The sequence below is a fragment of the Anopheles marshallii genome, chromosome 3 (genome assembly GCF_943734725.1).
Source record: "Anopheles marshallii chromosome 3, idAnoMarsDA_429_01, whole genome shotgun sequence".
Taxonomy (NCBI): domain Eukaryota; kingdom Metazoa; phylum Arthropoda; class Insecta; order Diptera; family Culicidae; genus Anopheles; species Anopheles marshallii.
Window position 1 is genome coordinate 32,900,048 of NC_071327.1, and position 142,522 is coordinate 33,042,569.

At 42.9% G+C, this 142,522-nt stretch overlaps 3 protein-coding genes across 3 annotated transcripts; 1 reads left to right on the forward strand and 2 right to left on the reverse strand.

Moving 5' to 3' along the window:
- Positions 1 to 31,956: 31,956 nt before the first annotated feature.
- On the reverse strand, positions 31,957 to 88,985 carry LOC128715292 (protein apterous-like). The gene is made up of 8 exons (XM_053810174.1): positions 88,918 to 88,985; positions 77,355 to 77,554; positions 77,078 to 77,285; positions 75,221 to 75,360; positions 40,113 to 40,286; positions 39,769 to 40,025; positions 32,369 to 32,565; positions 31,957 to 32,127 (listed from the first exon to the last, which is right to left on the reverse strand). Exons 1-8 carry the CDS (start codon positions 88,954 to 88,956, stop codon positions 31,957 to 31,959), a joined length of 1,386 nt encoding a protein of 461 aa, XP_053666149.1. The 5' UTR covers positions 88,957 to 88,985.
- Positions 88,986 to 105,278: 16,293 nt separating this feature from the next.
- LOC128714406 (proton-coupled zinc antiporter SLC30A2-like) lies at positions 105,279 to 108,953 on the forward strand. Its single transcript, XM_053809281.1, has 6 exons — positions 105,279 to 105,398; positions 107,161 to 107,277; positions 107,366 to 107,682; positions 107,748 to 108,468; positions 108,541 to 108,781; positions 108,847 to 108,953. The coding sequence occupies exons 1-6, from the start codon at positions 105,279 to 105,281 to the stop codon at positions 108,951 to 108,953; spliced, it is 1,623 nt and encodes a 540-aa protein (XP_053665256.1).
- Positions 108,954 to 112,255: 3,302 nt separating this feature from the next.
- LOC128711793 (homeobox protein 2) lies at positions 112,256 to 123,335 on the reverse strand. The gene is made up of 5 exons (XM_053806680.1): positions 123,266 to 123,335; positions 114,191 to 116,490; positions 113,791 to 113,890; positions 112,756 to 112,910; positions 112,256 to 112,627 (listed from the first exon to the last, which is right to left on the reverse strand). Exons 1-5 carry the CDS (start codon positions 123,333 to 123,335, stop codon positions 112,256 to 112,258), a joined length of 2,997 nt encoding a protein of 998 aa, XP_053662655.1.
- Positions 123,336 to 142,522: the final 19,187 nt, after the last annotated feature.

Sequence of the window (142,522 nt, forward strand, 5' to 3'; positions counted from 1 at the left end):
AATTTAGATCTGAAATTAATGTCACGCTTCCATTTACTCATAACTCTTTTATTGATGCGAAATAATTGTTTGTTTGCTTTTGTGATGTACCACAACAAAATGAATTTAATAATACTAAACAAATTTAATACCTTTAGTTACATAGTGTCCATGTATTGGTTTTAATTTCGAAGTATTTAACAACCATTTTCCTTAATTTGAACATACAGCTCTACGACTAGAAACATTAATTTGCTGCTTCTTCCCATATAACCGTTTTTGTGCATAAGGTTTTGAAATAATATCACGTATTCGGTCCAGTGGGGCCCTTCGATCAACCATCGTGGAAGCTGTACCCTTAGCGAAACACAAAAAATAAACAGATCCCTCACGTCTGCGCCCGGTAAATGGTGGAGACTCTTTCGTTGAGCACCGCCAGCACCTCATGGTACCGTGAAATTGAACAATTAGTTCGTAATGCCACGAGCAAACGGGCGACCCAATCGCCCACAAATCGACCGTCCTTAGGCTTTTGCGATCGCGATGGCGAAAGGGAAGGTGGGTAATTTGTTTTTAATTGTAACCAGTGTCGCCCGGTGTGTTTGGTCATTTTTACACCATCAACATGGGGACCAGTGTTGCTGTGGGACGGGAACAAAAGGATCGCCCGGTTCGACATATTTGTGATTTGCAGCAGAAGCTGGCAAGCTCGGGCGTTGTTCGGTTGATTTGATGAAGTTTTTTCTTGAGTTTCTTCCCTTCCCGGAACGATCGATTGCGGGGAAGTGCTTGCTTTTTCTCATGGTCTGTGACGTTTGATGATGCGCGGCCCCATTTCTCGACGGCGGTCGCGAGATACTTCATTCCAGTTGTGACAGTTCCAGCCGCACGGGCTTTTGTTGATTCGATTACCGGCCCGCGCAGACGCGCCCGGGCGATGCGAAAGCTTGCCCCGATGCGATCGGATTCGATTGAAGAATTGCGCTTTGGCAGAGTGGCTATTATTTTGCGCGCGGTAAGTGCAGACCCCTGGTTGACAACAGACAGAAGAGAAACCTCCTCCCCTTACATCTTACCCCATTCGTTTCTTCTGCTTTGCCTTTTCAGGAGCGGAAATATTTGAAAAATGTTTCATTTTTAATTCGCCCCATCCACGATTGCAGCGATCCATCTTTACGCGAAACCGGCGTATGCATAAAAACAGCACCGCTAAGGAACACATTTTCCCGCGAGATTTTTCTTATATGTCGATCGAACCGATCGCGTGCGTGCGTGTGTTTGTGTGTGTTACGGGTCTTTGTGGCGAATTAAATCGAAAACGGGCAGACGGAACAGAAACTTCCATCCCAACCCCGAATGCAACGATCGATGAGCGGAGGGAAATAAGGAAAAAGGTCGTTTTTGTTTCCATATGTCCAGTGAAACTCGTTTTGTTCCGATCGCTGGACAAGGGCATCGCACAGAGAGACCGTGCGTCTGGAAGACCGTTTTGCCTACTTTAGCAATTTTGGATTGCATACGAGCACACTACAACACGTGTGAGGGCAGGAATAGGAGGAGAAAGAGTGAGGGTTGGTGTAGTTGTATCAACTCCTAAAATGACCAGCTGATGATTTAGTCCTCTAAACTCAAGAACAAAACGATACTGTAAAGGTTCATTTCGTAATTGATAATTTGTTTTATTTTTACAGATAATGATTTTCCTTCGTTTCGTTAATCGATGTCCTTCTGTTTAATTATTTTATTCTCATTTAGCAATATGTACTGTTCTGCAAGAAATGTAAATTTTTTTACCCATGTATTATTTTGCATTATTTTTATTTTATATTTTAAAACTTGCATAGTTATATTTACAGTACTGAACAAATTGAAATAGTTTTACTAATTAGTTTTGTTTTAAAAAAATGTCATCGGCACGTGCAAATGCATCGCAAATGCAGTTTACTTCATGCTGTTGTATCCCTTATGTTGCGCAACAATGGGAAACGCCATTGCAACATAGCAACGATTTCATTTTGCGTCCTCTGTAGATGTGTGCGTGAGCCAACGATTTGTACACGCCCCTTTTTTATTTTCCACGAAACACATGAATGTTGCACACTAGGCTTTTACGATTTCAATTTGGAATAAACACGTGATGTCGAGCATACAGTGTCGAAATGTATTTTGATGGTTTGTGTATTTTTTTTAAATAAAATTGCTAATAAATATTTTAATAATGATATTTATTTATAAATTATTAATTTTGCTGTTTGTTCTATTACTTTAGAAAAAAATAAATGTTATGTTGTTAAACAGAAAAAGGGGAAAACATCAACACTCATACAAATAAAACTTACGCTACATCTTCCTTGCCGGGCCTTTTATGGTGGTATGCATTTTATGTATTTTGCTTCTGCTGTCAATGGGCAAACTTCATTCTCTGCTCACCGGAAGAATTCAACGTTCCATACGCGTGGGAGGACGTTTTGTGTCAGCACACGCGGACGATCATAAATAAGTTGACACAAAGCCAAACTCCATCCCTGCACTGGCATGGCGGACATACACAAAGAATGCATCTTGTGCACGCGATGAAGGAAGCGACGAGCTGAGTTTTGTTACGAGTCCACGAAACACTGCCACTGCCATTCGGATTACCTTGGTAACCATGCATCGCCACCTACGGGTATGTGCGCCGGTAATGCCGTCGTAGGTGTCTACGGATGGTGGAAAAAGTTGTTCGTTCAGCTTTTTGAATCTTTATGCTGCCGTTGGAGCATTGTTTATGTTTCACATTTCCTCTGTGTGTATGAGTGCGCGCGCGCGCCCTTTTCGTACGTTTTGTGCTATAAAATCTTATGGGATCTTCCTTGCCACCGGGTGATGATGAGTTTTTGTTTTTGCATCTCCCTCTGTTGTTTTATGCACTCTTCATTTTTATGTGTCGTTTTGTTTTCAGTTTGTTTCCTTTCCACCAGCTTTGTCTTCTTTTGACATCCCCATCTCCCTTAAACCCTGTGCCATACCCCCTCCCCCCCCCCCCCCCCCCCCCCCCCCAACACGCAAAAAAGCTTACCGTATTCATTTGAATGTTCATTGTCCTCCGGTGGTAGGTAAGTGGAGCGACTTTAAATAAATGCTGACAGGTTGCGAATGATGGGTAACTTTTATTAAAGCCACACTAAAAACTACCCCATTGGGGATCACGGGGGTGTGGAACGTGCATCTGATTTCCCTCCCCTATCTGGTCGCATACTCGCCCCTCTAGATGTTGACCACCCTCACCAGAGTGGACGTTATGTTTAATGATGTCGATGCTACTACATTCACACATACAAAGCCCATCAGCTACATGAGGGCACGAGTACGAGTCACCTTTTCTGGCCACGTTGACACGAGCTGGGATATTTTCATTGCTATTACGGTTGATGTTTTGTTGTTGTCATGGCCCGGCTCCCGTCATCCACAGCAGTTCATCCCCTTACCAAGCGACACCCACGAACCGCGCACGGGATACGTACTATTCAGCGTTATAATTTATTTGTTTGCGTACGGGCTTCTTGTCCGGGTGCTGTTGCTGCTGCTTGGTTCGGTTACCAATTAAAGCTAGGCGACAAACAGCAGCAACACCCGGCATGTAAATGTAACGTTCAGTTTAAAGCTGTGTGTTTTTAGTGGGATGTGTTATCTGATGTGAGTTTTTTTGAGGGGATTGATGGGTACTTTTTGTTGTAAGCTTGGCGTTTAGTGTTTTGGTGTATCTGCTCATCACAGGAAGTACTTAAACGCAGATTTATGTTTTAATGAAATTGCTGTTACAGACATTTCCATACTAAAGCCGCAATAGGTAATGGGTTTTCGTACATTACATTATTGATGCACATGTAATTGGATTTTATGATGTAGTTTATTATCCTGTCACATTTAATGTTGTATTTTTTCCTTTAAATAATATATTCAGTAGGACTTTTAATTACATTAAGTTACTTTAATGAAATAATCTTACGTTTTTCATAATCATCGATTCCGAAGACAACTTTTGACCGTAAAGTATACAGCAAAATTATATTAACCTAGAATGTATCGTATTTTCTGTATGTTATCTAAAATGACAATTATATCCATCATCCAATATTAACGGTTTCACCTTTTTTCTTATGAATAACGACCACAAAAGTGAAATTTATTTTAATAAATCCTGCAACTCAATCAACTCATTAAAAATAGCAACATAAATTGTAAAGTTCCATGGAAGGTCTTCACTCTTCAAGGATATGCACAGACCAAAGAAAAGTTTTACGAGCACCAAACTATACCGCCAAAGAAAATTGTAATCTTCCAAGCTAAATGAAATAAAACCAGAACCTGCTAAAGGATGAAAATACAAATTGCATCGATAAGCAGAAACAAAACGAAAAAAATACCCCAAAACTATTAACTGAACCGCCCCACATATTACGCGAAAGCTCCACCAGCTAGCACGGGAAGCATACGGACCTGCGCCCGGAAAGCGGAAGCTCCTGGTCCGGAAATGGGAAACCGAGCGCGGAGTTGTGTCGTTGTTTCCTTCCTTCCGTTTTTTAGTCATTTTGCTCAACAAATGGCCTCATTAAAGTGGTGTTTACTAAAACACAAAAAAGAGAACAAAACCGACCGGTGCAAATGCACGTAAAATGCAGTGTTAGTCCGGAAGGCTAAAATTTATTTCGGACAAATCTTCCTGCTCGGTAAATGGTACCATCAGCATTTGCTCGTGCGTTTATTTTTAATGTCCCGGCTGTTTTTGCTTTAATGACAGATGCAATCGGTGGTCATTTGTAAGAACCGCGATTTAAAAACTGGTTAGAAATGTAAAATTGTATCATAAAAATGCTTCACTACAGACGCATCCTTTCATCTATTATTGCAGGTTACGTTGCAGCTTGTGTTGAGGAACAGTTTAAGCAAAGTTTAAGACATTCATTTAGTTATTTTATTCCCTCATTATACTTCCAATGAGGAGCAAATATTATTTATTTTCATGAGTAAATGTTACCAGCCCGTTCGAAATTTGTAACCCATCAAATAAATAAAACCCACAACAAAAAAGTTCACAAAAGAGAAACAGAACAGCCTGTGTGGTACGCTTCAGGTAGCAACAGCGAAATTTATTTAGTGACCAACAGAAGTGGTGTTGTCCCGGGGACGCTTATCGGGGCCCGGAATAAATTCATATTTATCGAAGCAATGTGGTGCCGCGTAGATACGGACATACGGAATTGTTTCGTTCGCATTTTATCGTTGTTTCGTTGCAGTGGCTCACGTATTAACCCATCCACCCAGCAGGAGGCTGATATGGAGGTTTGATTGTGCAACAAGATTTCCGTCATTTCCACGGGAAATTGGTTCGAGTGTGAAGGGGTCGTATCCCCGCAAAAATCATTCATCTATTAATGAAGATTGCATACGAAAAACTGCATAGCGTCGTCTAATTAAAAGCGTGCAGTCAGCGCATCTTACAGTTGTGAGTGATAGTATCGCAACATTTTATTGGTGCAAATAAAAGTGGGTCGCAAAAATGGTCCCCAGTGCGCATGCAACAAGTTTGCATCCCTTGCCAGGATGGGTTTATAATGAGGAGCCACATGTGGAGAAACAATTTTCCATAATTATATTCCTGCGTTTTTTTCTGAACGTTCGACATGCTCTAAATTTGCTTAAAGTTTGCTAACTGACTCCACTGCACTGTTGCACTGCTTCGGTTGGTTTGGCTTTACAATGCTAGATCGTAATCGGTCACCGAAGATTTTACCTTCACGTTCTTGCAACATTCTTGCCCGTGTGCGTCCGTTTTAATCATTATATTTTTATAGCACATAGTGCTGCAGCTGTTTTCCATTGCTGACGATAAGGCCTGGCAGAAAATCTGATAACACACCAAGCTCATCCTGCGGATGTACCGAGCTGCATCCGCGTTAGGGCCAAATGCATAATAAAACAGTTTGATTACCCGACGAGTCAGCGAACGGTGGTACAACGTTGGCAAATTGACTTAAAATTTGGCGCTTCGGACTATCTTATTTGCCGCCCTGGTGGTAAAGAAACAGTCGGTGTCCAATCAGCGACCAAATGGCCACTTTGCTTCCCACTATGGCTTGAGAAAGGGTGTACCCATTTTTCGTACCTTTAAGATCACGCTTTGAGATACATTTTAATTGCAGCTGTGTGTCGGTTGTAGCCCGCTGTGTGTGCAAGATGCATTAAGAACAAACGTGCACCAAGCAGTGATGGAAACGTTGCGGGCTGTAACTGTATTGGTACGCTTTGGAAAGGTAAAACAATTGTTTAGCAATAGTTTGAACACTCTGCGATGACACCAACCATTTTCATCTCAAAATTTATCTTTAGTAAAGAATACTATGAAATGAAACATGATTTAAAAGTTAAAGGGGTATATCAGATTATCGAATGATTAAAACTATCCTTGTTGATGTTGAAACACTTGTTTCACTCCTTTTTCGTCTTTTGCCATATTTCTTTTTTCAATTCTTAAAATAAGTCTTAACAATCTGGAAGGAAGTTTTAGTTATTATCTCTCAATGATTAATTATTTATATTTGTGTCTACTTATTTTGCGGACTTTTGGGTTGTTCAAAGATTTTCCGAACAAAAAAATCCGTGAATTGTTTTACATTAATGTTACCTTTAAAAACACGAATGAAGCTCAAAATATTAGTTCCATTTTTGTGCATAATTCATTTGATTGCCTAATAGATCCTTAAATAAAAAAAATTGATCTTATGTCACAGTTTTCCAGGTTGGATATTGATTGCATCGTATCACAGTTGATATGATGATGAGCGTTTAATGGATCAATTCATCGATTAATGGTCAAAATGATCTCGAAACGGTTGAGAAGACCTGTTACCTTAAACAATTTTTTAACAATTGATCTTATGCCACAGTTTTCCAGGTTGGATATTGATTGCAGCGTAATACAGTTGATATGATGATGAGCGTTTAATGGATCAATTAATCGATTAATGGTCGAAATGATCTCAAATCGATTGAGAAGACCTGTTACCTTAAACAATTTAAGCATTCTAGAACTTTTCGCTGTTTTAGACCATTGCAATATGATTCATTATTTCTTGTGCAGTGCAAGTGTAACCATCGAACACGTATACAACGCTAAATGTTAACCCTTGAGCGTAGAACAAGCAACGAAGTGATCTGCATCGACTGCTCCTGGCTCCCGGTGTTCCGATTTCATGTTTCCAGCCTCCGATCCTGAATTTAATCCAACAACAAAAACCTTCCAAGCGGGAAAAGTAATCTTGCGAACATAGCTTCTCAATTAATTTCCATTTACTCGCGATTACGCACCCGATCGCACGGACGTACGATCGCGCGCGCCTTGAGAGATCGGCCCCAGCCGAATGGCCAATTCCGGTCCGGGCGTATACATCTATCGCTGATGCAAAAAAGCCGCCGAACTGTGCTACCGGTCTGCCGGTGTATATCAAGGCCGTACGTGGATTGCCGCGGATAGCGACAGCAATAAATACTTCGGTAGCGATGCGCTTCGACGCAACCGAGTGTAACACTGCATCTGCATCATCCTCTTCACCGTCACCGAAAGACTGATTGCGGGGTGGGGGTTTGTGTCCGTTTCTTTTTTTTCGGTGGTAGTGGAATGGGAGACGAAACCGGACAATGACACGATTTCGATCCATTTCGATCGAACATCAAAGTTAGTGTCGATGTGTGAGCTGTGTTCGTAACATGAGCTGCTAACGGGTGGTGCGGGCCCGGTTGTGCTGCGCGGGTAGGTGGTGCAATGATAAAGCGTCGTTTTGCCGTCGGCCATGGTTGGGAAACTGCGAGATTGCACTCGAAACGATAAAATGCAACTTGAATGAAGGGAAAAAAATCACATACACGAAAGCGTTCGATAAAGGGTAAGCTGGCCAAAGCACGGGAAGCGATGGTTTCTGCTGTTTTTTTTTGCGAACCCTCTCAAGCCACCCGACCCGAAACTGAAGGACCAGATGATGAAGATGAATTGAGGTTGCGTTTTGTGATGATTTGTTGGCTGATTTATGTGAGATCGGTTACATCGGTAGGCAATGTAACGATTCCTTGCGATGGCAAGCACTTTGAAATTAAGGTACACTTGTTTGAATTACTTCTTCTTAAGTTGCTGGGAAATTATTAAATGCAGTTTTGTGCAGCAATGAATTACTGCAGCATGGTGGATCGGTCTGGTATGATTACACGTAATAATAATTAATATCATATTTTTTGGTTAAAATGCGTAGCTTTGCCGTTTTGAGTTACTTGATTTAGATTTTACTTATTAAACCTGATACTTCATAGCTATTCATGTTATGCCCGTTCTGCCAATTCATTATAAACAAACTCAAATACGGGTGATTTGATTTAGATACCGTATTTGATATACGTTAATTTCCAGAATTGCGAATTCTGACATTTAATAGTTCAGTGAATTCGTTGTACCAAATACGAGCAAATGATACAAAATGGTTGACGATTAATTTTATTTCTAAGAATAATGAATATTGAATTTAAAAATTTCATTACAAACAGAAGTATTTTCCACGATCTTCCTCTATATAGCAATCTTGCTGCGTTTGGTTATTAGCCCAATAATAATACCCCAAAACAGGCAACCAAACAATAAACAATAAACCATAAAAATGTCACTCGAAATAATACACTTGCGTCACTGCAATTCGGAAAAACCAGTTTTTCGGGAATTTTCCTGTCCTACGGGATTGAGAATTATGCTCCATGTCCCGGCCGGTGATTCAGACACAATTCCACTCAATTCCAACGATAGTGCCCATGGTCGAACGATGAGTATGGTTGGAACTTTGGATGCAGTTTTTGATGCATTTCGAACCAGCATTTCCGATGGCCAACGGCGGCCATTCATTTGATCGCTACCGAGCAACGTGCTCATTCACAAGTTGTATCGTAAAATTTTCATTGCATCGCGCCGGAAATTCTCCCGGGAGGAATTCATCTTGCTGTTGTGTGCGGTGTGTAAAACTTTTGTTTTGTTCTTTCCCTTTAATGGGTACCCCAGAACGAATCATCGCAGATTTATCAGTTGGTGTATGTGTTTTTTTTTTGTTTTATTTCTGTCACCTTTAGCTAGCGGGTCTAATGGCGCCAATGGATGCAACACCGGTACAGGGTTCGGTATGTAATTATGAGTGCTAATGATTATTTATGACATCATTTTACTACCAAGCGCAATACGGACCCCGGGTGCAATGAAGCGTAAGGGACCCAGTATAGGAAGAGCAGATCGTTGAGAGGACGTTAAGTAGATTTTTTTGAATAATGAATGTAATGTGACCAAATACAGTTGCGCTTGTTTAAAAATTTACAATCGTGAGTGATCGTCGGTTTGGATGTTTATCAAGTAGTATGAAGACTTATGATGTGAGTAGTCTCTTATGAAATATTTTACTCTTCATTATCGGACCACTGCAAGCTATGTAAAAATGTTCGTGTAGGTTCTGAACTTATTGATGAGAAATGTTGCTCTTCAACTATGAAGCATCAATTCCCACCTTCAAACCACACAAGCGACGGACGTGAGATACTTATCCTAGGCTAAAAGTAACAATCTTTCTCGCACACTCATACTTTATCTCTTCTGAATGACCCTACAAACCGCACCTCTTCCCATGGAAAAGGGGCGATGACAGTTTAATGCAAATGAGCCCAGCGTTGTACGTAAATACCCAGATCTTCACGCACACACTCGCAGGGCTCGCATCGCTGAGGGCTCATTCTTATTCTAATGAGGTAATTTATTAAAGTTTTTTATTAGCACCCTGTTAATTGCGGTCGGGAAGCTGTCGTCACCCAGGCTACATTCCGTTTGTTCCGGTATTGTTCTCGAAATTAGTTGCCCCGTTAATAATGTTGTAGATTTTCCGAATTTGGTTCTTTATTTACTCTCGATTGTTGGCCATGGAGTGATAAACTGGTTCCGGTTTTTTTTTCTTTTGTAGGATCGCTGCAGTTTATGGATATATTATGCGCAATTGCGCATGTTATCACTATGTTGTCTCCGGTAGCTCATATTGCGAGTGGTCATAAATCGTTTCAAAGGCTTCCGGCAAACGGGGTACATTTTTTTGATGCTGTTTTGGTATGAGTGAAATGTGCGTGGAATAATTTATAGTTCCCTTTAGGGCTCTTTGGATACAAGCTGGAGTGGATAGAAGAAAAAAAAAGGATTTATGTTTAAAATGAAACATTGCACAGAGTGTGATTTACTCGTACTGAAAAAGTGGAACGAAATAATAACTTATTAATTGCTTTAATCCTAGCCTCAATCGTTGTACAGCTACGCCACGTCTATGCCCATGCTATAAGAAAAGATAAAAACCCCATACGGAACCAATCTGCCTGCCAACATTTGATGTCTTTCTTCTGGTTTCAGTACCAAACAAACAAGATGTAGCAATCGGATCCGCCAGTCCGCGTTTCATCGCGCGTCATCAGTTTCCCGGACAACATTATTGGGCATTAGTCGGCCGAGTGAGCGTGTCAAATTTGAGCCTTTTTGTCTGATTCTTGAAATATGTACCAAAAAAAAAAAAACACCCCCCGGGAGATACGTGTTTCGAGACCCCTTAACGTTCAACTTTCTCGGCTCACGAATTAAATGATCGGGAAGCTTGCTCGGATTTGCCACGGATACGGCTTGCAATTTGATTTCTGTCAAAAGTCCGTAACCGGATATTGGAGAGGGATCGGACCGATTCGTTGGCGAGCGAAATGCGAGTGACACGAGTGGGACAAGGTTTCGGTTCACCGCCGTACCACACAGAATTCTATCCCGGTGGTAGGTATGGGCCTCACGGTCCAGAGAAGGAGAGGTTTTGTGTTCTGGAGTGATATCGGCGTAGACAATTGGGCGCGGAAGCGCCGTGTAAGGATTAAGCGATACGCCCGACAGGAATCGAAGGCACTCGAGCGCATCCGATACGGGTACGGGCCCCGAGTTGCCAACAGTTGGTGGTGGACTCGCTATGAATGGACAATGCGTTAGCGTGGATTATGAATCGAGAGCATCAGCAAGTGACGTGCAAGGAACACCTGCAAATTTGAACGTTTTATCAGGTGTGGCATCAACGTGTTCGCTGGTAGCTTGGGATGTGCTGAATGGAAATGTGTAGAGCACAAGTCGTGCAGAGCCAGCGGATGTTGAATATACTGTTGATGATTAATTGAGTAAATTTGCCAAAAGTTGACAAGTAATACAGTAAATCGTACTAAAAATGTGTAAATTTTATTAAAACTCTCCTTAACCGCATTAATTGTTGACGAACTGTGAGGAACAACAACTTGTTAACAATAACAGAGATTCAAGCTGTACCTTTTTGTAATAATAATAACGAAGAAAAGCTATCATTCTTGAGCCATATCTTTACTAACTAAAATGTAGTTTGGTTTAGTTGTAGTTGGTTTTAGAAAAACTTGCACAATTCGCACAGTTTATCCACAGCGAGGTGTGAAAACCACAAACATATTGCCATATTTTTTGCAACCTCCATTAAATTACCCAAGCTGATTGATGATTTTCCACCTCACAACAACAATGCCACGCAACGCATTTTTCGCACCTTTTCGCAACGAGATTTTTTTTTCACGACAACAACAAAAAAACACCGCCATCTTTGCGTTTTTTTTTTCCATCTGCAGTAAAGTGAAACCCATCAATCGTGATGCTAAGGCGAAATAATTTTTCATACCGCGGTTTATGCTTATACCAGTACACCGGAACTCCTGCCTGCGTGCCTGCGTGAGCTGAAAGGGAACAGGGTGTTTGTGTTATTTAGTTTTTTTTGTTACTGCTACCAACTTTTTATATCCTCTCCATACCAGTTGGTGCTGTTGCAATCCATCACCCGGTAGACTTGGCGAAAGAATTCGTCAGATGGCTAGTCAGTCTGTTGGTTTTTCTTTCTTCCAAGTTGCTGGAAGCAGGTGCCTTATTTTACGGAAAAATAATCGCCACTTCCAGCTGATTGCTACTTTTTTAGTGTCGAAAAGCTACAGAAAAATCCTTCGCTAAACTGCGAACGTTTACTTTCGATTGGAATTAAAAATATGCAGCAGCTGCGTTTAGGTTGGATTTTTTATACTATCTTAACATCGTTGTAACTAAAAGTATATAAAAAAGTTGAAACCGTTTTAAGTCGAACGGTCAAACTCACCAACCATCCTCATAATTTTGCAATACCTTTTTGCACGTGTATCGGGTCAGCTGTGATGGCTATTTACGGTGGACATAAATGGAAAACAAGCGCAGCATGTGACCGAGTGCACGATTTCCACGATAGGAAGAAAAAAAAACATACAACACACACACACGAACCATACATTATCACGCCAAAACTGATAACTGAAAAACTGATGCACTACTATGGTGCACTAACTCTACGTCCTGGCGCAGTATGCGCCTAGTGCGTTACGAATTGGACCTCACCATGCATGGTTGCGAGATGGTCGTCTGCACGCGTTTACCTCGATTGGGATAAAAATAAAAACGCACCATCGCCAACTACGATCTGCGAATCGATTGAGCAAACTGTCACTGCGTAATTCGTCTCATTTCGGTACATCCCACCCGGTACCCAGGGTGAGGGTGCAGGATGAGGTGCGTGTCAGCAATACGAGGTTCATTTTTGGGTAGCAACCAGTTTCCATTTCCAGATGTCCCGCCCGGTCCTTCCGCCACGCGCGTTCCAAGAAAGATGGCGATCGTCGTGCTGTCTGGTTGCGGGTCTCAATGAAAATGTACGCCAAAGATGGACCGATCGACGGGTATCGTCTAAACCGTCCTGTCGCAGACCTCCGACAAAACGGTGTCGTGTGTTGCACAATCGCAACCCACCGGTTAGACGATCCGCGGCACCATTTGGGAATGGAAAATGCGATTTGTTGTTTGGATTTTCCCCTGCTGCGAACACGATGGACAGCTGAAGACAGGCTAATGACTGATACGATCGATACAGGCTCGATCAGCTCGAGTCGCCCTTTTAATCCAATCAGCTAGGTGGGTTAGAATACTGGAAGGATTCTTCGGATTTAATCACTGTTCCAATCCTGCTAGCGCGTGGATCATCGTTAGCTGTTTGTTGGTACCAAATTGTTGACATATGGTCATGGTGAGTTCCGACCACGGTAGAGCACTACATCCACTGCCGGTAGGCCCTCCTGGGAAGCTTTTCTAATCTTATCGAGCCACCTTCATCACCCTTTTGCGATGAATGGTAGGAGGTCCGTAGGAATGGTACCGCTCGCGCCAGTCGACAGTCAATAATAACTGGATAACTCGCCCTCGACAGACTGTAACAAGGAGAAATAATCACTTAGTGATGGAAAATTGTAACCAAACATATTCGAGATGTTTATCGAGCCATTCATATAAATCACAATTACCGGTGTTGGACCACCGGGTTCACCCTATTGATTGGTGTATCAAACGGTGCAGAAGGATTGTAACATATGCGACATTTGTGCTGATTGTGAGTGGGAAGTGATTTGTTTGATTAGCTGGTTGGCGGATGTTTCCTTTTGCACCGCAGTCGTGTGAAGTGGTCGTGCCTGTGGTAGAAACAAGTAATAAACTATTACAAGGTTTTCCTTATTGAAACACAAAAAAAAGAAGCTGAATTGCATGTAATATTGATTCACTCGAATAAGTTTTTTAGTTATTGATAAATCATTAGTTCAAACAGCATTGCTAAGGAGCTATGTTGTCCTGAAATGTGACGAATCTAAAAACGGAAAATCGACACGCGTGAGATGTGTGAGAAAACCATAGGAAAAGAAAGCAACACTTCTCCGAACGATATGATACAGAGCGTGCGAGGAAACCGATCGTTTAAGACCACAAAAACATTTCACCCTCTCCCCTTGATCCTGAACCGTATCGTTTCCTGGCTAAGCAACGCCCTTACTTAAGGCAGACTTTCACGCCTTCTTAACCGCAAGTGATCATCCTGCTTGCAATCCATTCCTTTCTTTGCAAACACATCGATACAAACCATCCGACGGCGAGGATCGACCGAGGCGATGAAATTCGATGCTGTTCTAAGGGGGTTTCCAACGCATACAAGCGCCACATCCACACGATATTATTGCCGGTCCGGACCGACAAAACATACCAAACAGCTTACAACACCCGGTCAGGATGGTGCGGGTCGTTTGAGCATCATATTTCAAGCAAATGGTAATATTTCATAGTTTTATGAGCTGCCTTTCAAGCTGCCCCGGAACACAAGTGCCGCAGGCCTTCGCTTTGCGGATTGACGGGCGTGCTGGGTTGATGTTGGGAAAATGTGGCAAATGCTGTACATGCCCTGTGGGATGGATGGATGGTCGAAGATGCTCTGTTTGGTCTCACATTTGTGGGACGCGTCACGTCACATTTTCGATATGCTCTAATGTGGCGTTACGGTCGATTGTAGCGGACAGGATTGACGAAACTTCTTCGACTTTTAACAGCAAACGTACAGCATTCGTACAGTTTCTAAGTTGAAGTGAAGTAATTTAAAGTTCGTTAGTTAATTCCGACTTTTTTGTTCACTGAAATGTGTTTGATGGCATTATATTTAACAAAAAATATAGTGAATAAATTATGACCTCTCGAAGTTGTTGTGCCGATAGAGAAAGTAGAAAATTGTCAATCAAAAAGTGCTTTTACTTTAACAATTTTCGGGACCTTTAAACATTTAAACGTTTAATGGAATATTGTAGAAAGGTCAATGATAGCGAATGTTGAATTAAAAATGTTTGTAATTTATTTTTCATATATGTGCAATACCCTTGGCACTATTTGCTTTCTTGTTCCAGATGGAAAAGAAAGCACACCTGAGAACACAATTCCGAAGCATATCGTTTACTGAGTTGAACGCTAATAAGCTGGCTCAATGAAAGAACCGGCACTCTATCTATGCTCCGCACATCGACGGTTGACCGTGCCCACGGCGTACCGGTGCGTACCGTCACGTGAATGTGCCTGACAGATTTCCACACGTCTGCACTTTGATCTCGCGCACTCATTTCGCTTAACGAGAACAGTGACGAGCGGGTGTATCGGCCGTAGGTGTAGCTGGGGCCGTGCTGTCACACGGGTTGGAACACAAGTGCATGGGATGCTGGAAACGTTCCGGATCGTTTGTCACAGTTCAACGCCTGTAGTGGCACATGCGTTACCTTCCGTTCCCGGCACCCGCACTCCGCCGGGTGTTGGAGCTCCGACAGCTATTTCCGACGCTTTTCTTTTCTCGTCACATGTCGGAAAATTCGAACCCCGCTGTGGAAACGTTGGTTGCATACGTGTGTGCGTGGTTTTTTTGTGTGTGTTCCGTGTCAGAAAGTAAAGTGACCCGTAAAGTCCCGTCATCTCACGCCATCTGACTGACGGCTGCCGACGCTCAAGTGTCAGTTTTCCCGGAGGCGTCCATCGTACGGAGGCGGAAGATAAATAATAAATAACTTTCTAATCGAACGATGGCAACGCACCCGCACCCAGGTTTTTCGGTTGTGGAAAATTTGTTTCCTATTTATTACAGGGCTTTCGTGACATGGGTAACACTTTTTTCCGTCTGGTGAAATGTGAACGTGTTACTTCATCGATCAAATCACGGCGATCGTCATCCGGAGATCTTGACGCGAACGCAAAACCCGGTTCTCTGAGTCTGATCGAGTGATCGAGCAATTTCAGTTTCAGGATCAACGTGGAAATGATAAATTATTCACCATGCGCAACGATCCCATTCCCAGCACAAAGCAGGCAGGGGGGGGGGGGGGGGGGGGGGAACAAAAAATGTCACGGAGATTATTAAAGTTCCTTCACAACTTAAGATAGCTCCTGGCAGTTTGGAAGTGGTAGAGCGTACGACTGCAAACCTGTTGTCAGTTGTCCACACCATGGTGCGGTAAAACAGGGAAAAAGTCGTCCAATTGGCGCCCACCGACAGGCTTGTTATGTTATCGTTTCCGGCCGGGTTTATGCTATCGTTGGGAATTGGAATGCGCATTTGCGACATGTACACATATTGAAGATAATAAACTATCCATTTGGAAACAATGGACATGAGAAAATACTAGGAAAACAGATAAATAGTAATGCTTTATTGAATTATTTTTTGTTACCATTATAATTCTGTTATTTATTGTTGGTAACGATAAACCTCATAAAAAATTAGTTGTTGTGATTTTCAATATATTTAAGGAAATTGTTGAAAAATCCATCAAGTTATTCTACAGATAATTATCATACTCTCAAAAAGTTCGGTAAAGTATTTCTTCGATGTACAAAAGTAATCTATATCGGCCGTCCTACTATACTTCTATCTTAGCAAACTTCTTCAAAGTATTCCTTGATTTGAAAATAAAACAAAACATTTACCAATCCGATGCCCACGCCTATTGAAGCACACATTAAACAATAAATAATAATCGTCGATGATCAATCTATGTCCGTCCGGTCCGATTCCGCTACGATCGATGCCGGACGGTTGTAACCGATACCACTCGGCCGTCAGCCATTTGGAACGTGTAATGGTCGTAGTCCCAATCCCGATCCAACTACCTCCATTCGCACAGTCTACGAGTCCGTTGCTTTCCGTTCCGGATGGATGTCCAAACAGGACCAGGAAGAATTAAAAACACAGGGTTGGGATAAAAAAAAAAAACAGTACCGGTCTTTCCCCGGCTAAGGTACGCAGTCTGTAAGTCGACAAACGTCAACAGGCGAAACAACCTGATGCTGATCGATACGATGAAGGATCGACCGATCGATAGAACTGTCGTGTCGCCGTACATGAGAGATGAAAACGGCGCGAGAATGAACTTGTTCCCTACCCGATAAAATGGGCCCGGACTCGGACGGATGGCGAGGATCCGCGTGTACTTCCCGAGGTGCCCTGAAGTCTTGTTGCTCCTGGACATATCGTGCCATTCCTGCACACCTCACCCCTGCACGCTTACCCAGTGTATCTGAATGTATTATGAAATGCGATACGGTGTTATTTATGATTTTTAGATTGATTCGAATTGATTGGTGATGATTGTGAAGCGTCAGGTACGATTAGACCGGAGCGTTGATGGTCTTGTGGTCTATACGAGGGCGAGGTTTTACCCATGGGTACGCAACCCAGCATACAGCCGAAAAATGAATGAGTAGGCTGTGGTTGAATTGTACCAGGTGAGATGATCTTGGTTGCTGTGAGAGGACGGGATAACGTGAACACAACAGAACGTGTTTAGTGAGCTGTCAACCGATTGTCATTTCTTTTAGGCTAACATGTTAATATTTTGATAGATCCCAAAACTGTGGTGCTCTTTAGGTTTTTTTTATTTTCATCTCTTCCTGTGCTTTGTTTTGAGCGATAAAATAATGCTTACAAAAGGCTCTGTAAGAGGGAGTCACATTATGTATTTTGTTATATTCGAACACTTTTTTTATTTTGTCATTATGTTTTCCTTGTTTCCAATAATTGCGGATAAGATTAGATGTTTTAGATACATTAATTTTAGTTATGATGAATCGTAATTGTCGATAATAATCGATTATTTCCCATCCACTATTAGAACGAATCCTCTTCTCTCGCTGACTAGAGGCGCTTGTCAAATCCTTCACAAAACATATCTCACCGAATTACCGCAAGTACCATTCGCTTGCCTAAGTGCGTACGGTACGATGAAGAATAAGCCCGGAAAGGACACACCCGACCTATTTTTCTATCCCCCATGGCCACCACAACCTTAGGCTCACGCCCTTTCTTTCGTCTACATTCAATTGTACTCCAAAAACACAGCAATTCCGAACGATTGAAATGTGTTTGTGCAAGACCCTTTGGAGGAATCAAACCACTCGGTACCGAAAACGTGTCGCTACTTGAGTCTTTCAATAATCGGTTCCATCGTAGTACAGGCGGTTGTTTTCACCCTTTGTGAGAAAGGCACAGAGAGAAAAAAAACTCCATGGAGTTATAGAATTTGCGTACGGAACCAGTTCGAGGGGTTTGATATGAATCATATGTTTTTTAAGCATCTTATACCCCCGATCAGGTCGTCCTTTCCAAACCACCCACTTACACACGGTGAGTATTTTGCATCACATTAAATCGGCTTACGGGGTTAACAAAACAAGGGACAGAGAGTAAAAAAAAACGCACATGAATTCTGTTTGTAAGGCCCTTCAAAAATAGGGATGCAGCAACAACCCTTATTTTCGACCTGTGCACTGTGTTCTGCCGCATCGGGGGAAAATCGAGAAGCGTCCGCTCTGTAGCTAAGGGTTACCCTTCTACTTTCCCTCAGAATTCCGCTCCCGTTTCCCTACCGTGACGTTTTGGTGGGATTTATTTGCTAAACTTTTTGATCCTCACTCCAAACATGACTGCTGTCAGATTAGACCAGATTCTGCTGAATGATTGCTATCTTTGCCGCGCCATCCTTACGCTTCTGGTTGGTGTTGTTTAGTTAGATTGTTCAAGCATTAGCTTCCTTATTGAACTAACTACTTATCAAATGCCATATTTGTCTACCGCAAATAGCACAAATTCCAAACAAATTTGGTAGCATATGTTCGGCGCATGCGAATGAATAAATGTGACATTAAAATGCATTGATAATCCCCCATTTTATGTTTGACGATCGCTACCACACACGACTCGGAAACATTAATAACATTTTTACTTGCATGCTTACAAAACTCGCCCCACCTGGGGGCTGTGCGTTCCAAAATACGATCGCAGATCCGTTACGGCGTTACCACCCCATCGACCGTAGCGCCATACGGTTACGGACCCGTAACGAAAGCGTGCGATGCCCAACCATTATCAATTGCAATTATGCTAATAGTTTTAATGGCATTTTTGGGTGCGAAAGTTAGCTGCCCTCACGTCCTTGTGGATTCGTATTATTGCACGGATGCTTGTATGAGTGAGGGGGGGGGGGATCTGTGTTCTGTTTTTTTTGTTGCTTTTTCTCTCCTTAACTTTTTCCCCCATTTTTGGAGGCAAGTAATTATCATCCGGGTGGACAAAAAGATAACGATTAATTCTTTCATTAAAATTCTTACCGATCATTACCTTTTGTCGGTGTTGGTTTTTTCTTTCGTGTGTTAATGCTTCTTTTTATTCTCACCGTGTCTTTCCCGTGGCGCTTGGCGTAAAATATTGGATTAACGCACGAATATCGTGTATGCGCGTTTTATTATTGCGTGTGCGCATTTCGGTTGCGATGGATGAATGAAAGTGTCGTGCCGGGAATGGTTCGGAAGCGTACCGATCAACTAACCGCTGTGGGTGATGAGTGAATTAACACCGATCGGCACGAGTTTTGGGTCCGTTTTTGGGTGGGGAATTTAATGATTTTGTGTAACAATTCCAACCGGTAGAGCGTAATGGGACGGTTTTATTGCTACCGGTACCGGTTGAGAGAAGATTATGATGCTGCTCGTTTGTTTGAAATGATAATTGTATCGTGATTGTATTTCCCACATCAGTAAATTTGATTAGAATATTATATTGTTGCCAAAATTATACCGATTATTTGGATACTCATACTTAGTCTTCCAAAGGAACTTAATTTTTTATACTTCTTCGAAACTGGTAAATAACATGGCAATAATATTGTTACAAATGTATGGGAATATTCGAATATTGTTCTACTAGATCATTAAAGTCTCCTAAATGTTATTTTATTGTTTTCAAATTAATTTATTAATTTTATTTATTTTTTATCAGAAGTACATTCAAATGTATTTAACGGTTATTGGTTCTAATCCACAATGAAGTAAATTATAGCTTAAACAATAAATATAACACCATGAAGATCGAATGTTTGAACAGTAATCTAATATATATAATTTTGCTAGAACTGGACGAAAAAAATTTTAGAGCTTTGTTTCATTGCAAGCTCAAACTTTTCGCAATTGTTTTCACTAGAAAAATTACAAATTCAACTTTAATGCATTCGTCGTTTAGTCAGAAATATACCTTTCCAAAATATACTCGTCAAGTGCAAACTCAAAGTTTTATAATATGTTATAATATTTCACCAAATGGCTCTTTTTTTTGCTTTCATAGCTTAAGATTTACTATAGTTTTTGTTTTAAAATAATGATCTGATGGGAAGGACCTGGTGTATTTTAAAAACTACATTGTTATCGTTTGTCTTTCATTTTTGAGTTATGATTGGACATTTTCAGCGAAAAATTAAGGTTAAAGTTATTAAAGCTGCTAGAACTTCATTTTTAAAATATTTAAAGCCCTTTCTACTTGACTTGATTTTTTCTTAACACAGACCCCCTGATGCCTCCCCCGATGGGGCAAAATTCCTTTGCAAACCGATGCCGATAACATAATTTTCCTTCGGGCGCTTGCTATCGCGTGTTTTTCCTTTCGTTTGAAAATTTTCCCTACCCGCTGAACACCCCGGGGCGTACCGAGTTTTAAACCACCCGTGTCCTCCTCTACCCAATCACTCCCATAGTCGGATTATATCGGCTTACACCGAGCGGCACGCGGTAGAAAGCGAACAAAACGTACACCGATCCGTTGAGCTGAAATTCCGGCTCCTTGCACTCATTCCACCGAATACCGTCCCGCGGGACACACGGGACCACACCACATAACAAGCAAATCCCGACCGGTCGACTTACCGTCAGGACGTAATGCGCCCTATTGGCATATCATGTAACACGCCACTAATGAGGAGTCGGTGGCCACGTGGCATCGGCAAACGACGTTCCAACCGAGCCGACGGCCTACCAATCGAATTGTTGTCGTCATCGGGTGCGGGCAAGGATTTAAAGGAACGCGCGTTCCACTTCCGATTTCCTGCTTGCCTGCGTTGCCTGAGTTCACCCTGGAGGTCCTTGTGCAAACATTTGCGTTTGTGCGCCGATTCGGTCTGACAATCGGTGGCAAATTCCGTCCGCAATCTGGCATGCCGCCATTCAGCGACGTGGTATGTTTATCTTACCTTTTCTCCTTTTTTTGTGAGAGGAAACCGATGAGATGCTGCATGTGCGCGTCAAGATCCGGACGCGAGAATTACGCCTAAATGGGATCGGTTCGTTCCGCTCCCGACCACTGGGCCATGACTTGCCAGCTACAGCAGTCAGTACCATTCTTTGTGGGCAGCGCTTGTGGGCAGATGAACATTCCTACCTTTGGCTTGCTAGCGGCATAATAACACACGTATTGTCCGCCATTCGGAAGGTATTTTAGAAGGACGCCAACGGAACGGACGTTCCTGAAGAGAATGTCGACCGGGTAACCGGGTGTTCTGGATGCAAAATTATGCTTGATCATCAACGCCAACGCGGTTGCCGTCGCGGCCGCTACCGACAGTCCAAAAGAGCGGCCGGAACATGTGCACGATGAATGGCTTCATCCGGGGTTTAGTTGGTTCGAAATAACAGGTCAATGCGACAGTGACGCAGCGACTCAAGCGGCATGGTATTTACATGCACAATACACGCAGGTTGCCGCCGTATCTTGTGGAGACTCACGGAGTCCATGGACACAAGATCGTGGCCGTCATGTTTGCCGACGCCGGTTCGCTCTATCGCACCGGTTTCTCGGGGTATTGAACGTAAAATGCGGCCCCACACACACACACACACACTGCATGTCATAATCTTCAAAGCCAAGTAATGAATGAATATGCGGCGATCGTTTCGGTTGTATGAATGAAAGCCGATAAATTGTACCAAACGACGGATTGATGGATGCCAGACGAAATGGATGATTGGACGGATGCGTGTGTGTTTTCTTCACCTTTTGCGTTAGTTTCACTTTAACATTCTGCTCCGAATAGAAAACAAGTGAACGATCGACAGTGAACGGTAAGGAATCAACGGAATGCTTAAGTCAAATCGGAGTGGGAGAAGAATTGTCATAGAACATCATCAAGGTCAGATGTTCAGTGTTGTTTGACGAGTTGAAGGAATGTGTTTGAAGGAATAAATTGCTTAACCAAACACAAAGTAAACAATTCCAAGCTGAAAGTCACTTTTTTCGAGAATTAGTTTGCTGCAAAGTGAAATTGTGTAGACATATTCTTAAATAGTTTTCGTTTTTAACAAGGTAAAATAAGATAAATACATATTCTTAAATATCAAAATATATAAACCAATCCATCTGAGAAATGTTTTTGAAATGTTTAGTTATGCTGTTCCATAGCTACTATGATTTTCAGATAAAATATTATTTTTTTATTATTTCTTGATATGTTTCAAGTCGTAGTGGAACATGATGAAGTAAATACGGATTCTAATGGTTTCCTTAGTCAAAATCGATTATTTGTTAACCTTCCTAAAGCAGCTCCTTATTGAGCTCCACAATGTGATGTGGGTTCCACATTTACTTGTAAAACGGCCGACTTCAAACAGTCTTCTTGAAAATAAGTCATATTTCTACCATTATGGTCCGTGTGATTAGTGTGATGTATGTATTCCCACGAGACCTAATTCGAACATACGTTTCTTTATTGAGCATTACGCAAACCATTATCCTAACAATATGGCAAATAATATTATTATCATATTTATACCATTTAAAGCACTATGCGCAAGCAATGGTCAGTGGATAAATTATTTTGTCTTCCGGATAAACGCTGCAATTCGTAATAATCCCTGTGCCACATAATAAAATTATCATAGTTCATTTTTTATTGTCCGGAAAAGTGGTGTCCGATCGTGTGTCCACTCCTTAATCGTTATTTTATCGCACCCACAAAAAAAGAAACTCAATCGTCACAGTGCAACATGCGAACAAAACCACAGCCACACACAGGCACACTCCCGGCAGCAAATGAACCAAATTGAGCCATTCCATTTCCGGTGACACCGGGGCCCACAGTGAGTGACCCTTGTCGTAAATCTTTTCAACACGCACAATCGCCCCATCCACGCAACTCGCTTTCGGTAGATACGGTTAGACCAGGAAACAGTGACACGTTCAGTGAATTCATTATACTGCACGCCGGTGAGGGCGTTTTGGCGAAAACTAGCGAACGCACCTAAACGGAAACATGTGTCGACAGCACTTTTCCGGGGATCACTTAGGGAAATTCCAGCCTCTTGCCTGGGTTGACATATAGTGCGGTGTTCGGTTTTTTGCGCTTTTCCCCTGTTTTTGATGTTTTACTGGTGGAAAGGACACGGGAGCTTCGATTCGATGGAGGGGACTACATATTGATGTCCCGTTGTCGAACGGCTTGTTGTTATTTGTCATTTTGGCTAGTTAGCGAGATAACGATCGGTAGCATACAATCACGGTACGCGCTGGGTCCCGAACCGAGTGGTGTCGTGGCAGGGAAGGATTTTATATCCCTTCCATCATTTTCACCCTCTGGTGGGTGAACCGAAGGTTTCAATCGGGCGTGAATTTATGTTGTGATTTTCCGTACACGGCGTCCCTTTTTTTGTGTCCCGCATTCTAGGGTAGAATTTTCAAAACCCGTCTCAGGAGGGAAAGGACCCGCTAATGATAGGACACGGTTGATCGTCGATGTTGATAATGTCCTTTTCAATTTCCGCAATCAACAATAGAGTGCCGACAACGCCGAAGGGAAAGGATTTTATGGGCGAATTGTTGACGATGAAGTAGTATTTGGCGTGTGAGTAAGAGATGCCGTGATCGTGATAATGAATGCGGTACGAGCGAAAATGATGCTCTAACGGCTGAAGCGAATGATGGAAGGGCCAGTGCGTAACGAACGTAATGCGGATGTCAAATGGTACTTAAAGATGTTTGACTTGTTTAAAATCAAATAAAGTAATATAAACGGGAAATATTAAGTGGCAGCGTCTCACACTGCCACACAACAGTCACAACTTAATGCAATGTTTCTTAGTACAATATAGTACGTAGCATATTTATGCGGTCTTCAGTTTTTCTAAGCTAGTTTTATTAGTTGCTTTTTTTTTAAGATATTCTTTAAGTGTTTAGTTTAATATAATTTTCAAGTGTTTGGCAACTCTAAGACCTTTTTACATGGCTTCTTGTTTTCTATTCTGATCCGATCAACCAGTGTCCGATCAGAAGCGGAAGTCAATGGTTTAAGCCTACGGATCAGATATCGGTTTTTATGCTGCATCCGAAAGCCATTTCAGCAGCCAAAGGCCAAGTTCCATCCAACGAATGGCACAAAACATCGTACGAAGCTGACCAAATCGCACTCCTCTTTCTCAACTCGACCGACCTGACCGGCATGTATCGAATTCCTCTACATCGTTGTGTCTTCCGCACGGCATCACCCCAGCCCTCCAAAAAGCCTTCGCGTGTGGACAACTTATCTAAACACCATCATTCTAAAAACGATAAACTTTTATTTTATTGGTTCTGAAATCTATCCACTCGCTCGCTACAAATCCACCGAGGATCATTTCTTGGCTAGCAATGGGACCCTCGGCCGGGCGGGGGTTTACGATCCCGAGAACGATTCCCCAAGAGCCACCGCGGGATGTCATAAAACCTGGACCACGAATAGATGGACCGCGGCTGCCAGGCATCTCACAAAAGGAAGCTTCTCCCGCCTTCCTCGTCTGCCTAGCTTCCGCTGGCTCCATCCAACCGGTTGAAGATGATTCGCGGGCCTTGGGCCGGTAAGCAAATCGCAGACACGGCATCGCAACAATTCGGCTATACCTGTTGACTCCGAAATGGTGGCCATAAAACGTTCGAATACTACCCTTTCAATCGTACCGCTCGGTACTCGGTATAAATTTTATTACACCCTCGGGACGCTTCAACGCAAGATTGCAGCCGAGGTTCTGTTTCCTTCTACGGGGCCAACATCTCGCGATCGATCGAAGATTCTTCCTCGCTGCACAAACAAACCATGAACGTGCCATGAACGCCACCGAAACCGAGCCCACGGATCAATAGGTTGATCATCCGATTCGAGCATTGGAATATGATTATATGCCACTGCTGTTATTGATGTGTAACCTTTCCTGAGTACGACTCGGAACGCCTCGGGGCAGCAGACACAATGAATCGGGAAGAGGAACGCTTTGAGGGCATTGATGAACAACGGGCTTACAACGGGTTCCCAGTTCGCGTCCTCTAGGCGCCTCCGAGGGCGTCTCGTTACCATTTCGCCGCACTTTGCAGTTCGATCCGGTGTCCGGTGTCCGGGGCGATATATCTTGCTGCTAACCAAAGCGCTAAATACCGCCAAAAAGAGACGCCTCTGACCGTGGTGCAATGGTGCACAGAGAAAAAACCTTTTGGGAAGGTGGAAATTTGATCTTATGGACCATTATTCAGCAGAGGCAGACTAGAAGGCCCCTGGTAACCGGACCGAATGCAAAACTGTCCCTTTTATGTTTCACTGTTTCTTATCCACTTTTTTAACTTCGTTCTAAACCACTAAACAAGTGCCTTTTTACACGTCTTCTAGCAGGCAAAGCAGCGCCTAAGCCTAAATCAAACCTCGTTACGCATCGTATGCGGTGATCGTGTAAAGTGATTTCCCCGGCAGGCATCTTTCGCGCGCACTTGCCTGCTGTACGAGAGAAACGGGAGAGGCACAATGGCGCACAATCGTGGTGTCCAATGGCGTGTAGTGTTTCTAATTTATTACACCAGGACCACCATTTCTGTGTACCTATTCTAGAGAAAAAAAAACCCTTTTACTTAGGATGTTGGTTAACCAGTTTTGCGGAATAAAATCCAAAGCAGAGCGACATGTAGCACATTATTCATGTAGTAATGTTTTTGTTGAGCTGAATGCTTGTTTTCTAGAAATTTTAGCCCAAACGGTTCTTTATAAGTTGCATAATAAATGACTTTATCAACTGAATGAGCTATTCAATGCTGTCAGCTGTTTGTGTTGATGTTCTTCCTTTTATCTTGTTGTAAAGAAAATGAGAACGGAAGGCATTACGTTATTACCCTTGTCAATACAAAAGTGATCAAACCTCGTGGAAATTTATCACAGAAATTGATTTTACGACGACTTAATGACCAGCTGCTTATGCTTTGTGTCATACGATTTGACCAACTCTCAATTGAATGTTCTTTCATTTCTTTCGGAATACACTCAATTCGAAGTTCGTTTTTTTTTAGACACAAAAACCCCTCTATAGCGATTAATCATCCCTGAACCTCAATCCGAAGATGTCCTTCAAAAGCAAGCACCTTTGCGTCCTGCTGCACGCACATGCCTAAATATACACACCTTTCATCAACCAACGGTCCTCCCGAACCGATCACCAAACCGGTACAAGGACAAGAAAATGCCAGTCATTCAAATAATCATAACGTCCAGCGCATCCTCACGGACCCCGGATCACTCCAACTGCAAACCGCTATGTATTAATCAATGAAACAGCAAACGACTGATAACCGTTTATCTGAGATTTCCTTGAAATCGAGCACAGGGAAGGTTTGGAGTCGTTCATCTCACCTTCAAGAGACAACAAAAAAAAAACCAAACCGGACACTCCACCCTCCAGGGCCAGGCACACCAGACAGCAGCACAAATGTCATTCCGTTTTGCAGCGAAAAAGTCATTGCCGTGGAGGGTTTTCTTTTCCTTTCTTTAGTTGATTTGCGGGCCGGCGAACATTACACCGTAACGATCGATTTTCGAACAACCGATCGATTCCAACCGTCTGCCGAGCGTTCAGAGCCGGGCACAATTTCAGTAGCTTGACAATTCTATATTATTAGGTGGAAATTATGATCATTTGCGTGTCTCCACTCGACATTCATAGCTACCGCAAGTTGCCACCGCCAACACACTCCGGCGTGATCACTTGCCTTTGGTCATATGGGAGGGAAAGAGAGACAAACGAAGCATCTTTCTCTTCTTCCCCGCGTGGTAATTACTGTAATTTGAGGCATCTTTTCTTTGGCCTCCGGGTGTGCCATCTTCCGGCACCCCAGCGTTACGGAACTCGATCCCTATTTTTTGCGCAATCAAAGAAGGTGCACGACTTTTTTGCGTTCCTTACATCTTTCTCTATCTCAATCTGACTCTCTCGCTCGCTCGCCGTCTCTTTTTGCACACAAATCAATGCCGTCTGTGATGTGCGTTTGTTCAGTGTCCAAAGTTCCAATTTGAGTTTTTCGAATTTTGAATGTCTTTGTCTGGGGTTATGTGCTGTTTGAATTGCACTGTTTCTTTTTCTGCAAGCTTTTACAGTTTTTATTTCACCTTTTTTCACCAATTCTTGCCCAACATTCTAGGACCTTCGGTGGTTTTCTGTTCGTCCACTTGAAATTTTTTTTCATTATGTTCCCTTCGGATCCCTTCTGGTCTAGAGGCTTATAATTAGAAAGCGCAATATTTTGACCAATATTAACTGGGCCGAATGGAATAAGGGCAGGGGAGAAAAAAAATCATGACTCTCTGAAGAATACGAAAGTTTAAACAGTAAAAAAAAGGTAAGCGGGTGAGAAAATGTAAGGAAGATTTCGTTTTTTTACACGGGTTCGTTTTTTCCAACGGATCATTTCGTTTCATGGGGTTTTTTTTTGTTGTTGCTTTATTACGCTATACTTTTAACTGTCCGCAACTGCAGCACTGTACGTCAGTGAGCGATTTCTTTCGGTGTCTGGAAGGATGGTATGAAATGTTACAATTGAAGGCCTCCAAAAAGAAGCCGCCATTTAGGCAAAACAGACTTCACTGGCTACCGTGCTTACCCGGTGGACTGTCTGTTTTCTTCGGCGTGGTTTCGTGCTGTAGCAGCGAAAGAGCATGCAGTCGCCGGGGATCGGGAAAGAACTACTTCCCTCGAAACGAAATCGGGTGAATAAGGGGTAAAATTTTCAGATGATTTTCTGAAAGTTTTCAGATAGGGTCAAGATCAATCTTTACATATTTCCCGTCAACTTGATAAGATTTCATAAATTGTTGCAATTAGACCACTTAAATTAGAATCATCTTCTTTATCAAGAGGTCTAGGTCAGCCATTTCTGGCTTTCTGTGACTTTATTTACCCGTAGCTGGATAGTCTGTCCTGCGTACGGGCTTAAATGTAAGAATAGCCAGTAAAATATTCGTTTATTTACCCCAAAAAACGTCAATTAATAATACCAGAGGAGAACTTATCTTGGTTTAATTTTTTAACCTCTAAACTCTGCGTAGTAACAGCTTCATTTAGCAAAGTAAACATTAGTTTTCCCGCACTACATGAAGCATTCAATTATTTCTGATTAAAATCGTATTAATGCACACCCACCGGATTGCCACCGAATGGACGTTGTGCCTGCCACCTTACAAATTGGAGCAAGTTTAGTTACCAACCATACCGTCCCGTTTGATCCTGCACGTGCCAATGCACCACGTAATCGCCACCGCCTTTTTGTCACCCTTCGTGATAGGTGAGAGAGCGAAAATGCTCAACTCCCACACCCTTTTTGCTTTCCTCCGATAAACCCATCGGAAGTTGTCGTACACCCTTCGGGAGAGGATTTTTCTTCTAAGCATCCTTCGACTTTGTCCTTGTGGACAATCCACAATGGCACGGCGGGAGAAGGGCACTAGGTAGACACGTGCGAGGCAAAATAATGAGCTCACCATGTTCAGGAGTCGCCGTCACAGTCGCGGTTGGTGCGCTGGCGTGAATGGGAAACACGTGCGACAAACATAGCCTCCCGGTGAGGAGGGATCCTGTCACTTCAGCGAGCGTTTGGTTTGTTTTTTGCTTCGAGTGCTCCTTACCTGACGGATGTGTGCCGCACCGTGTTTCGGAAGTAATAAATAGGAAAAACCAACAGTTATTAAAGCTCAAGTATTTTAATGTGTGTATGTGTTTTTTTTTAATTCTCTTTCTCTTTATTTATCCTTCGCCTGTAGCCGCCATTTTCGGTCACATTCCTTTTTTTTCACTCTCGTATCCGTGGGGAAATGGAGTCCAATGAAATGAGCAGAAGTTTTTTTTTTCGAAAATGTTATCACTAGCTAAACTTGTTTTCCCTTCCAGTAGCACTTCCTTAAAACGTACATGTGTTGAGCTGTATCATACACCCTAGCTTCGCATTGATATAAATAAGAATCTTCCATTCCTTAGGATAAGCGTCCGAAGTATCTTTCGCTTCCCGAAAACAACACTCTAAGTTTCTAGTTTCCTTCTTATGCCAGAAGAAAGAAGTCTAATGTCTAATCTTAAGTATTTACTCGCTAGCTGCGCTGTACAGTGGGGTTGTGTGGGTGTGTCTATGAATTCTACCATACTACCGCAGACTTAATTCTAGTGCTCGGTCCCGACATTTTGTCGCCTCCTGAAACTGCTTGAGCATTGAATTCGGCTACCGTGAGTTGACTGTGCCGCATCTGGTAGCGCCACAGTAATTATCCTAACTCCATACTCCGCTTAGGAATAGGACCATAAAACAGACCGCGAATGATGGTGGAAAACAAAATCTTTTCCTCCAGCATTCACGATAAATTATGAGCTACTACCCATAACTGTTTGAGAGAACAGAATCTGTAGTCCTGCAATATTTATTCTCGGGCTTTTTTTTCTTGTCTTGCGTTGAGCACATCGCAATGAACCTTACAGCGTTGAAGGAGGGTCTTGATTTGCTTCATAAATTTTACATTTGTTTATCGTAGCTTGCAACACGACAGTTGCGACATGTCGGGACGGGGAAATCATTACACCGAAACGAGAAAGTTAGGCAACACCGGAAGTAAATTAGGATTTTGGCTTTAAGTTTCGATGTAACTTATGTAACTTTCAGGTAAGTGTTTGTTTTTTGTGTAACATTTGTGGTGTGGAGAATTTTGACAGGGAGACGAAAGAGACACGTTGGAATATTTGCTGATCAATCGAAGAATACATTTAGTTAATGCTTCCATTCAATGGAAATGAGTACACGAGAAAATGGCCATTTTCTTTAACAAGCGAAGAGAGCTGTAGCAACTCCGTGAATCGTTAAGTTGTACAAGAAAACAACACAATAAAACCGCAGCAGGGCCTCCAACGGCGGACAAAAATCGATTGTCTTGTTCGACCGTACACACTGAAATTGAATTTATTACACTAGAGAAACATTGACATCGGACTTGGAATCACCATTGTGGGATAATCGCCAATGCGTTTGGATTATCCTTTTTCCTTTTGGGGGTTTGGGTTTCGCCCCAAACCGTTCCCAACCCAGCGAACGCAATGGGTCCGTCAATTTGCAATTCATGAGTCCTGGAATGAAATTCTCGGAAAGGCAACGAATGCTACCGGAGATTGATCAATCAACTCCGATTCAAATCAATGAGCAACGCCACAGCGTTTCGTGAGATTATCCTTTGTGGAGCAATCCTACGCACTGGGAACTTCAGGATAGAAAAAAAAAAACACGTTTAAAAAATGGCTGTCGATCTTGGTCAATAAGCGATAGATCAACCTGAAGCGACATGGACAACCCAGCCAACAAGAACGCACCGGACGCGTTTTGTGAACTGATCATGAACATGAGAAAATCATACACAAGTATGCATACACATATAAAAGGCTGGTAATCATATGTGCATACATTATTATTAAGAATCTCTTCCACACCGACCTGAATGTGTGTGTGTGTTTGTCGGTGATGTTTTACCTAGCAAGGCCCCCCAACTATGCCGCCATTTTTTTTTTCGTCATACTCACTTTTTGTTTTCTTTTACCTCTTTTCGTTGCGTTTGTTGCTTTCCACTCACAACACACTTTTTTGTTTCTACGAGCTTGAAGCAGTTTTTCCTACCACCGATACCCCAACAGTAAACTATTCGTTTTGGATTCGCTGGTTTATAAAATGTGTACGCTTGTCTTTTTTTTTCTTCTGTTGTGTGTGTTTGCTATTCTCTTGTTCTATCTTTTGCTCATATCTCAGCGTGTATGTTGCACTGTTTGTTGTGTTTTTTTTTACTGTGCCGTGCTGTTTTGCTGTTTTTTGTACAGTTTCATACAAGTTTCATTTGTGTTTTAGTTGTTTCGTATTTTTTCCTTCTCTTCAATTCCCTACGTTTTACTGGGTGTTTAAGTTCGTTTTTTTGTGTGCGGTTTTTATACATTTTTTTGCTATAACATTTTTGCTCACTATTGCTTCCTGTGTGATGGTTTTTTTATCGTACGATGAGATTTTTCCATCATTTTGAACCCGCCTACTGAGACATGGGCGAGCAAACGCATCGCGGTCGCTTTTACCGAATGCCGGAAAGTTTTTACTCCGACAACGACTCTACTGAAAGGTGTACTGAGTGGGGCCCGGGGAAATGATGTTCGAGCATTCGGGCAAGTGGCGAAAGAATTCAACCACCGCTACAAAGCTAACGGGAGACATGCCTACTCTTTCGGTACATTCATTGCATGTTCAGGTAAGTTTCGTTTTACTGTCTCTGGTCTCCCTCATATTTGCGATGCACCAATGTGCCGTTTCTCATCCCAACGAACCGAATAATCGGTCGCCAAAAGGGAAAAGGGATCAAGAAAATAAAAACGGAAAATTTGAATATAATAACATCATTGTGTTCCACGACATGACCGTGTGCAGACACGGTAGCACACGCACGATCTTTGCGGGCACCGCAAACTGGTGAGACCACGAACGCACAACCTGTTTTTGGAGGATTTGATTTACATTTTCATCTCTTTTTTTTGCGCCTCGTTTTTGTTACCATTCACTTGGAGATACTTGGTGTTCCGATTTCTGCTGTACCACGCACACGCACACATACCAGACAAAAATGAATTTTCCATTGATTTGAGTCGCATGATTGGATTGAAATTTTGTTGCTACAGTTGCACTTGTCACACACAGAATTTTCACCAACACGCACACTAAAAGCCGTGCACTATCCGTCCACGTTTCACTGAGAGCTTGACACCGGTGTGGTCGTTTCACTGTGGCCACTGCTGGCGGGTGCCGTTCCGCCGAGCAACCGTCGAATCCAGCGCCGAAGATGCACTTGCCATTGCATTCTCGACTGTGAGTGTTGCTAGTCGAGCGACGATGGGCTGCCCGGGCCACCCATAATGTAGGAACCGGGGCTGTGCGAAACGTAACCGTCCAGATCGAGCGAACCGTCGCCCTTGTCCGAATCGATGATTTTGCCTTCCTGCTTCATCATCATTCGGCGCCATTTTGCGCGTGCGTTCTGGAACCAAACCTGATGGATTGGCGTAGTTATGGATGGATAGAGAGGAAACGGTTGGATATTAGAATTCAGCGTGAATGATGGTGCTTTGGTAAGAAAATGGTTGTTGAGATCAAACAATATTACATATTTTAAATACTTTAGTATTTTGTAAAATTCAACCATTTTCTATGAAGTTGCCTAAGGAAGATATTCAGGCACATTGAACTATATTCGGTGTAAAAGTATTGCATGAGTTGATGCTGATGCTTACCTGTAGCACACGCTTCGGCAGTCCCGTCTTCTGTGACAGCTGCTTCAGATCCTTCGCGTCCGGATTGTGGTTGATGGCGAAGTACGACTTCATCGTACGGAGCTGATGATGCTTGAAGGACGTCCGCATCCGTTTGGCCCGCGACGATGACCCAAGACCCCGGCTAAATCCCAGATCCAAATACTCGGTGTTCAGGTCTGAAAAACGAGCGAAACAGGGAAGGAGATTAAAGAAAATGGGGAATACAAAAACAGCATCACGATTGGATTAGCCACGGCACGTTCACAGCGGTATTTGCGTGTCTAGCTTTATTGCTAACTCACTCCCAGAGCACCAGAGGGCAGTGAATTGCTGCTGCGGACTCCCAGAGCACCTAGGACAGTGAATTGCTGGTGCGGATTTTTTTTTCTCGAGGTAACAAAACTTTGGACGAGAAGGAGAAGTAAAACCCCGAGCCACCCTGTCACTCTGGCCGTCTGGTGGCTACTTGTTCATTGTGTGTCGGTAGATGTAAAGGCCCGGATTTTAGTGTCGTAGTTCTCTTGTAGCTCGTCGTCCTCAACCACCATGACCCCTATGTCTAAGGGCCACTTGTGCCATCAGCGGGTGTGACTATCCCTGAACTCAATGTGAGTTTTGTAGCTGGTCAAGCACCATAAAACCGAATCGTAAGCTGACCGGCGCACCCTCTCTTGCTCACCGTTGGGTTCCAGTTGGGAAGGAAATTGTACATCGTAACCTCGGTCTCGGGATGCTGTGTCGAATAGCGTACACCGGTCATGATCTGCAGGTTGGAAGCAACTCGTTTCAGCACCATACCTCCAACCTTACTTCAAACCGGACCAGAGATAGCCTCGCAGACGTAACAACGTACACACACGAACACATAATAATCGTAAAACTAACCTATATGTCTTTATCGGGAACGTCGTGAGTGTTACGAGAACGTTAGGTTGGGACTATTTTTACTGCAGAGCAATGCAGCCGATGTAAGGTTGAGTTGGAAAAACATGGTAACTCAAGTTTAAGAAGATCTGCTAGCGTTGTTTCTAGGTAACAAAAATGGGGAAAGCCTCATCCTGAAGGTCGTCAAAATCTTTAACTAGCACAACTCACAAAAGCAGGCACGCTAGTGACGCAAAAACTTGCTATAACTTAGGAACTCCTCAGTTTTGGGCTAGCGTTTAAAAGAAAAACAATCAGCAGGTGAAACACTGGCTTTAAGTTGAAGCCTTCAAGGCACGAAATGTATGTAAGATGAGCTCCGTACACTAAACAGGTACCAAATGTTTACAACTTTGTGTCATAAAACGTGCCCCATCTTCCCACCCAACGGTGTTGGTGGAATTGGACGTAATTCTAGCAAACTGTTCCCACGCTTGAAGGTTTGGTCTGGCTGATTTTTTACTCCCATTTCCAGTTAAGATTCCTTTAACTGACCGCTTGGGTTCTTTCTGTATTTTAGATTGCTCCCGTCTTGCTCTTTAAACTGGGTTGATCTGCTCTTGTCTGAACTCGACCTCCGACCAGTAGCCCGACCGGCTACCTGATGTTACGCAAATCCATAGCTTAAGGTCGTCTAGATCAACCTCCCCGATAGGTGGGTGGGTGCGATGCTGATCGGAACTCGAGCTCCAACTTCCAGTAGCCAAGGGTGGAGAACAAAGGCCGCACATACAAAACCCGCTCTACATAACAATGTTTATAAAAAAATCATAGACCATAGCGCCGTGTTGCTTATGCCACTATTGGCCAGGGATCGATACGTAATCGCACCTTTAAAGTACCATCAGACCCAGACAAATTACAGACCTGTTCGAGGAGACGGGAACGTACCACCCCCTTGAAGTTGGGGTTTCGTGAGCCACTACAAGACGAAAAAAAACAACGGATCACTACAAAGCCGCCTGCAAGCGCATGATCTATCCGATCGGACTATTAGAATTATGCTACCGCAACGCAACGCGGTGTATATTATTTCTTCTCACTTGAAGGCAGACCGCAACACGTTAACCGGTAGCCGATGCCGTCAATAGTACGCGCCTTGCATGGAAGCTGGATGGGCCGACCAGGAGCCAACATAAACGATCGCAGGGAAGAGGGAACCCGGTGCGGTGTACACCCGCAAGCGGTACCGAGAGCCAAATAATAACCGGGTTCCAAAGGTCCAGTCGGACGCACCAGACAATGATACTGTTTTCCTCGTCGGTTCGTTTTTATACACCTTTGATATAGGTTTTTTCTTTTCGAAGTGGCGGTCAGTTTGGAGGGTTATCTTTGCTTAATATTAGTTAAGCGTTGTGTTCTTGATGCCTGCGGGCTTCTTCCATATACTTTTCTTTTCATTTGTTCATCTTTTAGCAGGTTTCGTTGTCTCGCTTTGACTCGCTCGATGAAGTTACCGAACGTATGGTATGGTTTCGCCTCCCTTTTGACCATCGACTATGGACCTTCAGGCGCCTGGAGTTGTCAAATCAAAGAAATCGGAGAATAAACCTTGGGGGAGGAGAACACGTAAACGAAGCAGAAGAGGAAGAAGAAAAGAAAAACAATAACGGACAGCCACAGGAAACAGGAAAACAGCCAAACAGCTACCACCGGAGGGCGTTAAAGTCGACGGCTTAAGCTTCTGTTTTTTTTTTTGTTTAACTGTTTTTTTCCTTAAGCCTTCTCAAATTTGGTCAACAGTTGGAAGCTCACTGATTCTGAGTAAAAGCCCAAAGGGATGATCATTTTAAGGTGGTATAGAAAATTGCGTTCACGATTTTCGTCAGTCGCAAGAAGGTGCGTAATTGTAACGGGTTGCTCGTGCCCGGAAAAAAAACATAAACTATGTTACTGGTGAGAATTGGATAAATGTCCCTTCGGGATAGAAGAAAGTGTGTCCTTTGGGTGGATTTGGGCTACAAAGTAACGTTTTGCTGTAGCGAAATTCTAATAATACTTTAAAGTTATGCAATTATACTTGGCACGACGACGCATTAAAGAAAACAACGTTGACTGAGATATTCGGCCCGAAAGTAAAACCGACCGTTTAACGAACTAATCGTTGCGTCTTGCGGAAGATGTCTGGCATCGTCTTGTAAAGGCACAAAAGAATGCCCCCGGAATGAGAAGGAGGAGCTCTCTGATTAAACAATCGAAAAACCGGTTCGTCCGTTGAATCGACGAGGGGTAACACGGTTACCCGACCAATTCGATGCACCCATCGCAAGTGGATCTTACCACACGGGTACCGGTCTCGCTTTTGCTCAAAATCAAACAGACTGACCCCGCAGCATCGTGCCTTGTTTGCCCGCTCGGCCATGCCCCCGTTCCTCAAAAGGGTTCCCCGCTTCCAGCGGATCTCGGCACGACAGTCGTTAATCATTACAAAAAACAATGGTACTGTCTGCACTTCCTCGCGAGTTTGATTTCCTTTTTATTGTTTGACTGTTTTTTTTTTTTTTTTTTGTTTTGGGATGTATTTCCACCGTCAAAAGAATAGCCACGGTGCCACAGTGCCTTTGTGTGCGGACACCGCCATCGAGGGAGTCTATCGGTCAGTAGGCAGTACAAACATAAACATTGACATAAAAACTGCCTAGCCGGCAGCCGAATGATGCCGATGGGCAAACAGATTTCATTTTCTTCCAACTTTTCTCAGCCCGATTGCCAATCAACCGTTCTGTCTGGCCCAGCGACTGGAACGTCATCGTTGGTTTTGTAGTCCTTGAAATAACAAGAACAGCATAGAAACGCACAATCCTTTCGGTCTTGTAAGAAGTGACCGAAGAATCGATCTCATATGGAGGATGGACGGTGTTGAAGGTTGTTATTAACATGTTTAACGCCAGCCCGCCAATAGGACCGCGGAGATCATAAAGGGATCGTAAAGTTCGTACAAATAATAAAACCTTCATACGAGTTCCGTTTGCAGAATCTCCTTCACGTGCTTGAACACTCCCGTTCTTTATGTTGCTGTTTTTATTACAGGTTTTTGATTAAATTTTTTTAGAATGGAATGTACAATCACGAATTGCCATTACGTACGGATTCAAAACGATGCATTTTTAAATGGAAAAACCAATAAAATGAGTGTTTTAAAAGCGAAAACGAATTTTGTTTCTCGGAACGTCTGCCATTTATGATGCGAGCTGTGAGCTGCCCGATAAGCTTTCTGTTCGTAAATATTGCTTCCCAAATCATAAAGCGATAAATTAATCTATTCTGGAGCTGCTTTTTTCCTTCGCTGGTGCTACAACAGTATCGAGGATCACGTTACAGCTCAATAACCCAAGCGGTTACAGCATAAAGACAAAAATCCAACATAAAACGTAACAGAACGTTTTACGAAATCAGGTCAGAATGCTGGGAAAGCAACTGTCGCGATCATAAATTAACCCAAAGTAATCCAATCCAGAAAAACAAAACAAACCAAAAAAAAATATATGAACAGATGACAAAAAAAACCCCTGCGCATCGTCACATCTGTGTCCTGGTGATCTTTTGGAGCGAGTGTGTGAGCTTCGAGAACGACGGAAAGTGCGTCCGATAAGAATCTTCTCTATGAACCCGATCGGGTCCTTTCGAACCGGTTGATAGCATATTCTACACCCTGCACACGCTTGCACACCGCCACCGTGCTCCGTACTGCCCGTGAAGTTCTCCAGGACCGGTGTATCTTTCCCGCGTCCACATACACCCTGAGACATAGTGACCCGCTGGGCATGCCCGTGGGCTTCGACGAGGCAGCGTCGCATCCAAGCCACGGCTTTTATTGAACCTACGACCTTTTACAATCTCTCTCTTTATGATATGTTTATTAACTTTTCGACTTCTTTACGGCCTACTGGCCCGATGAAAGAATGATCGCACGAGAAAACAACAAAACTCCCGCCAACATCCCGCGCCCTTTACCGGCAAGGCAATATAATCGTGAAACCCGGCAAAAGAAGTCAGAGAGCATCGTCGTGGAAGACACTAAAGAAAGAGGTGCGACCTCGAGACAAGACCCTGGCGGCCTTGCTGCACGGCCGGAACCCTTCCAACCGGTCGGGTCGCAGAAGGCGTGCAGCTCGCATTTGTCTATTTTTCATCCATTTCGGGTGAGTGCTAATAGAGATAAGCGATCCCGCCGACAGACAGACAGGTCCGGGTAATTCGGCCGCCGGGTATTCCTGGAAGCTGCCTAAACGCTCCCCCAGGTTATTTTTCCTGCTTTCGTTTGCCACCTTTTGAGCCGGTAGCAAACGGTTTATTCCCGTGTCCCGTGATGATGTCTCTCTAATAGACATCACAAACATTGCGGGGCAGTCGGATGTTTCATGATTTCCAGCTTCTGATAGCAGTAAAGAACTTTCGATCATCCAATTTCCGAGAAAAGGCACCAAAATATGCAAAGCAACACGGAAGCCATTTCCGGTCGGGAACATATTTGGATCTTATGGGATCTTAAAGAGATCTTAACTCTTCACTGATGATGGTCCAATTCCCTGAAGTGCCCGGAAGCTTACCACCTTTTACGTCCACGGCGATGAGACTATTTAGTCTCATCAAATCACGCCCAATTAAGCTACCGAGTGTCTTCACCAGCAGCACACCAGCTTCCAGAGAAAATTAGATCTAAATGCTAGAAATCCTATTCAACGGTTCATCCTGTACGTGGAACAGATTGGGATGGAATGAGCATATTTGGAAGTTGATCACCGAATGGCGTGTCTTAAATGGATCTCGTTTGTAAATGGCACATCATTAGCACTCGCAACTGCCACTGAGAGTTAAAATGAAACCTTTTTTCGGTAAGTAGCAATTCGCCACGAATCCCAAGAAGTATAAGCTCAGAATTCTTGCAATACATACGTCCAAGCAAAATATTTGAAGTCACATACGTCTGTTACATTGTTTTCCAATTTTCTTCTGAACCATGAATATTTACACCGTGTTAACTATCAGGTTAATCATGGCATATTAATCATCCCTGCGAAATATGCTCAGGCAGCCATGTCTTGTTTGTTGCAGTGCAAAATACGAAAAAAAAATCCTTTCATTTTTCATTCCTTCTGGCTTAGCAATTTTTTTTCTTTGTCTTGCGATACACTACTACGGATCGCAAAACGTAACAACATTCCGCGACATGACCTGTCACTCAAAAACCGAACACACACGCGGACAAACCATCTGCCTTGATGGCCGTTGGCTGCCGACAGCCATGCGGGGCAAGCAAGTCTGACACCAGTAAAAAAAGCTAGCAATAAAACGATACGGCGAAGAATTCAAACGGAAAGGTCAAGCCAGCACACACTCTATGCTCGGTACGTGCATACGGCGAGGAGTTGGAATTAAAAGCGATACAGCATAAAACAATATCTGCAAAGCCAAATGGATAAACCCTGCCGAGTTCCTCCTGTCCAGATCTTCTGGCACATCGCCATCGGTGCGGTAGCTAAAAGCTCACTGAAGCAATTACAACGATAGCCATCATGGTCGCAGCCAGGTCGCAGAGATCGCTACTTCTTGTGGTTTCCCGTTGTTGTTGCTCCCTTTTTTTCAGCCCGACCAGAGCGGCGCGAAACAGTTGCGCGAAAACCCGCCCAACGCCGGGCAGATGCCGCGTACACCATCGTATCAGCATCGTTCATCACTCCGCACAAACGTTACATACTAAATATTTATTTATTTCTGTCACCCCGGCGCTTGCCGCAAAAGTTGCTGCACCGACTCCTCTTCCACGGCAAGATGTTGGTGGTAGAAAAGCGGGGAGTCTCCGGGTCCCTGGGTAGCATCATAAATTTTCACCGAACCATGTTGCGCAGAGGCGTGCGAACAGCGATCCCCTAGTCGATCGTTCGCTGGCGGAAGGCACTGTTTTCCCTTTATCTCCCTTTCTTCACTCTATCTGTCTCTACTTGTGTCTGGGTCAAAAGCAGCTTATCTGAAGCTAAGCCAGCGATTCAAACACGCGATCATAACACACGGCGCGAAGAGATCCAGTGTAGTCGGAGTTTGAAATTAAATGAAGACGAAATAAATGAATCTATGATGCCGTGCGTGTCGCACTGGGTGGAGGAAGAAATGTATGGGAAGTGGGTAGGGGGGTAGGTTTCCGGGAGGTGAAACAACTGTATTACAAACTGCCCTGCCCTCTGTTCGCCTTTTCGCTTTACCCGAACTGGATCATAAATTCATACTTTTGCGAAATTCAAACGTTACTGATCGTTATCAGACAATGTTACATATGATACGGTGAGTTCATCAGACCTCGCAATAGTATGTTTACGCGTGATCGTACATTTCCAAAGAAAGAAAAAAAATAGCTCCCACAGCAGATGAGACATTTTGTAATGCTTTTTACTCGTTAGCTTCTTATCTGGTAACGTTGTAGCACTGTTGTATACTGAAATAAGGGAAATTCAACTTACCGAGGCTTGCCGTCATGGCTTCGATGTCTTTGGGTTTCCGCTTCCGAGGTCGTCCCTTCTGACGGGGTTGCTGCGGTAGACCGGTGACGCCATGCGGTGGGTAATAGGTGGCCGGATTCAGCTTGCCACCGCTCGTGGTCGAGTCGCTCGGGCTGAGCGGTGCACTCGGCGATGTACCGTACTGGCTCTGGTAAGGACACTGCATCGGCATGCCAGGTAGCGGTGTCGTGGCCTCAAGCGGAAGCTCAATGTGTGATCTGAAGAAGAACGAGCGAAATCCAATAAAGTCTGCTGTAGTGCGACTCGTGACGATGGAAGCATGGTTCAAATATCAGCCAACTTACCGACAGAAGACGGCCGAGTCCCGTATCGTGAAGTGGTCGCCCTTGGTGAGCGGTGTGTTGCAGACGGCGCAGGAGAAACAGCGTATATGGAACACCAGGTGCCGGGCGCGCATCACCAACTCGGAGGAACTAATCGATGCCAAGCATTTGGAGCATCGTCGCGAGCCGAATACCCTGCGGATGGAAGAGTGCCAAAGACAAACGCCTTATTAAGTAAACCATCATCGTTTCGATCCGGCAGCCGTTTATTTCCCACCAGAATTCTACAAGTTCCCCGCTTCCGATACCGTTCGTCCTCCTGATTCCGAACATTCCACCGCAAACTGAGACGCCATACCGTCCCATTAATCTTGCATAATGCTACAGAGCCCGCGAGTGAGTCGCGACTCACATTACGCGCCTCGACAACAAGTGTCCTCAGCAATCCGTCTCCGAGCCCACCGACGTCGAACCGGGAGATTCGTTTCCGAGAATTCCGAACAAACCAAACCAAAGGAAGGCACCCTTCAAAAATACCATCTTAGAATGAGCTGAATAAAGAGGAACAACTACTTCCCAAATGTTCCGACCCAAACCTTCGTTCCAGTTCGGTGGAAAAATGGAACGTTCGAAATTTATGTTGTAGGCGGTATGCAACATTTTTCGTTCTACATCGTTCGACCGAGTTTGTTTGCCGCCTTAATCATATTCCCTCCGAATTTCCCAACCGAACCCTCTCATTTGCCTACGTCACTCGGCGGTGCGAACCCGGAGATATGGGTCCATCGATGCGCGAAGAGCTTGTCATGTGCAGAGACCCAGAACTAAGGCCCGTCGACGGCACACGGATGAGTTATGATGTTGTTTAAGGCAAGGAAAATTTGGGCGTTACGAAACAGACACTGAACGGAGTGTTATGAAATGGTGAAAGATGGCGCACTCTTCATGGATATTGAAGGAGCATTTGGATTTTGTCTCCAAAGGGAACCTTATGTTTCGAATCTTCAGGAGTTTGTAGTAGCTCTTGAAGTATCTACCATGTGTTTTATGAGTTATTGGCAAAAGCCCAGTTAATTTAATGGTTGTTTTAAAATTTAATACATTAAAACAATACATGTTGTTTTGTTTTGAGTTAATATACTTGTAACTTATATTGATGTGATAAATTGTTGTAAAAAAAACAACAACTCCCAGAGTCGCGACTATTCCTCGCATCTCATATCGTAAAGTGTCTCCCTGCCGTGTACGTACCAAGCCGTGCGCGTACGTCGATCTAAAAACTGACCCCAGAAAGACTTCGGTCGTATCGCTGCTGGATACCGCATTTTATGAGTGAAATTTTATTCCAAACTTTATGTTTTCCTGAGCCCACAGCCTTCCGAGGCGACGAGGTGTCGTCCTCGATCTCAAACACGAGCACTCCTAAGCTCCGGAACAGCTGACGGACGGACAAGCAGCGGGTACTCTCGTGCCCCCGCTGGGGATGCTGATTTTATGATCTTATGATTTAATCTATATTCCTATAAAATTTGCCCACCACGCAAACCGCCAGTCCGCTTCGGCCATCACTATACGGCTCTGTGCACCTGCAGTGTGCGGACCCTTCCTACCAGTTCGCATCGCCGTCCACGGGGTTCTCCAATTGGCACACAAAATTATACGCACATTCCGCACCGTAAGAGGGTTTTTGATCTTCGCCCCCGATGACATGAATTAAAAACGGGGAAGAAACCGTTTTGCATCCCGCCTTGCTGTGACAACTGGTCCCCTAACAGTGACAACTGAACCCACCTAAAAACATTCCGCATCCAATGATGTGCAAGTTGCAATCAAAATGCAGCGAAACCCCCCTTCAACTACCTACTGAGAACTGTGAGTGAAAAGTTCGAGTGAAAGAGCACGGTACGGAGAGGAGTGGAACGAGTTGCGAGGTACAGATATTCATAAATAGAGACATAAAATATTGGGTTTTACTGTTATCGCTCGCTGGGCTCTTTAGCAAGCTTATATGGGGTATTTAATGTTTTGTTTGTGGATCGTAAAAATTTCAATAATATCGCATCCACGCATCCAACCCTGTCTTTAACGTTGTGTTGTTTGCGAAAACGAACCGCTTGGAGGAACCTAAATCAGAGCCCCATGAAGTCAGGACGGTGCGGAGAAAAGCGGAAGAGAGAGAGAGCGAGCGAACGATGGTGATGATCTTCAAGCATCGGGCATCGGTTTGGACGACGAAGGTAGCAATGATATCCCGGTACGGTACGCGCATTGCTTATCCCAAATTTATCCATCACCTGCTGGGAACGAGCATTCGTTTACGATCTTTCTCTTCGTTTCACCAGCCCAAGTGGGGAACGGTTCGGGCAGGCGAACGCGAACCCCCTCCGACAGCGATTCTGCGCAAGCTCCCGCGGATGCGTCAACGACTTTGGGGACAGCGAACGGCGTGCGAATACTTCCAGCGGGTTCATAACTCATAACTGCTCCCAGCGAGGGAATTCGATCCGCTCGGCAGCTTCCTGCCGGCAGCACTGACCCTTTGAAAGGACTGGGGAACCAGGGGAGCATGAATCCACGCTGGGAGCCACACTGGGAAATCCAACCTGATGGCTAACAAATTTCCTTATTTATGACCCTCGGTTGCATAAATCCCCTGCCACGGTACCGTGTGTCGATGGCGGTCACCAAGATTCTATCTTTGCTCGCTCTACGAGCTTAACATTGAACCTGGTCGATGATTTCAATCTTGACGACAAAAGCCCGAAGACCCGATGACCGGGTGACTGATTTAGAGGTGTCCCCAGATCTAACCGCTTGGGCAGATTTGGGGAAGATTTCCGTCCACAAAACATGTGGCCAACACACATCGTGTTTCATTCATAAATCTGCCTGTCGGCGTCACGTTCATAACGACTAGCGAGCAAGCAACGCTACGCAGTGGTTGAACATTGGTGCCGTTTCGCTAATTCATGGGTGAGAATAGAACATCTGTTAGCAGAATCCCAGACGCGACATGACCGGCTAGACACCTAGAACGTTGACAAATGGCGCTGTTTAGGTGCTCTAAATTTTCTAAAGTAAAGTCAAACACCAACGATCGATAGGAACTCGAAACAAGAAGTGAATAGACAATGTGACATGAGTGACTTGCTAACTGTCCCTGTTATTGCCAACTCAAATCGATTCGATTCCCGCCATCACAAAGTAAACTCACCCCGTTAATCATGTGTTTAATCGCCCTGTAGCTGCAATTTGGTACGGTATGATAGGTAGAAAATTATACTAAATGATTACAATCAACAAAAGAGTTCGATTGTTCAAGAAATTGACGACGATCTTTCAAACCGCAACCGCTTGCTTAAGTGTTCATCGTTATGCTTTCGCCTAAAAAATGATCCGCATATCGGTGGTGTGCTCCCTTCGCCGTAAACTAACCGATCAACGCCAGCCATCTTTAGGGTGTCATTTGTTTGTCTAACTAATTCGCATCTCGGCTGACAGTCGCTAACGTGTTTTTATTTGGTAACCGGCTTCCAGATGGTGGGAAGTTGTCCGAAGATAAAATGGCCCACGCCGTAAAGCTGTAAACATGCGCTGTTAATGTTCCGTGTGGAGAGATGCTGGACATTTCTGGTGAACTTCCAGACATTTGTGTAGAAGTTCTTGAAAATCTCGCGCGATATTCGAGTTGTCTGAGAACTTATTTTGTTGGGGATTTATATTGCAAATCTCGATACCAATTCAGATTCATTTAAAATCGGCCTACTATTCCTTTATGGAAGAAAAAACAAGGATAATTTACCATTCTATTGCATTCCGTTCCAACACTACGTGCACGATAAGCATTGCCATCATCGTTTCGACGAAAAGTGCCAGGAAAGCGCGATCATACCTCACCAAATTACGATAATGCGAGTGCTCCCAGCGCGAGTCACGCTCGTTCGTTTATCATCGTCGATAGGGCAAACGACGTTGATTAAATTATCGTCCCAAAAATCGTCCCACATCAACTCATGACGATGAAGCATATACCCCGAAAGCTACACCGTATATTAACTTTGACACTTTACCGATAGCTCGAATCACCACCACTGGGACCGGGCCAGCATTGCGTGGTGCAACGCACCGGCGGTTATAAATCGGCCGTGTCCGGAAAAAATTAATTGACCCACTTAGCACCCGGTCTACGGGCAGGAAGATCGTTGCCGTTTTCGCTACCTTTCCGTCCGATGTAAATGCAGATGCAGCAGTTGCACGTTGGACGTTTGCTCCTAACAGAGCCATTTACTTTCTCAGCTCCCAAAAAAAAAAATCCAGCACGACCACCACCGGTGAACATTTTGCCGAGCTTAAAGTAGGAGCATGAAGAACCGAAGAAAAGGCCTGAAAAAAAAACCAAACCACACATACGTACACACCGGTGGGTTTACCTTTCCACAAGAAGCCATTTCTCGTTTTTCGGTTCTTATCTTTATTAAAAGCTCAGAATACAAATGAGTAGTATCGCGCGCTGTCCTCGTATATTTCGTTGATGATCGCTCTGGGGTAGTCGGGGCGTTTTCATCGAGATCTTTTTTTGTTAATCTACCCCCAAACCGTGTGGACATTGGCTTGTTGGTTGATATGCCCGGGGACCGGGGGGACTTGGGCTGTCCACTGTCAGAACACGAAACGAAACTTACTTCGCGCTCGCTCCCACGTAACCATGCCGGTAAGTGGTCCTCACTTAGTGCACGAGAGAATGTTGGTTGTACACACATCCCGTTCCTTCCGTTGTGTGGATTGTGTTGGGCGAGTGAATGCGATTTTTTTTTGCTGCTGAAAATTTGTATTTCGTAGTTCAGTTGTTGTCGTTGTTCGCCTTTCGTCTTATTCAAATTTTTCAAATATTCATAAATTACTCGTTGATTAAATAAAATTAACATTTAATTTGCATAATTTTTCAATTTTCAACTCTTTTCTTCGCTCAGTGTGTTCAGTGTTTTGTTTACGTATTTGTTTGTTTTTCTTTCGGGTTTTTTTCACTTCCCCGATTTTTCCACATTCTTCCTTTTGCGCGTTCTTTGAGATCACTCCATTCAAAGGTGGCAAAGGTGTATTTTTTTTGGGGATTTTTACCCCTTTTTTGTTGCTCCCGTTTCGTGCTGTTGTGACTAGCGCACAGTCACTCACGACGGAAAGCTGTCAAAATCGTTTTCATTGACCGGGATTATGATTGTTTCGTGGAGAAGAAAGATAAAACCGGACAAGGAATTCAACAAGATTAATCGATTTACAGAAGGTCGTTCTTTGATTTGATTAAGTTTTCTTATCTTCGACCAAAAAATAAAAACTGAATCAGTGATGGAATGCAGAAAGGGACAATAAGCGACGAACTTTTGCACATTAGAAGATTTTTAAAGTTTAACACAAACGATGCTCGACCCACCCCCATTGGGTCATCGTTTCATTATCCTCAGTAAAACAGCGAGTGGCGTAAACAAATCATCACATCATCTGCCTACAAAGCAAACAACGTAAATCGTTTCCCATGGGTGCATGTATGCATTTGCATTTTGCACATCATATTTTGACAATCGTGAAATTCAGTTTGCATCGTTTGCCGGTTCACGATGACTCGAGTTTGTGTGTGTGTGTGATTTTTTGTCGTGTTCGTGGAAATTTTCACTTAGCCGTAGACAGGGTGCAGATTTTTCGCCCCACTGCATCCGTAACTCGTTTGATGGGTTGGTAGCTTTTCCGTGGAATTCTGTTGCATTGTTATGCCGTTGCGTGCGTAAGTGGCTTGACGTCAATTTTTCGGCTAAATTAACATTCACAATGATATACAAACCAAATCACAAAAGTGTGTTAGTGTCGGTATCTTTGGAGCTAGCAAGAGCCAAAAAATCGTCGCTTGGTTCTCGGGCTCAGTTCGCCGACGAAATTCCTTGAAAGCGCCTCTCTGATGAGACTCATTTGCATGCCTCAGTTACTGCAGGATGAGCCAGCAGTTATTGTGTTATTTATGCAATCAAAAAGTATTTGCGTAAAATATTTAAACAATTAAACTTGATTTTCCATTAAAAGTGACAAAAACTCCCCTACAATTCTGTATGCTTGTCACTAAATAATCAAGGCAATACCGAAAATCTGCGATCAAACACAACCAACATAAGGGCGTGAAAAATTAAGCATCTTTAGCTCGTACTCATCACGCACCGCCGTCAGCTCGCGGATGATAAGGTCCCAATCCCAAGAATGTGACGCCACATCGCTGCCAAACAAGGAATGGCATTTTTATTTGTTATTCCGATGAAAAATTTGCTCTGATTCTCAGAACACGACATTAAATCCATCTCGCACCGCGTCAAACCGATGGCACCCATCGCACAAACCGGCCAATTCGCTGGCTGTTTTAAGTTTTTTTTTTTCAACTGTTTTCTGGTTCAGTTTCCACGGCGTTTGGTTTGTCTTTTTTTGCAATGATTTATATGCTGCCACATGTGACCGTTTTCGTAAGAAACTGTTTTACCTCGTACGTTTCGTAGTCTTGTGTGTTTTTTTTAGGTAAAATTTGTATGTTCAACATATTGTCGTCATTTTCCATCCTTCCTTGCTTCACGGTCAGGAAAATTGCATCGCTGCAATGTTTTTGGGTGATATTTTATCACCCCAGGCCCTAGGTTGGCATGAAGACCGGTAAAGCCGGAGCCTGCGATTGGTCGGAGGCATGGCGATTATTGTGCCAAGCCCACGGGACACGATGCACTGGGATCAAATTTCCACCAGACGCATGGTACATTAGTCCCATACACGGTAAGGTTGAAACACATCGCTCAAGACACCGAAACCGAAAGCAGCTTCAGTGCCTTCACGGTGAGGAAATTTATCATTCCCCCCACATTCGTCCCTCACATTCCACCTTCTCCCGAACGGAGGAAGGAGAAGGGTGGCGAACTGTAAAATATGATATCTAAATTGAGATATCCGTAAATCATGTACCCGTTCACGGAAGACGAATGTCTCGGGTACGGCCATTCATCATAATCCCATTCGCGGCACCGCATGGCGGGACGTTTGGAGGTATGAGAGATTCGTTCCGGTTTTGGAACACACCGGCATCGAACCAAACGGTGGACGGTCGAGCGGACGCGTTAAGGCGACAAACGGTTAGGATGGCAGAGATTCGGATCCAAGAAGATCCGGGCCGGACCAACAACTTGTACGTACAAGCCGCCATTCGTTGTTGCCTCTTTTTTCCCTCCTTGCGTACTGGGCGTCCTCTGGCTCTTATTGGTTGCTCAGCTCAGTAGGGCCGTCTCTCCACCCAACACCGGCTCAAGTCCAACTTTAACTGACTGACTGACGGGCAGAATGGCCACAGTCGCTTAACTCATTTCGCTACGGCACAGATTAGTTACTTTGAGTAGTTTTTTTTCTGTTACTCGGATTTCATTCTGCAACGTTTTTATTCATTTCACTCCGTGCGAGGAATGATTTATTTGTCGTAAATTTAAGCTTTATGACTTTCGGAAATGTGCCCAAGATGCGTTTAAATGCTCGCACATCGTCTGCGCTTGGTAGGTGATAGGTACCCGTGGTGGGGTTTTACGCTGCTTTGAAGTAAGTTTGTGTTCTGCTACACTAGAAGCCGTGGTACGATCATTTAAAATGGCTTTTGCTTGAGCTTGCGCTATTTGATCTTTGAATTCATCGCTAGTAAAATGGCTCATTATACGAATTTATAGGACAGTTTCACAAAACTACGCACTTTACGATCATATTTTATCCTCCAAACTGCACATCAAGCTCTTCGTTCAAGTACACAAGAAAAGGCAACTTGATTCATGTATAAAAACAGAACAACCTAAAAACAGTTCTGCTTGATAGATTGACATTAATATACCAATGTATGTGCCGACCGAGGCCTGATCCAACCATCGGCAGTGAAACAAAAATACACAATTTTTTATTCCAACTTCCTTGAAAATCATTCACCCAACACAACATCACCAATATCCCGTGACCGTTGGCTATTGGCCAAGTCAATTCCGAGCCGTGAATCACAACCGCCAAATGCAACAGCTTTACGATGACACCGACGCGAATTCATATTCACGATACAATAAAAAAACACAGCCAGCCAGAACATCCAGAATTTATGGTTCAATGCGCGCGCGCGCCTGTACTCAATCGTTTACGATCACTAAATGGCCTATGAATAGGTTTTATTGCTACCGAAGTCATACGTGTGTAAGCATGTGAGCAAAAAAATAATATCGATACGATTTAAGCTTGCGAGAATGATGCAACTGAAACCAACGTGCGACTCAAGGTACAGGTGTAGTAATTCTTGCTAGTAAACCAAGGTTTCCGATGCTATAATAACTGCATCGAATCAGAACCACGACTGATTTTACTGGGGAGCTTTATATCAATCTGTCAAACTCCTAGAAACGTCATCCAGTGCTGTAAATAAATCTCCTCACTAAAGTTTGCTCTTAAAAATGCAGCTTGACCTCATAAAAAAGATCTTCTCATGCGTGTAAAGCTTAACCTTGTAACAAAACCCTTCTAAGCGACACGTTGTTACACGATCACATCTGGCTGTTAGAGAGTTCAAACATCACCCACAACGGGAAGATCGTCCGGACGAATTTCTCGGAATGGAAATCTAAACCCATTGGTCACTATACGTGACGTAGAGCTAGAAATCTACCAGAACTCTAAGACACTTTATCACTGGACACTATCGCTATCGTTACTCGATCTACAAAACAATCCAACACCAAATGCACTAAGCTTGAGTCGGCTTGAGTTCCCAAAAAGAAATGAAAGAAAAAAAACCCACAAGTCATGTGGCAGTGTGTGATCGCAAGATTTTGTGTCTATTTCGTTGATTTCCGAGTGCTGTAGAGATCACTCACGCGCAATAATAACCGTAAATTATTTCCCTAAACGATTCCTTAACCACCAGACCGAGCATTTCCCTCAGGGTTGGCAGAAGCGGGCATTATTCTTCCTTCTTCTGATATCAAGCACCCTTCTGTTTCGCCTAACGCTTTCGTACGCTATGGACCACATCGATCTCTTGGCCGGTGAGGTGGCCTGCCCCACCCGGTGAGACACGCGCGTCCGAACACAAATCACCATTAGCAGCGTTGTACGCGGCGGTCCACAACCATGCGAGAACAACTTGCCCCCAAACGCTCGGGGCTCCCAACGTATTCGGGGGGGGAGAAGATCTAAAATTAAGATATTTTTTATTGATTTTCTTATAAAACGATAATAAAAAGAAACAGAATCTCTTCTAGGGGACAGGTATCACTGGACCTGCCAGAAGATCACGCAGAGCCCTGGCCGGAAGGGTGTTCGGTGCCGGACGGGAAGGATTGAAACAAGCGCTGGGAATGGAAAGCGCCCGCGATGGTGTAGACCGATAGCGATGATATCTGTCGCACCGGCAACAACGGGGTATACATAGTGGAAGGTTGCTGTTACTGCTGCTGCTGCTGATGGGAAACTGATAAACGCTAAACAACTCACTAAAACGACACAACCCCTTGTGGCTACAAGGCGTATGATCGCCAGCTTCTGCTGTTCGGTCTTCCCAGCAAAAGCGAAGATGGGTCCAACACGACAGAAAAGAAGGCCATGTATTTCTTTGCCCAGTTACCCGATTCGAACAAGCGACAAGCTGTTCGTGGTGAAGCCAAAACGGCCAGCTAATGTTCCCTTCGCTAGCTGAAGATCGTACGGGAGGACCCAAAATGTCACACGCCGCTATTGGCGTCGATTATAAAAATGAACACTATATTGAATTATAAATGAGCTTTATTGAATCATTCTGGTCTAATGTAGACGAACGGAATAGTGTATCGTTTTTCGACCATTTTAGTGATACGGCATTCAAACTTCAAGCTTCTGAGTGAAGAAAGAGTGAGTTATACGATATTGAGGTTTTGTGAGCTCTGCTCCTTTGACAATACGACGGGAGCAGTCACGAGAGCGGATCTTCATGTCGTCACATAATGGTAGCCTCTATATTGCCCATCGCCACAAACACAACACGTTCCCAAGCAATAGTCTCTGCCGGACACTGTCCGAGTAACTCGCCAGTCGTTCAAATCCCGCTGTACCAATTCAGCAACTGGACGGTAAAATGTCTGATTTACGGCCAAACCTTCAGCACGAAATCGTAAGGACCTGCATCACCATACGGGACGTCTACGAGCTCGTTTTCATTCGCTTCTCCTGTCAGCCTGTCGACGAGTGGCTTAATTTATTGGGTGATTCACTCCGTTCCCTTCGGTGGTGTACCGTTGCACAGGGTGAACCCGTTTTCCAGATTGTTGCTCCCCGATGGCTGTTGGCTCGAGGAAATGCGATACCATTTTGAAGCACTTTGTTGTCCCGGACCGGGGGCAAGGTCGTTGTCAACTCGCTGCCCGATCCGGGTGAATTCCGATCGTGAGCTCCGAAAACACGTCACCGACATCAAAACGCATACATAACGAAACATGCCACTCGGTTTGACACGTCGATGAGACCAAGTGTGTCGGGAAGCGGTGGATGAGAATTTTATGCGTCACCAAACAGAATGCTACGGTGGACGTATATCTAGCACCGAAAATCTGGTGGATGCTTATCCGAAAGTGTACGCATTCGGTATGAGAAGTAAACATAAAACGTGTCTTTCCCTTCGTAAGGATAAAATCGTCAGCAATAATCAGCACGGATTTTCTGCGCTGCCGAAGCTGCAGCAGCATAAATCATACTTTTTTAAATCCTCGTAATCTTCAACGATTCATCCTCGAGTTGATACGGTGTGCTGATGATGTCCGGCATTCACATGCGCTTGTAAACCATCTCTACATGCTCACCGTGCACGGCAATGCACCGCCATCCTCCGTGGATGATATATATTAACACGTGTTGTATTATTTTTGCGTACTTGTACAAGCCTTTTTTGCCTGTTTAAGGCGATGATCTTCCCCCAAGAACCGGATGATACCTGCGGCACAGAATGCGCACCGGGGAACCCGATAAGGATCTAACCGGCCGCAAGATATCCGATTACGATTTCAAAATATCGTTCGCGGCGCCGTTACGCGTTGTCTGTCGCCGGTTGTACCGGGACGACAAACGGACACTTGCCCACGACGGAACGGAGTACGCGTACGCCCACCGGTACGACCCGTTCGCGTCCCGAGGCCGATGCGGGTTTGCGACGTTCTCGATATGTGCATCGTCAGCTTTATGGAGTGCAGTTTATTGCCGCTGCGAGCGAAACGTGCTGATTATGCAAATAATACAACAACCAACGACCAGTTGCAAACTATGTCCTCCAGAGTGAAATGACGCGCTCTGCCTAAAACTAGCCACGCAAGAGAATTATGAATGATGGTCCAAATACGTTCAAGGGTCATAAAAAAATATAACCACACCAGCTATAAATTTCGAACGCTCGCCTGGTGGATGGTGTAAAATGTTCTTAATCCGGTTTTGAAGGGAAAAAGAATCTCATAACCATCGAATGACGAATAAACTTGCAACTCTTGCAAACTCAGTTTGACATGAAATACATATGGAAACCTTTCGCTTGAATAGGATTATGCCCTCGAGCAATCCGAAACACCAGGAACCGACCGTTATCGAAACCGCACTTTACAACACTTTTTTGTACTAAAATTGAGTCATTTTTTCAGTACAATTCCCATACGATTTGAACAGGCAAAGCTGTTTGGAAACCAGTCATTTCAAGCTCTACAGTCTGCTTGTCCAGGGAAGCAAAATCCCACCCGAAATCATGCGTGACAGTGTTTATCCTTAAACAAATACCGTAATTATCGAATTTATTCAATCGACCCCTGGAGAATCGAACAAACCCATCGGTGTGCCCATGGTCTGCAGTGTATCTGCGAAACGTGTACACGGGGTGGTACCGATGACGGCTTGTACGAGTGATTCACAGCAAGACCCCCCATCGAGTACCGGTGTTTACCCGGCGGAAGTTGGAACCGGAACCCGAAGCCCTCAGCAGCGCAGAATTTCGCGTCGGTATCTTTCACCGGACAACCCACAAACAATGGATTACAATAACAGGAAAATATGTTTTTCAAGCTGCACCGCACACCAAACACAGGCCGCGCGTTGATTGACACGACGCGGCGTCTGTGTGTCTTCCCCTGTGCAGTAATTGAGATATAGCATAAACAAGCGACACTCCCGATACCGGCGCATTATCACAGCGGGAGTTCCGTGAGGGAAAGTCCTCGGGGTCACGAGGGGTAAACCCTTCGGTTCAAGCGGATGCGGAACACCAGGAATCCTGCAGTGTCGACCGAGAATGGGCGGGAAACGGCGTCTCGATACGCTACGACGATGTGACAAATACCGGGAGGCTACAAATAAGGGACCGCCAAGGGCTGGGAAAAACACGACCTCCGTACATTTGCGGTACTGCCATAGGTAGTCTGTTGCCGGAGGCGATAGTTTTGAGCATCGTTTGCTTCTTGCGTTCTGAGCTCCGCCCGAAATCGAGCAGTAGACGCGAGCCTTCCCAAGGTTACCCAATCCTGACGTCGTCTACTGCTGTAGATTCGTTGTTGTTCAATCTACCCGAAGAACCTGGTGAGGAAAAGAAAGTAGCATACAGGGATATCCTCAAGGGTCAACTGGCGACCTATATTTTTCGCTTCACACACAAAAAATCTGCCATATTTCAACCGCTTAATCGTAAAGGGATTGATGGTATCGCTTCATTCCGAAACCGGCCCAACATTGCGAGAACACCGGAACGAAAACCGCCCCGAAGAAGTGATAATTCTTACTCACCCTTAATGACTGGTAATGAGATTCATGTCAATAATTCTCCCTTTTGTCCCGGAATGGACATTTTTAACAAAAGATTTCGCTACCAAGATAGTGTCCGGATCCCGCGAGATTCCAACAATGGTAGTAATCCTATAAATTCTAATATACATCAGCATCAGCATTTTTCACCGCCCCAGGGTTAAATTGTCGCCAAAACCACAAAAGGTGAAGAATGAAAACGCACAAATATTCCCAACGTGTGATTCGGCCCAAAAGAAGGACGCGCAGGACCGTGAGCAAAAATTTAAATAAATATCCGATTTATCCGAAGCCCACCTGCCTGATACCGGGTGGTTTGCTGGTGCCGGGACGCGCATCAAGCGGCAGCAATCCACCGCAGCAGCTCGCCACCGAAAGGAGTGAAGCGATTTCCTGTCAACGCCTAATCTTCGAACACTAATCTCTACTTTGCGCACGCTGTTGAACGATGTCTGCTAAACTTCCTTCTGGCTTGTTTTTTCTTTTCTTAAGCGAATCGGTCGGGTTTGGACCTTATCGGACCACCGGATCACGATTGGTTTTGGAATGTTTGATGCCTTAAAATAAAGTCACTCGCAAAAATACTGAAGCCCGCGCACAGGGACGGTAAGTTAGTAAAATTGAATCATCAATTAATGACACATTGATGTCCTCTGCTTGCTGATCATCGATACTGATGAAAGATCGTGCGGGTATTTATCACTAAACAACGATCCTTTTGTGTCTATATTTTGCTGTGCAGGTCGTGTGAAAATTTATAAGACTGCATATTCGTGGAGATATGAAGATTCTGCTACATTACCTTATCGCTATTATGCTTCTTCAAAATAGGACACATTTGCATATTTTTCCAATAAGCAAGTCTTTTGCTGACGCATATTGAGCTAAAATATGAACCATTTGAATTAATACTGATACAAATATACGGATGAAGCTACGAATTTATTTCCCATATATCAGTACAATTTCTGCTCCTCTCGTCACAGTTTTCCAAAAATGTATCTCCTCATCACAACCATTCAGTTACAAATCGTACACTTTGTCGCGCATAATCATAACTGTCATTAAATTAGCACAAAATTCCTCAAACACACCAAAACGACACCGCACCAGGTGAGGTGATGGTGCCTGTAGACTCGTGGGCTAGGCGTCCGTGAAAGCAGTAATCTCGCTCGCGGGCGGTGATTTGATCAAATCTTTATGGGTCTAATAAAACTTAACCAGCCCATTTACCGACGCCGATGATCTCTCGGAAACCATCTCTCAAACCAGCAACAACGAAAAAACACATCACGACCATCGCAACGACCGTTCGTATCGTGGGACGGAAAAAGGCGCCAGCATGGGGGCATAGATTGAAAGCACTATTGCGGCCGCCAAGTTATTGAGACTGGAGACTGGAATAACGGGCGCACGGTACTCGTGGAAATCACGTGGAACTCCTTCCTAGTTTCACCGAAAACAAAATCTTACTGCTCTGAAAGTCTTATGATCTTGGACTGTGCGTGAGCACCAAAACGACTGCATCTCATAAACCGCCGAGATGAACCTCATAAAACTTCCCGCCGGAATTGGATCGGTTGTTGCCGCCAATATCGGCCATCGGTTTGGCCAATGGATTGAATGTCGTTCCCACCATGTCTAGTACCTGGAGGACGAGAGGACTTATCTTTGCATAATTTATAATACAACAGCTTACCCTTCCAGATCGATACGGAGTCCTAGCTGGTTTAAGTCTTGTCTTGTAAAACTCGTGTCACCACAACCGCAGTGTCCTGTCCCGCTTCGTTGTCCTCCCATAGGTACCCTTTAATTAAGTTGTCAGCTCGACTGTTGCTAAAAAGCAACTTCTCCTTCTCGTGTTTCTTGCTTCGATTTGTCCAAGTGCTTTTGCCATTCGATCGTTCTTTACATGCCTGCACAGAACCTTTCGCAAGGCGGATCGAAACCGTACGGAAACACCTGACGGGTTCCTATTAATTACGGAGCTGATGTGCCGTGAAATGCGACGACGACGATGATGATGTAAAACTATTAAAAACAATCTTCACCATACAACTGTCACGAAGGGAAATTCTAACACAAACGATATATCCTTCATCGTTTACATATCAACGATGTTTGGCTTCTAATAATAAACTTCCTATTGATTCGGAACCTTACCCCTCAAAAGCAAATATTGCCGTAAGATACCTGAGAATGTTTACACCTTTGGCAAGATATATTTACCTCCTGCATACACCTTATACCCGCTACTCCCTCAACGTCCTTTCCAATCATCCACTTCAACGATTGGATAGGGTTTGACATCGTTTTGATTGCACCGACCAGTCCGGGGTTTGCGATGACATGCAAAAGAACGACTTTTTCTTTCATTGCCAGCTGCTCCGGTTCACACAAACGCACAAATACGCCTCCCCCCTTCCCCTGGAGTTCCACCTTTTTCTCTCCTCCACGTACAAGATACCTTCTTATCAACCTGTCATCGTGAGCGAAGTAATAGTCCCGGGGCACGTCCAGTAACGGTCACTTTGGCGCTCGATGTGTCACGGCTCGTGGGCTACATTTTGACAGAAAAATCAATCATATCGAGAAATGTCGCCGCGACTCCATTTATCATCCGCCCGTCCATATATCTGGTGCTGGTGCGGAAAGATACGGGGAGAAATAAAGCCTAACGGCTGGTGGTTTAAATATCCTTCGTCCACTTGTGTTTTACGCTTGGTTGTAAGATTTGGAATCTTTTTTTTTGCATTATTATGACATCAATCCCATTGGAAGCATTCAGCAGAAGGAGCTCGTAGCAGTCGGAATGAAGGAACGCTGAACGAACGACGTCCGTACATCATAAAGCTGTTAAAAGGCCATGAATCACACAACTGATACGCGTACGGGTTCGTGTACGGGAGTGTTCATCATCATCGCCGTCGATCTTAAAAGCAACGATTGTGCTGCCTGCTGTAGTAGAGGAGCCATACCAAACCATTAACTTTGCGAACATCTTCATTGAAGTGCAGAAATAAAGATCAACTCCATGCGTACGTATTGGGTGACAAAATGTGCACGGCATCTCAGTCATCCTAGAAATGATGATGGTTGGTTTAATGGTGCAAGAAGTAGGTTTGAGTTTTACGAGCTAAGTGTTTTATCACGTGGAAATCACAAACAGTCGAGCGCACAGAACTTCGCCCGAAGCCTTACAAGGACTCGGAGTGCGATGGATTGGTTTTTTGTTTTATAAATTCCATGCTTCATATGTTTCCTCTAAAAGTCGCTATGTATAGCTCCATTTTTTCTGATTCTACCATTACCTAGAACAGCGAACCGTAAGACGCCCCGATGCGAGTAACTTCGCAACGCACCTGAAAGCAATCACCCATAGGCTCGAAAGTCGCTCGGGCACGCATAAAGTACTTCCTCTAATAAATGCTTGCATGTTTTACGCAAGATTAACATCTAAGCGGATAGCAACCGCTGCGGGACAGACTACCAGGAACTCGTTGTACGTGTGGACGCCCTTCCGCACAGCTGCAGCGCGGCTTCTCCACGTCATTCTGGCTCTGCTCGTTGTTTTTTTTTATGCTTCACAGCGGAGCTGACAGGTTCGGGGCGCTTCCAAAAAGTGTATAAATTTTACTGCCACCACTGAATGGTATAGAGGAAGACTTGCGCCTGTCCATCATGAGGCTAGTGAGCGGGTTGCATCTGTAGATGGGCGCTCTTGTGGTGCGTGCTGATGTCTCGCTCGAGCGTCTCGAGGTCATGAGGCTTCCATGATATCCACCTGCGACGAAATGGATCGGTTTTTCGAGTTCTCGTTGTTGACAAGTCACGAAAACGTTTAACCATGTAAGAGGATATCTTTCTTTTTACAATTGTATTATTTCCTCAAACTTCTTGAGTACCAAGAAGAAAAGTTCGTTGCAAATAGACACTCTCAAGATAATGATTTGAACATTGTATGATGCTTTAACCTGACCTATTCTTTTTAGCTGCTCTTTAACCCTAGACCACATCTACAGGGAACCGAAACAACCCTCGCAATTATATGATTGTACAGTCGCCATATACATACACACCTTCGAAAACCACTGACCGCAAGACGCTACATTTATTGATACCCAACAATGGTACCGCGGAATAACAAATATCATAAATGGGGAGGAACAAAACCCAAAAACGGAAAACTCATCCACCATTCAACCCTCCGGGGCATATCCGTCCGACGGGGCGCCACGGGTATTTCTTTTTTTTTCGTCTCAATATTTCGTTTCATTTCAACACTGCTGCATCGGCGCTGCATCCGGAATGCACACAGCCGGAGCTTATTACACCAAGAGCTGCCGGCGATTCTGCGTTTTATGGTAACTTTCGAAACGTCCGCTGTGTAACTCGTAACTCGCCGTGGCCATAAAATAGAAGCCCTCAGAAACGAATAACCAAAAATACAACCGAATATCTTTATGAACAGTAAACCCAACAGAATGAACCGTTGACTTTATGGCGGGTCAGTCCCTTCGCGACCACCGAAGCCCTTCAAATAAACCTCCCAGAAAAGGGGTTTGCGCAGTTTTCTGTACGGCGCTTCACGAACGCCACGATTCAGCTTTGGCCCTGTTCACCATTTCGTAACCGTTCGACATAACCAAGCTTGCGCAGGAATATGAGGAACCCCCCGGGACGTCCCGGTGAGTGTGGCCCGGAGGGGACGTGATCGCACCGAAGGTTTCCTATCCGTTTGCCGACTTTCGTTATCACACGCACAAAATCAATCGCACAAGTCAAATTATCATTTCAACATTCAATTATATGGTCGGGTTCGTCCTCTTCGGGAACCGTTATGGAGTTGTGCATGCAGCCGGACGTCCACTGATGTCCACAAAGAACGATCCGTCCGGACAGTCAGACAGGACAGGCAAACTGCCGATGATGATGCTGATGACGGTTGATTATGATTATTATCATTATTTGTTATGTGGATGACGATAGGTTTCAATCGGCCGGTGAGGCGATCTTCTCCACGTTGCACATTTTATCACTGTGTTCTTTGAATGTCACTGCCTGATGAGTACCTTTCCGGGTCTGTCTGAACGCGTTAAATATGACAATTTCGATCGACTAGAGAATACTATAAGAAATCGGAATTCTGATCATGAAAAGTCCGTTTTCATGTGTATCGTTCATGTTGAAGTCATGGGCCAATGAAAGTCTACCGGAAGTACAAAAAATGCTCCTGCTTCATTCAGAACTGAAAGAGTTCTGCAACACCATCCAGAATCTGTTATATTGAACTGTTTTTTTTAGTTTTATCTTATCTTACACGAGTTACTTACATTTTTTTTTGCATTTTGGGAAGAATATTTCATGCATACCAGACACATGCAAGACACAATATGAACCATCAAACGGAAGTATATGTCGTGGCCTACATAATCCCACAACCTGCCTATGAAAAACACCCAACAAAGCAGAGCAAGATGAAGGCGTATCTACAGTAGACGCAAAAAAAAAACAGAAAAAAAGAGCCTAAACCTTTTAGGCTCATTTCACGCACGGTGACTTATCTGACTTTCTGATGAGCCCGCGGGACCTGACCGATGGGGGGTTGCTTTATAAGCCCAAACCACACAGACCGGACCAATCCATCAATTGGCGCCCCATCACGTGGGGTCGCACCCACGCCTAAAATTACTAAATGACTTATTAAGTCAAAGCCGGTGCGTTAATTCATTGTGATCTTCTGTTTATTTTTTTCCCCCGCTGTTGCTGTCGGTTGTTTGATGCTCACCTCACGCATTATCTTACCGGCACGGTTTGCTCTTCAGACAAAGCCGGGCCGTCTGGTCAGTGGGCCGGTAAGTCATTTGCGGGTGACGATTTCACCACGAAATCGCGGACAGCGCTAATGTGCTTTAATGCAACATTAGCAAATCACCCCATTCGTAAGCAGTCCGGGGTGTGTGTATGTTTCTGCCTTTTTATGTATGTGATTTATTTGAAAGCAAAACAGTTTTTTCTGTGAGGAATTGAGGTAATTTTTCGTTTTCTAATAAGTCAGCTATATTACGCAGCTATTACGGCGGCGAACGAAAGTCCAGCCTGCTAATCGGCAAGTTGATAGGGTGAAATGATGGCAAAGGCAGGTCAAAAGTCTTCTTAGTTTAATGAAGACATTTTCACATACGTGGCATAATTTGGTTATCAGCTTGAAGGGTAAATTGGAAATCATAATTAATTAAGCAATGGAATGATTTGAACAGTAGCATATGCAGGAGATTTTTCCAAAATAAAACCATTAAGTATTAGGTTTTTTTCTACTATCTACAAATCAATTTAACCCGGAAGGCGAGATAATCGAATAAAACGAAACGATTTCTCTTCGGGTTCTTTGGGTGAACTAAAGTTGGGCAATGAACATATTAAGAGCTCACCCACGCCGCTAACATGTCAGAAAACATTCTGCTCGCTTTAATAGCCTTGTAATTTGTTCCGTTCTGAGGGCAAAGGCACCAAAAAGAAATAATCTCGGCAACGAAACACATTCAAAACCATGCATAGCGTCTCCCCGAATGTCTCCTCTGCTAAAACCCCTAACACAGTTTCCTTTCTTCGAGTAAGACAAATCACATAAATTTTCGAACCATTTTGTCGCCAAAAGAAACAGTGTAAAATATCCACTTTCATACCACTCTTAGCATCGTTCTCGGTGCTCAAATCTTCGCGAAACCACACCAATTCCAAGTCCAAGGTGGTTTGAAATATTATTTATTAATATTTGTCGTAATTTATGATGATGGAAAATGTTACCCCGACAACCGGAGCTCGCTCATAAGCCGCGAGCCGATGCACAAGTTGCACAATACACTTGGCAAGAAGAAAGAGAACAAAAACAAAACATCCTTGCAGAAAAACATGCATCTCGCGACAAGGTTTAAAACAATCGTAAAAGAAGAATGTTTCATCCAGTGCAGCATAATCCATAGGGTTCATATAGGGAGTCACAGTCACCTTTCCGTGGTTGATTATTTTACGCGCGCTTTTTTCTTGCTTTGCTTTTACGTTTTCTTCTTGCTGTAAACCGGTCTGCAAAAAAAAGAGTTCAACCTGCGTCAAATACTTGTTATAGCGCCGGGCCAACCGTAGAACAGCAAGTGCGACACATACCGAACTACGGCACGACGACGGCGACGACGACGTTAACAGGATTGAAAGATTTAACCTGCAAGATTCGAAAAACCGCTCATCTGCACCTGTACCGAGCGGTCTGCTAATCTTGAACCGTGCTCAAAGCCAACAACCGACCCCGAGGGTGGCTGAGCGGAGACCCACAACGAGGAAAATGATATTTAAATCAAGATAAATTAAATTTATCTAACTCTTTTATTTATATCCCATGTAGCTACACATGTTCGAAGATTGTGGCCCGGGATAGGGCGAAACGCGTTTCTTGCTGCCTTTCGCGGCGAGAGTGCAGGGTCGAAGCGTGTTACCGTGTCGCCTGCATGCGGGGACGCGCGATATTCAAGATGCTTTTTGGAAGATAAAATATGAACACCGCACAGAACAGTTCTTCTGGGCGGCATGGGGCTATAACCTTTTACCTGGTAAAAGTTGTGCCCACATTTTCACGTTCACTCTCGGCACCGCGAGTCCGTGGGTACTCGACGGGGAACGTCTTTTTCTATAGTGCCCGAACCCCGTTACATCCAGCAAACCTTCTCGGACAGTGGGTAGCAAAATACGCTTCGCAGCAGTAGGAACCATTGTCTGCCGTGACCTGTGACGGACCGGATGACAGGTTCTCCCCGGTGGTGGATACATGCGGCCACCATCGCCACCGTTAAAACGTTTAGCATAAACAGCAAGCCGCGTTTAGAGAAGACGAAATGCTCTCGCACCCTCCGGGAGTCATCCAGAAGCAGTCAACCGGAGCAGTTCCTAAGCGGTCGCTTCGAAGATATGCGCGCGCACATCTTTGTACATCTTCATTGCGCTGGAACATTGGGTGGGTGCGCACGCGAACGCAAACAACCTAAAGGCGCACAGACGTACCACCAACTCGGGGGTGCCACCATTTGGCACAAAACGTTGTATTTAAAATCAATAATAAAATACCCCTGCACAGCCGTAAAACTGTTCGCTCGCAGCTTGTACCCTGGCAATGGTGGCGCTCTGTAACTTTTGTGGCGTTTTGGGACGGGTAAAAAAGAAACCAACGCTCTGCTCTACACTTCTTGCTTGGGTATGTTTTCGTTTATGATAATTCGCTCACTGTTTGAATTTCAAAGCAGCAAAACTATTAAACCACAAGCTCAGACAGTGAGAAAACCGTACGCGGCTGAAGAAAGAACGCTCTCCAAGGCGTAGTCTTCTAAACCCCCAGCAGCGGTTGGGACAGAGCGTCACCGGTTCAGACACGAGCGTACAAAGGGAACGATCATGAATGAACCTTTTATTCCTAACCCCACGTGCAGCATCTTTTTTGCAGTTGGCGTAGTAGTTTTATTTCATGCATTGAAATGAACCGAATTGGAGTAAAACCCAGTTACTAAAACGCATCGTAGTAATATTTCACCAACTCATTCACGACCTCGATCCCGGGTCGTGTAACTGTGTCTGACGTTTGGCAAGTTGCCAGCAATTTCAAGCAAGAATAAAAAAAACATCGGAAGCATTTATGAAGCAACGAATGCGGGACGCTACCGACGCACAGCTGGGAAAAGGCCATAAACGCTCCCCGGAAGCGTGTAAGTTTGCCGAAAAGAAAATGCATTGTATTCGTGCTGGAAGAAAAACGAGGTTTATCGTCATGGGGTTTCGAGCAAATCTCGTTCTGTACACACGGTTAAACAAGAGGTTGAAATTAATAAGCTCTCATGTAAGTTTGCGAACTTCACTAAGCGAGTAAACTACATTTTGGCGGTAAAAAATCAAGGAGTTACTTGTTTGAACGTAACGAGCTGCTATGGATTTCAGGTTTACCAGACCACAGGTCGAAGGATGAAGAATGTAAACAATCCAGGGTTCATCAAGATATGTACATGGAGATGGGCTTCAATCTAGCGTCCGATAGGCAACATCTCCACAACTCTTGGATCATTTTCCAAAAAATACTGAGATAGCACAGGTTTGAACAAGCCGCGGAAAACCTTGGGTTGGATATTGACGGCACAAAACGAAAATGATGATGAAACTATCAGTGGTCTTGTTAACAAATCCGCACCGAAACAAGGGTCCTATACTGAAAGGTGATCGAATTTGTGGTCAGAAGATCCTATCGATAAAAACAACGTTGTTGGGAAATACCCTAGAGTGCCCGCTCTCCAGGCTCTAGGCTCTCAACCGATGATTCTATAGTCTGAAGAACTCTAATTTTGCAACAAACTAGACTCAACAGGTTCTGGTGGGTTGATCTTGTTATTCAAATAACACCAGGCGACCTAGCTTGTAAAGTTGCCAAAGAACAAACAAGGCGTGAGAGTCCCAAATTGAATTAGAAAGAATGATATTCAGTCATCCTCCAGAAAATCCACACTACCAGAATGGCACACGACTAATTAACAAAAAATGACATCACCATGCTCACCATACAATTTAATTTAATTATGAATTAAGATTTACCGCAAAACATTTACGCCCGTACACACAGCATTCGTAAATATGCAACTAAATACTCCACTATTGTGTCAATTTCACGCTAGATGTCATGTTAATACTCCGAATCGAGTAAGTGCCAACATGAAGTGCTCTTTCAGCATTCCGAAATTTTCTTGGGAGTAACGGTTGTTCTCAACTGCTGGAGGGTCGATCTCCACCATACGAATGGATGTGTCAGGAGGAACGTTGCACTCGCTTTACGCTTGATCAAACCCGGTGCACGGTGCCAACCACTACCGTGTATCAACCTCGGGAATGTCGGTTAGTAATTGAACAATTACCGGAGCAAATAAATGAAACCTAATGAAATAATTGCTCCCAGTCGGCAGGTCAGGTAAGTGCCGCATGCAACGCTACTAGCACTGGCAGCCCGATAATTGGTGCATAGTGTCAAAGGCCCTTCACCTGGTTCATTGCTGGTTGGTTGAGAAGATCAACCGTAACCCTGGAAGAGAGAACATTGGAACAGTTTCCAGCTGTATGAAATGTCAAGGTCATGCAGAGCGTACACAGTAACGACATGGTACTAGTAAGCTGTTGAACTTTAGTTGGAAATTGGTTCAAAATTATCCATTTGCGTTTTTGGAAATGATCGGCCGCTGTTTTATGGAGGCAAATTTTCCCTTATGATCGAAGCTTCCTTCTGTTCTAGTTATGCATAGTAGTCGCAAAATCATGGAGAATAGAAGGAAGTAGTCATTAATGTGTTAATTTAAATACAAATTAAGTTCGCCTATTTCCGTTTTACGTTTCACTGCATTTTTAGCCTTCTGGATACCAACATTCAAAGAAGCTTTAGCGCGAGCTCAACTTTATCTAACAACATTTGCAACCCGCGAAAAAAAACAACCGTTACATCTTCAATCAGTCACTTTACCGAAATATTTATTTAACACCTACCGTGCTGGCAGCCATGAACAACCGAGCTGTCAAATAAAATTTGCAATCACGGCTAATTGGAATTTGTATCAAACGAACACTTAACCTAATTCATGCCGCTCCAATTTTGGCAGTATTCCAGCCAGCCCGCTTTGTGGCTTTTGGCAATTCTATCTATAATTAATCACTCCCATTAAGCGTAATGGTTATCGCCTGGCCTATGTGGAGAGCACATCGACAGGTCTTGGGTGTTACGCTGGGGTTGTCTTTTTGTTTTCCACGGTTCACATCCGGCTATCAGTAGCCACGCACAGAGACCTCGGTGCTAGGAGCCCCCAAATCTTAATTGGTCTCGAAATTAGCTAATCGACACCGAACTCCAACGGTACAGGCGAATGGTAACGAATTCACCGAATCCGGCTCTGGGCTCCGTGAATAGGTAATCGGTGGGGTCATGAATACTTATCAGCCAGATGAAATGCGCATCTCCTGCAACCCAGAAGCAAGCCTTCGAAAATCGGTCGGCTTGACAACTTTACTTCGGCGCCGGAGGTTCGAGGGTGCGTGTGTGCGTTCCCTTCAAGGCGCCTGTCAACTGTTATCATTTTGGCACTCAACCGTAGTCGTGCCGTGCGAGGATCGTCCGTTGTCTTCTTCTACGGCCGGTCAGGCGTGAAAGTCACGCGCCAAGCGTTGATTGGATGTCACTGGACGAGTAATTAGTGCAGTAATTTATGAGATCTCGATTCACGCCGGGGTCTCGCGGATCGATCGAAGTCTGAAGCGTTTGGCTCTCAACGCGCAAAGGCACTCGACTGGGAGCTTCCGAGTGCAATTTTTCATTCCATTCTCGGGTCGACAATGGTATGGCAAACCGAGACCAGGGCTAGACCGCTCTAGATTCAACCACACCGCCGTCCATTCGAGCGTCGCTTCACCTAATCGCGACGAGGAAATCAGAAAATAACAAATATTAATAACAAACAAAAAGCCACCACCAGCGCCGGTACGCAACCGTTGGTAGGTTCTCCGTCGCTTTAATTACCTTTAGATCGCGGGAACGAGAAAGTAGCGGACACTCGGGGGAACGTACCGCGAACAAATAATAACACAGCTAATGCTTTAATAACAACAAACAACAATCTGTCGCACCCGCGGACCGTGTCGTGCCCGTCCACCGGGTGTCCACTGTGTACATATAATCAAATTTGTCACCCTAATTATCACATCGTAGCACGCGCGGGCTACAGCATACCAGCCCGCATATCCAGCCAGACACGGAACAACCAACCTGCGCGGCCAAGCTCCAGGAAGAAGTAAAAAAAAATCTCGGTGAAAATTATGTGCCAATTGGCCCACCCCGGTGGTTTCATTCCCGAAGCACAATGATTATCGCGCCTGATGATGATGGTTATGAGATCGTTCGCCGGGCTGTAATGATTCCCGCGGTACCCGATGTTGATTAAGTGAAACCACATCACTGGGCCTTGGGGCTACTGGAAGATCGCATTCCTACTGGCGAGAAATTATTATTCCCGCTAGAAAGGTTTTCCTTCGTTTATTACCACTCTCAAGTTAGCGCAGCACCAGACAGGTACACTCGTTATGATTATTTGATAAGTAAAGCATGATTATGAAGCTCCGATAACAGTGAACTCCACGTCCGTTTGTCAGGATTAACGAGAAAAGTTTATTCGCCCTCACAGGAATTGAAGGGTACCGGATGGGGCTTTAAAGGTTGATAAAACGACCAGAGGCCGGGCAAAGCAAACGGAACAAGATCGATGCGTTTTGATTGAGCACTGGCACAGGCTAACATTAAGACAGAGGACTCAGGTGCTTCCTTCTTGTGTCGGATAAATTGACCCGATAAGCGCCAAATAACGTGCTCGAAAAATATGTGATGAATTCATTCCAATTCTAACGAGCACACGTGGTGGTGGTTGATGATCTCGCTGATGCCTCAACTAACAACTCAATGTCTCAGATAGTGTATCATCATCCATTCTTAACGGCAGCTCGGAATGGTGCGTTTTCCAGCGGTGTAATTATCTCATAATCATAAACAAATCATAAACAATAATTTTTAAATATTATACTTGCTGTTGTACAGTACGTAGCTAGATCTTCCCGAAACGATATAGCATTATGCTTTAATTATTTTAATAACCGAACCTTTTTTTTTGCTCTCCTTAACGCTACCATTTCTAAGCGAGTGCAACGAACCACAGGTGTAATTAATTTTCGTATTATTCTCGCCGACAAATGAACGCTTTCTTCGGCTCCACCGCAAGCGACGCGAGTGACCGAAAACCGATACCGAACCATCGTCAAGATGCACCGAAACCGATAACGCTTGCTGCCGTCTTCGGGGAGTTTCTTATTTTAAGACACCGAGCGGGGAGAAAATTGGGATCTCTGGAATTTATCTGGGCCTCTGTTGCAAGTGCAGCAGAAATGTTCTGCTTGCGTACTGCACTACCGCCACAGGAACGGTTGTTTTATGCTTCTATTATTTTCGGGATCTTTGCTTCCCAACTCAGTAGCGGCAACGTGTTTATCCCGCCTCTGGGGGAGAATTTTCCCAGGTGGAGTGGAGTAAGCCCATGAATTATGGAAACCAACCAAGGGGCACCCTCTCTGGCAGAAGGGCGGTCCCATCGATCTATCGATGTCCGGAGATGATCCGTCCCAGTCGGCAAACCCATGCCCACACATACAAACAGGAAGCTTTCCGTCACGAGTGCATACGAGAGTTCCCGTCCCGGTAGTGTAATGGTAGTCGAAGAATGTCTAATTGCTGCATTAAAATGCAATCGCAAGATACCGGGCGGCCAGGGCCTGTAGTAAGCCGCTTGCTGAATTATGTATTTATAGCTTGTTAGACCACGATCTTAACGACTCGTTTTACTCCCTTTAATGGTCATTCATCCCACGTGTGTCCACACCGGAGGGCGAGCGGCAAACTATGTTGATTGGTTGGCGCGTTCCGACCAGCCGGTTCAGACTCACCTCCAGCCCACACCGTTAATGAGCATCCAATCGAACGAACGCACGAGGCTCGGTGACTTTGGAAGCTAATCTCAATGAAATGCACTTCGGCACCGATACTGACTGGGAGACAGAGAGCTTTTGTTATTGTTGTTTTCGAGCGGATATAAATTAAATGCACCCTCAGCGCAGGTTGGAATCTAAGCCACCCAAAAAAAAAAGGGAAGACCGTACCGCAAGAACGCGATATCAATTTTAATAGCTATTTTATTGTTGTACTTTCGGAGGTTAAGCGATTTGAAATTGTAATTTCTACATCACTGGGCTGCCCTCGTTGCTTATCGCGCGCCTGGAAGGCCTTCGTCTTCCGTTTCGCTTTATAAAAAAATACCAACTAAATGGCCTTTATTGGATAAACATTGTTCCCGGAGCTTCCGGTGTTGATTGTTGGTTCTGTAACTTAGTTTTAGTTCACTCGGTTTCACATCGGACAAAACAAAAAAAACGACTCCATTTAAATGGCTGTATTTTCATTTCGGTACAAATGAGCAAATGAAATTAAAGCACATCTTAATCGAATGGTAGTACAATTGAAATGTATCAGAAATTTGGAGTCAGCTACAGAATGATTTGTGAAGATGCTAAGAAGAAAAAAGGCTACCGACATATATTTTCTTTAATAAGTGTATGTTTGATTAATATTAATACAGTTTTGATAGTTATAATTTCTCACATTTGCAATACAAAATTTGATAAATCAATGTTCATGACATAATAATAATCTTAAAGGTGAGATGTACAGACTGTAAGAAGATTATATTATATCCGACGAATTTTAGGAATCAAAAAACATAACATTGTTTAAAAAAAACCGCGTTCAAACATTGAAAATAAGCGTTTTGCAAGTGGATAAGTACGCTTTTAGATATGTGATATGAGAGCTAATGTCAGGCAGACATGTCGGTCGGTGATTTTCGTATATCTCCCCTGCAACAAGATAATATTTAATTTGAATTATTTTTAATTTAATGCTGGACAGATAATATATTTCTTTACAAATGTCAATCTTTAGAACGGCATATTAACCAGCTCGCTCGAAACAAACAGTAGACTCTGCTCCTGGCTTAACCCATTTCGCAACACCTTTTGAATGCGTTAGTAGCGTTTCAAATTTTAACGCCCTGCAACAGTGGTGTATTATTTATGAGGTTTCACCCCCAAAAAACAGCAGTTGAATTTACAAAACAACTGTCCGAGTTCTTCCATCTTCATCATAGCAAATAGCAAAACAAACGGAATTTATGCGACCGCGCTGAAGGAAAGAATGGAATTCATGTCAATATCAATTTAGCTTGTAGCCTGTTGCTTGTTGCGAAACATCCGTACATTTCTATTCGGAAGTTGCTACTGGTTTCTAGTTTGTTATCTTAAACATCTTCTCTGTTTTGCTTTATGCAACATTTTGTGTAGTTAATTCTGTTGTGCGTGCTTAATATTAATAATCATCACAAAACATCAAACGGAAGCAGCAGAATACACAAGAGCGCGACCTTCTTTTCCAGTGTGGTCTAGTGAGGTCGTCTCACCTAATGGTCGTTGGCTGGAAGGAAAGATGCTTAGTGAAATGGGCTCACATTATAATTCAAATCCACAACAGAATATATGAAACGTGTCACACATATCATTACCATCGTTAAAACTTGAAATGAATAGTGCAGTGGTTGTAACACTCGCACATACAGATCTCGTTTGCCACGTTAGTGACAATAAAATATTAATATTATGTTACCCAACTCGCACATTACCGTACCGTTGTTGATTGTTTTAAATCGGCTCAAAATATCTCTCAAGATCATCGTCGAATTAGTGAAACAAAGCACAACAACTATTAACGAACAGCGGATGGGACGTGACATAATGATCATGTCCACCTGTATCCGCCATGTTTCACCGTTAAATCATTGCTTCCGCTTCTGTGCGAAGTAGCAAACGAGGCGTGATTTTTCTAATATTTCGGTTTTGTTGTACGTTTTTTCTGTTATACTTTCGATCAATGGCTGACAAAACAGTGGCTGGTCAAAATAATACAGTGGCGTACGACCGGTAGCTAACTTCGGTGCTCGGTGTAGCGGCTGGTTTCGTGCTAGAAAATTAATAATCCACCCCAAGAGTAGACTCACTAAGCGGCCCGGTCGCAGCCGCAAAAAAAAACACCAAAATCTACCACCCCATAACCGCACCACCATCGGGGAAAAGGGACGTCTAATGGGCGTAAGAAATAGTTTTCTTACAGTTCAGTGCACCAGAAAATCACTTAATCGTGCGTCCGTGCTCGCTGCTCCGCATGTTCGTTGTCGGTTAAATGAAAAGAAAGAAGAAGAGTAAGAAGAGCGAAAGAAATAGGAGGGAGCAGAAAATGAATGTTTCCAAAAAAACGGCCAAACATCACGCCCGAACGCAATAGAGAACCATTCGAAAACTATGGCATGATGAATGGCCATATACCGAAACCATTTGTTTCCAATTTGCACTGGAATTGCGTTAACGGGTGTCAGCGTTTGTTGGCCGCAGTATGTGTTTGCCGAAATGTTTCTCGGATGGAAATTGCACCTTTTTTAACCTGCGTTTGAATAATTGCCTCAGAAAAAAGGTATCGTTGAAATAGCTACCGAAGTACGGAAGGATTATGCCATTTCGTAGGAGAAAACCCTTTCCAACCTCTATAACCAGACCACACCCTAGAGGGTGGATCTGAGGGATATCTGTTGGTTAACGTTAAGTTCGGTATGCATCTTTTAAAATTTGAATTTACAAATTTTAGACACCTTCGTTAGCATGTCGTTAGTATTCGGAAATAGAAATCGTTTGAATATTTCAACACCTCACACGTAGCGTCGAAAATATCTGCTTGAAATAAGAAAGCGTTTCATGCCCAACTGGGTTGAATAAGATTAATGTATAAAAAGCGTTATTTTAGCCGAAGTTTTTCTGATCGTCTGATATTTTCCTTTCTTAGTTGCAGTCAAAATAGTGTTAAAACAAATTATTTAACGATGAACATGTTCATGATCAGCTCTGCGACATAGCACGATTTTCTGAGCATTGAATCTTTCACAATTCCAACAACAGCACCCCAATGCAGTGACCCACAGAACACTGATAACAAGCGATAATAAGTGCATTTACGCGACGCAGCGACTAATTGCGGCTCATTACAAATTAATCTGCCCTCTCGAGGGATCCCGACTATAACTGTCAGTCAAAACATCGCCCTCGAATCGAACTATGGATCAAGAATCTCATTTAGTTTACTGTTACCATCGGTATGATTGACAGTTCCGGCGTCTATCGCATGTTAAACACAAATTGTTCAGACAAGCGACACGACCTGGAACAATTGCATCGATTCATTTCAGTAGTGCACTCACCAGACAAAGCTGATACATTGCCGACACTCAGCCCAAGTTGGTGTTTGATGGCGTGCTTTCCTCGCTGATTTGATAGCACAACAGATAAAGCCTTTCGACTGCATTCTTTTAGTGCAGTGCATTAGAATGCACTCCGAATGCATTAATGAGCAGTTTCACCACCCGGTGCGGGGACTGTTTTATTACACTCTCCAAACAGGTCGTGTTGACATAAATTCCCATATTCACAAGCGCTCGAAATATAAACGAGTGCGACAAAACCAGTCCACCAGTGATTTGGAACCGATCGCCATAAAACAACCCACCTTTAATACGATCGCACAACACATCTTGTCCCGGACACCGAATCGCACCTACTCCATAAGCGATCGAACGATCTCATTTAAATACGATCGATGAATACTCTGAGCCGATCGGAGGAAAAGTCGTTAAATTTTCTTGGCGCCATGCAAACATGCGTCCCAAACCATTCTGTGATTAATGCAGTAGTTTTTGGTGGGAACAAGTCGAAAGGTTGCACCCTGAAAGCCACGTATTTCACGGTCTTTTCCTGGTTTGATTACGACTTTAGGCGGACGTTGCCAACCAAAATGAAAACCGAACTTGATCAACAATAGAATAAATCATTATCACCCCAGTGCTAAATGGCTATTAAAATTACGGTACTATTACAAAAGGACCTTTTTGGAGCTCCCGGTAAAAGAATACCCACTCGAAATGAAGTCATGACGTGTGGCTTTTTCTTTTGTCCACATTCGGAAGGATCGCTCATCATCGTGTACAAAAAAAAAACGTCAAAGCAACATGCTCTGAGAACTCAATCGTAACGTGCCCTCCTATTGTTCAAAATCATTTATGTGAGCGTATGTGAGAAGAAGAGCTCTCTGCTTGTGCCTTTAACAGGGCGCCACAGTGCAAGAAGGTCACCATCAGCAGTAGGGCCCATTATATTTTCCCCTTAGTTTTGATAAATGAAACATAAATTATCGACCACCGCGGGTTTGCTCGGTAGGGTGCGATCCTACGCACGCAGATACCGGAAGGCGGATAGCAACAAAACACAAAACACTAGAAACGGGTCATAGAATACCCTTCGCCCTAGCAACAACTGGAAACACAGCGGAATGTGCCACAGGACATGCCGGGACAGGTGCATGCCTTTACCTGGGGTGGTTTCTTACACCAGTATTGAAATCGTAACGCATCGGAGCGTATAGAAATGGCCTAGAAAAATAGGTGAACTAGGTTCATCTCCAGTTGCCTAGGCCAGATCGTCGACCGATAGCGAAAGATAGCACCGCCGCAGGAGCCACAGCGCATCGAAACGATCTGTTAAGGTCCTGGGTAAGTGAACGGACGCGAAAGCGAACACGCAACCGTGGTGTCATAAATTATTTAAAAATGACAGTAACCGGTGGATGAATTATAATGTCATATCAATCGCTACCTCTTGCAAACAGTGACATTCGGTTCACTCAATGCTCGGTGGCGTTTAACAAGGATCTCTTCAGGAATGTTTTCTTCCATTCACTCGATCGTGTACACATCTTTTGCATTCCTTCATAGCCCTTACAGAAAAAGAAACTTGTAACATGTAACAAAACGTATCATTTCTATAGCTACAAAAACTCGCCTTATCAAGGTGCTAATATGTAAAATCGTGTCACGAATATTAAGTTGTACGTTGTACGTCAGTTATAAAACTGGAAGCAAAAAAAACAGAACAAGAAACGGGATTACATCTACTACTCCCATTTACACATCATGTTGCAAGTTCATTTGCAAAAACTCGCTGCTTGCACTTCCAGGGTTTCCATGTTCGATTTAGCATATCTGTTGTAAATTCATATCGTGCGTTTGATGTGCTATTACAAAAGCAATTTATCATTCCTTTTGTATATTATTTTTTTCCTTCTGTGCCATTTTTTGTTTTTGGTATTTGCGTGAGGTTTTACTCCGTTTTTTCTCGCTTGCATTATCATGTTACATTCCGAACAGTCCGGCCGCTACTGCCGGCGAGTAATTTCTTTCCCTTTCTTCCTCTTTCGCACGCTGTACCATCTTCTACTCATGGTGCTCTCATATGCATACCTTTGAATGGCAGTTCATACCGAGTTCTTCATGCGCTGGCTCAACATTGTTGTGCGCGATCCGTGGTATTACACACGCTCTTATCGAACACTGCCGGTGTATCATTTAGGAGGTAAGTATCATTGAGCCAGTGTTACCTCAACACGATAGACGTTGTTCACAAACGCGTGTAATCTGCATTGGGGTGCACGAAGAAAAACAGGGATACGCACAGCAGTGCGCGCATGGTTAAGGAAAACCGCTCCATATCCATACGTTCTCTGCTGAATGTGTTGCTTCAGACGTGTGGTGAAAAAAATACACTCACACATACGGTGCAAAAGCCGATCAATTAATATTTATGATCACCGATCCGCGATCGGTGCTATGTAAAACACGTGTTCGACAGCTATTTAAATTCTGACGCAAAACGCCATGCACGTTGGCGGGTCGGAAGCTAGTGAGATCGTACCCCGATGCTACTATACTCCTCTGTTTAATTTGCAACTCCAACACAACAAACACAGCAGGAAAGCTTTAGCTTAGCTTGCGGAAACAAACGACTACAACGATTCCGCAAGCGAGGAACCCGTTTAACTTTATTCTTTTTTAGCAAAAGATTTTTTAGTACCAACTTCACTAAAATGTGATTAATTTACCAATGATGCTCTTCTGAGGTAGCCCCGTACTAGGTGATAGAACTTCTTGCAACTTCAAACATTTGATGTAAACATTCTCCGCCAGGCCAGTGCATAATGGTGAGAAGTCGTTACGGTTGTCAGCGTTCGGTGTGAGCCATGTTTCATGGCTGGTTTGGTAGAGAAGTTTGTCGGTGTATCATATTTTGCTTTATTTATGAACTGGATTTTAATGTATCGCCACGTTGTACAAATCGCAGCTGACCAGAGTTAACGGGTGATTGTAGAATTGTTTATAATTTTTAATGTGTTAGAAATATATTCATAGCCCAGCTCACTACAGCTCGTACCATACTGCACTAGCCTTGATGATGCTTCATTCACTCGCATATAAAATAAACTTTTCAGAGATTAAAAATAACATCTGCAAACGATCATCATCAGCAATGGAACGTCTTTCCAGTGATAAAAAAAAACGTAAAATCAAACGAAGTCGCGGCTTTCGCGTACCGGATTCATTTTACACTCCCGAAAACCAGATCGTCGATGGGAACCGTGCGCAAAGTGCAATAAAAGTGTAAAGTAATAAATTTCGGCAAAAATTTATTGCCACACTTTCGTCGCCCAATGCCGCAGTTCAGTCCACGGTTGGTACTACCAAGAACTCCCACAGGCAGACGAACGGTCGGTACTGCTGATTGCTATTATTTATGGCACGCACTGCTGATATGGGTAAGAAGACTCAGCCGTGAAAAATCGGAAAGCTAGTATCGCTTCGCAAACAAATTGGAAAGCTCACCGACTGCGATGAGTACAGTTGGTGTCGAATATTTTTCGAAATTTTAATATAAAATATATGTGAATTAGAGACGCTCATGTGTAACGAAAAAATATCACAATGAAGCATCCAAACCCAAGATAAAAAAAACTTTCCATGGGAAGGCACACGATGTCCCTTCATGCGATGTATAATGTGATGGGTTTTATGCTCGCCAATAATATTTTTTACAACCTAATAGTCCTGCCTCGGGCATACTAAACAACGAGCGTAATCGCATGCATCACACATTTCGTCTCAGCCGCGCATCTGACAAATCTTGGCATCTTGCTGTTCTTATCCTGTTATAATGCTATGCTCTTTTGAACAACCGACGCTGATCATTCGCGTCGATCGCGCAAGTTGGCAACATTTTTCCGGGTTATATAATTTTATTTGCGCATCGCTTCCCGGACGAGCTCAACGGTTTTGATCGAATACCCCAAGACGGAAGATTAAAGCGCATCGTCTCGATTGGTCACGGTTTGATGTACGCCGGAACGTGTATTTCTATTTCTTTAACTTTTTTTTTGCTTGATCACATAAGAACTCGTAATATTCTTAGACTGTCGTATTGTCTTCTTGCCATAGGTATGTTTTATTTAAAATGATTTCTAGCCACATGCCGCTTATTTCCCAAGACTTCACCAGACAGTGTGAATTTCGTAAAAAAAAGCACAATAAAATTCTCATCATGTTTTGTCACTACTGGGAAGCAATTGATAATCCCTCACAAACTTCTTCACAATCACAATCGACCCAGTTACCAAGCGTTACAAAAATTGTTTATAAACTTGTTAATTGTTTTGCAAATACTTTGCGACATCCGTTCACCCAACGTCTTTGATGTGGTACAATAATTTACCGTCTTTTGATAGCACCCGCTTGGTTATCTTCAGGAACCGGCTGGGCAATGGTTTTGTTTTTGCAAACCATTCTAACGGAGCGTAGCGCACAAACGCACGAGCGGCAGTGTCGCTGCCCCAAACGATAAGAAACACTGACCACCGGTCATGTGACCCAAACAGACGTCTGTTTCTATTGTCCGTACCGAAAGCGTCTAGCCGGATTGATTCAATTTATTTCACACTTCAATACGCAAGCTATTGCAGCATGCGGCAGAAGATCACCGATCGATAACCTTGGCGGTTCGAGCTGAATAGAAAGGGGTCTTATCACTCGTTCTTTTGCGGTTGCAGCAGTAGAATAGCATTTTTTTTTTCATTTCCTGTAGTTATGTCTCCCGCTGGTTCTTATCTATGACCATAAATCATAGCGTATACCGTGCAAACTTCGCAAAAGAAATAAATCTTACCAAATTTAGACACAGGAAAACATCGAGGATTGAGTAAAAATCTTCCACAAAATTAGTTGCACACTATCAAATGTATTTGTTTATGTGGATCATTTCATCATGTCAACACACGCTTCTTCATTGAGCTGCATTCAAAAGCGACATATCGTTCTTTTAAACTTTTTATGACAAAATTGAGTCTATACTTGGTATCAACGAAACAACATCAAAAAAGTCGTTAGCGAGGACGCGCTCGACCTTGAAACGGTTCGTGACGTAGCATACATCATGCAACGCACGCAGCCCCAAACGCACTGCCAAGTTGAGACCCCCAGGAGGGCCTATTCCTCATCATCATCATCCCCACAGACTAATCCGTCGGACAATTAGACCCACCCTATCGCTTCTGCGATGCGTTACCGTGGGCTGGTAATTTATGCTAAATGCCCATCCCTCTAGCTCCGACTCATCGCCCACTCTCTTCCCCAGTTTTACCCAGCCCGTGGCATCACACTCACCTGTAGTAGTCTGTTTTGCAGTAGATATTGCCATCGCGTGAAAAGCAGGAATTGGCACCTTCGAGGGTTTGCCGGCAGATGCAACATTGTAGACAGCTAGCGTGCCACTTGCGCTCCACAGCTGACAGGTAGAAGCGATCCTGCGAACGAAATTCAACACCAGAAATACATAAGGACAACGGACGGAAAGTGAAAACAATTTTCTCACTAGCAAACACTCTCCCTCGCCGGGCACTCAACTGAAACGTCCGCTAATCAGTCCCAAAACTGCAATAGAAAGATTACGCAATTTTGCCAACACTTTGGCAAAAGTGCATAATTACTGCACTGTCCCTGTAGGTGATCATGCGTGCGCTTGGTGTGCGAAATGTTAGCAGTGAAATGGTTTTTCGTGGTTTAGTTTCAGCACAAGTTTTACTGAACACCCGCTAGCACACGGTAGCATCATTGTATTCAAAATGCAACTCTTTGTTGCTACCGAAAATTGGACACTCACAAATTTTAGCACGCTTACAAAACGCAGCGAGATGGAGGAAAAAACATGCACACAAAAACTGAAATAACCAAACAAAATCGTGCACAAGCTTGCGGCATGCGGATCGGTTTCCCTTTGCAGAACCGACGCCCGAAGTGTAGATTAAAAATTGGTCAATTATCGGCTCTTGACCGGTTGGTTAGTTTGGTATTTTAAACTGAAATAATAAAAGAATTTCAATATTACACTTCGTAATGGTCCGGAAACACCGACCGTATAACCTCAACCACATCCAAATCCTACTGACAGCTGACTGATCCATTCGGGAAAGTTTTCTTTGATGGTAACGTATCAATAACGATACATCTGGGAGGTGTTATGATTTTCAAACCTGATTCGCAACCATCAAAACAATGAATGTGTGCAGAAAAACCGGGCAAATCAATGCAAATGACTGCCGGCCGGTTAATGCGGTTAATTTAATGCAACAGATTTTGCTTCACTGCCGATTTTAGCACTTAATAAATCCATTCGAAAATGAACTCGACACAACAAAAACAGATAATTGATACACAAACAATGATGAAATTAAATTTTGATTCCCATCTTCTTCGACCCTTTTTACTAATTGACGTATGTTTGTCGTTTTGCGTTAGGTTTAATTTGACTTTGTAGCTTGTTTCGCCTCTCTCCATATTCTAACGAGTGCGGTTACGAGATGTATTGAGTTTCGAAGAAGGTATAAAGAAAGAAAAATTAATGGCAAACCACAACCATTGTAACAAGGTGCTGAATGCGAGAAATCCTTCGGAACAGATCGGATCAGATTGACAACAGATGTAGCAGATGTACTGTGTGGTAATGATTGAATTTGAACTGTAAATAATTGCAGTTATGTTAAGAAATGTTAAGATTGTGTGTTTCATAGGGACTCCGAGTACTCACAATTGCTGAGAATGTAAAACCTGATGCGAATTTTATCAATTTGAATTAAACTTTAAACCGAATGAATAATACATTCTTCAAAAGTTCAAACATCTTCACTGCTACTGAGTCATTCGGTTTAAATCAATAATGTCTTTTTTCGACTCGCGAGCAAATGCGAGAAAGATTCTTAGGTGCACAGATAATGTGAAGTATCTTGTATCCTAATATTCATTAAATTTGAATCAGGCTCTAAAATATCACAAGTTCCTATGATGATCTTAAGATATTCATGAATTGAAGAGTCGACTCATGATTCGAAAAACGTCCTGCAGTAGATTCATATGAATGACTATCCTCACCAGAATCATTGAGCACAACACTATTATTGCAAGATATTGAAACGTCGATCGAAGGAATCGTTCTATAATTCCCAGAGAGTGTCAGACTCCACCTACCTGAATCGGCATATCACAGCCCGCACACTCGTCCAGCCCGGTCGGCGGTAACTCGTTGGAAGATTCCGGACTGCTCGGACCGCCCGGTGGTTCCGATTTGAGCTGGATACAGCTATTCAGCACGCTGGAGCTGTCCGAGCAGTCGCTCCGGTTGAGATCGGCATAGTAATTTGGTCTGTCCGCTATCAGCCGATCGGGTGACTCGAAACTGTTTGACAAAAAGAAGATATACAATTATGGTTGCTTGCTACAACACTTGATGCGCGCTGGATCTCACCTGTGGCAGCTGTCCGCGTAAAGATGGTTGACACCTAGCAAACCGTTGCCGCCGGCCACTTTCAGGCTGTGTTCGCACGTATCCGTGCAGGAGATGCAGGTCCGATGGTTGAGGTTGTTGTTGTTGCTGTTGAGCTGGCATGCATTCGACAGGTCCGGGCTTCGCTCTCGCGGCGGGCCCAGAAACCGAGCACTCGGGTGCTGTGGAGTAAAGAGAGCAAACATTCTATTCAAAACTTTTCTTCAATGTTGCATTTTAAGGCAGATTAGCTGCCCAACAAAAAAAATCCAACAGAACAACTAATAAAAAGATAAAAGGGGTAATGCTTAGCCGGGCTTACGTCCGGCTGTCCACTTTGATCTTTGATTATGTCAATTAAGCGTCATATATGCGAAAACAATAAATGTTGGAGCGCATGCATAATGCGTTCCCAAGCAGGACCACCCTTGCTTTGATGAATGTGCGAATTTGAATGAGGGCAGAGTGCAACAAAAGTATCGTCCCTTTTGTATCCTGACTTCTCTTGCGAGGGGAGTTTTGTTTGTGGTTGGTTTTAGTTACGTTGTTTCCTTCTGCTTTAAGAGTTTTTGCATTTTTGCGCACCAATAAAAGGTTTTTAAACCATTTTTTGTTGCCATATTTTTGAACATTTTTGCAAAAAGTGTAAGAAAAATCTTTTGCGCTAAGCTACAAAAAAAGCAGACGATCTGTTCAACCCCAACGCCACCAGACCGTCAACGGCAAACAGAATTAAAATAATTGTACATTTACAAATCCACAACTCAGACAAGCAATACGCAAGGGACCGAGAAAATGTTTTTGCAAATCTGCTGTCCCTTTTTTTTATTTATGCCACCACCTTGAAGGTGATTCATTTTTCTCTTTCACACTTCTCGTCACCCTCCCACCCATTCTTTCTCTACGACCGCTGTAATTCCATTCCCAGTGCGTTGCAAAATGCACACAGAAATGCAGATGCAACTGCACGGACGGAAAATCGGAATCGGAATGAACGAGCTGAAGGTAAAGAAATACAATTGCAGCGCACAGAATAAATATAAGCAAACTGACGCGTCTGGCATCCTTTGCCCTGTCTGCCCATGAGCTGCTGCATTCGATTGGAGATGTATTTTCTTTTCTTTTTTTCCTTGCATACATCGCCTTCGGGGTGTGCTTTCATGCCTTTCATGCACTTTGAAAAGCGTCTGGTTTTTTTTTGGCATTTGTAGATAATATAAAAATTTCATGCTCCAATGAACCTTCTCGTAAACATACACACACACACGGTCTGAACTGTTTATACATTCGCATTCATAATTTTCCGACAGTTCCATTTCGGCTGGTAGGAGAATGAAATCCGAGCGAAACAGAGAATAAAAATGCTACTAAAAGTGTTTGAAGAAACGAATGGAAAACTCGAGACAGGAAAAAATGTACCCCTTTTCCACCGAATTTTGTTAGATAAGATAAGGAAATGATGCCCGTACTATGCTCAAATATGAGGTTTTAAAATTTTCGCCTTAAAGCTACCGAAAATATTTACCGCACTCAACCGTATCATGGTGAAAAGATAGGTCAACTCATAACTTCCAGCGCAAAGTTTCTCCTGACGTTTTTATATTTATTTATACAGAATATAAAATGGTCTTCCCATGTTCTACTTGCAGATGCAAATAAACGTAATGTGTCGGACATGGAAAAAAGAGCCTTGAAATAATGTTTCAAAATAGAACGCAATCAAAGTTTAAAGTGTTCTAAATTCAGCTATCGGCATACAACAAGACACAAATAAAAGACTAAAAAAAAGACAAAACCACACAACACGTGGCGATAGGCGACCACAAACAAACGTTTCCCAAACAACGACTTCAAAGCATGCCGCAACCCTTGAGGACAATCCTTCAATAGCGATCAAAACGGGACAAAAAATCGATTTTTCGTTTAATAACATCACGCATATTTTCGACTAAAGAAGGGCAAAAGCGTGACAGATAAGTTTTGTAAATAGTACGTAATTCGAACGTGGATCAGTCATCAATTCATTAAGCATTCTAATGAAACCCTTAATCAATTGGTTCGTAATTTGTTGTTCAATCAATCGCTCCCGACTGGTAGGAAGTTGTAGTTTGTGGGTAAAACTGTGTGTTTTTATAGCACGCTTACTACGCACGAATAAGTGTTTCAGTGCCCTGCGTGATGACATCGGTCGGCGCAGCTCTCACTTGACCTGGTACAATCATCATTCCGTTGGTGCGTTATCGTTCGCGGCATAGGAAAATACTGACCTATGGTTTCCGACGTTGTCTTTTCTACAAAAACACTAGCACTCGTCTCCTATAATACGACCATGCAAGGCAGAGGACACACGCCTCTGATGTTGATAACGATGATTTATGCAAGTTTGATAGTAGTGTGTTTACTTTGGCGGTGGAATTGTTTTTCTCAACCAGCGAAAGTTCTACGGAAATTTATTTTCATCTCATTGTGCCCTCGCATCGCATCGCCATGAGTCGAATGAAGATTACAAACCTTTTTCGAACATTCAGTAATATCTCTTTAGCGCTTGTTCACCACAATGTTTTATCACTTTACAGCTGATAAGCGACAAGTCTAGTTTTTCATCCTTTCATACAAACGCTTAGCAATCCTTCCCAGTGAAGGTACGATTATCGGACGACATTTCGTGTCACTGATTATGTAGTCCGATATATCACAAACACGCATTTCTCATGCATGTCATACAAATTACCATGCCGGCACTCAACCGTCACCCCCGGCACAAACCTGTACCGAAAAGCACTTGCCGTAGCAGCACATGCCACAACTCGTCAGCAAACGATATCGTTCGGATCCGGCCATCGATCGTCAATTAATAACCGCAACCTGTCAAGCATTCATTTTCCCACCCCATCGGCATGTGTTCCGCCCCATTCGAATGGACTTCCGAGTACGAGTTTTGAGTTTGACAAGCGCAAATTAGTGTCACCAGTACGTCACCGCGAACATTTCCATGCACTTTCTTTCACTACACATTGCGACTAAAATCAAAGTCTTAATATTGTAACGGTGAGTGCGCAATATGGAACTCCATCAGCTAACTAAGATAAATCCAATGTTACAAAACAACTAATTGAAGAATAAAAGAACTATAATTGAGAAAATTATCTGAGTTTCATAAGTATTTACTCATAATTTCGGTAAGATTTAAGTTTCTCCGGGGATTGTACAGGACATTTCTACGTGGAAAAGTAGCGAAATCTGGAACTCCAAGTGTTACGTTGACTCTCATGATGTTGAATAGTGTCGATAGTAACTTAAATATATCAGAAATTCGAAGATAATCTACAACACATGAATTCTCCCACCGCGCACAGAGGCCAACATCAGACAAGCATTAGCAGATTGATGTTTGGAGCCATGCCGACCAAGAGTTTAATTGTGCCTTGTTTTCATACAGAGCTTCCGCTTGGGAAAGGAAAGAATCTTGTTCCGAAACTCCCATCCCCGGGCAGATTGATGGCTTCTAATGTGTCAACCTTTTCTTGCTCTTTTATTGGAAGATTTTCCGTAACTCCACACCGAGTAGCAATTCTCAAACACGAAACATCTGTTACTGCTGCTGCGCTACACCATGCCCAAATTCTCCGTTGCTGGCGAGCGTCCCTCAAAAGATGAGACATGAAAAATGGGTCTCTCTGTTTCTGTCTAGGCGCCTATTTGCCTTTTCCGCCCGCGGTAAGAACGGAAAAACAAACACTTTTCTGCCGTTGCTCGTCCCGGACTTGTCTACATTTCCTTTGCTTCCCTGGTTTTTCCCCCCACGACCGAAACAACCGGAAGCGGAACATGAAATATCACCCCATCCAGTACAATCCATATTTATATAAATAATTAAATGACACTTCACAAATATTTGTCTAACTGTCTCGGGTTTAGTGACGCGCTTGTTTGTGCATTTTTATATGCTCGTGCTCATGCGCCCGTATCGGCAGGTTTTGTATCCTTTACTCCTTGGGGCATAGTGGTAGGTGCAACAAATCAAAGTTAAATAAGGGGTGTCCAAATGTGATTATTCACTTTTCGTTCATCCTTCCGCCCGCAAGCCTGTCTGTCCACCAGATTTAGTCCAAATGCCGCGAGATCGCGCAAAATGAGGTATGGTGTTTTTTTTTCTCCCTAACTTAAGCCAGCAGCTATACTGCCGGACGGTTTATAGCCGCCACTAATGAGTGGGGCCAAGTTTTTTGATCGGTCGATTTATGCAGTGTGCAACATTGTTAACGGTGATGTTACACCGCACGGTGGTGTTATAAGAACGGTGTTTAAATAAAGCAAAACAATAGACACAAACTATCCGCCACTAGCTTTTAGGACAATGGGCTGAAGGAGCGGATATTATCGTTTTTATTGCAATTTTGCATTGATTTACAGTGTGTGCCATCCGTGTGCGAAATTGTAAATGCCGTGTGCATGTACTGTTAATAACTGTGCATTATATGTTTGGTTTATTTGTTAAAACACACTAAAAACCCGCAACCAAATCTCATTCATTACTTAGTATTCAAATAAAAGCACTAAAATCACTCGTCCCCACAATCCTTGCAGAGTAGTGTTCTTCACGTTTGCCACCGTTTCTTCCCGTCTCACGCTCATCCCGCCGCTCACGATCATCTAGACATCGTAAATTCACACAGACACGAGCGTGAGCGCGCGCTCGCTTACCGCGAAAGATTGTAATAAATCTAGCGGGAACGATATAAATCACAATTTTATTTCTCGTTACTGTCACGCGTGTTGTATCACATGTGGACGTACAGTGACAGCTTTAAAATGGCTCTTTATGTACTCCCCGTCGAGCATGCACATACCTTCGCGATTTGGGTTCCGTTGCATTCTTTGGTGCTCTGGAATAGTGCAGCATAAATAATGCTCGGATGGATGATTTCTAGCCAAACTTGCCTAGTGTAATTATAACATCTCAAGATGCACGCTTTAACGCTACCAGTCGTTTTTAAACGAAAATAATTTTTTCAGATGATATCATTTGAACAGTACCTAGATATGACATTCATCGACCTATGTAAATGTGCATTTGTGTGAAAAATGAAATGCACTGTTGGAATCGGAAATAACTTAAGTTCTTGCCACTTCTATGAGTCCAGCTATAATTTGAAAATATTTTTATTTAACACATTGTGAACTATGAAGAGAAAATATAAGAATGTTGATGTTGACAGGACATTCAGACAGGACGAGCCTGGTCCTTCTAGTGATTAATTTTTTCAACTTATTTTATGGAAATAGCGAATTTCTTATAATAATGCTTCTTTACTTCGTTCCACGATAAGAAAAAAATCCTGCCATTTTCGAGAGATTACTGCACACGTTACTCAATAAAGGTGCTTCGTTTTTGATTCGAAGTTTTTATATCACCTTACTTTATCATCTCTCTTCCCTGAACTGCATCCGCCTGAATCGAATGCATACCGAAACTGTTACAAAAGTTTCTCGCGTCGCGTAAATTATCATTATTTCTCACTCGGGCGAGCAAAACGCTCGCTTCTTAGCAGCAACAGCAGCAGCGGTTTTCGCACTCAATTTGGCTCACCGTTGCACCGCCGTTCCATTGCTCCGTGTAAGCAACGGAACGTCGCCAAGCAATCGATTCACCATTCGCATCACGACCACATCGATTATGGACCCCATTCCCAGGGTTTCGTGTTTCGAACGCACTTACGCAACATCGATCGGTCGGTGTGTAAGGATCGGTCGCACCGGGTGTGTAACGATGGTCGATCATATTGCTCTCGATTTTTGTACTTTTCTCTTTCCTTAAGTTATATTTTACGTACGCAGCTTTTTTTCTCTAACTCGCCAACTTGTCTTAAGGGTTTGTTTCCTTAAAGCTTAGCTTGAGTTGACCGTTTCGGTTAAGGGCGCTTTCCACACATACATACACACACGCACACCGAAAACCCTCTCCATGCTTGGCCTAGTTTTCGTTGCATCGCTCGCTTGCAGTATGCACAACCGGAGGAAGCCTCGACACAGGAGACACATTTGGTCACACGGCGCAACAAACGTGATTCGTGTACGTTTTCCGAGTTTTCCGAGCAAAAACCATCGATCAATCAAACGCCCGGGGGTTTCGTGTCGAGTACGATCGACCGATTTGTACACCGTCGCCGGGTCCCATTCGATCGATCATCACCAAAATCGATCCATATCGGTTTACCCCTTCCTCTCCCGCTCTCCAATTACCCTTTCCTCACACTTCCTACCAGAGGTGAGCGAATCTAAAGGGCATCCATGCCATCGAGGATAAGCATCGAGCTGAGCTTATCAACGTTTATGGTCAACCGGTACACACCAAAGGTGCACATGAAATGCATGTATGTTTTTTTCTTCTTTTATGTTTCCCTTACAGTAAACTCCAAGCCAATGCAATTGGGTAAGGCTAGATAAATTGATCTTATGGGGTGCAAAAAGAAACACAACCTCGCCTCACTGCAAACGGTACATACATGGACGAAAATCCGATCATGGCCACGATTGCGATTGAGCAAAGCTATGTGTTAAGAAGAAGACCAAACAAACACACATAAACTGCCATCAAAAATGTACCGCCAAAGGGTGACTTGCGCAATCGCATTAATCGCATAGCTTTAAACGATCCCTCTGTCTTGTGAACAGTGCGAAGGCCCGCTACAATCGTTCCTCCAGTGGGGCATTTTCGATTGCACTTGCACTGCATCCACGAATAAGATGCGTAAAATGGCAAGGATGCACACAACCGGGATGCGCAATTGCTTGCGGTCCACTGCCGAACAAATAAACAAACGCGCGCGCGTTAACAGACCCGAACCCTTCGCCACTTACACTGGTATGGAATTGTACGCACATTTTCCTCTGCGCGCCATTTCTCCAAACGAACCGCGGCGAGCGATGCGCGAAGATGACGGCCACGCGCCGTCAACTTTCCATCGACTGTTTCCCGGGGAAATTATCCGACGCGGACCCGATCTACGCACGGGCACACGGATAAATCTGATGCTGGCAGCAGGCGCAGCAACAAGGCGGGAAGGAAAAACAAACAAGGGAAAACCCACACCCTATCTAAAAACATACTTGTAGAATTGAGAAAAAAACAACAACTTCAAGTCATCAGATTTCAAACTTACTCCCGAATTCAGCCTCCAATTTCAGCTGGTGTGCGCACAGACACAAAATTTACGCAATTAGACAGGACTCAATCGTGGAAAGCCCGGGAGTACTGGGAGCTCGAAAGGGAAGTGAAGTGGCGATTTTCCACGATAATTAGCGGTGCGTTCGCTTTGCGCTAGAACTTCGCTAGAACGGCGAGACGCTGCGAGTGAGCTGGAAAATCTTGATCGCTACTGGTGATTATGTTGGTGATTTTCCCTGGTGATGAAGAGAACGGAGCAGGGAGCAGATGGGAGGGAAAACTATGAAAATGAAGAATGAACATTTCGATGATCCGTTGTGTTTGCCATCATCTACACCCATCGGATCCACTTTCCGCCTTCCAGACTGACAGGTTCCAAGATCTATGTTGACGATCGTGGCGTAAGGAAAAGTATTGTTCACGGCTTTAGAAAACAGAGTAAAACGTTTATAATCCGGGGCCAAATTTACTGGCAGGTAAATTATAAATAAATAACTATTTACATGAATGTCAGGTTGATTTGAAAAATTTGAGTTTAAATAACAAAGTTTTATCGGTTTAATAATAACAACAATTATTAACTTTAAATTAAAAAATATTGTGGTCAGTTCTTGTAGTATCCAGTGTTGAAATAGTCTATTTGGATATATTTCAGACAAATGTACTTGTTGGTGACATGTTTATCGAAGAAAACTGTCTAATCAAATGTTTTCAGTATTGTAGTTAAATATTTCCAAAATCATCTTACTACGAGACAATGGTTTAAATACACAAATTGTGTATGTGTTAATGTTCCTTCTCTAACTTCAAATGTTGGGCATACTTAGCTTACTGTAGGGTCGGTAAACCGAAGAAATCGATCAACCGGTCCGAAATTATCCGAATAAGTAACGTTCTACCGCGTGCTATTTCCATAACTAATATTTAAAACTACTATTTTCTTCGACCTTTCAATAATACGACTAATTGAAACAAATAATCTTCGAGTTGTAAACAATTTACCAAACAAGCAGTATAATCGAACGATTGACTTTTGTTTGCTGCTTACCGTACGATTGCCGCTAAATTACCGTTTTGGATTAATCTAAACGACATCCCATAACCGCAATGTGCGTCGCATTGGTTTAAGAAAACACACATTTGAAGTGTGTACCGCACCGGCAAACCGTTTGAAGGATTGAATTTTTATTTGATTTTTCCCGACAGCTGCCACGATTAGATAAGGAGCCCGGGATTTCGGGATTTAGAGGATTGAAAGTGTGACATGATAGGTTTTATGGTCTATTGCGTTGTTTTTGCAGGCAAAATACAAAAGAAACAAAAAACATTTCCATATTCAATTTCTGTCACTGTCAAGCTATCAATTAATTTGCTACCGGCTCGAAGCCATTTCAAGGTTATTTAAAACCATGCGCTGCAGTAAGCATGTAAGCGATAGGAATTAATCTAGAAAAATACAGGACCATGCACAAAAAAGCAAACTAGAGTGTTGGAAAGAAAATGTAAACAAAACAAAACAACAAAACTTTGTAAAAAGCCGATCGTGACGATCGTTTGGAGCTCGTCTAAAATCTTTCGCGCCCTCTGGGTGGATTCAAATGCTTTTTTTTTCTATCGAGCGAGGTTCCATCAAGCGGCAAATGTGAAGCGACGGCTGCCTGCGGCAAACCGAATATTTTCAATCCTAATACGTGTGCAACGAATCTTTGATCATGATTTAGATTGCTGCTATTTCGGGAAATTCGGAAGCAGTATCCCATATTTCACCGGCACCGGGTCCGATGTCCCCAGCAAAGTCAAAGGTTGGGCCCCACGAACCATTCCGCCAGTGGCTGCAGCGTTATCATTCTCAGTTGCCAAGGGTGGATACCGATGGTTGCAATGTCGCCATCACGAGCACATTGCTGACATTTAATTAGTGCACCGAGTGCCAAAGTGTGGAATGTGAAACAGTCACAACCAAATCTGCGCCTAGCGCACTGCAAACGTACTTCACCCAGAACCTTTGGCAATCTGTGACACTCTGTCTTTTTTGGGTTTGCTCCCCCAGCAAAAGGAAAGGTCTATCGAGATTAAGCAGGAAGCAAAGATTTTTTGAGTGAGGAATTGTATAAGATTAATCGAGTTTCCGGTATGGAAAAGATTGAATAGTTAAAATGTTCATGGAATAATTATTTGCATTTTAAGCATTTGTGTGTAATCTATCGTTTATACTAATATCGTTATTTTTATTTTTTTAATTATGACAAAGAATATTATTTTTTTAAAATCCATTAACTTTAATTATATTTTAAATGATCTTTTGACCATCTTTTACCAGTCCAACTGTATTTTATGTACACTCGTTGTGTTATATTTATTTGCAATTGTTAGACCTTTAAGTTCAGGTCGTTATTTAAATCAGTTTCTTATTTTCAAAATATGTGCAAGGAATACGCAACAGTACAACACTCCTGAATTTCTTCGACAGACTCAAAACGTCTTTCCTATATTTGACTATACTTGACATTCCTTTCGCATAGCTGAAATAAAAATTAAACTTGAATTCGGGAGAAACGTTTCCAATGGGAATAAGTACCGGTTCTGGCGTCCGAAACACCTTCCGTTTTTTCCAACAAACTAACCAGACTCCACAGCCCAAGCTTATCCAGTTCTGGAGGTAATCCTGTATGTTTATTTTATTGTTTATCTGTAACTTGATGGGTAATTCCTATCTTAGCTATACAACCATTGGGTTAAACAGTACTAGGACTAGTACACTTAATAGGAGCACTTAACGAAAATAATTGAGATGCTATAATCTAGAGTATTCGAAGTATCTCATTTGTTTAATCTCGTTAGTCGCAATTGTAGCGAAGTAAAATGGATTATCTTCTTCCTAATTATCTTGCGATTTGCTGATAACTGGATTATTAACTCTCTTAACCGGAGGTTCAATTTACACTGGGTATTATTTCAGCATCGATCGATTTTTGTTCAGATGTGTTAGCAAGTATAGCTATGAGCAAAACGTGAAGTAAATTGAAGAAATTAAATTGAAGGATACAACAATATTGTTATTTTTCGCTTAATCGCTACAAGTACACACTTTTGTTTTGCTCTGTGCCTATCACAAAAACAGTAGCACTATGCGGAATAATTTTGTGGATTATAAAATTAATTGTGTTATCCTCAAATTTGAATTCACCATTCGATGATTCATTTTCCAAATTATTACTAACTCTCGTTCTGAAATTTGTCCCCATTAACATAATCCAAATTCTCCACTCTTCATTTTATTTCACCGTAGCGAAGGAAACATTTTACCATCTTATTACACAACAATCGCGAAAGCAGTTCATTGATAACTGCCGTCGGACCAAAAAAACGACCAATTAAATACTCTTTAACCTTTTGTTCAACACACGCTTTTGCTGTCCTTGATATGAAAACGCACTCTTTTTTCGTGTTTGCTGCTTGTCTCTCAACATTATTGCACAACCTCCAAACCAACCCTGATAACGCTACACCGAGATGACGTACCATCACCCAGACAGGGAGCATCATTGCCTAGGTCAGAAATATTTCGCCCTTATGCTGCTCATTGTTTCGTTGAAGAAATTATCACTCTCAAACCATGGCACTTCGTTAGGTCCATCCTTCCTGTTCAAATGAACCGTTTTATTTTTATTTTGCTCGGTGCAGATAATAGGGCCCCATCCGGCATGTTTTAACACCCCATCCATGTGAAATCAAATTGCCATATTTTTTGTTGGGATTATCAGGTCCGACATTTTGGGGCTGCACTTGAGCTGAGGTGAGACATAGACGCTGACCTCTACGTTCTTGAAGCTGTTCGCAATGGTTTGAAAACAAACCACCCTGGAGACTATTGTGGTTCATCGCGTAATGTCTTAATTTGTGGCAAGTTGTCGCTGGAATGGCACAATCTAGTTGTAAGAAGACGCATCAAGGGGGAATTGTTCTAAAAGACAACACAAACAACACCCAAACAAACGATTCACATCCGGCAGGAAATGGGATTCCAAGAACTGATTAACGGCTTTATCAACTAAATAAAATATTATATTTATTTGCACTTCCACTTCCTAGCCGTCTGCAGGGTTCAAATGGCAGAGAACTAGAGCATCAGCATCAGCCGGATGAATATTTGACATAAGGTTATCAAATGGAGCGTATTATGTAGGGTCAAGGCCCAGGTCCTTACTGCCTAGTGAATTTTTGATGTTTTAGCAATATTATAATATTGCCGACGGAAACCCGGATGGAGCGAGACTTCTTTTTCCAAACGGTAATTACAATGAAAAGTTCCTTTTCTTATCAACCCAATTATCGTGACTGGTTTGTTGAAGGTGTAGAATAGAGAGTTTTACTCACCCAATGCATTACAGGGCGCTCCTCCGTGCACACGCCCATGTGAGAGATCGGTGACTGGTTGATGCTGTTGACCGGTACTACACCCAGCGGGGTCCTCGCACCGGGCACCCCGTGTTCTGCCGTGTGCAACGTCACCGTAGCCACCGTGTCGCACGTATTCACGAAACGGTCCCGCACCGGCACAGGCTGCCCAGGTTGGTTCCCAGTAATTTCCTTTGGGATATTCCGAAAACGATTCGGACGTACGATAATGGCCTACCAGGTTCGTGATCGTGATTAGACACAGGCCTTCCTTTCGGACACTAATGTAAGCTGTTTTACAACGCTAGCTTCGCATGACTGTGGTCTAATTCTTGAAGAATTTCGCTCTATTCCAGAAGGACTCTTCAGAACGTCAGCGAATAACACATTCCTGAACGCTCTCGCATTTGCACTGACCACAGGACACTCTTCGATGGAAATACCCTTGCTGACATCTAAAATTTGTTCAACGCACTCACACTCATTTTAAACTAAACTCCAATATTTAATGCAGTTGACAGTTCATAGATCGTACCCTGTTGCTTCTGGCGACACATCGAAGGAACCATGGGACACCTTCCTATCAATGTCACGCACGCGGGTGCTTAAAATCACGACATTAAAGCGATTGAAAACATCCGTAGTTCACCTTGGAACGAAAGGACTCAGAACTCTGGAGGTTCGTGCTGAAAATTCTTCCTTTCATCAACACACTGCCACACCTGCACTGTCACACTTACACATCCACACAAATTCGATTGATTGGTTATTTTTTCCTTCTGCTACTATGATCCTATGATTCGGCCGTTATCAGTATGCACTCCCAACACGGCACACCGACATGGACACGGAAAAGTGTATGCGTGAGCGAACGCAACAGCAGACACTTGTCGTAGGAATGCAAACACACCGCGCACACAGGGATAACTGCTGGCTCCCGGGTTGACTGCTTGCCACCGTTACGGGGAGGATGGTTACGGGCATCGCACGTTATAGTGACCCACCAAAGCAACAGGACACACCATTAGAAGCAAAACCAAACCAAAGCCAACAACGTGTACAAGCTCTCTCTCTTCGATCAATACACACGTGAACACATCAGGGGTAAATTATCACTGTACGGAAGGAACAAATAAAACGCACGACGCAGCAAAAAAAGACACAAATCGTCCGCGACACCGGCACAAAATCTCGCGAAATTCACACGACAACCGGGAAACACTTTTGCGGCTGATGACAGTGACGACAACGAGCTGTTTGTTTTCTGACCGACGGGCGCGGGCGCATGCGTTGTTGCGGCGTTGGTTTCCGTTCGACTGGCGCGACGTGAATGCCGAGACCGCGAAAAAGCGCTTTTCAAAAACATATGGCGAACGAGCGAGACGAAGCAAATAGAAGGCGTGGCCTACGCATTTCATTGTAGAAAAAAGAGGAAAAACAGGGGGAATGCGACCAAAACGGAAAAGAAGCGCAAGTTGTTGTCGCACAGGGTGGCTCATAAACATTGTCGTGGTAGTGTAAAGCGGGGAAAATTGGAATTTTCTCTTGTGACAGAGAAATCCTTCGACTATCTTTAAATCATCTTTGTTTGAGTATCATTCCATATCGTCCCATAAAAATTATATTCCTTTAGTAGAACGTTTGAAAAAAAGCAATATTTTATAGCAAGACAGCAGCAGTCACAATAGCATGAATGAAATTTTCTTTTTATTATCTGGCTGTTTGCGTGTTTCTTGGAGCATCTGTTTTCCCCTTTCACATGATTTGTCTCTCTTTTTCTCTTCACTTTACCTCATTATCTTTCTCGTTCTTTCGGTCTCTCTCACTTCTCCAGCTTCACGTTTATATACTTACCCTTCATATAAGAAGCAACCGTTAATGTTTTTATGTATGTTATCTCTTCGCGTGTCGCGTTCTTGCGTTTCGCGCTCTCGCGAGTGCGCCTCTTGCGACCTTTTCGCGCGTATACGGAGCGAGTATTTCGTTTTTTTTTTGTTTCCTTACTGTCCATATTCTTTTGGGGGCTCCGGCGGTAACATCTTCGGCCGTGCGCGCATCACGTCAGCATCCCGCACTGGATGCAGCTTTCTCGTTGGACGATCATGCCGAACGATCGTCGTCCATCAACCGGCTCAAAGCCGACACAAATGCGTATACTTGCGACCGGTAGTAGCAACCGAGGCAATTTATAAAATGAGATAAAACGTGTTTTTTCGCTTCGACTATCGCCGTTTGTTTCTCACTGTCTTATTCTGATATTAGTCCGTGTGTATTCTATTTTGTGTGTATTTTTCGTGTGTAGTTTTTTGTGAGACGTTTCAAATAAATGATTTGTTGATTGTGTTTTCTCTTCGTTAAAGTTCTTTATCTTTAAGATCTTAAAACATTATAGCCGTTTTTATTTGATTATGGTATTACGATTAATTTAGCAGGTTCCATCAATAATTTTATAATTGATTTGGATAAAAATTATCAACAAAAACTACTTACCTTCGTAAATAGATGAAATATTAGTTTAACTTTAATTTCAACTAACCCGAAAAAAGTATATTTACAGGCTTATTGAATCAATTATTGAGTACTATGAAAAAAGGTAAACTATTGTAAGACAAATTATTGAAAAACGTGACAACGATTTTCAAGAAGATTTGATTATTTCTATTTTTGTTTTATGTTATAACTTGGGTTTTCATTATTTTACATCTTGTTTTATATATTATCAAGTGACATAAGTACTGAATCTAATTTATTTTTTGAAACAACATTGTTTATGATACATTGTATCAAGTCGATAATCAAACATCAATCACAACAGAGAACGTTGCTGTGCTACGTCACAGCACAAAACCCCAGTAAGATGCCTTTCATGAGACTTCCCTAACGAAGGTCTTTCGATGAAATGTGACGTAAAATTTGATACCATTCCTTCGGCTACCGTATACGAAGCGCCGACAATCCGATCGCATAACATCCGTGCTAATGATCAACGGTACACCAGCAGCCAAAATGAAATTCCACCAAATAATTCCACTGCCGGTGACAATGCAAGACTTTTGTCGGTTTTTTCATTTTATTTTATTCGCATGAAACCTAATGCGTTGAAGAAGCAACAACAAATAAACAAACAGACAAACGAGAAAAAAACAACCGTTGGACTTTGCATTTTCCCGAGCCATCATCAAACGACGATAAATATTGTACCAATGACACCGATGGACGAGATTGAATGGACCGGAATTGAGTTTAAGGAAGGTGGAACAAGGGCGAGACAGAGAGTAACAAGCAATATTTCAGCCGAAGAAAAAATAGGAAACAAAAAACTATACTAACAGACATAGATGGTTGAAATCCAGTCCATCACACTCCGCTCCGAAATCCCCACGAGAAACGGTTCGAAGCTTAGATTCCAGTACATAAATATGTTCCGTTTCCGAGCGACCAACAAACAATCGGCCACTTCCTACAACAGCAGGTTCGTAATTTATACTTCTAATTTTGTGCCACCGGAGATCGCACGACAGCAGTAGACGATGGAGGCGCTAATAAAGCCGCAGAATACGATCGCCACCTTTTCGGAGTCGAAGGCCTCCCCGATGGTGGGAGGAACCGGCCAAACATTGTCACTCGCCGGACACCAGCAAACTCCCAACCAATCAAACGGTGGAACAAGAATGTCACAAATGTTGCAAATATTAATGTTTCCCCCGGTCTGTGGTCAAGATGGTTGAAGGAGGTGAAAGAACAGAAACAAATCTCATCACACTGTCCAATGTGAGGATCACTCAGGAAGACAACGGAATGGAATGACTTCATTTGGTATCCATCTTTATGTTCAACCCGCGGAAGTCCGCTCCAACTCCTACGTGCGAACCAGCCAAAATATGCATAAATTCAAGACGATGATGTTGATGATGATGGGAGTCCACGATAGATTTAGGCAATTTTCTCAAGCTCCAAAAATTCCACCTCAGCCGAACCGAACAGCTACTTACTATTGCGTTCATCGATCGTGCCCCGATCGGGTGTCTGAGATATCGCTGTCATTCCAGAACATGCTGCTGTCCGAATGCGTCCGTTGGTGGTTCCCGTTTTCCTAAACCGGGATAAAGCGATACAAAATATATGGAAATTCGGTGGCATCGTTATATCTTAATGACGCATTGGGCGCAGGAAACATTGTGAGATATCAAAGTTGCTTCCAACCGCAGTGAGTAGATATATGTGGGAAGTGTACGTGCTCCTTCCAAGCCCTTCGATCGTTATGGGGTTATAGAGCAACTAGTAGGGACTGCACCACGCTTTAACACAAAAGAGGGTTTATGAAGCCAACCACACGGCTTGTAGGCACAGCAGCACCCGAAATTGCTTGTTATTGGTTGACAGAAATGATTATGAATGCGTTCTCCGATGTGTCGACAGATGAACAAATGTTTGAACCTGGTTCTTGGGATTTCGGTTGAGGGAATTCCAACAACCAATTTTCGATCACCAATTTCAGATTATTCAGGAATGCAATAGGGGTGAGAAATGGAGCTCAAGCCTACCTCACAACGTGAAAATGAGTAGCAGGTGAATCAAGGGAACTCACATCAACTTCAATAGGTTGCACTATTTTATACTGGGATATTCTATTCAATAAAATTAATAAGATCGGGGTCTGTTCGTAAATGGTGAAAGGTCTTACAGATTACGTACGCCATAACATTAATTTGCTTTTATAAAATGTGTTCAAGCACCCATCAATGTTAAAAAAAGTTATCATGGATCTTGGAGTCTTGGGAAATAAATTTTAGATGAATTAATACAAATGAGACATAAATTCCGTTCGAAGGCTATTCACCAGCAGAAGATAAAGGTATATTTTCAACAAAGCGAACAGGTGTCTACAAATCTTTGTATAATATTAAATAACGCACGAGCATAACAATAATACAAATGAAATTTGATTCAAATACTGTGACATTTAGTATCGTTACTACTGTAGCTTAAGTTCCATTTCGTTAGATATTCTTAATTTACATTTATTTTATTTACTCCAATATGACGGCATTTGTATTATTAAAATAGTGTTGAGTTTTTACAAATTTTACAATTTTACATTTCCTTATTGCAAAGTGCCTTATCTCGGGCATACTCGGTTGAAGTTCTGCTATCTTTCTGCTATCATATCTGCTTTACATTTAAAATTCATTTAGAACATTTAGCCAATGTATTAGGCGTTGTTGCTAGCAAGAACATTATCAAATAAGAAGAATGTAGAGATTAAATCATGTTTTTCTCCATTCCAACAGCTCAATCATTCGCCCATAGCGAAAAATAAACCTGAAACTGTTTCAAAAGCCCTCAGCATCACGGTCAGCTCCAGTTTCGGCTGCTGCAAAGGAAAAATGACGGGAATTAAAGCGAAAAAAAAAACATCACACCAACACACATCAAAACAATAAACGCTAAGTGCGAAAAAACTTTATGCGATCCTGCAAGCGCAAATGAAATGTGGCTCCTATTACACATTGCAAATCCATGTGCAACGCCTCCGCGAAACACGTGAATCACGAAACCGGTACCGGTGCCCTATCGGTGTTTGAAAAATAATTATTAACAAAAAAATAATACTCTCAATCACTTCCCGACAATATCGACCCACTCGCAACGTGCACTGCTCGTGTAAGTATTTTTCCAATTTTGTTTATAAATCCGCTGGGAAACACTCATGAAAGGGAGCCTGAGCTCGAGTTGGAATTTTCCGTTCGAGCACCCACGGGAAAAAGGGTGGTCAGGTCACCGCAAACATCATGTAGCGTTCACACTTTGAGGTTGCTTTTTTATATACTACACCGCCTTCCGTGCGTTGTTTTAACGCGTTTCGCTCGAAACCCTTAGGCGGTGCCACCATTCAAAACGGTGGCATAAAAGGATTAAACCTCAGTTTCGCGCACACGTGGGAGGAATTGGCGAGAAGCACGGTTGCGCGTGTTAAGTGCGGTCGAGGAGTTTTATTGATTCCGCGGAACCCGTAAACCGACGTTCAACCCCGACGTGTGTCGCGGCCAGAACACGGCCATGATTTATAGCACTTCATCAACGTACCCCGTTGGGTGCTGATGGGTTATCTCTCACGTTCACGTGGGCTTGCACAACCGTCCCCTGCGTTCTCAGCGGCCAGAATTCTGTACGGCCTTTTCAGGTGTCATCGCCAAGCCGTAAGTTCTGCGGGGCCTATGGGGGCCGTAAATACGGCGATGGATGGCGGCCGAAGGGAAAAAAAGGTATAAAACGAACCGTACAACCCATCGATCCAATCGGCTAGGTGACGATTGATTGCCGATTGATCTTGTCCTTGCGTTCCGGGAAGCCACGTTCGAATGCTATCGGTCACGATCTATTGATGCTTCCGAAAAGTGATGGAATTGTGAAGTGTCGTCGGTACGGTGTGCTGTGAATGATACTCGAGTAGGGAATTAAATAGAGAAAAAAAGCAAAAAAAACATTATAAATTGTACATATTACTCAAGAAAACTTTGTTTACTATGAACTAAACATGTAAAAAACTTCTCGAAAAATACAACACTGTACTTATACTAGTACAACAACAATGGCTGCAATTGTACTACTAATTTGAAAAAATAAATAAATTTAAACAAAAATAAAAGTAAATAAAAATGTTAAATTGAAAATATTAAAATCCCTTTACGCTTTAACGACTCATCAGCAAATTTAAAAGTCAACTAGCAGCCCTTTACTTTCCTATGTAAACTTTTTAACAATAATACTCTTAACTGACATTTTAACAACGTCGCATCATAATGATTGATTGACAGCATCAAAACAGGACGACAGAGTAAATCAAAATGGGATACAAAAACTCATCAAAACGACCTCAAAACCCTCTACACGGTCTTGTGTGGGAGAGTTATGTAGGAAAACTATACACCTTTCTTGGATAGTTATTCTTTGTTTTTCCGCTTGATTAAAACCCATTTTCCAAAGAGGGAGATTTTTCCATTTTTTTTCTCTATCTCAAAAGCCTCCAAATCCTGTGTGCCGTAAAAGAGAAAAAGGATAAAAAAGAACTTTTACCCTAAGCCACACGGGAGAACAACACATTCGGAACACGATTTGTGGAGTGATTTGTAAATATCATAAAAACGGAAAGGTGAGCACGTGGCGCGCCAAATTCGCGCATTACTTTCGTCCCGTCCGCACAGTTCCGCATTTCCGCCTTAACGAAGGGTCTTTTCCGGGTTTGGCTAGTATTTTTTCCGATTTATTAAAGCCAAAATAAGGGCTAAAGGGAGCGTGGAAAACATAACAAACCGATACCTTTTTTTTTATTTCACCCGGGACGGATCTGTTACGGTCCGGTGGGAAAACGTGCTACTTGGATGTGTGTTGTTCTAATGTTTCCGGATAAAGAACTCGACGAGTTTTTTTTTACCGCTCCGCGTTTTGCGTTTTTCACCTTCTCATGGAAAGATTCCCCTATGGAGCATGTAGGTGCACGTACGGTACACCAAACATCACTAAATGGCTTTTGATGATGTGCTTAATTGTTGCATAAACAATAGAGCGGTACCGGTCCTGGTGCACGTATTATGTGAAGGGCACGTGGCGACAGAGTGAGCCATGTACCATGCAACCCTCCCGTACAAACGATATTCGCAGTAGCTTCATTTCCGTTGCGGAAATGGAGTGGAAACTGTAGTTCTCTACCCCCTAATCAGATTCTACAGTGCATTCCAATGGGACAAGGTATGTTAAAAGGACCGACCGGAGTTTTATCAAGCGATAAAAGGAGTGATGGCTCAATTCCGACTCTTTTCCGGATCACCATGGAAACAAAGCGATAATCTGCATAATGCAAAAAACCCAAATGTTTGTGGTCGAAACAGTGTGAGAAAAAAGTAGTGGCTGAATTTATTCTGGTTATATACCGTACCCACAGTTTACATAGGGATTTAGGAAGAGATTTTTCCATTTTTGAACAAAGCTCCGAAGTGTTTCTTTTAAAACGTTGACAATTTTACTATTTACTACAAAAATCTCCTAAAAAATACAATCCTACCTTAATAATCCTTTAATTAACCAAATCATAGAAAAACACGTGTCACATATTTGGAGTAACGTATTCTTTCAACATAAAACATAATTAACGGGGTGGCCTCCAGCGTTAAAAAAAGATTAACCAATTAAAATACAATTATTATTTATAAAGAATTATGTCAATATATATGGTAATAATTATTGTTAAAAAATGTCCGCCATTATAATATCATTTTTTCATCGTTAACATTTGCAAATTAATGTCACGATAATTTCACCGCCGTATATAAAAAAAACGGCATTGGAGAAATTAAACGGTCACTCAAAACCACCATACTCATAAATCATCATCCTTCATCGACGTATTGAGCGTTGGGGAGTAAAATAAAACAAAACGCGCCTTTAGCAATCGGCACGCCAGTTCTCCAACTCCCGTGTATCCTGACTTCATTACTCTCTGTTTCCTACTAGAAATGGCTAGTTTCTGTAGGAGAGTAGATTCTTCTCGGTTTTCGTTGTGATTTACGACCCTTTAAATTACCTTAATCGCTTGTTGTACAAGCCGTCGTAATAAAACACTTTTGATAACCATCCGAACGGGGTAACGGTCGGCCGATCGGCAGCAAAGCGGTTGGACTCATTTCCATACCAACATCAACTCACAAAACACACCGGGCCACGGTGGACATTGAGCTCAAACAAAACGCAGCACATTAAACAATCTAAATGTTGCCTTTTCGCCTGGGAATCGCCGTACAGGGTGAGAAAGGATGCCTTAAAAGAGTGGATCAAGACGTTACATACTTAAACGTGCGATTAATTCTCGTGTCCACTACGCCTTTCTTGATCGACGTGGACGTGCTTGAAAATGTATTCTCAACCCAGCAAACCCGGCACAATTTTAGCAAACGGTAACTACCATTTTCCTATACCTTTTCTCACGGGGTGCCCGTGGCCTGTTCGTTAACTTTAGGACGTTTTTATACGGTTTTTCTACCGATTCGTTTGAATTTTTTTCCCCCTGACGAAACTTTCCCATCGATAGCTCTCCAAACGTCAAGCTGGAGCAGGAGCTCCCCTTCTAACCGTACATTTCTGCACCCGTTGCATAAGGGGATGGCATCAACAGCATCGAAACAAAAGCGAAACAAATCGCTTCACAAACGCAACCCGCAAACAGCTTCCAAACTTTAGCCTCCCCCCGCCCAGAGACGGAGATAGAGAAAGAGCGAGCCTTTAAAAATGTCAACCGGTTGGTAGTGCTGGGCAAAACATGCGACGAGTTGCGCACCGAAGACGAAAAACACTCATAAAAGTCGGCAGTTTGAAAAACTATCCACCTGTTTTACGATCGGTAATAAATATTAAAGCATTTACTTTTATCTCGAAAAGGGGGGGGGGGAACTCATCAGGGTGGGGGAACGAAAAGGGACAAAAGGGAGGGAAGAGATCCAATTGGGAACGAGACGGCTTCTCGTGCGTAGAGCTCTCCAAAGCCTTCCAAAACCCATTTCCTTCGCGTTGGGATGTGAGATTCTTGCAAGATTCCCAATGCGCAATGTGATGCTGCGCCGAAAATATCTGCCACAAACGCGTCTCAAGAACTGGAAAGATGAAAAACGATGCTCTTTCGCTTCTCTTTCGAGTCTCCCTCCCGTAAAAGAAAAGGTATCTCAAAAGGGAATCGTATAAAATATATAATACAATTAAACTCATGTTCTTTCTCAACTTCTGGCTGCAAGTCAGCCGACCTGCGTCCATCTTTTTGGAGGACATCAACCCGATCTTCGGGCGTTTTTTTATTCTCAATGCCGCAATGCATCTTCCCATTCGCGATCATTTTGATCGAATGATCGTTACACGATGCATTCTCAAGCAGATTGACTTTTGGTTGCGATTCCAAAAAAAAAACAGCTCACTAGATTTCAATCATCCACCAGAACCTTCAGTCCAGACACGGAACCTTCAGTGCAAGGATCTCCGCGACAACGCAAGCAACAGCGACCTAGTGGGCGGTGCAGTAGGGCGCGTATCGCAGTAATCCATCTTCATCAGCCGGGCGTGTAGTTGTCAAAATATCAAAACACTAGACAATTTATAACTCTTTGCCACCTCGCTCGATTAGCTTCAACGGCCATTATCCTCACCGCGCACCGGATGGATTGACCGACGGACACACGGCGGTGGTTTTAATTGCGAATTAAATATCTTTGCGTTGAAATGCGCTCGGCAAATCCGCGATCACACCTCCCGCAGGCAAACGGTTGACATGGGAAGGGGGCGGTGGAGCAGCCGGTGGGACCGGTGGGGGACCTCAAAATGAAACATTAAAATGAAAAATGACCCACCACCATCACCCGATCTGTAACGTTCCGATATGTTTGAGATGTTCCGCGTTACCGCGACGCACCTAAAGGACGCTCGCTAAGGATGAGATGTGACTACCCTGTTGGGGATCCTTCTAAATGGTGCGTGCCTGCCGGGGGGAGATTGGTGGGGAGCAGTGGACTATTAAAAGTTTACACATTGCTACCGACGAATAATAGACTCGTTTGTGCAACAACCTCAACGGGAGCCGGAAGTGTGACCAAAGCCAACGCTAAACACGCTTACCATAACGCGCCAGTTTGTTTTCGTACGGATGGTGTGTGTGTGTGTGTTCACTGTGTTGTCGAGACGGATTTTTCACGTTCGATGTGCATGATACAGCGAAGAAAGAGAAGAGTGTACAGGGAGCAGGTGTGTACAGAATTTCCCCCGATGCTACCGGGCTCTGGGTGTATGTGAGTCGGCACGGTGCCAACTACTCATTAGTGCATTTTCCGAGCCGGTAAATTCCATGGAAATGTCAAACCCAACCCCACCCGGGTTGGGAGTTTCACCCTTCACCGGTGGAGGATTCGGCGTTCTGCATCGGGATGGAAAAGGGTTGGGAAAACCGGAGTGCAATAGTGTGTTTGGTGTGGAAAGATGGGGTGAACTGGTTGACGTAAGGTGACGTGCTGTGTCGGTCTCCGGGATTGTGTGTGAGATGCAACTCTCACTGCGTCTGCCAGACCGTCAATCAGACCGGCTGCTAGGCAGACGGATGGACGGATGGATTGATGGAAGGATTCTAGCACGCACGTGCTTTTGTGATGACGGCTTCACACTGGGCATCGGTGGTGAGAAATATTGGATTGTAAAGCGACAAGGAACCGGGGATATTCGGTATAATCTTTGAAGTGATTAGTAGTGGGAAGTTTTGCTCACATGATAGTATAAAAAAGCAAACTATAAATATACTAAAAAAGGATAAAAAGAGTCAGACAACAGAGTTATGCCACTTGACACTAATTATATTCAGCAAGATTTAGTAATCAGTTCTTAGATTTTTTGTTACTAGTTTGCGAATTACACAATATACTCTGTTGCTTATATGTCGAGTTTATGTAACACTTCTTTCTGTTTGTTATTTAAAAACAATCTAATTTCTACGTTGATTTCGGCAATTAGAGTAAATTTTTACCAAAATTAATGTTTTTAATACCAAAATGTAACATACTTTTGGTAAACCTTGAAATTTTACAAATACAAACTTCAATTCCACATGCAAAATTACACGAATTGTCAAAATTTTGGGATTCGCGTATCTCGAATTCGCGTAACTCGAGTGTCGCGTAACTCGGGAAAAGACTGTAGTCTGAAAAGATTACCCAATTCTTCGCTACAATGTGCGATTTGTGCCAATATTTGGCCATTTAGTCGACATGGCATGGTTCAATGAGAGATATTGTCATCTGCTGACAGCATAGTTTCATTCCAGACAAACTCCTCTGTTGTCTCCTATTTTGCTAAGAGATAATCAACTGTTTAAACGATTGGTGATGAATAGCGCTTCAGTTTAATTAAAAGAGTATCATAGATCTTCATCTACGGACCAATCCCCCGTAAGCAGGACTGGAGTATGGAGGACTGGAGTACCTCTTGAGTTTGTTGTGCCGATAAAATAAAGATGAAAAAGATCTCCATAATTTAAAAATATTCAGTCAAGGCTCAGTGCATAATCACATGTAGTTTGAAATTAAAATCGTTCACAAATTTGAGGATATTAATTTTTACGTAAATCAGTAAACAAAGCTGTTCGATGCCATTTCCATCTTACAGTTTCTCAGCAAGCGTAGGTAATGTTCGCTAACACACCTTTCAGCACGTACACACTTCTAATAATGCGCTGACATCGGTCGGTTTGTCATTTGACCGTCAATTCTCTTTCGACAGAAAGCCGGCTGACATCTTCATCTTCGCTCTGGCGCACATGAGCGCCCGAGAACCGGCCCACGCGGCGCGTAATGCGATGCATCTGTCCACAAGGGATGCATCTCTCGTCCTCATCCATGCATGGCGTTGCCGATGGCTCCAACACCGTCCCTTTTTGTGCGAATCCAACGTAATGCTGCTTCAATTTTCGCTGCCTAGACCATCGGACCGCTCGCTAGCCTGGGGTCGTTTTCGTCGCCAACGGTCTCAGCTGGGCCCGCTTCATGCACTCCCCGTCCTTCTCACGGGCATCCTGAATTGCATTCGGTGGAGTTCACATTTAATGGTGCTCGTTGCGTATTTTCAATGTGCAATGTTTTGTCTTTAACGGCCTCACATTAAAATCTTGCAGCCACACAATATTCCGCTCCTCAACCCATGGACCGAATGGCAATTTTGTGGACTTCGGATTCGCGTTTGGTGGATTTGTGTTTACGGCCCGCATGTTGCGTCGTCCAACTTACGCCCGTTTCCTTTTGTCGAACCCCGGTAGCCCCGGTTAACGGGACGATCATTTCGATGAGGATCACTTTGGCCATGTAAAGGAATTGAAATATGAACATGGGATGGTTTGGTTTTTCTTTCCAATGCAGTTTTTCTGCGACCCGTTGACGACCGCAGAAATATTAGCTACTGTGGTCGTTAAACGGGGACGCGGACTATTGAGCGGTTGGACAGGGGGCACTTAAATAGGTAGCAGGTACTGGCCGTTCGATCTGAACATTTGGATCACTTGTGGCTCCTTCGGGCGTTTGGCGCGAAGCTTAAACAGAAAGGAATGTTCAAGTGAAGTTGTTTAATGCAAGCTTTGCTTGTAAGCTGTCCTGCGGAGGCTACCGCTTCCTTGCGTCAAGAACACAATGAGACACTTAAAGTAAAATAAGTTGATCGTAAAAAAGAAAATAACATGAACATGAAATTTTTGGAGAAAATCCAATTTTGTTTCGTACGACTGATTCCTTGTGAAACGGTTATCGCTTTCTGCTTTAGTATACTATAAAAATATAATGAAATAATTATGGCATAATTATACAAACCTCAGCGACACAACCAGAGAATGAAATTAAATTTTGGAAAAGTATTAAACAGATCATTATGACGAAAAGTTCTCCTTAGCTTCCTTCTCCGTAGCACAACTGTCCTAAAGTGGTTTTGAGACATTTAATAATATAAACTATGAAAGTAAATAACATTAATAACATACTAAATATTAGCTGAATAAAAGGTTTAAACGTGTGTCTTTGTATTCTCCTTTAACGTAAACTTGCCCGTAATTTTGTTGTATGTTCATAAATAAGGCCGTTTTAACACTGTATTCATGTTAAAGCCATGTAGTTATAATTACTACCTTTGCAAGCTTGTTATCATGCAACGCTCGGTTGGCACAATTCGAATGCGTTGAGTGTTGATTATAAGATTGCTAATCTTCAACGTTTTTTCACATTGCAAATCATCGTTTTAAATAAATAAAAAATGGCCGTTATCCTTCATGTTATTTCATTTTTTCTTGGCTGTGTCACTTATCTTCAGGGCTTATTTTGAATCTAGCAACTATCTTTAGCACCGATAGTAACATCGGTTCAAGGTGATAGTGAATAAATGACAGTTCCGTGGAGGGTCCGTCCAACTAATCGTCAAGATCAGCGCAGTATTTAAGTGGTATTGATTCCTGTATGAGATGCAATTACAGCTCCCATTTGCTTCATTTTGCATGTATCGACTTTAAGTTGTACTCAAAACGCAGCACACTGATGATTGCACAGAAAAAAACAGTATTATTGCTTTTAAATGGGTTTTCTTCTCTTTTAAAGGATATTTTTGCGCAATGTTTTCGTAAGTAATTGTCTTGGTGTGTGTCTCATGCTACGTTTAATCTGATTAAATTCAGTTGATTCACACTGCACGATCACTTCCCGTAAGTCATAATGATCACACACAATAACCGATTTGCGATGAACCGTCATTTACGATGTGCCAATTTGCATTGACCACTGGTATTGACTCGCTCGGCTGATGTTTTCCACGCCCCACGACTTTGCCGCTGCTCCAATTAATCGAGCTCGGTGTCTTGCTGCAGGTCGAATGCTTCATTAGGATATCCTCACTGATATGTGTGTTTCCAACGTAAAGCCGATATGTTCAGCATTAAAACGTGGTAAATCATCAAAGGCTTAGGAGTGGCCACTTGAGCCTATAACAATCGGCTTACGATTATGGAGAGAAATAGAGAGAGAAAAGGAAAATCAAGTTCTGTTAGCACAGGAGTGGTCCAACACGGCAACCAAGGTTTTGCAGATGCTCATTTAAAAGAATTTCTTGGTAGCCGGAAGATTATGGTACGCAAATCAGAAGGCAACTAGAGACTGCACCACATGCGGTCAGAAGTTTTATTTCTTTTAAATAAATAAAAAGAACCTGTTTACCATTACTTGAAGCTTACTTTTGATATACGTAATCGTTTGAAATATTTTGTTTGCTTTTAAATTGTTTGAATATTAAATCTGCTTATATCTCGGATGTGTTTTTTCTCTCTTTGTATAATGTTAATTAATATTCTTAAAAACATATTCAACGGCAATGAATTCAAATATAAATTATAGCTACCATAAAACATAAATTATAGCAAACTATAACTTATAACAACTCATTTTTATGGAATGGACCTACTGTGTACGATCAGAATTTGTCCACACAATAAACCACTGTGAAACAATCCCATTCACTACAGTTAAAAATTATAAAATTGGAAATGTGTTTACAATTTTGTTCTGAAAATGTGTTAATGTGTGCTAACAATGTAAACTATTGGACATGTTGGATATCAATTCATATAATAATATTTGCATTGTATATAATATTTGTGTGTATTGCGGTTTGCATACATTTTGGGGCCAAAGCCAAATTTCGATTCGCTCCTACAAACAGTTGTTCAACGTGTTATGTAAAATGCCATCTAATTATTAGTATTAATTAGTTTCAAACAGATTTTGCGAAAAACAATATGATTATTGTTTCCTTTAACAATTCGAAGCGAAGAAGACCGTTTAAAGATAGATTAAAGCGTGATGTGCAAACTAAACACCGTTTGCTAAATTTTCCACCAGCAGGTGTTAAAAACTCATCATCCCAGGAGAATACGACTCAGTTCCGTGTCGATCTAGAGCTGGATATTGGCTGTATGCACGGTACGTCATCAACTTTCCGCCGACAGTGTGCTGCTGGTGATCACCGATCCCAAGCAATCCACGATCGACCCATGCGTTCCAATATTGATTTAATACATTGTTCTAAAATCGAACGCCAACAAAACGTGCGCAGAAGTTTGAACTGGACCGCCAAAAAGTGGTCTCCGCATCGTGGTCACACCAAACAGACAGGCAATGCAAAATTGTCCTCCCAGGCGAGTTGGAGGTGCGACTAAGAGGCCGCATACAACACTCGTATATTGGTAGAAACTGTTATCACATTCTCCCAAACCACCACCAATGGTCTGATACGAGTGTGAGTTGCTACTGAGCTGCGCACATTCACCCATCCCGCTTTTGTCGATGCGCGATGTATTTCGGTGAGCAAACCGCAAAGCACGACGAACCACACGGCCACGATTGGAGCGACACACGATGTGGAATATAAAAATTATATCAGAACCCAACGCACCCTTTATTGTCGTTCCGCAGTCAGCTGAGTGTGGTTCGTGCCAGTGATTTGCGCCATGCGTGTGAAACAAGTGCAAGTGAACAGTTGCAACAGATCGGTAGAATAATAGGCCGGTGGTCGAAAACACCCCTGAACGGTTTAAGTTCTTCAACAGTAAAAAGAGGGAAGGTGGAACAATTAGCACGTGTGATAAATTCCGTGTGCAGTGATCATGTGCAATTGTTGATCGTGAAGGTCGTGTTTCGGTGTTCCGGTACCTTCCAAAAAACAAAAAGTCGCTGCCTGCGGCTTGTCTTATCTTCTCCAATATAGCGTCACCAATTTAAACGCTCACAACGCCGATAATGACCACCTACATTGAAGTGAACATACACTCGGAACCGGAAGATGATGATCACGATATGACGGATCTCGAGCTGCAGCAGTATACCAGCCGGCAGCATCTGCTACAAAGCATCACAAGCGTAAGCGAACGCATGGGCGCGGGGAGCATATACCCCGGGGGTCACTATCTAATCGCGCGGTAGTTAAAATGTCTGAACGATCATAACGTGTCATCGCTCATATTGAAGAGTGTGAAGTGATAATAGTCTCCAATCCCTATCCATGTGTACCCTGCGCTGAACGATTGGCAAGTGATAAGCAACTGATAGTGCCATATGCGTTGGGGCTTAACAAAAACAATGGATTGCCTCCCCAATCGTGAAAGGTTTTAGCGTGCTTGTTTACGTATCTTACTCCTTTGCTTGCACGATACGAGGCTGTTTGGAATGGGGCTACAAAACGGACCAACGATAATGAACCATCATTCCAAATGTCACTCTTATGTACACCGAATACTATTTTGTTGCCCTTTTTGTGGTTGGAATGGTAAAGAGAGGCCGAAAAGCGTGTAGGAATTTTCATAAAAGCCGATTGTAGCGAGTGGTATTACCGCTTTGCAGTCGCGGTGTGCCACCCTTTTGTTTTGAGTTCTATTTTGAAGTGTTACCATGTGCGTTCCATTGTAATGGTTCTGCGACCATGTGCAGGTTGATGGGGTTGGGCGATTAGTTAGACCTAGTTAAGTTGTAACAACGAATTTTTGCCTCAACCACATTCAACACAGTGAAAACACCAAACTGATGTTGAGTGTTACGGACTTGAAACCGCAATAAACCCTCCTGTTGCTGTCTTTCGCTTCAAGATAAGCGAATGTTCAGATCTTCTATATGTGAGACATTACATACTTCAATCGAATTGGTGCTTTACGTCGAGTTGATTCCATGTAAGCTGTTAATCTCCCAGTTTACTACTAGCATCCGCTTTCAACAACTGCACAGCTTCAAACTTCACGAGACTGCTGATGGTCCGAGGATCCCATTTTGAAATACAACCCGGTGACGCTCTTGTTTGCAAATTGGTAAACAGAAGATCCAACAAAATAAAGCAAGACGCTTCAACATTCGTCACACTTGCCATCAAACGACCTCACACACTGCTTTGGCGCAGAAAAAGTGCCAAAATTATCACCAATTTCGAATAGCGGGCTGTGTAACAGGGAAATCATACGAAACTCGTCGTTGGTAACAGTTCACACGCATCTTTCTCTTGATTTATCATCATTAAAGAAGGGAAGAAGATGGACACGACTAAAAGAAAACGCTATTCGAATGTCCATGGAGATTAATTTACAAGTTGGGGTGATCGATACTGCCTATATGTACCATGATCGAACCAGATCGTCTAAAAACGTACTTCGGTTGTTACAAAAACAAGCCCACGGCCAACAATTAATCTTGACCGTCACCTACAAATTGTGCTCTGTTACAAATATCTGGTTGGATCCGGAAATTGGAAAATATGCCGTACAGCACACATCGTGTTTGGAAGTGTCAATAATTTCCCACACACAACTCACGCGTCTAGACACCGATGTGTGTCTCGAGGTTTAATCCAGTGCTAATTGCCCAGCCCATTGCGAGTGACGTCCAGATAGAGAGATGATGCGGATGCTTCAGCTACTCGAATCAATGAGATCTAGTTCCAACAATCGTTGCTCCTCTGATAGTATTAACCGATAAATTAGCGTTTCGCGCCGGATGTTATGAAAACCAATATATCTCGCGTATTCAACCAGTTTAATCGCAATTGTAGGAACTTCAGAACACGGGGATTCCACCCCTTAAATGCGTCATCCGGGGAAATTGATCTCAATGCTGATTATTCATCCATCTATCTCTGCAGCTTTCCAATCCTGCCTGCCTTTTCACAACTGCATCGTCCAAATCGTCCACCGAAACATATGGCAAGGCGGAGAAACGGAAGCTCATGTGGGCCACATTGTTTACGGTAGTGTTTATGGTAAGATACAGGGCAAATCTGACGCTTACGAAACCATAAGCCATACAATACTTTGTCTCGAATATTATTTTCCCAACTTAAATCTTAGACGGCAGAATTTGTCGGAGGTTATCTGTCCGGTAGCTTAGCGATCATGACGGATGCTGCTCACCTGCTTTCGGATTGTATTAGCTTCGTGATAGCGATCATCTCGATCTGGATGTCCAACCGACCGGCGGATGCGCGGATGTCTTTTGGCTACCGGCGAGTGGAGGTCCTCGGAGCATTACTATCAATCTTTGGTATCTGGGCATTGACGGCCGTGCTAGTGGTAATGTCCGCCAATCGATTGATCGAAGGTAACTACGAGATTGATGCTGATACGATGATCATTGTGGCAATACTGGGCGTTGTAATGAATATAGCGTAAGTTACGATATTCATTTTTACCATAAGCAAGATCTCATAATAATCGTGTTCACGTCTTCCAGAACGGCCTTTATTCTTCACGGATCATGCAGCGTTGTTGCTCACGGCCACAGCCATGGGCATGGGCATAGTCACGGGCACGGACATTCGCATGGCCACTCACACGGGCACAGTCACATTTCCCGGGCGCGTTCAAAAACTCCTCAGCTCACAATGGCCCGACTATCACTGTCGCGTTCCTGTTCACCGCTGCCCCGAATGCTTCGCACCCAGTCCTGCGATGAGAAAAAGTGTGAAAAGCTGGAGCAACTCATCATTCCCAACTATCCGCCCAGCCCACAGACGGGCAGTCCACTTTCATCGCATCACAACAGTCGGCACAATTCGTTCGCATTAACCAGTGATCAAAGTCAGCGCCCTAATCTGGACACAATACTCAACAATGCGCGGCTCAAGCTGCACAAGGAAAGCCTACGCCATCGGATGAGCATTGATGCGGGGTTAAATTCGCCAGATCTAATAAGCTCGAGCAAGCTGGCATACTCTCGCATTAGCACCGATCCGGAATCGTCCACCCGAGCGCATAGTGAAGATGAGACACACAGTGAACGAGCGGATCATTCTTCCTCGGAGAACCATTCTCATTCTAATGAGCACCAGTGCACGGAAGCGGATCAGGATGATAGCAGTAATCTTAATGTCCGTGCCGCCATTATTCATGTGATCGGTGACTTTATACAAAGCATCGGTGTGTTGGTAGCTGCAATAGTTATCAAATTTGCGGTAAGATTGGTCGGAACTAGTTTATCGAACATCTGTTTTACTTACCGCTTTTCTTCCCCGCCTCATCTACAGCCCCATTTGAAGCTGTTCGATCCGATCTGTACGTTCGTGTTTTCCTTGATCGTGCTGGTAACGACGGTACGGATCTTCCGCGATTCGATGCGCATTCTTGTGGACGCTGTACCGGTCGACATCTCGCTGGAACGACTCTCCTCCGAGCTGTCGTACATTGAAGGTGTTAAAACGGTGCACGATCTGCGAGTGTGGAGCGTTTCAACTAGCTGGAACGTGATGACTGTGCATCTCATGATCGGTAAGATGACGTTTTTATGCAGTCACCACTCATTCTCACACTCGATCATTTTCGTTCCACACCAGATCCGTTAGCGAACGCTTCGGAAATTCTTGCCTCAGCAGACCACATCGCACGGAACGACTTCCGCATCAAGCACAGTACGGTACAGATCGAGAAGATGCACTTCTGAGCGCATGTTGGCGAACGACCCCGAACGTATACAACTGTGATTACACAGCCTCTGCCGTCCGTGAGAAGCGATCATCAGACTTGCCGCATGTATGTCGCTGTGCTAGTTTTTAAACCAACCAGTCAACCAGAAATACGCTAAATGTAATGCTATGAGAGAGTTAGGATCTACGTGGGAAACTATACTGTTACTAAAAGAAGAAACTTTTAAAATAAAAGCTCTTGCTATTTGCAAGCGCAGAACCGTAAGCAAGAGACATTGGAACCATATTTGGTTGAACGATTTATTCCAATCAATTCGAGTGTTTTCTGTTTTACTTTTGACGCGCTTTCGGACGCCATATGTTTTTGTTGACATCTACACATAAGCAAGAAGGAACCGTTTATATACTTCACGTTAAATAGATTTCGCGCCCACTTCGTTCGTTCCAGTTGTGTCCGCATGTGTGAGCGTCGCAAACAGCACCATCTGCATATTAAAAGCACCAGCTATTGAAAGCTGCACAGAGCTTTTGAATTCGGCAATTACCTAATCCTACGCGTGATCTTCCACCCAGTGGAGTGTGTTTTGTTACATTAAAAATGTGTGTGAAAAGTTTGTGGCGCCCGCTTGTGCTCGCTTGTCTGCTGTGTGTTTGTGTGTATTTAATGATTTAATATGTGTTTAACATTGGTGGTATTGTTGTTTTCTCTTCTGTTCTTCCCCTTTTTCAAATTCTATTACAACTCTGATTAACACTTCTCCATTATCGTGTTCTTAGTGTTTGTTTAATTCATTTTATCCTACCATTGAATGTTTTATCGTGTTTTTTGCTTACATATAATAAGTATGTCTTACAACTGACTACGACTCTTGTTATTCTCAAATTGCTGTAAAATCTGTGCAAAAAACTGCCCAAATCGAAAAATAAACGCAAAGAAGCGCACTAAACAATCGCTTCTGGGTTTTTTTTTTGCTGTTGCTTTTGTTCTCTTACGTACCGAACATTAATTGTTTTGTTTCTCGTTGTTGTCATCTTTTTCATACATCACGCACGCTCCTGGCATGGTATGTGGTAGGTTTACGACATAAATTCCCACTCCGTAGTATCGGAACACCACGCTGGGATGATGCATATTGAGTGCGCACTGTACTTGTATAATTGTAATGACTTTTGTGTTGCTTTATTTTCCATTCTTCCGCTAGATTAGTGCGATTTGAGCCGCTTCAAAATATATTTGTTTGCTTGTAATGCGTGTATATTTGCTCTATGCATGCATGTTCCTCCTCTATTTATCGCCCGTGGAGCGATAGAATACGTGTTGAATGTTAATGCATGAAATAAAAGAACATATAACTGATCAAAAACCTGATCACGATACAAAAGTAAAGAGGAAAAATTCAATTATTCGATTGTGTCGCATACCATCAATGCAAAACGTGACGGATGATAAACGAACGAAAAAGCATACATTATTTTTTGTACTCATGAATGCTACGCGCAACAATGCTTTCTATAATTTTCAAGAACGATATCGATAAGGCACTCGCTCAGTGGATAAATTTTCGCTGACGCTGTTCATGTGTGTGTTTGGGTGTATGTATTCGATTTTGGTTTCTGTTTCGTCTTTTTTCAGCACGCACGGCTTCGAAAATAATGTGTCTCCGTTTTCCATTTTCTCTCTCTACCTGCTATCACGATTTGCATAACAAAAAGTAATAATGATTTTCATTTACAAAATAGATCAGCGAGCAAGCAAAAGAGAAAGAAATCGAAAACTCATAAACGTTAGCATTCGCAGTGTAAGCACTATATCTGGAGGTAAGCAATATTAAGCAACAATCTCATAGAACGAGGGTATTTCACTACTGTAAAATGATTGGAGGAAGCTATTTCTCGCAAACGAAAAGGCATTTTAAGCTCGTATGAATAATGTGTATCTATTCAGAAGAGGACCAATCCTCTATGCAACTGAACAGCCATTCTGGAAAAAAGGCATGTGTTACAACACCACCTTCGTCTAATTCTTCTATCCGATGTAGCAATGCAAAAAGCAACTCAAGGTGGAATGGGATATCTTCCCATTTCCATTCCAACCAGAAGTAAGCAACAGACACGCCTAAACAGTAGTAATAGAGTAGTTATAATAATAGTTATTAGCAATAGATAAATGATTTTCGATTATCGTTTGTTAATAAATAGAGATTCTTCTCATCTTACGTTTCGATTTGTTTGTTGTTTTTCCTTGCTTCATTCATGTACAATGTAGTATAAATGGATTTATTTTTGTTAATAGTTCGCAACGGAAGCGAGGATTCTCTTTAAAAATAATAGTTAACACGTGCGTACGACAGGAGAAGATGGGGAGCGGATGATAACATACCCTAAATAATCTTCTACAGCAGCTTTATATGTACTACATGAGCTTGTCTTTGAGAGTGTGTTTGTTGTTACCTTTTGCTGCTTAGTTAGCCCCTTTCCTTTCTTTACTTGCTATCGTTTGTAACCACAAAAAAAACTTCTTCTCTTTCACCTTGCGTGCGTTCGTTTGTATTCCGCTCTTTAACTTGAACTGCAACCCATTCATTAATGGCATATTGATGTTGTATATCTGCCTTTACGTTAATCATTTCGCACTCGCGTTCTAAATCGTTCTCCATCCAGTATGCAGTACATTGTCTGAGAGTTGGTGAATTCATTCGAAGTTTTATAAAATCAATTCATGACATTTTATATGTAAAAATAGTACTTACAATAACAAGAGTAATAATCTAGTTATAATATTCGATCATAAAAAAAAACTGTATAAAACAATCACAATTTGTGTACGTTCTCTCTCTTTCGCTACAGTTTTGTCTTGGTTCAGATTTTCTGTTTTGCTGCTTGGGTCAACGACAATTAACCCGTCGCTTCTGGTGGAAATGGAAAAGATTCCACAACCTTGCCAGTATTGACCAGTGTGGAGGGCAAAATTTTCCTACTAGCGATCCGAGAACCAGCCCGTACAATGATGGGTTGATGAGGTGATTAAGTCATAGTCGGGCGTTTTAGTGGCGAACATCCGAAGCATATCGTTCGGCGTGAAACTTAACGAAAATGTCAATCATAAATTCAGTTCTGTGTAGTAAATTTACAAAATAAACAACTCGTTCACCTAGTCAATTTTGCTCACGTAGTGATCTTGTCCCATCTTACGTCCGCTGATTATTTCGGCTTCTTCCATATAGATGATGCTATTCCTCTTTGAATGAGCAGCACTTTTGTCAGGTATTAGTGTGAGTGTGATGGAACAAGCTTAAAGCAATCGTACTGATGCACGAGATCAACTCGTATCGACCAGCGGCGAAGATGCGGTCACTACTGAAGTAGTGCAGTTCGTGTTGTCATCACCGTTCTGTGCTGGCTGTTCCTCACCCGATGGAGCAAATATTTCCACAGCCGCCTGCTGTTGGCTGTGGGCCAGCTTCTGCTTACGTTTCATTTCCATTAGCTGCTTCCGCTGTGCTTCACGTTTCGCAGCCGCCAGCGCGGCGGACGCCTTTTTGGCTTCGACACCGTTGCTGCCGTCTGTCACGGTGGAACCACCGTTTGATGCGTTTGTCTGCGTTTTGTACGGACGCTTCACCAACTTTGTACGGGGTGGTGCTGTGCCATTGCGAGCTTGCGCCAGCGGTGGACTCTTTGGAATTGGCTTCTACAATGAATGAAACCAAGATGGAAATGAATCAAATTTGTCTCTCTCTCTACCGTGGGCTCCACATTTGCGAAGCATTTCAATACCGGCCGAACCGGCCGAACCGGCACATTCGGCATTCTACTTACCCTCCAACCATTTTTCCGGAACGAATCAATTTCGTCAAAGCTGGCATCAACGTTGTTTACCTGTAGCATCACCATGTCCCAGAATCCTCTTAAATCTTCACCCGTCGTTTGGAACTTTTCGTCCGGTGATTGGTTCAGATTTGTGTAACACAAGTCTAAAAGTAGAATAATAAAAAATGAATAAGAAATTAGTGTTACTACAAGACGTATACTGTATATTGATTAGATTCGTATAACACTAATTTATAATCTTCTTCATAGCTTCACACTGTTTTCCTATAAGCTTTATTATATGCTAAACAAAACAAACACATTCCAATCACCTTCGGTGGTTGTAATGAATGCGAAAAAGCATAGCGTAAAAGATGGTCACGAACAGGGAGGACAAATATAAGAAGGAAATGATTGTAGATTCGACACAAGCAATCAACAAGCGCTGTTTGTTTTGATGGTGATGGCCATCGCCTTTCATTACCCAACTATTTACGGAACGATGGAATTTTTCGTTTTAGCTTTGCTTTAAACGGTTTATGCCTTCTTGGCGACAATACTTTGGTAGGGAATACGAGTGTGTGAAATATCGAATATTGACCGTATTGCCAAGATCGATTGGAATCTTATTCTAAAGTATAATACCTATTAGTCTGCATACATTTCCTTCCCCAAACAGTGAAAGGATACCTTATCCCGGGTATAACAGGCCCAAGTACTAGTAACAAAAAATGATAAAGAAGCGTTTTGCTCAAATGTTTATAATCTATCTTATCAATTGCAACGTCATGTACGACGTAACGTACAAAATTACGTATAATTGTTCGTAATGTTTCTTATCAGAAACAAGTGTTAATCTATCGATCGTTATCCATAAAGCTCAAACAATCATTTCTAGGCACGTGACCAGGAAAAAATGTCTAACTGTAATTAAACGCAGGGTTTAATTCTTAGAAGAGTACTAGAGAACTAAACCTTTAATAAAACGTTCTCAAAACAAACCGGTGTCTTTCCCACACTTTGTAAATATCACCAAATACTAACCTTCAAATTGTTTCATTTTTTGCGAGCATAGCAGACGCGCCTTGCCAACGGCAGCGAGGATGTATCCGTTTATGTCCTCTCCCAGCACAACACCGTCAGCCTAAAATTAAAACCAAAACTAATCAGCTGCCAAACGAAATGTTCCTCTGAATGGGATGCGGAGTGAAAAAATAACAAAAATATACGCCGCAAACGCAACCGTATTGAGTTGCGCGATACAGGTGACAGATATGAAAATAGAGAACACCTAGGGTTATGTTCTCAGGTAGGAGGAAATGCGTAATGAAAAGTGTCACGTTGTGATGTGAAATGATTATTATAAGTTATCACCGCCGCATGCATCTCAAAACACTTTTTACCACAGCTTACCACAAGCACCTTTACACACTCTGTACCGTACCTTTAACTGATTAATTTCACCCTCCAAAACGTCAGCCATTGTTCGAAGCCGTTTCTGTTCGGTTTTCAAGATGCGCAGGAAATGGTTGCCGTCTAGAACGGTGTTATTGTTGCTAGCATTGCCGTTGCTGCCATTCGTGGTTGCTTCGGATAAGGACGTTGATGCTGGTGGTTTGCCATTTGATTGCATATTCTCTTCCGCTGCGGCCATCGTCAGCTTCACGACGGGCGCACTATCCACTGCGGTCGTACTGGTGCCGCCGTTCACGGTGCGCATACTGTCCACTGTAACCAGCTGGGTGTTACTATCACAATTTACAATTTCACCACTGCCCGATTTATCAACAATGCCGTTTTCCACCGTCGTCGTACACACTGCAACCGGTACGTTTGCTAACCCTTCACTAGCGTTATTATTGCTGTGGTTGCTTAGTCCGGTACCGTTCTGCTCACCGTTTTCGTTCACACTCGTGGCGACGGTAGTCGCATTCTGCTCGTCAGGTACGGTTGTGGTGACGGTGGCAATGGCGGCGCTATTGCCATCGGAAGTCGACATACGACCAACACCGTTACCGTCAAAGTTAACCGACGATGACACTACTACCAGCGAGTGTTGCTGCTTCGACTCTACTATCACCGTTGATGACGATACCGACGACGACGACACGCTGTCAGAACGGTAGCACTGTGACGTTTCGTGATGCTGCTCTGTTGCGTCAGTATGCTTTAGCTCTGCGGAGCGCGTACTAGTGTTACTATGGTGACGGTTGCTTGTTTTCAGCGCATCTTCCTTCTGTTCGTGCTCAGTATGCCGCCCATTGCTCGGCAACGGTCCCTTTCCGTTGGTAGTGGTGGAGCGTGTAGTATGTGAATCTAGTTGAGCAGTTTTCATCACCGATCGCTGCGTACCATCATCGGACGGATTCTTGCGGAGATCTTGCATCTGTTCTTCCCGCGATAGACTAAGCTGTTCAAAGTGATCGATGTAACTATTGCCATTCGATTGCTGATGCCGTTTCGATACCTTGTGTAGCAGCAGATTCGCATTTTCTTCTGCAGCGTTTCCATTTGCATGCGTCACATTGCCATTGCTGTTTAAGGAGATGTGTGTATTACCACTACCGGTTACCGTACGATTTGGAGACGATTTCGGTACTTTTTTCGGTGAGAAAATTTGCAACTGTGCGCGAAACTCTGGTCGTAGATGTCGCAACACTGGTAACGAATCAACATCCGCATCCTCACCGACGTGTCCTTCGCCGTTGATTTGTCTGTTTTCATCCACAGAAACAAACGCAGAACCATTGGTACCAGCTCCATTCGTCACATGCAGACCACCGGCTCCGTTTGCTACACCGTTCCGGGCTGCACCATTCCCAATCGATTGATGTGCCATCTTTAACGGCGTTCCACCATTGTTTTCATTCGCGATGTTATTGAGGTACTTTCGTTCGCTACTGCTGTAGTTCTGTTTGTTGAGCACCACCACATCACTCGCACCATACAACTTTTCGACACGTTGCTGAATGAAACTCTTCTTCGGTGTCATCAACTGCGTTTGAGCATCGTCCCGTGCGTGACTGCTGATTTGTGACTGCGAGGAAATAACCTTCGTTCGCATGCTACTCACAAAACTGCCATTTCCATTGTACAAACCGATTGCGGCCGCATTATCAGTCATATCGGCACCACCGGGAGGTGAAATGATTGAACCATTCAATCCTCGGATCCTACCACCACCGGCACCATTTGCCACACCCGCACCGTTCATTTTGAGCATTCGATTACCACCGATTCCTGCTGTACTGCCGCTGTTGTAATTGTTGTTATTGTTGATGGTGTTGTTCATGCTAACGTAGCTCAGGGTGGGAGCCGTCAGTAGATGTCCACCCGTTCCGGAGTCGGTACGGTTGTAATGCAGCGTGGCAATTATAGGACGGCTGGGGGAAACTTCGCGCGACTTGTTAATGTCCTGGCGGAGTTTCGAATCGTATGTCGTCAGGTTGGAGTACCCATTGACACAGCAGGCTAGGTTCAGATAGCTCGGTTTCTTGTTCGTGGCTGCGGTTGGCGAACTGTCACCACCAAGCAGGGGTTGTTGCTGCTGCGCCTGTTGTGAATTGGGGGCTGTGGTCGTCGTCAGCACGGTACTGATGTGACCAGTTACCGGATCCAGAACGCTCGTGACGGCCTGACAGTTAATTACCGGTAACATACAACGCTCCTTGATGCCGGCCGTAAATTCGCGTGTAATGTCCTTGCCGGAAATTGGCGTTAAGAAATTTAGCTCTCCGGAGGTATCTGCGAGGTGAGATAAAAAGAGATATAAAAAAGTTAGTACACATTAAGAGAATTAATCAAAAATATTAGAGAAAAATGTCTCGATTACAACATTAAAACATATACATAATAAACCAACATGAAACATCTCTATCGATTACAGGGACAGACGGTCCAGAACCTACCTCAAGGCATTTACGAATCGATTTACAGGTTCAATATCAAACTAAGAAAATCAATACACACTTTCATGCGAAACACTTGGCACGTAAATTTTGCGCCACACGCCAGACGGCAGTCAACTGATATCTTTACGGCTACCGGGGTAATGGTTAAAGGCCATTAAAATACTTTCCAGAAGGACATGCACAACAAAAGCGTGTCGTAAATATCGTAGCCAGAGGTCCTGCACGCGTCAGTGTGTTTCGCGCTGTTCGATTCAAGTGGGTGTCAAGGTGGCAGATTTGCTCATTTGCCTCCGGACTCCGTGTTCCAGGGTCGATGTTATTGTAATACATTCCTTTACAATGCCATCGAGCTTCGCCAAGGTCTGCACGTGGCTCGGTCATGAAAGTGATGGTTTTATACAATATTGAAGCACACATTAGCTTTTAATTACTTTCCCACGCAAGCATGTCAGGGAATGTTCCTTTAGAACGTTAGACACATTCTTGCGAATGAATGATTAGACTACTGCTACTACTGGACAACATAAATAATCGTCTTTCATAAAATAGCCCATCATTGCGCTCATGCGGTGTCCGGTACTTGCCCGTCGCTCAATCTGTCATTGTACTGTAGATAAAATACTTGTGCTATTGCTCGCCACAAAATCACTTTGATAAACGAGTCTTTCTTAAGATCGATCATACAAACACCATCTCTCTTTTGCTGTTTATCGCCTGTTTTTAAGTGTGTGGAGTTGTTCATGACCGATAAACTTCAAGAGTGTTAAGCGTGTTAAATTGATGGCCAGATTGGTAACATATTATCATTTTCAATTCTCACTTGACGTGAGATGTATCACTACATCATTTGAGCATTTGTATCATTTGAAGAGGTGATTTAATGAAAGCGTTATGTTGATAAATAAATAATTATACGATAATTCAACATATTATTAAACAATTAATTGGATTTATACAATTGAAAAGTTTAGGTAAAATGAAATGCTTCAAACTTATCGACATACACACCACATCAACCCTTATCAGTATAATGTTGCCAAACACAAACCAGCCTTACTTTCCAAACATGCTGCTCTTATCATTCAAATGTTTAACTTTTTTTTTAGAATCTCTTATAGTAAAACATGATTAATTCAATTTCTCGTAGTAACGCATTTTCTCTCTCCACAGCGTCGCTCCTCAGACAACAAGGAACCACAATCAGCGTTTCATGAACATTGCATGGCGGGCCTACACCCATAAACACGAGAGAGATAGCGCACACAAAAACATCGATCGGCAGTGGTAAACGGGTACGATAACTCGCTGTTTGCTACGTTAGCCACTGTCGCGCTCAGACTGCGTATCGAATGTAAGCATTATGTTTACACAAGAGGTAACCTTCACATGTTGCTTGGTGTGCTAAAGTAACATGATAACAACTACACCGCCCTACAACAGTAATCCACCAACATCAACACAACAAACGAAGCGATGCACTGGTAACTTCCCTTTTTTTATCAGGGTCTATCTCATACCAAACACAACATGAAACCAATCGTGGTTATAGGCTAGTATTGAAGAGAGAAATTGCCTTGTTCGCTGAACAGATGAGTCACCGCAACGAACAACAAATTAAATATTTGTATAGCCATTTGCAATACAGAACATCTTGCGGCTACTGTCTAGACTTTTAAATAACACTGTAAACTAACATACTGTTAGCTAACATACAGCTTCTTGCTACGCCGTCCGTCGATGATCGTTTACAAATTCAAGAGTTCGTTCATCGCTTTCTAAGTTGGTTGTAAATTAGCATCACTAGCAAATCTCCACCGTCATTTAATCCATATCCGCCCACATTGTAGCCGATTCGAAATGCAATCGCCGCAATGAGTAGGTGTTGACTGCAGCCAGCCAAGCCATTTATACAGCACAACAGAGTACACGCACGTAGGAAGCCAACTAATGACGACTTTTGAGAAGCATCTAGACATTTCATTCTCTTTTCTGTAGACATCTGGGTATAATGGAGCTAAATATTGCTATTCTCACAGAGGTATTCAGGTTCACACTTTAGCAACTCCTTTAGGAACCTTTCTACAACTTCACCGAAAGATGAATAAAGTATTAAACATGAGAATGCGACATTTAAAACTTCATTCACACTTTGTATCCACACTAAATAGTAAGCTAGACTTGAGGACTTGAGATTTATTGCAAGATATTCTACAAAAATGCGCCACTCTTTATGCACTTTCGGCTCAGATAATGATTGCTTATTACCCAGCAACATGCAATCAGATCACGGGTTTGACCGTATAGCGAAGGAAGTTCCTTCCAGCTGAGCTACTAGAAACCTTTTTGCGACACAACCACGCGCACGTTGCGTCAGCGGACAGCTATGCGTGACGCGTTGTTCTCCTTGCAGCGCACGCCACATGCGAACTGGTTTCCCGGCCACCGATACACTCACACCAATTCAAACTATCAAACAATTTGCGACGCATTCCACTTTACCATACGCGCACAGCGCGATTTGCATGCGGTGTGTTGTTGCACATTTGCAATTTATTTATCTTCTATTCAACTCAATCTCATCACGCCTGTTAACCTACTTGTTTGATACAACCTCGGGCGATGTCGATCACTTTGTAGCAGCACTTGATGGAACAACAACAGTACCGAATCGTGATAAGAAGACTACTCCACTTTCAATTTCAACCTTTATCAACACACATGAAATGATGCTGTTAAACCCACACTAAACACCATTCCCCCAACGTTGTGAGTAAACAGCGCGTTGACTGTTCGATGAAAAGCCAAAACAGCGGTTTTACTAGGGCGGTGCGCGATCACTCGGCACCGAAATCAACACGACCGTTCGGACCGACTGCCGAACGCACATTGGAGCAGCTTGTCCGATGGTGCGCGGCACTAGGAAGCCCTCTCTCCCTAGTACCGCACACTAACGCATCGCGCGAGGCACGCGATCGTGTTGTAGTGGTGTGTTGGGGCCTTAGCCATCACCACGCGAAAGACTGCAGCCGCATCCGCCAGACACTTCTTTCCCAGCTCCCTCCCTCGGTTCCTCGAACACCTCCCAGAAGCGCCTTTTTTGACTGCTCTTCTATGACGCAATGTCACACGGAGGCGCCCGTACAAGGGATTAAGCACGATGGAGGGAAATGGTCCAGAGTCCATCCCAGAGTGTTTACCTTGAAGGGGTTGTTGGGTGCATTACCTACCCACTCGCGTCGTATGACCGGCCAGTAATGCGGCGTGCAGTATCCCGCGAACAGCATCAGAAGGCGTCGGCGTCGGACATTTGTATACACCAACGCACACACACACTCACGCGTATATTGCCGGCGCAATGTGCGCGCAGACACGGGCGCGACACTCACGCACATATTCGGCGGCGACTAGTAATCGGAGGAGTGACACACCGTGAGGAGGTTGTATTGCCTAGGGCTTCATCGAGGGTCGAGTGGGTGATGCACTGGATTAAAGCGATTCCATCCACGGATGGATTGAGCGAACGACCGTTTCCCATGCGTTGAGCCGTACAGCCGAAGTACATTGTGCTAGTGGAAAGTGGACTAGTAGACTAAACGTATTACAGAGATATGTGCAACCGGACACCGATAGGAGGGCTTTAATTACGTTAGATCCGTTGACTGGATGCACCGAAGCTGAGCATTAGACGACTGTCTATTTCCAATAGAAATAGGAAAGGGTAAAGTTTTGTAGCATTCGTATAACTTCAAATGGACTGTAACTGCATTGAAGCTATTGCTTAAAATATTCAAAAGTAGCAGTAACATTAATTATCTTGCTAGTTTTGCGTGCTTGTTTTTTTGTGATTGCATTTTCCCATTCAGTTCAGGAAGCAGCTGGTGTGAACTCTGCTAATGATGCCTCGGCACGCCCTTCTAGTTCATTAAAAACACATTAAGTATTTCAGTGCAAAAATAACGGAATACCTGTAGAATGAATATACATCACTCAGCTGGGGTATTAATTACCCAATATTTAATACTAGCTTATTTCCTTATTTTTTAAAATATCACCAAGAACGAAATCTCCAAATGAAAATAAATAGCTCATCTTGAAGGCCCTTTAAATTCTTCCACAAAACCCAATCCGAATTTCCAGTTCTTTCGAGCCGCTCGCTCGAAATATTTCAATTCTTATTTGCATAACACGCTTTGCTGACACTTCCTTCGATAAACACAATGTCTCGAACAGAACCCATCGTACAGGTTTGTTTGTCCTTGAGATTTCAGGGGCAAATACTCAAGATGCGTGCATAATTAAATCCATCTAACCAGCACATTACGGGTGGAAGAAAACCAAAATATACGACTATCTGACACGATAGGAAAGCGAACTCCAACTCACATCCAAGACCGGACAATTGAGGAGGACTAAAACAAAAAGACTCCATCCTTTGAAGGTTGAATGCTCAAACGCCCACAAATTTCTTCAACCCGAACAGCATTTATTCGACATGCCATAAAACAATCCTTCATCGTCACCAAAGTCGCAACAGGTCAAAATAGGAAGGAAACCTAATTTCATCCCCATTTGCATGCGAGGCACCATGGTTCATGGTTCCATGATTTCGGGGACCGCCAAAATAGAACCTTCGTTTGGTGAGCGCCATTAATGGTGAAAGGTTTTTCCACACAAATGAAGGTAAAGCGATTTGTTGTCGAGCTTTAGTCAATGGTACAGTGTCGGTACAAATAACCAATTGGAAAGAAATATCATCAAAAAAGCAAAAGTCAGAACTCCTCACGGTAACGAAAGGCGTAAAAAACTAAATTTCCGTTTGACATTGACCTTCGCCTACAGTTGGAAAGGGGTTTTGTGGATGTATTGTCAACATTTTTTCAGCCATTCTGAATTTCCCTCAAAAGAAAAAAAAAGCCAAACGAAACAATAACAAATGTTCACCCTCCACCGATTCATATGTATACGTGTATGTCACGCATTTTAAATGCCGGCCTTAACTGAGCCAGTAAGAGTCAAACAAATCCATACCGGGGTAGGAATACATATTGAAAAAAGAAATCAATCCCACATACTCCACCACAAAAGCGTGCGATCACGCGGTGCTTTTACCAAAGGTGTGCGCACACGATGACGGTACACGGTCGTAATGCTGTTTCCGGTCCACATGACGCTGAGGGCTAAAGGAGAAGAAGAATGATAAATGGTGTGGTATACGCTAACACTGTCCCAATCTAGCTTTTTTATGCGACTGACTATATGCTGACTGTATGCGTGGGATGTATCGCATTCACTTCCATTTCTAATGTAGCAAGTGTTTTGTTCCTATCCTTCCCCGACTCCCCTCCGGGGCGGTGCGGACCAATTCCTCAATTCAACAGCAATAACAAACGATCGTTGCCGTCTTTACGATGGTGAACCAATTTTTGGCAATCGGTACCATATTCGCCGGAGACATTTTTATATGATGTTTGTGTTTGCGATTGTCAACATTCGGCAGTGTGCGCCCCATTGATTTATCATCGTATGTATCTCACACACCCGCGCCTCTGTTGGAGCGACCGGTTTGGTTGGTAGAAAATTCAATGTCACCCCTACCGACAAACAACCGGGCCACAATTGTCCACGCGAAGTTGCTTGCCGGTTACATCCTTATCGGGGGATGAGATTCGACGACCGCCAACAAAACCAATTTCGCCCGTCGATAAATGTTACGTTTTGCCGCTGCTTTTGAACGAAACCGGCCCCAGCACATTTGGTCACCATACGACCGTGAAGAAATGGTTTCCTGCTTACTCCGGAATCGAAAATGGTCCGTCCACCACCCACGGGGTTTACGAGTTTGTGAACAGAAATACTCTAAGTGGCGTAAGCAAGTGAGCTTAAGAATGCCATAAACTATGATTTGTGGTTCACACTATTATAGCTTTATGTCAATTAAACTATAAAACTTCAAAAATAGATTAAGACGGGAATGACCATAGCTGTTAAGAGCAACAAACAACAAGTGCAGAACCGATAAGTTTGCGACAAACAAACGCCATGAACTCATAAGCGCTTATTCACATAGTTTAGCCTGTTTCAGAATAGTTCTTTTGATTGGCGTATTATGGAGGAAAAAAAAGATCTTGTACAGTGCAAGAAACATGTGACAGGATCTCATACCTCAATGAGGATCTCATTGCCTCAATCAATCAACTCTTCAACAAAGTTCGATTTCCATTTTGTATTGTCTATTCCCTCGCATTCACATTGCGAACCAGAGAAGAACCAATTTTAATGGTTCATAGTGCTAATCATGATCTTATTTCTGGATTTACTACTATGTTGACAGGTTGTTTCATACTCGGAGCCTTGATTATTCCTGCTAGACTTGTGATTCCCTTTCTCTGGTTGCCTTGTTTTGTGTAGATTTATTGATTCTTGTTTGTCTTTGGATGATTGGTGGATTATTTACTCACTGGATGGTGGATCACTGTATTATTATCCAACTATATTTCAGTCTTCGGAATCCAATTAAGTACTCCTTATATGTTGCGATAATTGAGGAATGTGCCTACTGATACCTTGTACGCTCGATACGTTATAAATCTTCCCATTTCCCATCTCACCTGAAAAATCGGTCGAATCAGCGTCTACGTCAAGCGAGCAACTACCGATGGAATCTACACTTCTATCCATATTCCAACCGCGGGGACAGAAGAGTAGATCGCCACGCTGTCTCAGCTTCTCGCGGTACTTGCCGCTAACGATCTGGCCCGTGCTGCTGCCGGTATCCGGTATCGGCAAGTAGATAGACCGTAGATATTAATGACAACACACCGCTCCGATGACCAGTTCGTACCGTGCCGTGTACTTCGCCGTCGTTGCAGGAACGAAGTTGCACGACGTGGCCAAATTAGGATGCATATATGTATAAAACGGCCCACTGCTGTCGTCTGTACCAATCTTATCTCACCATTTATTATTCACAAACACCAAACATACACTCATACGGATTATCATGTGTAACACACGCACATACTATTTTGCACTTTCGTGGTTAAATTGCATAAAACTTTACGAGATTATGCAGTAACAAATTATCTACCCTCGGATGGGGAAAAATCGAGAGCACAACAACTCTGTTCACAAAAAAAATCACTCGACACACTAAATATCTAAAGAAGTAGGACGAGAAAATTAGTGTTTAAAATGCATTTTTAGAAAAAACGGAAGTCAATTACAAATTAAACTCTTAGACACACAAACAGAGAAAGCGGTAGGAAGAAGGCAACCTGCTGAAATATTAAAATCCACTTCACTTGTGACAGACTGCAGCTGTTTCAGAGAACTCAACACGCAAACCGTCCTTCTGTGGGCCGGCCAACGACGCCGCTTGGGGCTATTTAATTCCCTCCCAAAATGGCGTTCCACTTGTGGGGTCGCCACTCGGAGCACGGATAGAATCCCTACTAGAACTCAAATAAAACTCAATCCCACCGGATATAGGATTTAGAGCACCACTGAGAAACGGTGAAGGTTCCTTTCCTGCTTGGGTACTAGAAGGGGTTCTTTTTTGTGTCGACTTGTAGATATAGCACACATTCCAGTAGCGTTATGCCCCTTGGGGAGAGCATGCCGACGACATTTGCACAAGCCCTCCCAAGAGTGAACTCAATATCCGTTCCGAAATATCTATGCGGCAGTGTCCGATGATCCGCAATGTTCTAGGTATAGAGTGAAGAATCCATGCATGCCCGCAAAGGGAAATAGTGACACCACTGCAGTATGTCTTCTGATGCAGGCACTAGAGCTCAAATAGAACCTTTCGCAGTTTGTTAATTTGACGGAACATTCTACGACGAATCGTGTGGTGGCTGCTGTTCCACGTTCTGCGTTCTACGTTGTTTCTAAATCTGGAAATAAAAGAAAAAGAAAAGAAATAGTGCACACATTAGTGAGGAGTCGTTTGATGCTTCGGTTGGATGGAAGGTAGAGAAACATTAGCGCTAGTAGTTGCACGCGCCAAGGCAATAGGGAATCGACCGGGAGGAAAAATCATTATAATTTAAACGAAGGAAAAACTGTCACGACAAAACCGGTGGGACTCCCGGGAACTCGGGGAACTCGGGGTGTATTTCTTCGTTGCTTTCGTTTTGTCGGCTAACGAAGGAAATCTAATGATAGAGTGGTGTTTCCCTCTGCCGGTGACAAGACAGAGCAAAATTGCCGACGAAAGTTGAAGATTCTGAGACGGTGCATACAAACAGTTCTTCCACCAAATGCATAGCACACGGCAGAGCATACACGTGCGTGACTCGCGCCGGCACACCTCAGACGTGCGGTGAAAATTTCCTACAATGAGGTAGATCATCCCAAAAGTTAGAAAGCTTAAGCTTAAGCCGGTATGTGTCAAATAATCGAGCAGATTTCGAGCGGCGAATCGGTAACGGGTTGCATCAATCACATATGGACATAGATTTTTGACATAAAGAATGACATTAGGTATTCTGTACCGAGAATTTCAGGATATTAATTTTTTTATTTTAGTTTAAAATTGTATCTACATTTTTTATATACATAGATACTTATAATAATTAACCTTATTTATATCTCAGTCAAATGAGCCGTCTCAACAAGAAAAGCCGGTTCAAAAACCTTTATGAGCATATTAATCCTACTCGGTATTTACATGTCTTTCAAAAGATTGGTTCAAGCATGTTCAAACCGTTTTTTATACTCATACTTATGGGAATACGTAAATACAAGCTAAGAAATTTCCTCAAGTATCGTGAGTCAAAAACAATTTTATGTGATTTATAAAGGATGAAATTCCTTTATTTCAACATTAAAAAAAAACATTCAACTTAAAAAATTATCAATTGTTGAGTCGAGCGAAGAACTCAAGAATTCAATCCGATGCTGACAACTAACCCGGCACCCGTCACGCCACAAGTTAAAAAAAATCAATGGATCATTGCATATATCAATGCATATCTCATTCGCTCTTTCGTTCTCTTTCGTTTAAATACTGTGTTTAAAGAAACATCCTTTTTGTGATCCTAGCGACAACATGTAAGTAAAAGCAATTAGGTTGTTAATTTAATTTAATTTAAAATTAATTTTGAAAATCTCTTTAAAATACCGGTTGAAAACTGTTGAGGACCGCGTGGCAACTGATACCCAAGAAAAACAGTTAAAAACACTCTCGAATCGCGCGCGGTAAAAAGTTTGGATACATACAAAATAACTTCCAATGATAAAACAACAGTACTCATCGAAAACTGCATTGTTAGCGCTGGAATCAGGTAGCAGGCATTGAAAGGGTAAGTTTTGCAGCAAAAATGTGAAATGGTGAATGCACCACACAGAAAATGATCGAAGAGTGTACCGAAAAACGATGTTACCATGGAAACGTTACGGCGTTACGATACTACTAACTACAATTTGTATAGCGATGGCGGTGATACAGGCGTTAACCATTGGCATCACCTTTAGTCGAGTGATGCGGTGCTGAACGTGTAAAACATAGCAAGCGAACGCAACGTTCTATAGTAAAGTTGTGTTCAAAGTAGGCGGTGTAGTTGGTATGCGATCCGTATGTAGCTAAATCTGGTGTATAAATAAAAGGAGAAATCACATGCATGTCGCATTTTCGAGTGTTTAGTGTGTTAACTGACAAACGTTCGAGTTTGAAGCATGATCCTTAGAACGACGTTGCGAATATATCCGAAGCATTTTACTGTATCAACGATGAAGAACATAGCAAGTGGAAGACACTGATACGGCCGGACTCGAAGAATATAATCCAGATCATGACGGTCATGGTGCGGCACTAAAAAAACTTTTTTAAACAGTGATTGACCATCGAAGCAGCCTATAATGCTGATAGATTGATAAGAGCTGAACGAATTATTTGCTGGCTTCCCGTCAGTATGGTTATGACGTTCTCATTACGAGCGATGATTGCTGTACCATGAGTAAGCCAAGTCGAGAAGTATAAGGAACGGACGTTCATGGCTTTGAAGAGAAGAACTATAACGAACTAACTGGCAACGCTTAGAGTACGGAGGTTTCGTTGAACATGTATTTCCATACACCTTGCGCTGTCGTGTGAAAACTTCTTTGAATCGTTCCCCTCGTGCTATAGCCGTATTAAGGAAGGACACCAATCAAAGAAGCATACTTCAGCCAAAGAAATTGTATAGCACTCTCAAGCATCCCATTTTTCAAAACTGACATTCCAAATGTTGCAGGTAATTAAGATCTCTGTTTATTCTTAACAGCACATGCTTAATTTTAAAGCAGTCGGTGAATCTCGAATCTAACAGAATACCAGGGGGTCTTTTATATAAAATTCCATGTACAACGGTATACCGCAACGGGTTTAATTAAAGTAAAGGACTACAAAATGTTAGTTACTCTAGATCGCTTAGTTTGGGTTCCGTGTTGTTGAAGTTTGACATCAAGCGGTAAAAATGTATAAATGCACGAAACAGTTCCATGAAGTAGAAAGTAATACATCACCATATTTTTTAAAAGGATAGAAGCTACGAGGGTGAGCTAAATTAAATGTATGCTATTATAATCGAGAGAAACAATCGGAGGACGCAAACTTCGGTTCTGTTTTAAAGCATAATTTATGTTTCGTGTTATTTTCAAGGCAATATTTAAGTGATGTTAAGACTTTGTAAACTGTGAACTGGAAAACTGCAAGTAAATTGAAATAATAATTTACCTTTTTTTTAACTGATTTTTTTATAAAAATAATTATTGTTAAACTCCAAAACACCAGAAATTAAAAAAAAAACTTATTAATTATGCGTATTTATGTATTTTTTTTCCTTTTTTAACATCCTAAGCCTATGGGAAATATGGCCTAACCTACTTTAAACCTGCTAGAAAAATGCTTTGTTTTGATATTTGTCGAGCAGCTGTCGAGCACTTTCATAAGCAAAACAATCTAACCATCGATTCCCAGGCTTATCTGGCTTGGCAGTTTGTATGGGAAGCTGTAAGCTTATAAGCCTGGAAACGTCAAAACGCATACAAAAAACTGGCTTATCCCGTGATCTACCCCAATTTTAGAACCATTTCCCAACCCTGCCCAGTTCCTCCTACCGTACACATCCAGTCCGGTGGAACGTGGCAAAGAGGCCCATCACATCAGTACGGGACCAAGACAAGATATACCGAATGTGATTATCTGTGCACTTCACTCAACTCTCAAGCGAAAGATCACATCTATACGCTTCTCTTCCAACGCTTCCGATCCACACGCGTTGCATTACAACGGGGCATTGTGTGTGCATTGTCGGAATCCCATTGCGAGCAACCTTTGAAATCGGATAGCCGGATGGGTGGTACCATGTCTTTTTTCCTTACCATCAGAATGTCATCTTTTGTTCTTGTTTTGGGGACGGAGGCGAAAGGTCATTTGTAACCTCCATTTGCCGAACGTACATTCGGATGGCGCTGGTGGAAGCTGGTGGATACATAATGAAAAATCGGTACACAATCTACCGAGTGCGCGAAAGGTCAATTAAACGTCAGGGTTTTATCATAACCTTTCGTTAATAAAAGCCTTGCTTTCAGTTACATCTTTCTTTGAACAGGGGGTAGAGGATTAAATTTGTATCAGGAAAAAACCCGTAGTAGATCTTTTTTTTTAAACTCAAATCCCTACGCACAAATAGTAAATGAAAAAAAAACACACGAAAAATAAATACTCATGCAGCACTAAAACCACGTAACGCACCAGAAAAACACACAGGTACTTAAAAATAGACTATTCTATTTCGGGCGCCTTCTAATGCAACTGCACTCTGTGTTGCAGTCGATGCTTATCCGAAAAAGCGGGATGAAGAACATTTTATACCCCATGGGAGACGAATACGGTCGAATGAAAAATGCACTACACGGTGTGGTAGACCGCGTCCGTGTCTCTTCTTGCTATGGGATGCTGTGTAGCCGAAAGCAAAATGTCAATGCAGTTCGATGCATTGTGAGCCTAAGGGTAAGAGCATATCATAGAACGATGTTAAAGAATGATTTGGGACGTCGAAAAGAGATTAATTATGTAAAGTTAAGATTCATCTGAAAGATTTGGACTTCGAATTACACAAGGTGTTCTGTCTAAAATATATATATCTGTCATACTTTATTTATAAACTTAAAATTCAACTTCAATTCATGTATATTTTTTGTGTTACAAAAGTCACATTCAATCCTTAACAAACATATAGCCAATGGTAACAAAAGCATCTTTCTTTTATACGGGAACTCTTGAAACTGATATCAAGTGTTCCGGAGTGCTTATTTGCGTCTCATCGTGAGTGGAGACAATCGAAAGTCGAAACCAATTTGTCAATTTGGGTGACACTTCCCACCACACGAGAACGCTAACGCAGACGACAAACTCGCCGGTGACGCCATCTAAGTGTCCGAGTAAATCCCAACCAGGTGACCGAACAAGACGATGATGATCTCATAAGACCTTCACGTACAAACATGTCCATTGCATCACGGTGGAAGGAATTCTGAATATTAGTTATACAAATTTCAACTCTAGCACTAGTTGCCACAGCCATTGCAGTTAGGTTTGAAATAACTTTCGCATGACGTGTCAGGAAAAAGCGTAACCTATTTGGGCACTCTCTTGCGGTGTTCTTACTCTCTTCACCAGTTCACCTTACGTAGGATGCATCCGTGGATTGAGATTTCACTTTCAAATTATGCAAACGCCCACTCGCCATCTCCTTTTACGCCGTAAATGCCGGCCACGGGTCATTCACTTCTTCCCACTGCTGGACTCTATTCCACATGACTCACACACAGCCATGCATCAAGCAGTTTATGTCCAAAAACAACATGTGCTTTCAACGTGCCACAACAGCGAAGGCGGAACACGGTGGCTCCAAACCTAAAATCCAATCATCACGAGGCCGGCTTTCTTCACACCTATCATCCCACGTGCACAACACAATCGCATCCCAAATGCACCCAATAATGCTACGGGGGGAGTTCTTCGCGGCTTCTAAATAATATTTGGCCGTAAAAGCCTTTTCTGGCGTACTGAAAGAATCAGTGTTGATGATGGTAAATCTATGTTTCATTTTCATCCTACGCAGTGGCATATATTATTATAAATTTGGGCTTATTGCGGTAACTTATATTCTTTGTTGTTTCAATTGTTTGCCTCTGTTGATGCTGTTGGCAGTCTATGTAGGGTCACGAGAAACATTCCCTCTCAATATGCATTTCCTACCTTGTAGGGGTAACAACTTTCACAAACTCCATTTTTGCAATAAAATTAAAAAAATCAACACAACAAGGATGTTCCGATATGGAACAAACGTAATGAAACATATTATGTCCAGCTGAGAGAAAGCGATTTATGATGTAGCAATAATGCAATATGGGATATAAGTTGGCGCACAACAGCCAACGCATTATAGTGGTGGATGAGTTATCTCTTTGACAAACAGAACTGTAAATGTTAATCTTGGGGTTTTTTTTTGATATACATTTCGAGACCCAAAAAAAGCCTGTGAAACATGCGGAATTAAGGGCCCATCTACAGTTTAACATTAATTCAATCTACATCTCACTAATTGGATGGTTATTATACTGATCTATAGTAGATAGCACGGCTTTGATGTTGGTGGGTCAATTAAAACACAATAATTAACAATTAGTTAACTACCACTTACTTAAAGTTGCATATTTAAAAACTATTCTCCAGAATCGCAAATATCTGTTTTCGTCGACTGTAACTCACGATGAACCGATTGTCGTACTTTTAATTAACGAGACAAAATTTATTGCAATGCCGAGCACCTTCATCTATGTTCCGCTTAACTGTCATTTACAAACAATTTAATTTGCGTAACATTAAAATGCGCCTCAATGTTTCGGCGACGAAGGCAATGCATAATTCATCTGACCCATCCGGAACCGCACTCATCCTTTCCAAGCGGAATACACTGTTTTGAATCTTTTCCGGACACTAGAAACAGACAGAGAACGAAAAACAATCAATTGAATAATTTTAACGCCACCCCTTGAGAAAGGCAATTAAGGCAAATTGCAAACAGTGTTAAAAAGACACACACACACAGAAGGAAAACAAATCGATGCAAACATGGGCTGCACAGCATTGAGTGAAAGTTTTGATGAAAATATGTTAATTAAAGATCATTAAAGTAAGTGAAAAGGAGAGCAAAGGTAGCGAACACACGGGACGGCACTGTATCAGGGTGCACGTTTTACTACTCTCAGTCACACAAAAACACGCCGGTGTCGGAACTTTTTTTTTGCGTGAAGTTTGTTTCTTTACACCTATTCATAGTGAGTGGCCAATTTCACACCGACCAAGATATGTTCACTCTTCTTTTTTTTGTAATTATGTGCGCCCCTTCGCATTGGGAGAGAGGAAGAAATTTGATCAAAAAATTCGTGCCGCATGTAAATTGCTAGTGGCAAATCTGTTTATTTACCTACAATAGGAAGCGTAGGATTAGTATTAACACTTTTAAAATTGGAAGATTAGCATGATGATGTAAACGTACAGAAGGTGAGATGCCTTCTCTTTTCAATGCAACTTTGCTAGGAGCAGATAGAATTCAACATTAGGCTTGTCTGTACTATCAACGGAGAACTTCTGTATTATAATAATCTGAATATCGAGTGTACTGAGGCATAGAGTTCACAGCATATGATTACTGTCAATCATCATCTGTTTAAGTCAGTTGATGGCACGCCACACATCCAACAACACATCGTGGAGCCTCCGTCGCCAACAACCGTCGTTGACACATATTTCATCACATTTCATAATTGCTCAACGATTCCCTTGAGATCGCCTTTATAATCGATATTCAGTTGAACAACATTAGCCTCCATCAGTGATCGACATCGCCTGGAAAAAAAACACACTTGACTGTGGCTCTATTCTTGGAACTTTCTACTCCAACATGGTTTGAAGACCCCAAATCTTGAAGTAGACCCACTCTAGGGAAAAATAAAACCATCGTTATTCCTATTTTTAATGCTGTCCTCCTAAGAAGTGGTGGTACCTTTTTGCCGAATTCTCTTTCTCCATCGACAGTGATGTCGTCGACTTTTAAGCATTTCCAGACTAATTTGAGCATTCCCTTACCCAAAATGTCCTATGTGCTTACGGAGATCTAGGGGGACTGGAGGATACATTGATAGAGGCACAAATGGATTTATACTCGTGTGTCCGTCGTAACAAACACGTGTTCCGTGTCAAGGGGTGAATATAATCGCTCCAGGGAAATACAACTTCGTCCAGAAATAGTGAGTCATCTTCAATGGAATGCTGGCGAAGGGATGACCCGACGTCCGCAGACACTGTCGCTTACACGTATCTCGATCAACACTCCAGAAACACATTGATAGCGAGAAGTGGAACCCATCACCTACCACGTAGAACTGGGATGAAACAATGTCAAGATTTACGTTGCTCTTAAACGTGTCTTCTTTCACATGAATAGATCAACCTTTGAAGCAACCTGACCGTGAACGAACGAAAGCACCTCCCCCGGTTGGCTAGGCGATGAGTGCGCTGTGTACACTACAAACATACGCCAATTTCACTTTTTTTTTCACGCACGTCACTAACATTGATCATGCTACCTGAAGCAAAAAAAAAACAAGACGATCCCGGAAAAAACTTACCGCAATAAACGAAAGCAGCATACAACAACCACAGCAGACATTATCGATCGATTTGATAAGCTAGAAATCCGAAAAAAAGGGGAAAAACACACGCAATCGTTCCACTTTCTCTAGTACCCAAATCGAACGCATACGCATAAACGCGTGTCTTTCCGCACAATGCAATTGTGCTTCACTCGATTGGTTCGCAGTTTTTTTTTCTTCGCCTGATCAACCCACGCTATACCTTCGACGGCGTGCGCATAAGTCACGTCACACAGCCGGACAGTTATAATGACGGTTTGTACTTCTGGAGGGTTTCCCTAAAAAAACCGTCCCAGAAGCTCAAGCAAACCGTACACCACAACCGAGTAATAATGATTGCCAGGCACAAAACATGCCAAAGCCGAACCGAACAAAGAGAGAGAGCAGAAGCATAGGAATGTAAAACTTCCGGGCGAAAGTTGACACTGTTGGCTGGCGGGCGATCATCATCCGCTTGTTTGTGTTGCGAACCGTGTACAACTTCGGTGCCAAAGTTCAACGACATAAATGAGACTTCAAATATTATATCTACAGGAATTGGTAGAAATACCATCAGCTATACAGTTACTCAAAATTTGCTGGCCGCATTATTTGACATTCAAAGTCAAATTGTTTTCAAAATTGGATTACAAATCTGACATTCCTGAGCGCATCAGAACACACTTTACTCCTTGGTTTGCGGTCACATTCTTTGACAAACCGAAAAGCTTAATCGAATTAGCTATTGTATTCGGACAACTCAACCTCCAAAGAAGCCATTCGCTGCAATGTAAACGATCTTTTACAATGTTTCTATTTAAAAAACCGCGGTGAAATTAAATAAAAAGATTTAAAATCTAAGCAACATGACCACGAATTTTGGGAACTCAACAAACGCATGCATTTGCTTTGGAATGGAAATCGTTTGTTGGTAAATTAAATTGATTTAAAGCATCTATTACGATGATTTTTTTTTCTCCACCTTTTACATTAGCATAAACTGTTTACGAGCAAACTCTTCTATTTCTCGAGAAGAAAGTTGGGCCTGTTTATTTCAGCAGTCTGTGTGTTTAAAGACTTCAAACTCATAAAACTTAAATTCATTCGAAATCTCACACCAAACCCTAACCTCAATGTGGTATAAACTGGCTAACTATAAACATAATGGAAATGGTTGTGAAAAGTAAACTATATTCGCTTACCAAACGTCACACGCGCACATGAAAAGTCTAATTTCCTGTCCTTTCACAAAACTGTCCCACAATAAACACCCAGACGCATACCCCAGGAAAGTGACCTCACAACGGTGGTTGCTGCAGGGAAAGAATACCCGTATGGATCGGATGGTTGGTTTCGTATTTTGGATTAATTTTACCTTCAACTCCCATTTCCACTCTCAACAGTGAAAAAAAAAAAAAAAAAAATCAAAACCCATTCTTGCCATTTCGCCATAGAATAGTGCTGAGCCGGTATTGGTGCTAACCCGTTTCAATCTCCGCGTATCTGCTCTAGATCTAGACAGTTGCACCACGCGTGGCTACGGTCGGGTGTGTACTACTTTTTTGCAGTAGCAGCAACGGTGGGAAAAACCGTTGACAAAATGGCTCCAACGAATCGTTCTTCCTCACACACACACACACACAGCAGGTACAACACCGGGCGCTGTGTCATTGCACCAACGGTTGTGTCACCATAATTCCTTCGACACGGTAATTTAGGAGATCGGTGATACCTTCCCACCCATAAACCGTACGGCTGTCTGGAGCAAGTCTACCGGCACCCAACAGCAGCAGCCTGCAGTACATTCGGACATTGCCCAACAAAACTTTAGCCAGAGAACGAATGGAGGAAGTAAGGATTTATGCCATTTGGCGACTATTTCGAATGGTGCCAGACAGAGTTGGTTGGAGGTTTGGACGGTCGATGTAACAGCATCAACCACCGTGACCGGAAATGACAAAAGTTGGAAAACGAAAATTGGCAAACATTCACCTTTCTTGAGCATCGAGATGACACAATTGAGGTTCTCGAAATTCTGAGTGCTGTAACATTTCACCGTGAAACGTGGAAAAATCTTTCTCAAATATTTGAACTCGTCTAACCTACTTCATCCGATTAGGCTAGTAATGATAGTGGCGCTTACAACAGAAGCGACTCCGTTTGTTCCATACTAAAAGTTACGTTTGTTTGATCAATGCTGTTTGACTGTGAAGTGGAGTGTTGTTTGATCAAGATCTCCTCTGTGGCATTTATTTTGGACCAGCTTTCGACACGTCTCTACCAAATGCAGCGTTGTTTGTTTACCCAGCCATCCACTAACTTCATGTTTTCGAAAGCGAGAGTACATTCCACAATGTCGCATCCACGCACTAACCAAACACAGTGAGGTGGCGGCAACCATACGCGTCCAATCAATGAAACCATTTGCTTCAAAACGACAGCCGCACGCGACAATTTATGCAATCACATGAATCTTCTTACACGCGAAGTGCCAAGTGCGCTCGTTGCCCTTATTGGTGCCCACAGAAGAAGAAGGCAGAATCAAACCGAACGTGCACAAAATGATGCCCATTTCGAGATGTGCGAGAGGATCGCGCGATCAGCAGGCGGAATAGTTGGGTTGCATCATTGCTTGCCGCACGGAATCTCCCGCAGCCTAAGTATTACGGTGGCATTAACATATGCCGGGTGTCGGTACGATGTATATTCCGAAGATCTTCAGACGCGAATGCCACGGAGGAGGACGCCACGGCTGGAGGGGGAGAGTCGTGATCACACCACATGACACTAATTTGTACAATTTGTTGCCACTAATTGATGGACTATCAGCAGCCATCAATCTGTACTCATGTGCTGTTGTTGCAGTGTTGCGAATCATGTCTAAAGGGTTGTGTTGTTTATGATCTTCTAGAAGTAGTAAGTTGTGTTTGAGATAGTGCTGTAGGCAATTCTACGGCAACTGAAATTACTTTATTCTCACTTGAAATTACTATCAACTCTACTACCAAAGCTCAATATAAAAACAACAACAGGAAGACACTATTTCGCTTTAACACGATCAATCAAGTGCGTTAGCATAAATGATCGTTCCTAATTGGAGGCGGATGAGGCAGTTAGAAACACTGGAACACTGGAGAATACGACACGGCCCGACCAATTTCGCCACTCAAGCGACACTAATCAAGCGAAACGACCTCTTGACTCCGTGATTAGCGTAATTAGAGGAACCTCCCGAAGAAGTCCCGGTAATCCACCCTTCTCCAGTACACGATTTAATTCACGCTGTCTCCGTAAAACGTTTACCCAGTTTGTGTCTGTGTGTCATTAGCGTTGTGCAGTTCGTTTCCTTCCTTCTCCGCTACTACTCCCGGCGGGGATTTGCACAGGGAAAAGACTTTTACTACTGCTGCCGTACAGGTGTTATTGGTGCTGTTTCCTCTTGCTCGATTACCTAATTCGGGTGATGACTGGGCGGCTGATTTGAGGGCGGACACATTATTACGGCATGAAGAGTTCATGTTGCCCGCCGGTGGTGAAGGTAGCCGCGGATGTCGTGTGTGGGGGTACAACCCGATACTGATCCATCCATTTGCGAGTCGATCATGCGAAGCCACGAGTAGGAAGTCAGTGGAAACTCTCCAACATGAACAGGGGAAATAAAAATGAAACCCAAAACAAAACAAACACTGATAGTGAAACATTCGTTCTACACGCGAAACGATCGCATGCCTTCCCCATTATGCAAAGATGTTATATTTCCTGTATCTTCGCAAAAAAAAAGAACTCCAAACAGAGGTGTGCGGTTATATTTGCTCTTTAAAGCATATTTCCAACAGTTATAAAATACGTCCGTTCAGTATAGCAACTTACTAATACTAAAGAGCACAGAATATATGCGCCAAACGTTGATCAATTCTAATCAACTTGATAGTGATGATTATGATGCAATTTCTATAACCTTCATTCATAAGTAAAATAAAAAATATGACGCATAAACTAATTAGTAATAGCAAAATTATCCTAAAGAGCTCAGAAATCCCTCAGCTCAGAAAGCCTTTTATGAGTCTTCATCAACAGTTGAAGATGCACTTTTAATACTGCACTGTGGTAATAAAGATTAAAAATAGCTTTCCATTTCGATCTAATTAACTTAAAGACCCTTTCAACTCGTAAAATGAGTTTGCTCGACTATTAAACTACTTCCCAAACTTCCATGACCGAAAGATTTTCGCTCCCCCCTCTTCGAGAAGTCACCAACATTTAGTTCCGCTGCTTTGCGCTGTAAACTAGCCGCAATAAGCTAGCTAATCAGCGCACCAAGCCCACGAAGCATCATCAGAGTGAGATAGAAAAAAGATACACACATTACACTTAGTACGATGCCCAATCAGCCGTACTGAGGGGGGCTACTGGAGCACAATCCGCTACGCCACGGATCAGAGGCTAATAAAACGCAATATACGATGCACAGCAAACAATACACCGCGGATATCGCCATGCGTCTTAATCTGGGTTTCGATGACGCAGATGACTCATTAAACCGTGACTGCATTTCCCGGGAACGTCATTGGGTGAGAAGTTTCCCCCTTTCTTTTCTCCTTCAACACGCACACAACCCACAGCTGAAGAAAATTAATACATTTTATTTTTCTATTTCACCATTTCGGGTTTCATCTACAAATAATGGTTTGGCTCTGGGTGAGAATTCCACGTAATCACCAAACTCATTTCCTAGGTTTGCCACTTGCGACTACGGAAAGCAACAATCTCTCGGCGGTGATATGATCATCAGCTCCAAAAAAAAAACACACAGTAAGCTAGTTTTCCACCAAAGAAGTTGAAGCAAATTAAACGAACTTTTTACCCTGTTATCGGACCGTTACAAGTTGTATCGGACAAATTTCATTAGATGAAAAATTAATTGGAATGAAGAAAAAACCAAACTGATTCAAACTATTTTCTTCCCCACCATACTATTCATGCTGTCTATTCCAGAAAAAAAAGTTATTAACAAGATCATCGAGGCTTTAAATAGATTTTCCTCTCCAAAATTAGTGAATGTACGGAAGAGATCGATCGGGGGATTCGCAGACATCTCAGAGATCATATCATGTAAGTTTGACACACCCACCACATACATAGCTCCAAAATGCAGTTTCCCACCCCCACCGGGAATGCACATTTTGACGCGTTTCGTCATCGTTTCCTCGAACAAATTATGGGAAAGTGAAAGGTGACGAAAAGAGATTGCGTATGGTGCTAGTGTGTGTGTTGATGCTATTTCCTTTCTTTTCGCCCAATAACATGGAGACGTTTGCTGTTGTTAATATGAGGCCTTCGTTTGGAATATTCTGTGTTTCGTTTGACGAATCGAAACCTTGCGACAAAACGTTACGAGCACATGTCAGCAGACCGATCAAATAGAAAGTAATGTTTTCACCGTAGGCATGTTTCCCATTAACTCAATCTAAACTCAATTTGCATCAATAAATCTTTTCTTCTCTGTGACTGAGGCCAGGAAAACTTCACCCTTGCCGCGAATGCGTTTCCCACAACCTTGGGCTTGTTTTTTTCAGCTCTGCGTGGTCTCTTCCGCCATCCAATTGCTTTCTCACCGCGCGCAAGAGCTGTTTACAGTTAACCGGTGCTATAGCAATTAACACACAACAGAAATTATGCACCACTTTAGTGTACGTTGTCTGTAATTCTGGTTTGATCTTGCATTCGAAAGTATGTCCTGAACTACGCCGTGCTCCGGTAGCCCGTTAGAGTCCGATTTCGATTGAAGTGCAAGGGAAAAACATCAAAATATTAGTTTAGCTGCACGGCTGAAAGTGCAGTGGAAGTTGTGGTGGTGAAAAATTAGCGACAGCTGAACGTAAATGCCGAACGTATTTTCCCATGATCAGCATCAATGAACCAGCATCGGATCGATTTCACTTTATTGTAATGAATGGAAACGAAAACGAAAATCTATTCCAATGAACTAGCTCACTTCACATCACGCATGGTGAAACAATAAAAAAGTAAAGACAAATGGTTGAAATTAAGGCATTCACATACCTCAAAAACTTGATCAGCATAAAATCATAAAGTATCGGATTATGAACGATATCTAATTAAGTGCTTATGGTCACAACCAATCGTATCATTGTTCGTAGAAAAGAGAATTTTTCTTCATTTAAATAAAAAGAAACAATTTTAAAGATCTGTATCTTGCTTTTTATAGTTATTACTATAGAGTAAATGTGGTAAAGTCATGCAATAACAATTTCCGAATTGTTTAACTTCAAAAAAATATTGGAATTGTGAGGAATCCGGCAAGGCAAAATAGCAATCTGGGGTTTCTTCGCTACCTTCTGCTTATTGCAACGAGCGTAAACTCTTCATTTAATGTCAACAACGAACGCGAGCAATGATATTAATGCGTTTGAATAAATCTCAGGCAATTTTAAAACGAAAATTCGCTCTTCATATCTCTCAGCAGTAGAATACGGCACGTTTGCAATCCAAGACTTGGTACGTGACAATATTTTCGGCGTAATCCATTTATGGCAAACGACAGCAAATGGAGGGAAGTGTTGCCAAAAGCGTACCGCACCAACAGTGTATTCCCTTCATACACCCACCACCGTGTGCTCGTGGCTGTCGTACGACGAAAAATTATTCACTTGCAGCAGTACGAAGTAGTGGTACGTGTTCCCTAAACGGGCGACAGTTCTGCGATGGAAATCGCACATTTACATCGTTTCCTTATTGCTGTAATGCAGCCAATTTGCAACAAAATGCCTGCTAGCTCCAGGTCTGCATCTGATTGCATCTGGTTGTAACCGTAAATGGATTGGAGCACTAATATCAGCTGCACTGCGACAGCAATTCCTACGTTGTACAGATTTAACAACCGTTGGGCGTTGTTGTTATCGTCTAGTCAGGAAATTGTGTTTGTTGTTTTAATTAAACGATTGCTGATTGTATGCCTCGAGCTCGATAATTCCATACATTATCAGGAAGTTTCAAAAATACGTCTGCCATGTTCGTAGTGCATGTAGTAAATGGTCGATTAAAAATATTATTTTAATTCATTTCTATTTGTTATACCTATTGAAACATTGCTGAAAGTCAGCGCTTGACTGAAGAACGTTTAAAATTCAAACAACCCTCCCGAACAGCAAAGACAGCCTTCTGAAACGAAATTACCATTTAAGCTACCAATCCTACCGGTCTATTTTGTTGATTTTTTCTATTTTGCACCATTTTGCAGTGGTACATGCTAATAGTGCTCACCAAATGCATGCAGTCATCAGTTGTATTTGCTTTGTCAAAACTGGGTCGCGACCTTTCTCATCGGTGCTTGTCTGATTTGTGCACATTTCTATTGCAATGTTATATCCGCGCGGTTGCAAAGGAATGCCCAAATAAACGTTCGAAACACAACACTGTCATCGATTGTTCACACCTATCCACCTTGAACTGTGCTTACCATACCGGCAGGAACATTTCATAATCATACTAACTGTTAGAGCTTTTGAAGTTGTGTATAATTAATCTTTTTTTCTCTTCTTTCTTGCAGCCAATTATAATGTCTACAGACTACGTCAGCTAAAGTAATAAAAATAAAACGATTACATTAGCATAACTTCAATCGCATACTCATCACGCCTCGTTCCTTTCAACATTCCAAGACATCCTATCCGGCAATACGTTTGATCTACCATCATCATTATGCACTTGCAGTTAGAATGCAATTATGATAAATATTCGTAAGAACTGGGTATGAACAGTGTGAATGGGGCGTTTGTTTCATAAGCCCATCGCATTGAAAGAATCGTAGAGGCTTGCCTAACTCCTCTGCGTTGTTCTGCGCTCACAAACATCTAAATCATTGGAAGCTATTTCTGCATTGGATGTAGTCACAGTAGCAAAATTCACTTAATCCAACCTAACACATTTACATATGTGCTCGTGCACATACGAGTAGATAGCAATTTAAATCGCCTTACGGCACACACACACACTCTGCTGTGTGCCGATGAATGTTTAATGAAGTAATTGACTAGGTGTAGCTCAGCCTTTGCGACTGAATGTTGTCTCCGGTGGCCTATGATAACGATGCAAGGAAGCAAATGCATTCAATTGCCTCGGGTGTTTCTACTGGGTTTTTGTAGAGTTGTGCTCATAAAAACAGATTTATCGTTTCCATTTTATTTGTTTATCATTTTACACTTTTTATTACAAACCGAACTGTTGTAAGCTTATTGTAAATAAACAAATAAAATATAATTCTCTAACGTCTAATAATCAAAATTGCCTTTTTACTACACATCTAAAAAGGGGTACAACATTTTAGATAAACTTTTATCTCGCATAGGAATGTACGATCGTGTCAAACTTAACGATCGTTTAAACGAATAAGATGAAACAATAAGACGAAAGGGAGGTTGCGAAAAATTCATTCATCGATTAAGCTCTTCAAGAAAAAACCATAAATATATACATTTATTTTTATTTTAAAACAAAAAACCCGCAACATCCAACACGTCCGGCTTCAATTGCCATGATTCATTAATCCACCATCCACCAACCAACCCAGAAGTAACGGTGTGTATCGGAAGCACCGATGGGAATGATCACGTGAAGTTTGGCTTTATTTTTGTCTCCACTTCACGCCATAATGCACACAAAATGACACATCCCCTCACGCCCCACGAAAGAATTCGCGTAACCAAAAAAACTGAGTGAACGCGTCTCGTTGGTGTTAAACGTTGCGAGACGAAGATCGCAATCAAGGAAATGTCAATAAACTTTGACCGGCGTTCCAGGGTGCGCGGTCGAAACCGACGAGAAGGGGTGTTGTTGGGTGACCAGCGGACGTATTGTTGCGTACAAAAAAAACACACAATTTCAAATTTTAATCAAAACAAACAAAATACGGAACACCATTGATACGTAAGTGACGAACTGCACAGCGCGAAGAATCGAATCATGGCAGCTGGACGAAGAGAAGAGGGCAATTTTTGACTCTTTGGGAACAAGACAGATACAAAATCCAACCCAAAACAAAAAACACGTTAAATGGTGTCGCGAAGAGATGATTAAATGCAAGAATACTCCCCCCAGGTTCGTCTGAATCGAGGTGATATTTTTAAACATATCGTTTGTGTGTTGTCGCACCAGTGATTAGTGTTGGGTAAAGTGCTGGTGTGCGCACAGTGCGCACAGCACACCTTACTGTGCGCACAGCACAGCACAGTGCTTGAAGTGTGCGCACAGTGCTCGCCTCAAGCACTGTGCGCACAGTGCTCGCCTGAAACACTGTGCGTACAGTGCTCGCCTGAAACACTGTGCGCACAGTGCTCGCCTCAAGCACTGCGAGCACAGTGCTCGCTTTAAGCACTGTAGAGGGCTCTTCCGTACCATGACTATCAGGCCACTAGTTTTTTGAGAATAACTCAAAAAGTTGAAGAGATAGACGAACATGATGTTCTACAAAGTTATTAGGAATAAAAAAAACGCGTATTTTCACGCACTACAACACGTGGGGAGTCGTGCCAATTATTGATAATTTTTTTACTTTGCTCCAAAACTTATCCATAATTCTATACATAGTAAGAATCAATTTTGTTTAAAGCATTTTATGACGTCACAAATTTGTTGTTGGAATTGTTGGCGTTAGATATATTGCGGTGTTAGTGTACGGAAACGGTTGGTGCGAATTAATTCGGGAAAAAAAAATTGCTTTGCTTCTTTTCCCTTCTCTTTCCACGATGTTCGTTGCTCGCGACTGATTCTACAGCTGATCTGAGGTGTTTGTTCTGTTTGTGTGGATCGTGTGTGTGATGTGTGGCGTTCGTGGAAGATCGCCCTTAGGTGTGAGTCACAGCTGTAGAATCAGTCGCGAGCAACGAACATCGTGGAAAGAGAAGGGAAAAGAAGCAAAGCAATTTTTTTTTTCCCGAATTAATTCGCACCAACCGTTTCCGTACACTAACACCGCAATATATCTAACGCCAACAATTCCAACAACAAATTTGTGACGTCATAAAATGCTTTAAACAAAATTGATTCTTACTATGTATAGAATTATGGATAAGTTTTGGAGCAAAGTAAAAAAAATATCAATAATTGGCACGACTCCCCACGTGTTGTAGTGCGTGAAAATACGCGTTTTTTTGATTCCTAAT

Coding starts and splice junctions, on each gene's coding strand:
- LOC128715292 (XM_053810174.1), bottom strand. CDS start 88,956: ATGGGCGTGTGCACGGAGGAGCGCCCTGTAATGCATTGG. Junction 77,555..88,917: donor AGCGCCCTGTAATGCATTGG/GTGAGTAAAACT, acceptor TTTACTCCACAG/CACCCGAGTGCTCGGTTTCT. Junction 77,286..77,354: donor TACGCGGACAGCTGCCACAG/GTGAGATCCAGC, acceptor TTTGTCAAACAG/TTTCGAGTCACCCGATCGGC.
- LOC128714406 (XM_053809281.1), top strand. CDS start 105,279: ATGACCACCTACATTGAAGTGAACATACACTCGGAACCGGAAGATGAT. Junction 105,399..107,160: donor TGCTACAAAGCATCACAAGC/GTAAGCGAACGC, acceptor CTATCTCTGCAG/CTTTCCAATCCTGCCTGCCT. Junction 108,469..108,540: donor CAATAGTTATCAAATTTGCG/GTAAGATTGGTC, acceptor CCTCATCTACAG/CCCCATTTGAAGCTGTTCGA.
- LOC128711793 (XM_053806680.1), bottom strand. CDS start 123,335: ATGGATAGAAGTGTAGATTCCATCGGTAGTTGCTCGCTTGACGTAGAC. Junction 116,491..123,265: donor TGATTCGACCGATTTTTCAG/GTGAGATGGGAA, acceptor CTCACCTCGCAG/ATACCTCCGGAGAGCTAAAT. Junction 112,911..113,790: donor AAAAATGAAACAATTTGAAG/GTTAGTATTTGG, acceptor TTCTACTTTTAG/ACTTGTGTTACACAAATCTG.